The sequence below is a fragment of the Cucurbita moschata genome, unplaced genomic scaffold (genome assembly GCF_002738365.1).
Source record: "Cucurbita moschata cultivar Rifu unplaced genomic scaffold, Cmos_1.0 Cmo_Scf00006, whole genome shotgun sequence".
Classification (NCBI taxonomy): Eukaryota; Viridiplantae; Streptophyta; class Magnoliopsida; order Cucurbitales; family Cucurbitaceae; genus Cucurbita; species Cucurbita moschata.
Window position 1 is genome coordinate 3,687,870 of NW_019268522.1, and position 109,521 is coordinate 3,797,390.

At 37.4% G+C, this 109,521-nt stretch overlaps 7 protein-coding genes and 51 non-coding genes across 61 annotated transcripts in view; 13 read left to right on the top strand and 45 right to left on the bottom strand.

The window, feature by feature from the left end:
• Positions 1–243, bottom strand: part of LOC111444074 (protein SUPPRESSOR OF MAX2 1-like) — a 4,136-nt gene extending 3,893 nt beyond the window's left edge. The window contains exon 1 of the mRNA XM_023082011.1: positions 1–243. This exon is cut by the window's left edge and continues 1,441 nt beyond it. The gene's annotated coding sequence lies outside the window, so the exon portion shown is untranslated.
• A 22,939-nt stretch (positions 244–23,182) lies between these two features.
• On the bottom strand, positions 23,183–23,256 carry TRNAV-CAC. The gene has a single exon. It is a non-coding gene; the product is annotated as a tRNA-Val (tRNA).
• A 159-nt stretch (positions 23,257–23,415) lies between these two features.
• TRNAV-CAC lies at positions 23,416–23,489 on the bottom strand. The gene has a single exon. It is a non-coding gene; the product is annotated as a tRNA-Val (tRNA).
• Positions 23,490–23,574: 85 nt separating this feature from the next.
• Positions 23,575–23,648, bottom strand: TRNAV-CAC. Its single transcript has one exon. It is a non-coding gene; the product is annotated as a tRNA-Val (tRNA).
• An 85-nt stretch (positions 23,649–23,733) lies between these two features.
• On the bottom strand, positions 23,734–23,807 carry TRNAV-CAC. Its single transcript has one exon. It is a non-coding gene; the product is annotated as a tRNA-Val (tRNA).
• An 85-nt stretch (positions 23,808–23,892) lies between these two features.
• TRNAV-CAC lies at positions 23,893–23,966 on the bottom strand. The gene has a single exon. It is a non-coding gene; the product is annotated as a tRNA-Val (tRNA).
• A 59-nt stretch (positions 23,967–24,025) lies between these two features.
• TRNAV-CAC lies at positions 24,026–24,099 on the bottom strand. Its single transcript has one exon. It is a non-coding gene; the product is annotated as a tRNA-Val (tRNA).
• Positions 24,100–24,184: 85 nt separating this feature from the next.
• On the bottom strand, positions 24,185–24,258 carry TRNAV-CAC. Its single transcript has one exon. It is a non-coding gene; the product is annotated as a tRNA-Val (tRNA).
• An 85-nt stretch (positions 24,259–24,343) lies between these two features.
• On the bottom strand, positions 24,344–24,417 carry TRNAV-CAC. The gene has a single exon. It is a non-coding gene; the product is annotated as a tRNA-Val (tRNA).
• Positions 24,418–24,490: 73 nt separating this feature from the next.
• TRNAV-CAC lies at positions 24,491–24,564 on the bottom strand. The gene has a single exon. It is a non-coding gene; the product is annotated as a tRNA-Val (tRNA).
• Positions 24,565–24,649: 85 nt separating this feature from the next.
• On the bottom strand, positions 24,650–24,723 carry TRNAV-CAC. Its single transcript has one exon. It is a non-coding gene; the product is annotated as a tRNA-Val (tRNA).
• Positions 24,724–24,796: 73 nt separating this feature from the next.
• TRNAV-CAC lies at positions 24,797–24,870 on the bottom strand. Its single transcript has one exon. It is a non-coding gene; the product is annotated as a tRNA-Val (tRNA).
• An 85-nt stretch (positions 24,871–24,955) lies between these two features.
• On the bottom strand, positions 24,956–25,029 carry TRNAV-CAC. The gene has a single exon. It is a non-coding gene; the product is annotated as a tRNA-Val (tRNA).
• Positions 25,030–25,114: 85 nt separating this feature from the next.
• On the bottom strand, positions 25,115–25,188 carry TRNAV-CAC. Its single transcript has one exon. It is a non-coding gene; the product is annotated as a tRNA-Val (tRNA).
• Positions 25,189–25,273: 85 nt separating this feature from the next.
• TRNAV-CAC lies at positions 25,274–25,347 on the bottom strand. The gene has a single exon. It is a non-coding gene; the product is annotated as a tRNA-Val (tRNA).
• An 85-nt stretch (positions 25,348–25,432) lies between these two features.
• Positions 25,433–25,506, bottom strand: TRNAV-CAC. The gene has a single exon. It is a non-coding gene; the product is annotated as a tRNA-Val (tRNA).
• Positions 25,507–25,579: 73 nt separating this feature from the next.
• On the bottom strand, positions 25,580–25,653 carry TRNAV-CAC. The gene has a single exon. It is a non-coding gene; the product is annotated as a tRNA-Val (tRNA).
• Positions 25,654–25,738: 85 nt separating this feature from the next.
• TRNAV-CAC lies at positions 25,739–25,812 on the bottom strand. Its single transcript has one exon. It is a non-coding gene; the product is annotated as a tRNA-Val (tRNA).
• Positions 25,813–25,897: 85 nt separating this feature from the next.
• TRNAV-CAC lies at positions 25,898–25,971 on the bottom strand. The gene has a single exon. It is a non-coding gene; the product is annotated as a tRNA-Val (tRNA).
• Positions 25,972–26,056: 85 nt separating this feature from the next.
• On the bottom strand, positions 26,057–26,130 carry TRNAV-CAC. Its single transcript has one exon. It is a non-coding gene; the product is annotated as a tRNA-Val (tRNA).
• An 85-nt stretch (positions 26,131–26,215) lies between these two features.
• TRNAV-CAC lies at positions 26,216–26,289 on the bottom strand. Its single transcript has one exon. It is a non-coding gene; the product is annotated as a tRNA-Val (tRNA).
• Positions 26,290–26,374: 85 nt separating this feature from the next.
• Positions 26,375–26,448, bottom strand: TRNAV-CAC. The gene has a single exon. It is a non-coding gene; the product is annotated as a tRNA-Val (tRNA).
• Positions 26,449–26,533: 85 nt separating this feature from the next.
• On the bottom strand, positions 26,534–26,607 carry TRNAV-CAC. The gene has a single exon. It is a non-coding gene; the product is annotated as a tRNA-Val (tRNA).
• Positions 26,608–26,666: 59 nt separating this feature from the next.
• Positions 26,667–26,740, bottom strand: TRNAV-CAC. Its single transcript has one exon. It is a non-coding gene; the product is annotated as a tRNA-Val (tRNA).
• A 73-nt stretch (positions 26,741–26,813) lies between these two features.
• TRNAV-CAC lies at positions 26,814–26,887 on the bottom strand. Its single transcript has one exon. It is a non-coding gene; the product is annotated as a tRNA-Val (tRNA).
• Positions 26,888–26,960: 73 nt separating this feature from the next.
• On the bottom strand, positions 26,961–27,034 carry TRNAV-CAC. Its single transcript has one exon. It is a non-coding gene; the product is annotated as a tRNA-Val (tRNA).
• Positions 27,035–27,107: 73 nt separating this feature from the next.
• TRNAV-CAC lies at positions 27,108–27,181 on the bottom strand. Its single transcript has one exon. It is a non-coding gene; the product is annotated as a tRNA-Val (tRNA).
• A 73-nt stretch (positions 27,182–27,254) lies between these two features.
• TRNAV-CAC lies at positions 27,255–27,328 on the bottom strand. Its single transcript has one exon. It is a non-coding gene; the product is annotated as a tRNA-Val (tRNA).
• Positions 27,329–27,413: 85 nt separating this feature from the next.
• On the bottom strand, positions 27,414–27,487 carry TRNAV-CAC. Its single transcript has one exon. It is a non-coding gene; the product is annotated as a tRNA-Val (tRNA).
• A 192-nt stretch (positions 27,488–27,679) lies between these two features.
• On the bottom strand, positions 27,680–27,755 carry TRNAV-CAC. The gene has a single exon. It is a non-coding gene; the product is annotated as a tRNA-Val (tRNA).
• Positions 27,756–27,840: 85 nt separating this feature from the next.
• On the bottom strand, positions 27,841–27,914 carry TRNAV-CAC. The gene has a single exon. It is a non-coding gene; the product is annotated as a tRNA-Val (tRNA).
• Positions 27,915–28,131: 217 nt separating this feature from the next.
• Positions 28,132–28,205, bottom strand: TRNAV-CAC. Its single transcript has one exon. It is a non-coding gene; the product is annotated as a tRNA-Val (tRNA).
• A 217-nt stretch (positions 28,206–28,422) lies between these two features.
• TRNAV-CAC lies at positions 28,423–28,496 on the bottom strand. Its single transcript has one exon. It is a non-coding gene; the product is annotated as a tRNA-Val (tRNA).
• Positions 28,497–28,845: 349 nt separating this feature from the next.
• TRNAV-CAC lies at positions 28,846–28,919 on the bottom strand. The gene has a single exon. It is a non-coding gene; the product is annotated as a tRNA-Val (tRNA).
• Positions 28,920–29,004: 85 nt separating this feature from the next.
• Positions 29,005–29,078, bottom strand: TRNAV-CAC. The gene has a single exon. It is a non-coding gene; the product is annotated as a tRNA-Val (tRNA).
• A 2,217-nt stretch (positions 29,079–31,295) lies between these two features.
• Positions 31,296–31,369, bottom strand: TRNAV-CAC. The gene has a single exon. It is a non-coding gene; the product is annotated as a tRNA-Val (tRNA).
• Positions 31,370–31,455: 86 nt separating this feature from the next.
• Positions 31,456–31,529, bottom strand: TRNAV-CAC. Its single transcript has one exon. It is a non-coding gene; the product is annotated as a tRNA-Val (tRNA).
• Positions 31,530–38,198: 6,669 nt separating this feature from the next.
• Positions 38,199–38,272, bottom strand: TRNAV-CAC. The gene has a single exon. It is a non-coding gene; the product is annotated as a tRNA-Val (tRNA).
• A 260-nt stretch (positions 38,273–38,532) lies between these two features.
• TRNAV-UAC lies at positions 38,533–38,606 on the bottom strand. Its single transcript has one exon. It is a non-coding gene; the product is annotated as a tRNA-Val (tRNA).
• Positions 38,607–38,925: 319 nt separating this feature from the next.
• Positions 38,926–38,998, bottom strand: TRNAV-CAC. The gene has a single exon. It is a non-coding gene; the product is annotated as a tRNA-Val (tRNA).
• A 91-nt stretch (positions 38,999–39,089) lies between these two features.
• On the bottom strand, positions 39,090–39,163 carry TRNAV-CAC. Its single transcript has one exon. It is a non-coding gene; the product is annotated as a tRNA-Val (tRNA).
• Positions 39,164–39,255: 92 nt separating this feature from the next.
• On the bottom strand, positions 39,256–39,329 carry TRNAV-CAC. The gene has a single exon. It is a non-coding gene; the product is annotated as a tRNA-Val (tRNA).
• Positions 39,330–40,763: 1,434 nt separating this feature from the next.
• On the top strand, positions 40,764–45,972 carry LOC111444110 (mechanosensitive ion channel protein 1, mitochondrial-like). The gene is made up of 7 exons (XM_023082077.1): positions 40,764–40,978; positions 41,719–42,607; positions 42,712–42,989; positions 43,340–43,440; positions 43,837–43,944; positions 44,780–45,001; positions 45,687–45,972. Exons 2-7 carry the CDS (start codon positions 41,805–41,807, stop codon positions 45,774–45,776), a joined length of 1,602 nt encoding a protein of 533 aa, XP_022937845.1. The 5' UTR covers positions 40,764–40,978; positions 41,719–41,804; the 3' UTR covers positions 45,777–45,972.
• A 2,947-nt stretch (positions 45,973–48,919) lies between these two features.
• On the top strand, positions 48,920–55,227 carry LOC111444111 (diacylglycerol kinase 7-like). 2 transcript variants are annotated; one of them, XM_023082078.1, is made up of 12 exons: positions 48,920–49,609; positions 49,837–49,959; positions 50,026–50,163; positions 50,251–50,336; positions 51,099–51,186; positions 51,511–51,586; positions 52,276–52,358; positions 52,846–52,916; positions 53,040–53,117; positions 53,695–53,782; positions 54,663–54,779; positions 54,856–55,227. In XM_023082078.1, exons 1-12 carry the CDS (start codon positions 49,241–49,243, stop codon positions 55,012–55,014), a joined length of 1,476 nt encoding a protein of 491 aa, XP_022937846.1. In that variant the 5' UTR covers positions 48,920–49,240; the 3' UTR covers positions 55,015–55,227. The 2 variants fall into 2 exon arrangements, 1 of the variants encoding a protein (XP_022937846.1); XR_002710642.1 differs by lacking the exons at positions 53,695–53,782; positions 54,663–54,779; positions 54,856–55,227 and adding an exon at positions 53,375–53,664 and having other exon boundaries at positions 53,040–53,267.
• A 1,058-nt stretch (positions 55,228–56,285) lies between these two features.
• On the top strand, positions 56,286–57,839 carry LOC111444458 (protein GLUTAMINE DUMPER 2-like). Its single transcript, XM_023082554.1, has 2 exons — positions 56,286–56,747; positions 57,773–57,839. The coding sequence occupies exons 1-2, from the start codon at positions 56,296–56,298 to the stop codon at positions 57,837–57,839; spliced, it is 519 nt and encodes a 172-aa protein (XP_022938322.1). The 5' UTR covers positions 56,286–56,295.
• A 4,639-nt stretch (positions 57,840–62,478) lies between these two features.
• Positions 62,479–62,552, top strand: TRNAV-CAC. The gene has a single exon. It is a non-coding gene; the product is annotated as a tRNA-Val (tRNA).
• A 39-nt stretch (positions 62,553–62,591) lies between these two features.
• On the top strand, positions 62,592–62,665 carry TRNAV-CAC. Its single transcript has one exon. It is a non-coding gene; the product is annotated as a tRNA-Val (tRNA).
• A 3,568-nt stretch (positions 62,666–66,233) lies between these two features.
• On the top strand, positions 66,234–66,307 carry TRNAV-CAC. Its single transcript has one exon. It is a non-coding gene; the product is annotated as a tRNA-Val (tRNA).
• A 244-nt stretch (positions 66,308–66,551) lies between these two features.
• On the top strand, positions 66,552–66,625 carry TRNAV-CAC. Its single transcript has one exon. It is a non-coding gene; the product is annotated as a tRNA-Val (tRNA).
• An 85-nt stretch (positions 66,626–66,710) lies between these two features.
• On the top strand, positions 66,711–66,784 carry TRNAV-CAC. Its single transcript has one exon. It is a non-coding gene; the product is annotated as a tRNA-Val (tRNA).
• An 85-nt stretch (positions 66,785–66,869) lies between these two features.
• On the top strand, positions 66,870–66,943 carry TRNAV-CAC. Its single transcript has one exon. It is a non-coding gene; the product is annotated as a tRNA-Val (tRNA).
• A 306-nt stretch (positions 66,944–67,249) lies between these two features.
• Positions 67,250–67,323, top strand: TRNAV-CAC. The gene has a single exon. It is a non-coding gene; the product is annotated as a tRNA-Val (tRNA).
• A 396-nt stretch (positions 67,324–67,719) lies between these two features.
• On the top strand, positions 67,720–67,793 carry TRNAV-CAC. The gene has a single exon. It is a non-coding gene; the product is annotated as a tRNA-Val (tRNA).
• Positions 67,794–68,036: 243 nt separating this feature from the next.
• On the top strand, positions 68,037–68,110 carry TRNAV-UAC. The gene has a single exon. It is a non-coding gene; the product is annotated as a tRNA-Val (tRNA).
• An 85-nt stretch (positions 68,111–68,195) lies between these two features.
• On the top strand, positions 68,196–68,269 carry TRNAV-CAC. The gene has a single exon. It is a non-coding gene; the product is annotated as a tRNA-Val (tRNA).
• A 927-nt stretch (positions 68,270–69,196) lies between these two features.
• LOC111444112 (nuclear envelope-associated protein 2-like) lies at positions 69,197–73,774 on the bottom strand. Of its 2 annotated transcripts, XM_023082079.1 has the most exons (6): positions 73,566–73,774; positions 72,986–73,276; positions 72,757–72,864; positions 70,905–71,366; positions 70,712–70,813; positions 69,197–69,589 (listed from the first exon to the last, which is right to left on the bottom strand). In XM_023082079.1, the coding sequence occupies exons 2-6, from the start codon at positions 73,142–73,144 to the stop codon at positions 69,416–69,418; spliced, it is 1,005 nt and encodes a 334-aa protein (XP_022937847.1). In that variant the 5' UTR covers positions 73,145–73,276; positions 73,566–73,774; the 3' UTR covers positions 69,197–69,415. The 2 variants fall into 2 exon arrangements, with proteins under 2 accessions (XP_022937847.1, XP_022937848.1); XM_023082080.1 differs by lacking the exon at positions 73,566–73,774 and having other exon boundaries at positions 72,990–73,072.
• Positions 73,775–76,513: 2,739 nt separating this feature from the next.
• LOC111444191 (probable L-cysteine desulfhydrase, chloroplastic) lies at positions 76,514–80,549 on the bottom strand. 2 transcript variants are annotated; one of them, XM_023082187.1, is made up of 2 exons: positions 78,950–80,549; positions 76,514–76,887 (listed from the first exon to the last, which is right to left on the bottom strand). In XM_023082187.1, the coding sequence occupies exon 1, from the start codon at positions 80,326–80,328 to the stop codon at positions 78,961–78,963; it is 1,368 nt and encodes a 455-aa protein (XP_022937955.1). In that variant the 5' UTR covers positions 80,329–80,549; the 3' UTR covers positions 76,514–76,887; positions 78,950–78,960. The 2 variants fall into 2 exon arrangements, with proteins under 2 accessions (XP_022937955.1, XP_022937954.1); XM_023082186.1 differs by having other exon boundaries at positions 76,514–76,891; positions 78,950–80,544.
• A 6,229-nt stretch (positions 80,550–86,778) lies between these two features.
• On the bottom strand, positions 86,779–90,740 carry LOC111443868. Its single transcript, XM_023081698.1, has 3 exons — positions 90,555–90,740; positions 88,783–88,941; positions 86,779–87,218 (listed from the first exon to the last, which is right to left on the bottom strand). The coding sequence occupies exons 2-3, from the start codon at positions 88,928–88,930 to the stop codon at positions 87,067–87,069; spliced, it is 300 nt and encodes a 99-aa protein (XP_022937466.1). The 5' UTR covers positions 88,931–88,941; positions 90,555–90,740; the 3' UTR covers positions 86,779–87,066.
• Between the last annotated feature and the right edge of the window lie 18,781 nt (positions 90,741–109,521).

A 109,521-nucleotide genomic window follows, 5' to 3' on the forward strand; every position in this document is an offset into this window, starting at 1 on the left:
ATGAATCCATCAAATTGTGTAGCCATTTGCAATCAATCACAGCAAGTGTAAGAAAAAGAAGAACAGAGAAAGAGGGGAAAGAAGAGATCGCGTAAAATTCAGAACAGAGAGAGCATTAATCAAAAGAAAGAGAGAATTTCTGGGAAATCAGGGAGTTGGAAGTACTGAATGATCAGTTGCAAGGATTTCTGGAAAATGCTTTTTGGGCATTAATTTTCTTTTTAATTTTTTTTAAAAAATATGTTCTTGAATGTAAGGGAAGAAGCTTTTTTAAACCAGTTTTGTCTCAATATATTAGAGATAATTGAGAAGGGGGTCAGACGCTGCCTTTTCAGACAGGGAATTTAGTTTTTTTTTTGTTTAAAAAAAATAAATTTTAGAATGTACACGGTCCCACGTCGATCGAAGAAGAAAACGAGTGTCAATGAGAACGCTGAGCCTCGAAGGAGGGTGAATTGCGAGATCCCACATGGGTTTGGGACGAGAACAAAACATTCTTCATAAATGTATGAAAACCTCTCAGACTCGTTTTAACGAATGGCGAGCTCAACACGGATCTGAACAGTGCTAGCACGAGTTGACGACGAAAACATCCGCTGTAGTGTATCCCACGCCTCATTGGACGTAGTAGTAGCAGCAACCACATCGTGAAGGATCTCCTCAAACATGGAGGAGAGAAGGCTGCTAAAGACTTATTGATCCTGATCATACCACTTACCATAGGCCGGATTAGAGACCAAGTCAGCACTAGAAACGGTTGAGGAAGGGACCAGCTTGACAGGTGCGACAATGGTGCCATCGAGGTAGCCCATAAATTTCGTACTCCATAGGCAGGGAAGGAGCTGGACGCGTCATATGATGAAGTTGTTTTTGGTGAGACAGATTCTGACAGCGTGGTGAAGAGGGATTGGGCCAAAGGTCGACGCTATGGTAGTTGAGATCGTGTTGGAGGTGGTATCAGAGCCAAGGTTTACGATATCTATCACATCCTCTTCCTCCTCCTCAAGCTAAAAATAAAATAATATCGGTGGACTTATATGTATTTTAATTTTTTTTGTAATATATTTATTTCACATTATTATTGAAATTAAATTATAAATTTTAATTAGATATATACTACTAATTTGATTATAATTAGAAATCCTAATCTCACGCGCTATTTGTTTGGGAGCGAGGTGACGTGGTTAGACGCGCTGAATTATAATTTAGAATTAAAATTAATAATTATTATTACTTTTTTAAATGGGTACCAATATTCAGCTTTTCACACGCAATCGCTGCAAGGCAATGCACGGGTTTCGCCTTTTCATACCTACACTCTCTTTTTAACTCTCTCTTTATTTTTCTCTCTCCTAATCATATCAATTATTTGTCTATAATTTAATGATGATGGGTAGAAAAATTTATACAAACAAATATGTAATTAAATATTAATTATAAAATGTTCGTCGAATAGTTTAGATTTTGAAAGGGTTGATCATTGATGAGGATAATTATATTGTAATGGTTTCGTTGGGTAACTTTATGCCGTGTTCGTAGGTTAAGATATTTTTTTTAGACTTGACTCAGTTGTTCCCATGGTAAATTTTTCAATTTAGACTATCTTTTATTAACTAATGAATTCAACTCGACTCAACCATTAATTTTCTGGGTTGGGTTAGTTCCGGTGCAAGGAAAATATTGGGAGAAACTTTACTAGTGATGGCCCTTTGAATCGTGTTTATTATTCATTGTGAGATTGAATTTTGTTTCTAAACCAACTAAGAGAGCATCTACCTGTTCGTCATAGATAAACGGTGCATTGATGGTTTGGGGCTAGTTGTTGATAGAAACAATGATGAACGGAGCTAGGCAATATGGCCGGCTAGTTGAAGAGCAGAAGACAAAATCTAAGGGAGACGAGTGACGAAAAGAGATTGAGAGAGACAAGCTCTCGTGTACTTGGTCAATGATCAGTAACCATATGTGTGTTAGCGACAAGTGCAACTAACAAGAGTAGAGAAAAACGTCACAAGTGAAAGAGATAGAGTACTGAGAGGGAGGCATATACGATCACGAGAACGATATGACGTGATGAGATGGATTCGACAAAAAATCGAGAGCGAGAGAGTGTCATTTTTCAGACTTTTTTTACTTTTGATTTTTTTTCGATCATTACGTTCTTTTTGTTTAACCACATCATAAATTTAATCCGCTCATCTATAATTAAATTATTATTTTTTCTTTAGGATTGTCAAATTAATCAATATTTTAAAATTAAGATTTTTATTTATTTAAATTTGTTTAATTTGATAGAAATAGTCTTCTTCAATTCCTTATCAACTTTTCCTTTTCAATTCCCTCAAACTACGTACCATTCACGTCTCTTCCCTCTCCCTTAAATGCTTCTCCAATAATATAATATATTTCATTTCTATTTTTTTAATTAGATAAAAAATTTGAAATTATCCCTGACACGTACTCAAGATTCGATACTTAATGATTCCAATATTCCTTTGCATCCGCTGCGACATGATCACGTTACTAGTAAAAACTATCCCTACAGACTAGAAATCATCACCCAACATAAAATTACTCCAAACAAAATACAGTCGATTTTGACGTTTCTGTGATTGAGTTACCGAGAAAGAACATACCCCTTGTTAGCATAGGTAGTAATTATTCTTAGAATTACCCTTTTTTACTCGAGTGTCACATCATCAATTTGAGCATAGTTCAACTGGATAAGAATTTATATCATTAATTAAAGAGGTTAGAAATTCTTATCCCACGTGGTTTATTAATAGTGAAGTTCTATTTATTTATATACTAAAGTCAACATCTTATTTATATTTAGTTATATAATATTATATTTAATATCCTATGGTCGATTATGTAATCTTTGAGGGCTCATTATCCTAAGCCATACTTTTATATTTTAAAAAAATTATTACTATAATAGAAACTCAATCATGCTTACATTCCTTCATTTAAATATTATTTTATAAAAAGGGCATTTCACTAGAGGACAATGGTATGATGTTTATTAATGATAATTACACTTCCTTCGGGATTCCAAACTCCTAATTAATTTATTTTTCTTTTTCAATAATTAATTAATATTAATAAATAAGACGTTTAATTGCCTATGTATTTAAGTATATTTTTATACTCATTCGTGCTATTCTTTTTTAGGTAGCGTTCGAGCTTGCACAACTAATTTCAATAGAACACTAGAGCTGAGAGGCAATGAATCTATAAGGATTAGAACTCTAAATTGTGTCGGTTAGATGCGTAACATACCATCTTGAAAATCTTGACTGTAAATTTATAGATATAAAAAGGGGTGTTCTTATGACTCGAGAACCCGGCCAACTTGAACTACTCAACCCAAACCATAAACGTTAGGTTGGGTAGGGTTAGATTTTTTTGGTTTAGGTTAGCGTGAATTTTTAGAAAATAAAAAATTCGAATTGGTTCGTAGGTTGACATTTTTTTAGTTGGGTCAGTGCGGTCAACTTAAAAAATAGGGTTACAACACAACCGTACCCTATAGTAGATAAGTAAATTTATTTAAATAATTTTTTTTAAAGAACAAACTTGATGTAACAATCTAGACCCACCACTAGCAAATATTGTCCAAATGTAACGGCTCATACCCACCGTTAGCAGATGTTGTCCAAATGTAACGGCCCAGACCCACCGCTAGCAGATGTTGTCCAAATGTAACAGGGGTGTATGAAAGTATTGATACAACGAAAGGGGGTGAATTGTGATGTCCCACATTGGTTGAGGAGGAGAACAAAAACACCGTTTATAAGGGTGTGAAAACCTTCCTCTAGCAGACGCATTTTAAAGCCTTGAGGGGAAGCTCGAAAGTGAAAGTCTAAAGAGGACGATATCTGCTAGCGGTGGATCTGGGTCATTACACTTGACAACTCAACCCTCTCTAAAAATCGAGAGTTTCGAGTTGCTAGTGTCACCAACCCGAAATTTCAATGGATCATAAAGTCACCACGTCTCATTCTATATTTAATCCTTTTTAAAAAAGGAAAAAAAAAAAGAAAAAGAGAATATCTATAAAATATTAATTAAAGCTATGAGTATTATTTGGGGCATCTATAGTCAAATTTTCAAAATTCAAAATTCAATATATATATATATATATATATTCCAAGTAAAATATTACATGGAATTTGAAAATATTGATTGTTTTTTCCCAAGTAATGAATAAAATTCAATATTATTATAATTAGAAAATACTAAAATTCAAACCTTTTGTTTGGATGTCCGAAATTTGTAAAAATATTTAATTTATTTTTTCTTATTATATTTTTAAAAAATATATTCATTTATGTAATAATTCCGGCGAACAATAATATTTTAATTGATTTTAAATGAATTATTAGAAAATAGTAATATGAATCACTAATATATGGTTGAAATTAATTAACTTTTAAAATTCTAGGATTTTAATTGTCGTATTAGATTTTAATTCATTCAACGTAGGAAATCCAAAAAATAAATAATCTAACATGTTTGACATATGCTTGTTCATTTTATTGACCGATTTTAGGTTAAAATATCATTTAGGTGGGTCTCGATATTCCATTTTAATTCTTTTGTGACACTAGACTAAAGAAAAAGTACATAAAGACTACATTCGATTGATAGCAGTCTGAGGATAGGATAATTAAAATTACTTAAAAGAATTGAAAATTACTACATGTACCAACAAGGTGCACCCTATGTTCGGTGACCTCCTAAGAATTTTCGTAAAATGCATGTGAGAAAGGATAACTTTAATAGATAATTGATTAGCATGATTAGTGTCACAGTCATGCTTATCTAAGGCGTGTTGTCTATGACCACATATCGGATGTCCCGGTCATGCTTGTCTAAAATGTGTCGTTCATGGCTATATGCTCGTTCCAAACTCCTTTTACCTGCTTTCATTTTAGATAGATTTTTACTACTTCATGTTGTGTCAATACAGGCGTGTATGACTATTCACCAAAATCATGTCTATAGAAGAATATAACTAGTCGTCACTTCTTCCTACTCAAGTTATATGTTGTCAAAGTCATTGTTGCCTAATCACTTTTATCTTATAACATTGTTTTCTTTCAAATTGTATTCAACGTTTTTTTCCACCCATGTTTTCCAAAATATTTCTCCCAAACGTGATTCAAGACTCGAGCATACATCGATGTTATCTGTGAATTCTGAATTCTTCACGACCGACTTGTTCGTTGGATTAAAACAAATATTAAACTTGAAGAAGAGCACAATTGTGGCAATTAACATACCTGTTAGCAGGTTGGAAAGACAAAAGACCGTCGTAGAAGTGCATTAACCTATACCAGAGAGGAAACACCTGAACAAGTTGATTATATATATAAAGTGATAGTTTTATGGTTCCTTGGCGAGGAAAAAGTTGTACCCTACCAAGAAAAACCCCAAGTCTTCTTAAACAATTCTTAGCCAAAACCCATACAATGATGGGTAGTAGAGTGAACCATAATTCACAAAATGAATATCATACAAAAATGCAAACCCCAAAATCCCCCGAGTATCGGGACTAAACTAATAAGTTCTTTAAACTAAAAAATGTAACGGTCCAAACCCACCGCTGGCAGATATTGTCCTTTTTGAAGTTTCTCTTTTGAGCTTTCCTTCAAGTTTTTAAAACGCGTCGAGGAAGTTTCCACACTATTATAAAAGGTGTTTAGTTCTCCTCCCAAACCGACGTGGGATCTCACAAAAATTCAAAGTCTCATTCGATAACCATTTGAATTTTTTCTTTACAAATATGAAATCTACGGTAAACAAACACGAAATCTATTTGCAATTGAAAGCTAAAATCAAAATTGTTATCAACCATAACGTAAATAAATTAAAAAAAAAAACGTACACGAACATAAACATTACTTTAAGAAAAAAAATATTTTCTCATTAGGAAAATTTATTTATTTTGGCTAAAAGTAAAATTTTGAAATGGATGAAGAGAAAGTGCTTTTAAGTAATGCAAGAAAAGTCCCACCAAAGTCATATACATATATATATATATTTATATATATTTATATAATCATGTCATGTAAGGTCAAACTTTAAGCAAAAAAAAAATCTCATTTCTATAAAGTTTTGGTAGCTTCTTGTGATTAAAGCAACAAGACTTTTTCTTGCCATCTCTTTCTTCTCTCACTTTTTTTTTTCTAAGCTTTAGAATAAAGGTAGGGTTGCTTTCGAACCGAGTAGAAGAAGCACCAATCAAGTAAAATACGACTATTGGTTCCTGCTTTATGATAAAAGTTTACTCGTACTATTATCCTCTCGCTAAAAAGCTTTCTTTTTCCCTTTCCTCTCTCGTTGCCTATCTCGATAACTATAAATGCAATGTTGTATGCATATATACGTGCATACGAAGTTTTTGTTCAGTTCCTTAGAAGGTAACTTATCGTTCATTCAATAACGTCTAGCAAGTGGATGGATAAGGATGAAAGATCATTCTTGCATATGATGGAACTAGACATATTCATGACATGTGTGTGCCTATTCAGCTTAAAATATCTTGTTTTCCTGTTGAATAGAATTAGGGGCGTTCATATGACTTGATAACCCGACCAGCTCGGGTTTTTTTTTTTTAATGGGTTGGGTTGAAATTTTGAAAAATTGAAAATTTGAGTTGGTTCGGGCCGGTTGACATTTTTTTTGGTTTGGTCAACCTTACCAAACATAGAGTTACAACCCAACCTAACCCTATCCTATATTTAAGATTATTAGGAATATTAAGAATATTTGACGTTTGTTACCAATGTTAGTAATGTATGGACACTTAATGTTTGATATTTTAAGTTTATGTTTTTTAATTATTAATGTAATTTGTATTGTGGATAAGTTGGAAAAAAAAAAAACGAACAATCCAACCTAACCCAATAGAAAATAGAGAGTTGGATTGAGTTATGAACTTTACTTGGATTGCTCGAGCGACCAACCCAACCTGCCTATATACACCTGTAATTAGAGCAAAACAAGGTTTTGAGGAAATGGTGTCGTAGGGTTTAGGAGATCGCTCTCTTTATCAAACATTTAATACGAATTAGTTATATTCTTAAAACATATATAATCTCATAATGCCAAACTCAAATTCTTAAAACATCCATTTTAGAAGTTTATTTAAAGTATAATCAAGTATTATTAGGATGTTGTTTTCAAACTTTAACTATTCAAATTAAATTACATTATTAGCAATCACAAGATATATATTATTAATGAATCAAATTAGTTAATGAATACTCGTGTAATTATCTTGAATATCAAAGGTCGAAAGAGAATAAGGTTATCATGAACTAATGTGTAGCCCAAAAAGTCACGAGGTGTAACCTAGTTGAACCTTAAAAGCGGTGACCTATTCGATCGTTTCCTCAAAGAGTTAGCAAAAAGCCCCAAAAGGCCGACCTCTTGAACAGTTGGCCTAGGCCGATTTGACTTACCCTACAAGGGGTCAACTAGCATGGCTCGCTGGAAGGCCGACTTGTAGCGTCTTCAACTTCGATCTCATTTAAAACATTGTTAACATACTTCAATAGGCACCACGTGGGTAAGGCTGGGATTCATTGATTGAGTTCAAATTTCTATCTGTCAGAGGAAAGTCTCCCAAAACTTCCACCTATAATATTAGAGTATATTTGTTGAGTTAAAAATTCACGAACTCAAATGTAACCAAATCTAAACGTCAGATTGTCACTGTCCTTTACTTTTAATTATTATGATGTAAAGTAAAAATATGGCGTAGATGCATGGGCTAGAAGACTAAGGCGTATATTAAATGCGATGGGGGCCTTTAGTCTTGAATGGTAGCATTTGCATTTAAGTTTGAATGACAATTTCAACTATACCCATAAATGTTTCCTTTGGATATCATCCCCTTGAATAGATCATTTTAGTTGGTGAGACATTCAATGTTTGATATCGTCATGTTCTAAAGAGCCATAATGTTCATCCCATACAAATACTCATTTATATTTGCTAATATTATACTACAACTAATAATCTACAAGTCTTTAATAATTTAAAACAACATTTAAATGATTTTGTTATTTTAAGGTTTCAATATTATAAATTCTCTATGTTGTCATCGATAGTCTTTAGCATGCTGATTTTAGAGAATGAGAGAAGAGAGAAACATAAGTCATTGACCGACTCAACTTTAAAAGCCGAGTGAGGTTGGCTCCTTGTTCATTTGCACATGTGTAGTAGCCATCGCCAATGCTAACTCCACGACTAAGTTATCGTTCGAGGGTTCGTTGCCATCAATCATCTAGCATTGACCACTGCGTCATCGTCTTACTTAGACCCGATCATTGCACCTCTACCACCTGTCATCGACGCTATAAGAACGACTTCGACAACTGTGTTCTCTCTCTCCCCCTCTTTATCTCTCCCTTCCTCCCGCAAACTTTTGTAATTGTTGTTGTCGGGTCGTTGTTAGTATCATCATATCATGTCATATCTGTGTCAATAAGCTTGACTTAAAAAAAGAAGGTATTAACTCGAAAAATGTTAGTAGTTGTTAGTTCATGAAAATTGTTAGTAGTTGTTAGTTCATGAAAATTGTTAGTAGTTATTAACCCTCTATTTAAATAGTCTTGAGATGAGCACCTTATTCACAGCAACAAAAGGAATTGAAAAGCACCGTGCTTAAGGATTTTTAGTTCAAAGGAACTCTCCCTTTAAGTTCTTGTTTCTGCCTTAATTATTTGTTTCATTGTACTTTGATCAACGATCATATCTAACATCTGGTATTAGAGTTAGAATGTAGAAACAAATGTCTTTACCATAGAAAGTCGCCGAAGGAGATATGATGATGATAAATAGCAGAAAAGGGGAATGTAACACTCTAGTACATGTTACTCTGAAGAATAACTACGCAACATGGTCGATATGATGCATGTTACCTTACAGTCACAATGTTAAAATGTCATCACTATCACTAGCCCAATAGGGTTAAGCCCAACAATTGTATGAGTAATTATATTTATGATTTAGGATTTTAGAAATAAATTTAGGAAAATGATTTAGGAATTTTAGGAATAAATTTAGGAAAATGATTTAGTTATTTTAGGAAAAAATGTTAGGAATTTTAGGAATAGATTGACTACCATAAATATCCCTCCATCCTACCTATCATCATCCCAAGAAATTTCAAGCAATACAAAGTAGTAGTTTCTACTGAGTGTTTTGTAAATCTTTTCTCGATTGATCTTAATAAAGTGTGCGCGTGTTTCCCATAGAGAGTTGTGTTCAACACACAAATGCGTGGGACGCCATCGAGCATGGTGACAATGTTGAGGAGCGTAGGGACATGATGACTTATGCCGCCATCTACCAAGCAGTCCTCGAGGATATCCTTCTCTTGTTGGTAGAGAAGGACTCGACAAAGTAGCGTGAGAGACGCTGCAAACAATTCATGTGAGCGTGGAATGGGTCAAGGAAGCAATAGTGCAAACCTTGAAGAGTGAGCTTGAGGTTATTTGTATGAAGGATGGTGAGTCAATAGACAACTTTGTCATGAAGTTGACGACGATCGTTAGGCGATAAGGTGGAAGAGATCACAGTCGTCAAGAAGTTCCTTCAAGAGACATTGATTTTGGTGACTGGTCATATACTTCGGTATTGTCTCATCAATAATAGTAAATGATTATCTAAGGTGAAAGCAAGAAAAATAAGTTTGGAATTGGCTTGCGACCATGGAAACATGTCCTAGACAAGCATGATCGAGATATTTGACATGCAACCATAGGAAACACGCCTTTGACGAGTGACACTGACATCCTACACAAACATGACCGTGAGACTAAGCTCCAAGTTTTGTTGAGTATTGTCATGCTTCAAATTTCGAGGTTTCAAAACTCGAATCGAGACTAAAAAGACGAAAGACGAAAGTAAAATAAAATAAAGATAAAATTAAATAAAATTAAACTCAAAATAAAGATAAAAACTACACCAAATTTAAATACAAAATAAAATCTAGTTATAAAATGGTGTTAGGGGGAAAAAGGTTCAGGATACAATTAAAAAACAAAATAGAAAACGCTTAAATACAAAAATGAACTGATGCTCTCAAATGACTCTCTCTATGACAGTGCAGCTCTCAAACTCTCCTCCACCTCAACAAGCACTTGCCAATATCTTCAAAAGAAAAGGAAAAATGGTGAGTATATAAATATATTCAGTAAACAACCTACCGGTAGATTCTTATATTTTTATAGTATCTATACCCAGCAATATTTAAGCAACTTTAGCACCCAAATTTTTAAATGTTTCGAATTTTATATGTATGAATGTAACTGTTATGTATTAATTGTCTTGAAATTGATCTTTCTAAAAAGCTATAAGACTTTCTGTATGCATGTTAACCAGAGAAAATTATCTATCTGTGCATAAAAATTGTAGTAACTACCTATGTGTGTGTGAGAATTGTATCATTCTTTCCTGATATGGTCTTGTAGCAATCGCCTACCTAAGAGTATGAAGATTTTTGTGATATCTCACATTAGTTCGGAAGGAGAACGAAACATTCTTTACAAGGGTGTGGAAACATTTCCTTATCAGGCGCGTTTTAAAGTCGTGAGAGGAAATTCAAAATGGAAAGCTCAAAGAGAACAATATCTGCTAGCGGTGTGCTTGGGCCGTTTTAGTTGATATCAAAGCCAGACACTAGGCAATGTGCCCGTACGAACGCTGGCCCCGAAGGAGATAGATTTGGTGGGGGTCCCACATCGATTAGAGAAAGGAACGAGTGCCAGCGAAAACTCTAAGTTGGGTGGATTGTGATATCCCACGTTGGTTTACTTGTGACAACTACTTATTTGTAAGCATATCTTACTATAAAAAGAGTTTCGTATAGAAGGGCTATTTTCTTCGACAATTATTTGATTATACTCCAAACTCAAACGTGTTATTATTAAAGTTTTATAATTGAATGAAATGTATCCAATGGTCCCTATATTCCAAGCTAAGAAGACAATATCAAAATTTATAAAGTAGCCTTGTCGCTTGCACGAGCTTAAATATCTTAACAAATACATAATTGAAATCATGACATGATTTAGAACATGTCCTTTTTGAAAATAAAAAAAACGATAATATTATGATTAATTAGCTGGTATGTGATTTCATTAAGAAAGTTGATTTGACGTTAAACGAGCATGCTAATTATGATTGGTAGTTGTAATGTCACCTTATTTAAGAGTAATTCGTCTCATTCGAATATCAAAATCTTTCCTAAGATTGGTTTTGAAATCAATCAATTAGATAATAACCACGTGATTAAAGACTCGAATAGATCGATCTCAAATCATTAGGTTGAATTGAGATATTTTCAGACTCGACGCAATTGTTCTGGTTATAAATTTTTTCAACCTGAACAACCCTCATTAAATAATGAACTCTACCCGATTTAATTGTTGGAGTTCTGAACTACTTTTGTTAAGCAACTAATTTTTTTTTTGGGTTGGATTGGGTTGGGTTAATTGAGTTTTTCAAATTATATATTATATTTTTGTTTTTGATAAAAATAAAATTTTAGTTTCTAAAACATTTATTTATTCCTTCTCAAATATTTATTTAAAATTTGCCATTAAGAAATCACCTTCCAAAAAACTAAAAAATAATTTAAAGAGTAGTTTCACAATAAATAATATATTCAGGTTGGATCTACAAATAATCTGGACACGATAGACGCCCCAAGTCAACACCCATTTGTGGCTACAAAGCTCTCGAGCACTCCTTCGCCTCGACCAGAGCATCAGTTACTTGAAAAACAAATGTAGGAAGGGATGAGTAAAACTATACCTAGTATGAAACCTACTTTTAGGCTCTGCATCCTCAACTTATCTGGAGACGACATACTTTACTATTGACTTCAGGTACACAACTTTTTCCACTCAAAGACTTAGGTAGCTAGCTTAGTTTATGCAACGGTCTATCAATGTCCTAGGTTGAGGCATTACCTCATAGAACTCACTTTTTGATGGAGATAGCATGGTGGTACTAGTCTGCTCATCATCCGTGGGAGGTTAGCTAGCGAACTCGTCCTACATGACCATATAGTTACCCATAGCTGGGGTGTGACCCCTGTGCGTGCTAGCTCTAATCACCACCCATGTGATCCACTCCTCCGGTAGGACATATCTGTTTTGTAGGGCAATCAAACAATACTATCAGGTCACACAACCCTAACCGACCCCATGTTTGACTTGACAGTTGTAACAACCATAAAAAATAAAATAAAATAATAATAATAATGATTTAAAGATGAAAACTATAGGGACCTAGAGTAATGTGTGAAGGCCAATGCGTGCATATTACCTAAAGTAATGTGTGAATGAGGTATAGAGTTGTGTCATAAAAATGATTTAAAGATGAAAACTATAGAGACCTCATGCATTTTGTGTGTTCATATACATCGGGATACTTCCCCATTTATGATGATGAGTACGAACGAGTACACTATGATGATAATGATCATGCCTCGCATGACACTTAGAGTCTGCTGACCTCCGGATGTTGCTACAGATAGCTCTCGACTATAATGGGTCTAGGGGGTACGTATCGTCTGGGGATCCACACTCGCACATGTGGGTTGTGAGTAAAGAAGTACTGCACATCCAATTTTGTACGGACTGCAAATCACCCCTATGATGGTTTTTAAATGATAGGTTCCTATATCATGAGTTACATGTGTTTGCATTCCCTGACTCCAATAGCGGGGTCAATTATTGAGTATTTCTTAAAATACTGAAGTTGTGCACTACTTCTATTTCAGGTAAAGGCAAGACATCCTGTACGGCTGATGATGACATCGCAATTCGAGACTATGACACATGCAAGGTAGTTGTACTTACTTTCTTAGACTTAGGTTAGAATAGGGTAATTTTATTTTTAACATTTATTTATTTTATTTAGTATTTCGTTGTGTCATTTAAAAGATGTTTTCAAACACGTAAGTCCATAACAGTGTTTTAAGATGAAGTTTATGTTTATGAGGAAGTTTTTAAATGTTTAATTCTGCATATGAGTATAGATGATGATGACGGTAGCAACTCTAGATAGGTAGAAATTTAGGGTTGTTACAACAGTACTCATACCTGAGTGGAAAGAGAACTAGATGCTCCATAAACACCATACCGACTACTATCAAACCTAGGAGGCTACCTTTGTCTTTCTAGGTTGCCATTGTGGGTTTTTAGATCCGTAGGCCAGCTTGGTGGCTCTGACTTAGATTCAAATCTCCAGGTTTCTCTATTTAGACTCCTTGTGTCTAGTTCGGTATGGAACACTAGTGATTGGATCCGCTGGTTCTCGCTCACATTTCTAACATGCTTGGACAATTGAATGCGTTCCATCCTAGATCATAGTCTAGCCAAACAGACTCTAACATCCTAGTCTTATCCCATTGCTATTACTTACACACTACAGGAAGATCATGCATACACTCACACATGTTCAATGGAGTGATTACATCCATCAAGCACCCAGAACAGAAATCACAAATTTTCATCCTCCTTTCCAACGTGATTATGTAAAAGTAGTAGTAAACAATTCATACATCATTTAAGGTACAATTCTAATATACCTTTATCAAGTGTGACTAAACAGAGGCTTAACGATCATAAAAGCTCAAAACATATTAAAACTATCCACCTAAGGTTGGTTAGCGATTCATACAACTATTACTTGTCTAAAATTTATGTGGTTACCTAGATGATTATTGTATCCTTCTGAATTCAATTGCCTGCGAGAATAGTCACAAAAAATTCTAGAAATTCCCTTGAAGATCTTAATTTAGAAAAAACAGGATTAACATCTAAATCGACATGGACAACTGACAAATGGAGTTCAAACGACACGTAAAAGGGGACTCACGTGTGGCTCCCACAGCACACACGTGTTAGAGGGATTTCACATGTGTATATCATGCACGAAAGATGGGTACAGTCAAAGGTTCAATTTCCTCAAATCATATTATCTAAATTCACTTGATCTACGTAATTCTAATGTAGCTTAATGTCCTCACATTACACTTTAATCCATTAATAAAAATAATAACAACGAGATCAGACTACTTTTCGAACTAAAACAAACCCTAAAAAGTTTAAGAAACAAGGTAAAACGAAGTAGCATCGAACAAGAAACAAAAAGACATTATGAACCAAGGATTAACATGGGGAGGCATGATCGATGTTTCATGGTCACAAGTACATGCAATAATACAAACTTTTCAACAGCCTTTGCTTCATCTTCATGTTTTTTTTTTTTTTTAATCTTCAATTATTCTTTTTCTCTTTTCTGCCAAGCCCACGTGTAATCTGCAGAAAAGTTTTTGTTTTTTACCATACAGTAAAAGTTATTATTATATTTACTCAACGCTTTCACGTAGAGAAAAGTAACCGATCTGTCATTTTTACCCATTTTTTCTCGTTTTTTACAAAACTAGTAGATTATTTCTTTTAATATTATTTTTTTTTCTAATTTTTTTTAGCAATGATTGATGGTTAATATTTATCTGGTTAAATTAATAAAAAAAAGTTAAAATTTTTTATTCTAATTAAAAAATATTTTTAAATTTTTAACAGCTTCAATAATATCAAAAATTATATAATTAATTTAGGATTTTCATTACAGAAATAAGTACTCTTAAATTTTATTTTAATTTTAGTATTAATATTACATTTAAAAGATAGGAGTATTTTATAAATGTGTCATTAAATATTTTTTAATTTTTTTAAAAAAAGTTAGGGATAATTTTGAGATTTTAAAAAATTTAAGAGTATTAATAAAAATTTTGATAATTCAAGAGTATTTTTTTACAATAAAATATTAACGATTTTCTTTTAGTTTAAACATTATAGAAGTCAGACATTCAGTAATTCATCGTTTAGATGATGATTGATATCTTTTCGAAAATGAGATCAATAAAGTGATGGGTATTCGCTACAATGCAATTATTGTATATAAATTGACCTTTTGTCGAAGATGAAAATAAGTCGTAGTAATAAATAATAAAAAGATCCGATAAGAAAAGAATCATGAAAATTAGCACGTTGACGTATTTTCAGCGGGGCGACTAATGAGATTAGAAAAAGATGACTCATTTTAATTAACTAATTAACAAGTTCCATTTTTTATTTTGTCGAGCCAATAAAAAAACCTCTTTAGACTTAGCTTGATTCTAAGCAATATTGAGGTTCTCTAAAATGATATAAACGGGATACTCAGTAACTAGGAGTGTCTCTTCATCTCCATAACTGGAATGTTTCGAGCTTTTAGGTTTTCGAAAACGCAATAGAATCTCATGACTCGAGTGTAGGGCAAATTCATTACCATGTCCCAGAAATATCTTACTCCATTATGACACTCTCGTAAAATCTTTAGTTTATTTCTTACTTAACTGGTGGCGTACCAATTAGGGTTTCATTTCGGTTTTAAGCTCATACGTACAGTTTTATTCGCTCCTTTTCTTCAAAACTTGAGTCGAAATTTATGAATTTAAACATCCCCCACAACAATGTCGAAAAATATCAACAGTGACTCACTTTTTTCACGTGTGTACTTCAAACGACCCAACTAGGGTTTACAAATTAGGCTTTCCATTTTAAGCCTGCTATAGGCTTTTTGTATTTGAAATTTGAGTCAAAATTATCAAGTTTGAACATTCCCTACAACAATGTCGAAAAATATCAACCGTGACTCTCGCCACTCACGCAAAATCTTTAGTTTATGTCTGACCTAACTTGTGATATACGAAAGGGGGAGCCAAAATGTGAGATCTCACAATCCCACATTGGTTGGGGAGGAGAACGAAACACCCTTTATGAGTATGTGGAAACCTTTTCCTAGTAGACGTGTTTTTTAAAGCCTTGAGAGAAGGTCCAAAGAAGACAAAATCTGCTAGTGGTGTGCTTGGGCTGTTACACAAAATATCGTGCGTGTGTACTTAGGTGGTCGTGACTTTTGGTGGTTTTCGTTTTGACGTACTCGACATGCCAGCAAAGAGATTTTAGCCACTAACCGCTCGATGGAAGTATAACCTAAATCCGCTTGAACATATTAAATTCTCTTTATGAGCATGGGGAGGTAAAAAGTAGCAACAACTCCACTCAATTTTACCAACCCTAAAGAAGAAGAATCTACTTTTGGGTACGCGACGAGAAAGAAAAGAGAGAGATATTGTGATTATTTTAAAAGTTGAAAGACATTCATCCTTTTTCCTATTGGCACCCAAAAAGCTGAAAAATATGACACATTTTGTTAACACACACACAAACAACACACAAAAAACCACACATTCTTATTCATTAGATTCCCTATCGAATTCTTTTTTCTTACAAAGTGGGTCGGTTTTGATGCTATGTTAGATTAGAACCCGTTACTCTTTGATTCAGAAGTTTAAGCAGATGAATTAAGATATCGGTACTCTTTTATTCATATTCTTTATAGGTTTTATGGTTTTTTATAATGATATCGTAATTGTTAGGATTGCATAACACATACACTCGATCTAGATGAAGAACACGAAAAACACGAAGAACAAGAGAGAGAAAATGTTAAGAGAAATATCGGCTAGAAGTTTATATTGATGATTTCTGGCTCATGAGGGAGTCCCATATTAGCTAATTTAGGGAGTGACCATGGGAAGGAATACATCTCTATTGGTCTGAGACCCTTTAGGGAAGCCCAAAACAAAGTCATGAGAGACAATGCTCAAAGTGGACAGTATCGTATCATTGTGGTGAGTCATGATTCTTAACATGGTATCAAAGTCATGCCTTTAACTTAGCCATATTAATAGAATTCTCAAATGTCGAGCAATGAAGTTGTGAACCTTGAAGGTGTAGTCAAAAGTGACTTAAGTGTCGAACAAAGATGTATTAGTAAGGAATACATCTCTATCATGCTGACCTTTTGTTTCTAACTTTCTCCCTTGATTTGAACCGAAAGAAGTTGAACTAAACATGTAGACATCCTCTCTGAGTTGAGGAACATGGGTTGGTTGAGTCGATGCTCAAGCTTTTAGCTCAAGGTATAGGTCTAAAGCCTAGTCGACTTTGAGGCCCTCCACCTTTCACCTCCTCTCCGAGTTGAGGAACATAGGTTGGTTGAGTCGATGCTCGAGCTTTTAGCTCAACGTTTAGGTCTAAAGCCTAGTCATAACATAGTTTCTTTTTTTCTTTTTTTTTGTCTAAACCTCTTATGAGTCCCTCCACCTTTCACACCTAAACAAACCCATAGTCAAATTTATACACGAAACCATTTCTCGTCACTTCTCGATCCCCTACCATGTTCAAAGAAAACATTTATGTGACACAAAGAACACGTCTTATTAATTAGATTCCTCGTTTTACATTCATTACCATAATAAGATTTTCACATTCAAATTCAAACCCATTGACCTTTATTCATTAAGATAGTCAATTAAAACAACACATAGTTGAGTGTCAAAGACAAATGTTTGACACGACATTTTGGAAACCATCATCGTACTCCCTCGAAGAACGTCTCTTGTGGTTTAGAAGTTTGAAAGTTTCAAACTTTAGGGTTTTGCTTTTCTTGCTTTCCACACTCTTATGGGTCCATAAGGAATCATTTGTCATACAATGCAAGTTCTTGAATGCAAAGGTTTTACTCTCTCTCTCCATCTTATGAATCACGTTTTTGTTTGATTTTGTTTCCGTAATTCTTTTGCCAATTCTCATTCACACCCTTCTATGATTGATTGGAGATGAAGATATTTAGGAAGAACGAAATTAGATGGTCGATCAGCACGTGTTATCGACTTAAGGAGGGGTACATTGATGAATCATGACTATGTTCGAATAAGAGTGATCTTGCTGATATGAGATAATGGCTAAGAAAATTGATACAAGAATTGAGTGTAGTATCTATACAAGCGTCTACTTTTCTTTTCGGTAGCTCAATTATTAAGCCTTAAAAGTTATGCGTGTTCAGCTTAAAATAATCCTATGTTAGGTGGGATGGGTTGGGTCGGGTCAGGTTGGTAGATTCTCTAGACTCAATCCAATTGTTGGGGTTGTAAACTTTTTTAACCCACACAACCGTTATTAAATAATAAATTTAGCTCAACCTAACTATAAATATTTTGAGTTGAGTTGGGTTGGTTTGGGTCTTCGAACCATTTATTTAAAATTTTGTTTTTAGTAGAAGTAAAATAGTTCAGTGGGTAATGGAGGTGTGTAAAGGTTTCCTCGAGCTAGACGAAGATTGATCCTCGAGTGCAAAGACAGAATGAAGCTTGACTGCAAGGCCCACCCGTCGAGCAGGAACGAAAGCCGGCCTTAGTGATCCGACAGTGCCGAGTTGAAGGGTTGTCGCTCAACGGATAAAAGTTACTCTAGGGATAACAGGCTGATCTTCCCCAAGAGCTCACATCGACGGAAAGGTTTGGCACCTCGATGTCAGTTCTTTGCCACCTAGGGTTGTAGTATGTTCCAAGGGTTGGGTTGTTCGCCCATTAAAGTGGTACGTGAGTTGAGTTTAGAACGTCGTGAGACAGTTCAGTCCATATCCGATGTGGGCATTAGAGCATTGAGAGGACCTTTCCCTAGTACGAGAGGACCGGGAAGGACGCAAGGGCTTCAAAATATATGTTCAAAAATTACCTCCCAAATAGTTAAAAATTATATTTATTTAAAATTTTGTTTTTAGTAGAAGTAAAAGGTTAGTTCATAAAATATTTATTTTTTTTCGAACATTTAATTAAATTTTGCAACTTGGACTTCAAAATATATGTTGAAAAATTACCTTCCAAATACTTAAAAATTATTTTTAAGAGTGGCTAGAGAATAAATAATAAAAAAAATAAATTTGAAATTAAACAAAAAAATGTATATTTAGTATCGTGACAAAAAAAAATGTATATTTTAAAATTAACCATAAAACCCAATCTAGTTTTAGGGAAACCATGAACAAACTCAATTTATAATCTTTTCATTTATTTGAATCTAACCAATTGAACCTAAATAAGTTCATAACTCAAAGCAAACCGTATGGGTTGGGTTGATCAAGTTTTTCGGGACATTGAATATTTTGAACACTCTTAAAAAAAATATGTGACTGAAGACCAAGTATTCTAAAATAACTAACTTAGTTTGTAGGAATATTCTTCACTCTTAAAAGTAATCAAGTCATGTTGTAAGAAAATGTCGGTGTCGAATTCGAACTTCAAATCTTGATCTGAATCTCGAGCATGAAGAGTTATAGTCAAACGACATATTCTGAGTGGAGAAAACAAATTGGAGTTAGTATCATTACACCATGTGAAATTAGAAACTCACTTTAAATTCTGTCGATTTTTCATTATATTTTTAAGATTTTTTTTTTAATGGTGTGAATGAAGGAAGGATAGATGAATGAACTGAGACCACATCTGAATGAGAGTAATCGTGAATATAGGATGATTAAGGAATACGTAAAAGAATTGAAAGTTCTACCTATACTACGTGTAACACCAAGGTTCACATTCTTTTTTTATGGCTCAATCATAGGAACTCTATGGTTAAGTACGCTTTAGTTGTAGCAATTATATATTAGGTGATCTCTTGGGATTTTCTTAGGATGCATGTGAGTGAGGACAAAGCATACTAGAAAGACTTGTGATGTCCCACGTTGGTTGGGGAGGAGAACAAAACACCCTTTATAAGGGTGTGGAAACCTTCCTCTACTAGATGTGTTTTAAAGCCTTGAGGGGAAGCCCGAAAGGGAAAGCCCAAATAAGACAATATCTGCTAGCGGTGAATCGGAGCCGTTACAAATGGTATTAGAGTCAGACACTAGACAATGTACCAGCTTTCTCGCTCTTCCCCGAAGGGGGTAGACACGAGGCGGTGTGTCAGTAAGCATGCTGGGCCCCGGAGGGGGTGGATTGTGATGTCCCACATTGGTTGGGGAGGGGAACAAAACACCATTTATAAGGGTGTGGAAACATTCCCGAAAGGGAAAGTCTAAAGAGGAAAATATCTACTAGCGATAGATTTAGGCCGTTACAACATTTGTGTTGCCTATGAGAATAGTCTTCATTCTTAGAACTAAAGAATGAATAACATGACTATGTTGAAGAGGATGAAGGAGAATGTCGAGGACATCAAATGTCGAATCTGGATTCCATGGACATGGATCGTTACAAATGGTATCAAAGCGGTACCTCTCCAAGTAAGATATGGTTCGAGGACGAACCAAAGCGGAAGTTGGTGAGCATGTGACACCCAAATAAAGGAGAGGTACATGAATAAATCGAGACTACATCTTAATAAGAGTGATCCTGAGGATAGGGACTAAGGGGAATGGAGAAAACCCTAAACTTAATTAGAGGTTTGGTTGAATAGTCATATCCGCTCATCCCAACTATTGCAACCCGTAAGAGAAGCTCATGTACATCCACAGATTATCGACATATTTGATAGAAACCTATACTTTACGAGGGTGTCACGTGAAATTATATTTTTATCACACGATGACAAGTGGGTAATTTTTTTTTTTTTTTACCATTTTTACCATATGTACAAATTATTAATATTTTTGCTAGATTTACTACCAATTGGGCTTTGTTAGCCATATTTAAAAGATTGGTCGGTGGGCCTTAAATGGGCCGGATCTCTTTAGTAAATGGGCCAACATATCCATCACTAGCCTCTATTGGGCTTCACAGTATTATGACCAATGACCACTTCACTTCCTCTCTCTTATTTATCTTTTTTTTTTATTATTTTAAAAATTATTCAAAATTATATATATATATATATATCAATTTTGAGTTCTCTATATATTATTTATTTTAGAGTCTAAACAATAAAACTAATAAACCTATTTAAAATTAATGCATGAGATTTATTTTTTCATTTTCAACATTATTAAATATAATTCCGTTATCATTTTATTCGTATCATATCATTTATGTTTATATCGAAGTTATATTTCATGTTATTTATCGTCTTTCATATATTTGTATCATGCTATACATGCAATTCACAAAGCATAACGTAATGTTTTCATGCTTCCAACATAACAGTTCATAATGTGCAAATCATACAATAGGTATTCATAACAGTCACTTAATGCAATCCGAGCATAACATAACACATAATATCATAACGCATATCAATTCATCCAAAGATAGCATAATATTGCATTGCATAACATTTATGTATTAAATCATAATGGTCTAAACATACAATTTATTACACGTGCGAAGCCACGGGTACGTGCCAACATGTAACATACACTCATAACCTACGACAGAAGGGTCACTTACTTGATTAGCTTAAGCTGGTGTCACCAATTTATCCTTAAACAAAAGTTCGAATTTTAAACTTTGAAATCAAGTCAACCTTCACAAAAATGGCTTCCCACTAGTATGTTGCAAAAGCCTCAAACATCTACAAAATCTGCATTTGATTCTGAAATGCATCCGCTTCCATTTGCATCATCTGTTTTGTTTGGTGAGAGTAGAGTTCCTCTATAGGTAAATTCTCTCTCTTACATTCCATTTTATATAAAACAATATTTACTTGGGTTGGTACATCGTCATCGTCCGGTGTTGGGCTCTGATACCATCTCACAATCAGTCTCTCTTCGGGGCCAGCGTCCTCGTTGGCACTCGTTCTTTTCTCCAACCGATGTGGGACCCCCACTAAATCCACCCCTTTCGGGGCCCAGCGTCGTTATTGGCACATCACCTCATATCTACCCTCTTCGGGGAAGAGCCTTCTCACTGACACATCATCCAGTGTCTAGCTCTGATACCATCTCACAATCCACCCCCCTTCGGGGCCCAGCGTCCTCGCTGGCAATCGTTCCTTTCTCCAATCGATGTGGGACCCCCATCAAATCCACCTCGTTTGAGGCCCCTAGCGTCCTTATTGGCACACTGCCTCATGTCTACCCCTTCGGAGTGCAGCCTCCTCGCTGGCACATCGTCTAGTGTTTGGCTTTGATACCATTTGTAATGGCCCAAGTCCACCTCTAGCAGATATTGTCCTCTTTGGGCTCCCTTTCGGGCTTCCCCTCAAGACTTTAAAACGAGTCTACCAAGGAAAGGTTTGTACACCCTTATAAAGGGTGCTTCGTTTTCCTCCCCAATCAATGTGGGTTCTCACATTGTCGACCTCCCAAAAAGCACTGTATTGTTGTGTAGATGAACATGTCGCCAGGAAATCTCGTCGATCATAACCACCAGAAGCTGAATACGACTCTGCTAGAGCAGTCGAGCCGTTGGAGGTGTTGTAGTTGTTATGGAGGAGTGTGGGCGTAGCGGAACTATCGGGCAGGGCAACAACTTCGTCAGTCGAATTGGGATACGTCGAACAACGAGAGGGAGAGGTCACAAAGTTTCCAGAGGGGAATTGGTTGAAGAGGGATAATGGGAAAGAGTTGTGGTGGTAGAAAGAGCAAGAGGGATCGATCATCATTTTTTTTTTAATTATTATTATTTATTTATTTGTTTTTTTTTTTACTATTATTATTATCATTATCATTTATTTATTTATTTATTTATTTGTTATTATTATTATTATTATGATGGTTACATCACGTCTCTAAAAGAAACTTTCGTCCTCCAAAGTGTTCTAATCTTGGAATAACTCGGGTTCTCATTCTAAGAGTTCTTTGTTAAGTCTTGAAGCACAACTAAGAAAAATTCTTAACAAGTATGTCGACATTTCTTTGTATGCATAATTCTTTCCTAAGCAACTTGTCACTTAGCATTCATAAAAACCTTGATTTCTTATAAAGTATTTTGAGGGGTAGTTTCTTACCCCTTTCCTTTTGGTTCCCATTTTAAAGTTGTCATAGTCCCCTTAAAATCTTGCATACTTACCGTTAATATCATAAATGAGTGTCTTCTGCGATCTTGAAAACATCTTAGAATCTTCATAAGAGTCTTTTGGTCATTTAACACCTCAAATCTTGGTTTAATTCTTAAACGTATGTTCCAAAATAATGATCTGAATTCGAATCAACTGTGAAAATGTTGTTAAGTTAAAAGTGCCCAGGTTCGAACTGGGGACCTCTAGTGTGTGAGACTAGAGTGATAACCGACTACACCACCCAGACAAGCAGAATGATCTGAACTCGAATCAACAGTGAAAATGTTTTTAAGTTAAAAGTAAAAACATAATGTTAAAAATGTCTGAGCCCAGGTTCGAACTGGGGACCTCTAGTGTGTGAGACTAGCGTGATAACCGACTACACCACCCAGACAAGCTAAGACTCCAAAATAATGATCTGAACTCGAATCACCTGTGAAAATGTTGTTAAGTTAAAAGTAAAAACATAATGTTAAAAATGTCTGAGCCCAGGTTCGAACTGGGGACCTGTGAAAATGTTGTTAAGTTAAAAGTAAAAACATAATGTTAAAAATGTCTGAGCCCAGGTTCGAACTGGGGACCTCTAGTGTGTGAGACTAGTGTGATTACCGACTACACCACCCAAACAAGCTAAGATTTCAAAATAATTTTCTGAACTCGAATCAACTGTGAAAATGTTGTTAAGTTAAAAGTAAAAACATAATTTTAAAAATGTCTTAGCCCAGGTTCGAACTGGGGATCTCTAGTGTGTGTGACTAGCGTGATAACCGACTACACCACCCAAACAAGCTAAAATTCCAAAATAATGATCTGAACTCGAATCAACTGTGAAAATGTTGTTAAGTTAAAAGTAAAAACATAATGTTAAAAATGTCTGAGCCCAGGTTCGAACTGGGGACCTCTAGTGTGTGAGACTAGCGTGATAACCGACTACACCACCCAGACAAGCTAAGATTCCAAAAAAATGATCTGAACTCGAATCAACTGTGAAAATGTTGTTAAGTTAAAAGTAGAAACATAATTTTAAAAATGTCTGAACCCAGGTTCGAACTGGGGACCTCTAGTGTGTGAGACTAGCGTGATAACCGACTACACCACCCAGACAAGCTGAGATTCCAAAATAATGATCTGAACTCGAATCAACTGTGAAAATGTTGTTAAGTTAAAAGTGCCCAGGTTCGAACTGGGGACCTCTAGTGTGTGAGACTAGCGTGATAACCGACTACACCACCCAGACAAGCTAAGATTCCAAAATAATGATCTGAACTCGAATCAACTGTGAAAATGTTGTTAAGTTAAAAGTAAAAACATAATGTTAAAAATGTCTGAGCCCAGGTTCGAACTGGGGACCTCTAGTGTGTGAGACTAGCGTGATAACCGACTACACCACCCAGACAAGCTAAAATTCCAAAATAATGATCTGAACTCAATTCAACTGTGAAAATGTTGTTAAGTTAAAAGTAAAAACATAATGTTAAAAATGTCTGAGCCCAGGTTCGAACTGGGGACCTCTAGTGTGTGAGACTAGCGTGATAACCGACTACACCACCCAGACAAGCAGAATAATCTGAACTCGAATCAACAGTGAAAATGTTTTTAAGTTAAAAGTAAAAACATAATGTTAAAAATGTCTGAGCCCAGGTTCGAACTGGGGACCTCTAGTGTGTGAGACTAGCGTGATAACCGACTACACCACCCAGACAAGCTAAAATTCCAAAATAATGATCTGAACTCAATTCAACTGTGAAAATGTTGTTAAGTTAAAAGTAAAAACATAATGTTAAAAATGTCTGAGCCCAGGTTCGAACTGGGGACCTCTAGTGTGTGAGACTAGCGTGATAACCGACTACACCACCCAGACAAGCAGAATGATCTGAACTCGAATCAACAGTGAAAATGTTTTTAAGTTAAAAGTAAAAACATAATGTTAAAAATGTCTGAGCCCAGGTTCGAACTGGGGACCTCTAGTGTGTGAGACTAGCGTGATAATCGACTACACCACCCAGACAAGCTAAGACTCCAAAATAATGATCTGAACTCGAATCAACTGTGAAAATGTTGTTAAGTTAAAAGTAAAAACATAATGTTAAAAATGTCTGAGCCCAGGTTCGAACTGGGGACCTCTAGTGTGTGAGACTAGCGTGATAACCGACTACACCACCCAGACAAGCTAAGACTCCAAAATAATGATCTGAACTCGAATCACCTGTGAAAATGTTGTTAAGTTAAAAGTAAAAACATAATGTTAAAAATGTCTGAGCCCAAGTTCGAACTGGGGAACTCTAGTGTGTGAGACTAGTGTGATTACCGACTACACCACCCAAACAAGCTAAGATTTCAAAATAATGTTCTGAACTCAAATCAACTGTGAAAATGTTGTTAAGTTAAAAGTAAAAACATAATTTTAAAAATGTCTTAGCCCAGGTTCGAACTGGGGATCTCTAGTGTGTGAGACTAGCGTGATAACCGACTACACCACCCAAACAAGCTAAAATTCCAAAATAATGATCTGAACTCGAATCAACTGTGAAAATGTTGTTAAGTTAAAAGTAAAAACATAATGTTAAAAATGTCTGAGCCCAGGTTCGAACTGGGGACCTCTAGTGTGTGAGACTAGCGTGATAACCGACTACACCACCCAGACAAGCAGAATAATCTGAACTCGAATCAACAGTGAAAATGTTTTTAAGTTAAAAGTAAAAACATAATGTTAAAAATGTCTGAGCCCAGGTTCGAACTGGGGACCTCTAGTGTGTGAGACTAGCGTGATAACCGACTACACCACCCAAACAAGCTAAGATTCCAAAATAATGATCTGAACTCGAATCAACTGTGAAAATGTTGTTAAGTTAAAAGTAAAAACATAATGTTAAAAATGTCTGAGCCCAGGTTCGAACTGGGGACCTCTAGTGTGTGAGACTAGCGTGATAACCGACTACACCACCCAAACAAGCTAAGATTCCAAAATAATGATCTGAACTCGAATCAACTGTGAAAATGTTGTTAAGTTAAAAGTAAAAACATAATGTTAAAAATGTCTGAGCCCAGGTTCGAACTGGGGACCTCTAGTGTGTGAGACTAGCGTGATAACCGACTACACCACCCAAACAAGCTAAAATTCCAAAATAATGATCTGAACTCGAATCAACTGTGAAAATGTTGTTAAGTTAAAAGTAAAAACATAATGTTAAAAATGTCTGAGCCCAGGTTCGAACTGGGGACCTCTAGTGTGTGAGACTAGCGTGATAACCGACTACACCACCCAAACAAGCTAAAATTCCAAAATAATGATCTGAACTCGAATCAACTGTGAAAATGTTGTTAAGTTAAAAGTAAAAACATAATGTTAAAAATGTCTGAGCCCAGGTTCGAACTGGGGACCTCTAGTGTGTGAGACTAGCGTGATAACCGACTACACCACCCAAACAAGCTAAAATTCCAAAATAATGATCTGAACTCGAATCAACTGTGAAAATGTTGTTAAGTTAAAAGTAAAAACATAATTTTAAAAATGTCTGAGCCCAGGTTCGAACTGGGGACCTCTAGTGTGTGAGACTAGCGTGATAACCGACTACACCACCCAAACAAGCTAAAATTCCAAAATAATGATCTGAACTCGAATCAACTGTGAAAATGTTGTTAAGTTAAAAGTAAAAACATAATGTTAAAAATGTCTGAGCCCAGGTTCGAACTGAGGACCTCTAGTGTGTGAGACTAGCGTGATAACCGACTACACCACCCAAACAAGCTAAGATTCCAAAATAATGATCTGAACTCGAATCAACTGTGAAAATGTTGTTAAGTTAAAAGTGCCCAGGTTCGAACTGGGGACCTCTAGTGTGTGAGACTAGCGTGATAACCGACTACACCACCCAGACAAGCAGAATGATCTGAACTCGAATCAACAGTGAAAATGTTTTTAAGTTAAAAGTAAAAACATAATGTTAAAAATGTCTGAGCCCAGGTTCGAACTGAGGACCTCTAGTGTGTGAGACTAGCGTGATAACCGATTACACCACCCAGACAAGCAGAATAATCTAAACTTGAATCAACAGTGAAAATGTTTTCAAGTTAAAAGTAAAAACATAATGTTAAAAATCTCTGAGCCCAGGTTCGAACTGGGGACCTCTAGTGTGTGAGACTAGCGTGATAACCGACTACACCACCCAGACAAGCAGAATGATCTGAACTCGAATCAACAGTGAAAATGTTTTTAAGTTAAAAGTAAAAACATAATGTTAAAAATGTCTGAGCCCAGGTTCGAACTGGGGACCTCTAGTGTGTGAGACTAGCGTGATAACCGACTACACCACCCAGACAAGCAGAATGATCTGAACTCGAATCAACAGTGAAAATGTTTTTAAGTTAAAAGTAAAAACATAATGTTAAAAATGTCTGACCCCAGGTTCGAACTGGGGACCTCTAGTGTGTGAGACTAGCGTGATAACCGACTACACCACTCAGACAAGCTAAGACTCCAAAATAATGATCTGAACTCGAATCACCTGTGAAAATGTTGTTAAGTTAAAAGTAAAAACATAATGTTAAAAATGTCTGAGCCCAGGTTCGAATTGGGGACCTCTAGTGTGTGAGACTAGTGTGATTACCGACTACACCACCCAAACAAGCTAAGATTTCAAAATAATGTTCTGAACTCGAATCAACTGTGAAAATGTTGTAAAGTTAAAAGTAAAAACATAATTTTAAAAATCTCTTAGCCCAGGTTCGAATTGGGGATCTCTATTGTGTGAGACTAGCGTGATAACCGACTACACCACCCAAACAAGCTAAAATTCCAAAATAATGATCTGAACTCGAATCAACGAGCCCAGGTTCGAACTGGGGACCTCTAGTGTGTGAGACTAGCGTGATAACCGACTACACCACCCAGACAAGCTAAGATTCCAAAATAATGATCTAAACTCGAATCAACTGTGAAAATGTTGTTAAGTTAAAAGTAAAAACATAATGTTAAAAATGCCTGAGCCCAGGTTCGAATTGGGGACCTCTAGTGTGTGAGACTAGCGTTATAACCGACTACACCACCCAGACAAGCTAAGATTCCAAAATAATGATCTGAACTCGAATCATCTGTGAAAATGTTGTTAAGTTAAAAGTGCCGAGGTTCGAATTGGGACCTCTAGTGTGTGAGACTAGCGTGATAACCGACTACACCACCGAGACAAGCTAAGATTCCAAAAGAATGATTTGAACTCGAATCAACTGTGAAAATGTTGTTAAGTTAAAAGTAAAAACATAATGTTCAAAATGTCTGAGCCCAGGTTCGAACTGGGGACCTCTAGTGTGTGAGACTAGCGTGATAACCGACTACACCACCCAGACAAGCTAAGATTCCAAAATAATGATCTGAACTCGAATCATCTGTGAAAATGTTGTTAAGTTAAAAGTGCCGAGGTTCGAATTGGGACCTCTAGTGTGTGAGACTAGCGTGATAACCGACTACACCACCCAGACAAGCTAAGATTCCAAAATAATGATCTGAACTCGAATCAACTGTGAAAATGTTGTTAAGTTAAAAGTAAAAACATAATGTTAAAAATATCTGAGCCCAAGTTCGAATTGGGGACCTCTAGTGTGTGAGACTAGTGTGATTACCGACTACACCACCCAAACAAGCTAAGATTCCAAAATAATGATCTGAACTCGAATCATCTGTGAAAATGTTGTTAAGTTAAAAGTGCCGAGGTTCGAATTGGGACCTCTAGTGTGTGAGACTAGCGTGATAACCGACTACACCACCCAGACAAGCTCAGATTCCAAAATAATGATCTGAACTCGAATCATCTGTGAAAATGTTGTTAAGTTAAAAGTGCCGAGGTTCGAATTGGGACCTCTAGTGTGTGAGACTAGCGTGATAACCGACTACACCACCCAGACAAGCTAAGATTCCAAAATAATGATCTGAACTCGAATCAACTGTGAAAATGTTGTTAAGTTAAAAGTAAAAACATAATGTTAAAAATGTCTGAGCCCAGGTTCGAACTGGGGACCTCCAGTGTGTGAGACTAGCGTGATAACCGACTACACCACCCAGACAAGCTCAGATTCCAAAATAATGATCTGAACTCGAATCAACTGTGAAAATGTTGTTAAGTTAAAAGTAAAAACATAATGTTAAAAATATCTGAGCCCAAGTTCGAATTGGGGACCTCTAGTGTGTGAGACTAGCGTGATAACCGACTACACCACCCAGACAAGCTAAGATTCCAAAATAATGATCTGAACTCGAATCAACTTTGAAAATGTTGTTAAGTTAAAAACATAATGTCGGAGCCCAGGTTCGAACTAGGGACCTCTAGTGTGTGAGACTACCACCTAGATAGAGTGAAGTGAAAATGTTGTTAAGGAAAAAGTAAAAAACATAATTTTAAGACTGAGCCCATGTTCGAATTGGAGACCACTCGTGTATGAGACTACTGTGATAACCAATTACACCACCCAGATTGCGTGCGGTGATAATGTTGTTAGGTGAAAATGTTGTTAAGATAAAAGTAAAAATATAATTTGAAAAATGTGAGTTTAAGTTTGAACTGAGGGACCTCTAATGTGTGAGACTAGGGTATGAAATTCAAAAATAACAATTTAAACTTGAATCAACCGTGGAAATATTTCTACCGAAGTTATATTTCATGTCATTCATATCATGCTATACATGCAATTCACAAGACATAACTTAATATTTTCATGTTTCCAACATAACAGTTCATAACGTGCAAATCATACTGCAGGTATTCATAATAGTCACTTAATGCAATCTAAACATATTATAAGACATACATCATAACGCATATCAATTCATTCAAAGAGAGCATGATATCGCACTGCATAACATTTACGTATTAAATCAAAATGATCTAAACATACAACTTATTACACGAGTGAAGCTACGGACACGTGCCAACATGTAACATATACTCAGAACCTACGACGGAAGGGTCACTTAATTAATTAGCTTAAGATGGTGTCACCAATTTATCCTTAGTGAAATTTCGATTTTTGAACTTTGAAATCAAGTCAGCCTCCACAAAAATGGCTTCCCATTATCCAATTCACCAAAATCTGTATTTGATTCTGAAATGCATCCGCTTGCCTTTGCATCATCTGTTTCTCATGTTCAATGTCTCCATTCGTGCATATTTCTTGAGAGTAGAGTCCAAGAACTCGATGGGTAAATTCTCTCTCCTACATTTCATTCTATGGAAAACAATATTTACTTGCGTTGGCACAAGGTCATCGTCCGATGTTGGGCTCTGATACCATCTTTACAATTCACCTCTCTTTGGGGCCCAGCGTTCTCGCTGGCACTCGTTCTTTTCTCCAATCGAAGTGGGACCCCATAAAATCTACCCCGTTCGAGGCCTCGCGTCCTTATTGGAACACCGCCTCATATCTACCCTCTTCAGGGTACAGCCTCCTCGCTGGCACATCGTCTAGTGTCTGGCTCTAATACCATTTGTAACGCTCAAGTCTACAGCTAGTAGATATTGTCCTCTTTGGGCTTTTTCTTTCGGGATTCCCCTCAAGACTTTAAAATGCGTCTGCCACAGAAAGGTTTGCACACCCTTATAAAGGGTGTTTCGTTCTTCTCCCCAACCAATGTGGGATTCTCCCATTGTCGACCTCCCAAAAAGCACTGTACTGTTGTGCAGATGAAACCGTTGCGAAGAAATCTCGTCGCCGGCTAGCTCGTAGGTCAAAACCACCAGAGGTTGAATACGATGCTGCTAGAGCAGTCGAGTCGTTGGAGGAGGTGGTGCAGTTGTTGTGGATGAGTGTGGGCGTATCGGAACTATCGGGTAGGGAGGAGCAACGACTTCGTCAGTCGAACTCGGATACGATGAAGAATGAGAGGGAGAGGTTACCGAATTTTCATAGAGGAATTGGTTGAAGAGAGATAATTTGAAAAGAGTTGGGATGGTGAATAGTAAGAGGATTGATTACAATTTTTTTTATTGATATTATTATTTACATGTTTGTTATTTTTACTATTATTATTATCATTATCATTTATTTATTTATTTATTATTATTATTATTATTATTATTATTACCACGGTAGTTACATCATGCCTCTAAAAGTAACTTTCGTCCTCCAAAGTGCTCTAATCTTGGAATAATTCGGGTTCTCATTCTGAGAGTTCTTTGTTAAGTCATGAAGCTTTTAAAATAACAATTTGAACTCGAATCAACAGTGAAAATGTCGTTAAGTTAAAAGAAGTTCAAATTGGGGACTACCTTTAAAATAACAATTTGAACTCAAATCAACCGTGAAAATGTTGTTAAGTTAAAAGTAAAAACATAATCTTAAAAATGTTTAAGCCTAGGTTCAAACTAGGGACTACCAACTGCACCACCCAGATAAGCTGAGATTCCAAAATAATGATTTGAACTCGAATCAAAAGTAGAAACATAATTTTAAAAGCCGAGGTTTGAACTGGGGACCTCTAGTGTGTGAGACTAGCGTGATAACCAACTACACCACCCAAACAAACTGAGAAACCAAAATAACGATTTGAACTCGAATCAACAGTGAAAACGTTGTTCAGGAAAAAGTAGAAACATAATTTTAAAAATGTCTGAGCCCAAGTTTGAACTAGAGACCTCTAGTGTGTGAGACTAACGTGATAACCGACTACACCACCCAGACAAGCTGAGAAACCAAAATAACGATTTGAACTCGAATCAACAATGAAAACGTTGTTTAGAAACATAATTTTAAAAATGTCTGAGGCCAGGTTCGAACTGGGGACCTCTTTGATCATCAACATCTTTCTATGTAACTTGAGTTTTAAGAAGTCTGCTGGTTAAAAGTACCAAATGATTCTCATCTTCTAGTTCCTCCTCATTCTCCTAGATTTCCTCTTCAACTAGCTCATCATGGTCACTTTCCTCACTATATGTGACAACTTGTCCATTCTTGATGATCATGACTCTCACAACTAAGATGACCAATTCCTTGACATTTCCAACATTTGATGTCTCTATTTCTTTCTCGAATCTCCTTATATTCCTCCGCTTTCTCTTTACCCTTGGAGGTCTCAGCTTTGTTCTTTTTGTCAAGATCATACTTGCCTCCAACTTTGAAATCTATCATTTCAATATTTGCATTCTTTTTCCAAGTGTTGAAAGTAGTAGACTTTGAAATACCATACCTCTTAGAGTTCTACTCCCAAGCTAGTTGCCCTTTAATTTTGACAGCAAGGTGTAACAGTTCTTGCATATCAAAGTACACTTGCCTATCCACTTGATGAGCAAGTTGTCGGTTTAACCCACCAAGAAATCTAGCCATTTCATCTTCCTTATCTTCATCAATACATGTTCTATTCATAAGGGTTTCCATTTCTTTGTAATATTCTTCAACACTTTTGGATCCCTGTTATAAAGTATAGAGTTTTTGCTTGAGTACTCGAGAATAATGCTTAGGAATGTAGCTTTTTCTCATTAATGTCTTCAAATCCTCCCACGTTCTTCATAATTTCTCCTCCACTCTGATTTCAAAGATGTTCACCATATAATGGCGTAATCACAAAATTCAACCACTGGAAGCTTCAACTTTCTTTCTTCACTGAAATTGTTGCAATCGAAGACATGCTCAATTTTGCTCTCATATTGCAAATACTTTTCTAGATCAGATCTCCCATCGAAAGTTGGAATTTTTAGCTTTACTCCCCGACTTCTTTTTCTTTTTCTCTCTCATACTGGTACTCCCTCTCAATTCTTTTTGGTGCTAAAATTTCTCTACCCCTTCTTCCGACTCTTCCTCTCCCTCGACCGACATCTCTCCCTCCCCTAGGACTATGTCCCGCTAAAAAGGTGACATTGTCATCTTCTTCATTTTCAACTTCTTCATTCAAGAGTACTTCCCTCCCATTAAGATTACCTAAGGCTATTTCAATTCGTTCCATCCGGTCAGTCAATGTACTAATAACTTGATTCAAACGAGTAATTGTTTCGACCTGTGCTTCTCTCCACCTAGCTTCATTGATCTCCTCTTCATTTCCTCCATCTTGGTTCATGATTGTACAAACAGCAGTGGAATATGTTTAGGACCTCACACACTCAACTAACTGATTTTACACTTAGGGACACTCGTGTTTATACACACAAAGGTAGGCTGTTTAGGAAAGTGACTAAATTATGATCAAGGTAGGCTAATATATCGGTAAAGCAATTTTGATAGTAGCAAGCTATGCAAGGCAATCAAGATAAGTTAATTATGAAATAACAACAAAATAAAACAAGACGTGAACAAAAAAAAAATAAGGGACACAAAAGATATTTTTGGATATAATTGCACACTGAAAAAAAAATTTCAAAAAGAAAGGACGTGAAGATTTTAAGAACGATCTAACTCTCGTTTTTACAGAATTCAGGAAATTTAGAAGTTATTTTCAAGCATAGATTATGAGAAAAAAATATCAAACATAATGGTTCTAGATTTAGATAGATGAAGAAAAAGATGTGAATCGAAGTTTATTTGATCTTCAAATAAACATGCAAATGATCTAAAAAAAAATGATAAATATTGTTTATAATCACAATCGTAAGAACAAATATGATAAGATTTTTTTTTTCAAGATCTCAACGTGATCTTTAGGAATGAGAACAAAGTGAAAAGTTGATGAAGAATGGCGGAAATGACAACAAGAAAATAAATGGACAAATTTAAAGAAAAGATAAACAAGAGCAAAAATGAAAGATAAAATCAATTCTAGAGTCGGCCACAAAAATGTAAACCTACGCTCTGATACCAAATTGATAAGACAACCCTAATCCTCAGCCCAACGATCCAAGCTTTTGTTGAAGCAAAAACCCTTGAATCAAAGTAATTAACATCTCCTTATACAAAATTTGGATCAACCCAGAGATAAGGCTAGAATTAGATTACCTCTTACGATCGAAGATCTAGAAGCAAGATTTAGAAACCTTGTTCTAAATTGAATCACTCCACAATCGAAGTTGATCAAGGCTTGATTAAATCGCTCGGGTGCAATTCTACCACAAGAATTGCTTGAAACTTAGAAATGGCAAATATGATGCTCGGATTTCTAAGGGAAACGTCTCAATTTGAGATCTGAATTACATTCATCCACAAATCTGAATTTTACATAACATATTGTAGGTATTTATAGTCTCCCGACAAAGACGTTTGTGGACGGGATTCAATCCCGATCCCCTTTAATCTCCACAAATGATGAAGTCAATTTTGACCAATTGACCATTGCAAAATTAAAACAAAAAAAACAATAAAAATTTTCAACAAATGTTGATATGTTTGAGTGATTAAAGAAATAAACTTGAAATCTATTAGGCTTTATCTTCACTTGTGTAGGTTCAAACCTTGTTGTTGACATTTTAATGTTTTCCAACTTCAACCGTGCAACTATTCAATTGTCAATCATATCAACTTCTAATTCTACAAATGATGGTTGAACCGACCCGTTCCAATTTTGTAGATGAAGTTGGATCGTGTAATAGGTCCAGTTGGAAGAGTTGTGACGGTGAAGAGTAAGAGGATAGGTTACCATTTTTTTTAAAAAAATTATTTTTATTTACTTGTTTGTTATTTTTACTATTATTATTATCATTATCATTTATTTATTATTATTATTACCGTGGTTACATGATGCCTCTAAAAGAAACTTTCGTCCTCCAAAGTGCTCTTATCTTGGAATAACTCGGGTTCTCATTTTAAGAGTTCTTTGTTAAGTCTTAAAGCACAACTAAGAAAAATTCTTAAAAAGTATGGACATTTTTTTTGTATGCATAATTCTTTCCTAAGCAACTTGCCACTAAGCATTCATAAAAATCTTGATTTCTTATAGAGTATCTTGAGGGGTAGTTTCGTACTTTTTCTTTTGGTTCACATTTCAAAGTTGTCATACTCCCCTTAAAATCTTGCATACTTACCTTAAATATCATAAATGAGTCTCATATAATTTTCTATAGTATTTTAAGTCTTCTAGGATCTTGAAAATATCTTAAAATCTTTGTAAGAGTCTTTTGGTCATTTATCACCTCAAATCTTGGTTTAATTCTTCAACGTATTCCAATGGACTTGTAACTTCGTGTAATCCATTTACAACATGACATAAGCCTCCTCATCAAATTTCATGTCATTTAGAAATAACTTTGATCATAAGCTAGTGGTACATAATTATAGGGGCATTTTAGTCATTTTACACTTACACTTGGTTTAACCCATTATCATAATCTAATGATCACCAAATTTCATACATAACATAATCATGTCATATTGAGTCTTCTTCTAAAATTTCATCAGCAACATAAATCATTTAGTAGGTTTGTGGCTTGACGCTTCATTGAAATCAATATTCAGGTAGACACTAAGGTTGAAAACTTTAAATACTTTAACTCAATCTTAATTTCAACTTTCTCACTTTCTTAAAAACTTGCTTCCCTAAAAAAAAAACTAGCCAATAAATGTTTTGAAGTCGAATCAAAACTCATATTTAAGTAAAATTATGATTTTAAAAATGTTAGAGCTCAAGTTTGAACTAAGGACCTCTAACGTGTGAGACTAGCTTCATAACCAATTACACCTCCTGGACAAGCAGAGACTTTAAATTAACACTTTGAAGTCGAATCGACACTCATATGTCAGAAGATTCCTTAAAGTAGGAATATTCTAAGAAAAAAGTAAATATTTAATTTTAAAAAATGTCTAAGCTCAGGTTTGAATTGGATACGTCTAATGTGTGAGACTAGCATGATAACCAACTACACCACCCAAACAAGCAAAGGCTCCAAATTAACACTTTGAAGTCGAATCAACACTCGTATATCGAGAGATTTCTTAAGCTACGAATGTAGTCTGAGCTCGGGTTTGAACCAGGGACCTTTAGTGTGTGAGACTAGCGTGATAATCAACTACACCACCCAAACAAACAAAAACTCTAAATTAATGCTTTGAAGTCGAATCAACACTCATATATCGTGTAACGACCCTAAATTTTACCTATTTAATCTAAAGTCATTACTATACCTTGAAATGCGGAATATATATTAAATGGGTCCTATTCATAAATGCGACTTACACTCGCCTTTTATTACCTCGTGAAAGAGAAAATGATTACAAGGGAAAAAGAAAAGAACATTATTGAAATAAAGGACAAGGAATACAACCGAAATGAATGTCTTACACTACCCTATGCTTTATTATGCAAATACAACTCAACCTATACTAACCTATACTAGTGATGCAAACCGAACTCAACCTATACTAACCCATTGGATGTACGCGTCCGTACCCTCGTGATGGGATGGGGGTATCCCCCATATGCATGAACACGCATAATGCATGAGGTCCCCCCTTACTTCTACATTTATCATTAATGATCATAACCCCCCTGTCACGTTCCATGCTTCATGTCATTCTCATTTTTCAATTCACATTTCATACATATTCCTATCGGGGTTATGATTCCAGACAGTTTACCGTGTTTCATGTTATACAATTCATACTGTTTACATTCACATATTCCATACAATCATGCCATAATCATTCAATGACCACATATCGTCACATGCATAACATATCACATCAAACTAAGCAGCATACATAGCATACATTCACGTTCACATGATTTCGTACTTAAGCACATTAAACTAGCATACAATTTAATGACACGTGCAAATCCACGGACACGTGCCAACATACAGCAAATAACGCATAACCTACAACGGGTGAGCCACTTACTTGGTAGGCCTTAGACGAAGTACTCCCTAGAATATAACGTAAGCTCCTAGATCCTCGTGGACATTCTAGCTTCCATTGATGGTTGGTTTCTATTGGTTCATTCGTCACTTTCGTTAGTATTTCACAAACATAATTAATTTCCAACTTGAATTTGTGAAATACGACCTTAAATAATCTATTTTACCTTAAACAGGGCCGAAATGAAGTCTGAGAGGGTCGAAACGGTGACAAACGGGCTGGAAATAGGTTTTTCAAGCCGAATAAGCCGCAGGAGCCGAGAAGCCGCCGCCGAGCTGATTAAGCCGCCGGAGCCACGCTGCAGACGTGCCAAGTTGCACAATCAGAGGGCGACGTGTGTACAGGGGTCTCGGGTCGAGGCAGGGTTATTGGGTCGCTCGTGGGTTTCGGGTCGTTCACGGGTGACAGGCCGACCCAACTGAAGGAAAAATGCAGGTGGGCTGGGTTGGGCATTGGACTAGGCTTGCGGGTTTTGGGCTGAAGTGGCTGGGCCGCGGGAACCGTCGGGTACTGGGCTGACCTAAGGTGATTGGGTTCGGTTCGGGTTGCGGGATTCGGCCCTCGGGTCTGATTTCATCTTCTTCACTCGGCTGCCTACGCGTTTTTCCAACGACTTTTCTCTCTCCTCGTTAACGTCGTTCCGACGTCCTTTTTCCCTCTTTTTTCCTCCGTTCCCGAGTCTCTTCTTCCCCCTAACCCCCTTTTTGGTATAGATTTGGTTTATAAAGGCCTCACACTCTAGGACCTGGAGAAGTTCGGAAATTCGACGTTTCGTCTCCCTTGCCGACGGTGTTCAATGTAAAGGATTCGTCTAAATCTACCCCTGATGTGTGTAAAAGGTTTTGAGATTACGTTTGTGGAGTAAAATGGAGGTTTTGACGTCGATTTCGTATGGTTTGGCCTCGCCGGAGTTTCGTCGGATTTTTTCCTGTTGCTTTTTATTTTTCTCTGTTTTTGTTCTTTGTATTTGACGTCGATTTCGTATGGTTTGGCCTCGCCGGAGTTTCGTCGGGTTTTTTCGTGTTCCATTTTGTTTTTCTCTGTTTTTGTTCTTTGTAGGTCGTTTTGGGGTGGCTGAAGGTCGGGGTCGAATTCTGTGGCATCCCAGCCTTCTGCCGCCCTTTGTGGGTCGTGTGGGAGCGAAAACGACGTCGATTTCGTATGGTTTGGCCTCGCCAGAGTTTCGTCGGGTTTCTTCCTGTTCCTTTTTGTTTTTCTCTGTTTTTGTTCTTTGTAGGTCGTTTTGGGGTGGCTGAAGGTCGGGGTTGAATTCTGTGGCATCCCAGCCTTTTGCTGCCGGTTTGGCCTCGCCAGAGTTTCGTCGGGTTTCTTCCTGTTCCTTTTTGTTTTTCTCTGTTTTTGTTCTTTGTAGGTCATTTTGGGGTGGCTGAAGGTCGGGGTTGAATTCTGTGGCATCCCAGCCTTTTGCTGCCCTTTGTGGGTCGTGTGGGAGCAAAAACTCAGGCATCTTCGGTTCTGCCGACGACCTTTCTTTTTTCTTTTCAGTTTCGTTACATATCGAGAGATTTCTTAAACTAAGAATGTTCTAAGAAAAAAGTAAATATTTAATTTTAAAAATGTTTGAGCTCGAGTTTGAACCAAGGACCTTTAATGTGTGAGACTAATGTGATAACCAACTACACCACACAAACAAGCAAAAACTCCAAATTAATGCTTTTAAGTCGAATCAACACTCATATATCGGGAGATTTCTTAAACTAAGAATGTTCTAAGAAAAAAAGTAAATATTTAATTTAAAAAATGTATGAGCTCAAAGTTTGAACCAGGGACCTCTAGTGTGTGAGACTAGCGTGATAACCAACTACAGCACCCAAACAAGGTAAAAGTTTGAATGAATGCTTTGAACTCGAATCAACACTTATATTTAGAAAACTAAACCTAATCTTATAAATGTCTAAGCCCAGGTTCGAACTGGGGACCTCTAGTGTGTAAGACTAGCGTGATAACCAACTACACCACCCAGACAAGATGAGATTTCAAAATAACGATATGAACTCGAAACAACAGTGAAAATGGTGTTAAGGAAAAAGTAAAAACATAATTTTAATAATGTCTGAGCCCAGGTTCAAAATGATAACCAACTACACCACTCAGACAAGGTGAGATTCCAAAACTACTACACCACCCAGACAAGGTGAGATTCCAAAATAATGATGTGAACTTGTATCAACAGTGAAAATGGTGTTAAGGAAAAAGTAAAAACATAATTTTTAATAATGTCTGAGCCCAGGTTCAAATGGTGAAAATGGTGTTAAGGAAAAAGTAAAAACATAATTTTTAATAATGTCTGAGCCCAGGTTCAAATGGGGACCTCTAGTGTGTGAGACTAGCGTGATAACCAACTACACCACCCAGACAAGCAAAGACTTCAAATTAACGCTTTGAAGTCGAACCAACACTCATATATCGAGAGATTTCTTAAACTATGAATGTTCTAAGAAAAAAGTATGTCTGAGCTTGGGTTTGAACCGAGAACCTCTAGTGTGTGAGACTAGTGTGATAACCAACTAAACCACCCAGACAAACAAAGACTCCAAATTAACGCTTTGAAGTCGAACCAACACTCATATATCTTGAGATTTCTAAGAAAAAAGTAAATATTTAACTTCAAAAATGTCTGAGCTCGGGTTTGAACCGAGGACCTCTAGTGTGTGAGACTAGCATGATAACCAACTACACCACCCAGGGTGAAGGTCTAAATTAAAACTTTAAACTCGAATCAACACTCATATTTAGTTTGAACTGAGGACCGCTAGTGTCTGAAAATTAACATTTGTGTTCTATGAATGCAAATTATTTTTCTTCTTAACTAATATTTAATACAAAAAAAAGTATACCATTTATAATGAAGGTATTCAATTTGATATACATAATCAAAATTTGGATCTTGTATTAAAACTATGTTTTAAATTTGAAAACTACTACATTAGCGCATTTAATGAATACTAATGTGGACCACAAAAAATTCAAATGATGGTAATTGGCACGTAGACATGGTCGATTTGATTAGGGTTTCAAATTTGTTTCTTAAATAATCTTGCTTACAATATATGACGTTCAAGAAATATCTTTGGTTATGGTTGTTTGCACGACAACACAAAATTCACAAATTGAGCCACGTGTCATGGTCATTCTTGTCTAAGACGTGTTGCCTATAGCCGTATGTCGAATGTCCCGATCATGCTTGTCCAAGACGTATTGCTTATGACCGCATGCCCATTCCAAACCCCTTTTACTTGCTTTCATGTTAGATAGACCTTTACTATTCTTGCTGTGTCAATATGTGAGTGTATGACCGATCACCAAAATCATGTATATCACCAGGGTTAAAATACCCATTAATGTACTATAGGGCCGGGGTTGAATGCAACTACCCTAACTTTGATCTCATGGTTTTCAGCGTGATGTCGTCATCCGTACAAGGGTGTCTTACCTTTACTTGAAAAATAAGAGTAACACGTGACTTGAGTATTTTAAGTAAGAAACATCACGGTTGAGGTGGGAAAATGCAATCAAATGCAATACGATGGGATTTATCCTTTCATAAAAACATTATGCATGATCTTAGGCTTCACTTTTAAGTTTGTGCATGGATGTGTAGTATTTATCTACACACGACCCTCACACACACACATGGACCCACTAGGTAGATTCGTATATCTACCCCCTAGACATGGCTCGTCGAGTTAGTGCACGCTCACACTACCGAACACCTGAGAAAAAGGGCTCACATAATATCATGGTGAACATGTATATTATAAAGTATAGAGATGTTTATGCATCATAGAAATTATAATATAGTTCCACAACATGACATAATCGTATCAGAACACAACATATAACATGACATAATACAACATAGTATAATTTATAACTTGACATGGCATAATATCACATAACACATGTAACAATCATGATCAGAACATGCACGATCATATATCACATAAGTTGTCCAACAATAAAATGGTTTGGATTATTTATTAATTTTGTTGTTTTTAATAAAAAAAATGTTAATTTATAAATTATTAAAAATTGTTATAAAATCAAATAAATATAATATAATATATATATATATATATATATATATATATATATAATTTTTAAAAATTAGTTGGATTTAAAATCCTGTCTAATCGGAGAGAATTCACCCAGTTGATACCTGACTCGTTCTCCACGCCATACCTTAGTCTTCTGCACGGCGTCTCCTCCGCCGTTTCGCCAGCTCAGTGTCGCCGCCGCTTCTCTCCTCTTCAATGCCGCCGCCGCCGCCGCCGTGATCTTTTTTTTGTTCGTGCCGCTGCAGTCTTCCTCGATCTTCTACACTCTTGTTGTTATTGGTATTCTTCGAATCTCTATCTATTCGACCAATTTCTACTCTCCTGTTTGATTTTTTTTTTCTTTTTAATTCCTAGCTTGATTGATTGACTGAACAATTTCAACCTTATTTATATCCATTTGTTTAATTACATTAATTTTCTGAATCTGTTTGTTCCAAAATGATAAACAAAAAACGGTGAAAGATACTCGTAAAGAACGTTCGAAAATTCGGGGGTGGTTGGAAAAAGCAGAATCGAGAGACTAAGACGTGGGAAAAGTAAAAGGAGAGTTGCAATAGTGAAAGGAAAGTATAGATATAGAGAGGAAGTCCCGAAGGATGGAGACGGGGGAAGGATCTGAATCAAGTTGAATAGGTTATTAGAACTAATTGTTGCTTCATTCAGATTTCTCTATAACAGGTTAGTGATTTTGAACTTTCTGCAGACGTATGTTCTAGTTGCAAGATTATAGTGGAGAAGATTTCGTTTCAATTTAACAGTTACTTGTGTTTGATTGTTGTTTTACTGGCAGTGTAGCAAGGATAGGAGATGTGATTTGAGTCATTTGATTCGGTTTTTTTATGTTTTTTCTCATTTTTCTTCCATTTATTTGCTTCCAGATTATGGTTTTGGGTACATGGATGTAATTGTAGCCAGTAATTATGCTGGTTGTGTTTCTATTATGTGTCTCGCTGTGAATTCTTTGTGATGTTGAATCAATTTGTTCTTGGATTTCCATAGCTGAATATTTTTTCTTGCAGTTTTGGAACTCAATTGATAAATCTTGAGTTCAGTTTGGTTCTTACGGAATTTACTGGACGTGTGCTGAATTGTATAACTGGTTGGCATGAGGCTTTTCATTCTCAATTCGATTTATAGTGCCTCCAAATCTTATTTGAATCCGTGCTCATTTCAATATTGCAAGTCTTACACAAAGATTTCTGAGTATGTTAACCGAGTTCTTAGACTGAGTGTTGTTCTAAATAAACAATACTACAAAGATGAATCTCACAGCTTGAAGAACGTCTCACGTACTGGTTTCCTAAGAGCACCCTCTGTATGTTGTCTACACACACCAAGTTATGGTACACATCCCGCTGCTACTTTTTCCCCCGCATCACCAGTGAAATATTGGAACACTATCCCTCCTACGTCTCTTGGCTATCTGTCAAACCCTCGATTCTATTCATCAACTTCTAGCAGGAAGGCGGATATTACTGGAGATACTGGTGTTCCACTTGCTTCTTCTGGTGTTGAAGCGGATATCAGTAACCCCCCCGATGTTGGAAGAGACTGGCTTGAAAGAGTCAAGGATGGCTGGCAGAGTGTTGTCGATGCAGCATCTTTTACCGGACAGAAGGCTAGAGAAGTGTCTGATGAATTCTCTCCTCATGTAGATAAGCTCTTAGATTCACATCCATATCTGAAAAATGAAATTGCTCCTGTTGGTATGACCTTAACTGCTACTCTTTTGGCTTGGGTGGTAATGCCTAGGCTTTTGAGGAGATTCCACAAGTATTCAATGCGAAGTCCTGTTGCCATACTTTCTGGAAGCACATCTATTGAGGAAATTCCCTATGAGAAAAGCTTTTGGGGTGCCTTAGAGGATCCTTTGAGATATCTTGTTACCTTCTATGCATTTTCTCAAATGTTAGTGACTCAAACTTCAACATATTTCTCTTTAATTACACAATGGTTTGTTGACTGTGTGCTTGATCTTTGCTTGAAACATTTGTCTAAACTTTGATTTGCAGTGGCAAGATGGTTGCACCAACTGCCATAGCATCAGAGTTTGTATCACAGGCGTGCAGGGGGGCTGTCATCCTTTCTCTTGTATGGTTTATTTATCGCTGGAAAACAAATGTGTTCTCTCGAGCATTGGCCTCCCAAAATTTTTCAGGGCTTGATCGGGAAAAGTTACTTACCCTCGACAAAGTTTCATCTGTTGGCCTATTTGCAATCGGATTAATGGCTTTGGCTGAGGCATCTGGGGTGGCTGTTCAATCTATGTTGACAGTTGGTGGCATTGGAGGTGAGAGCTTGCTGCCAAATGGCTTTGCAGTTTTACTTTCGTTTGACTGATTCCTACTTTGCTGTCATGTGTCCTCCACTTGATTGGTTTATTGGTAGGGCCGAAGGTTTAACATTGTTCATCATTCTTTTTTCAAATTAAAATAAAAAAAGAGAGAAAACTCTTCTCTTGATTATTGAACCTTACCAATGTAGCTCTTTTTGTATTGTTGTGGAGTAGAGTTATGCTCAAGATAACAATCATGTTCTTCGTAATGATATGCTTCGATTTTTAGAGCGGTAATCAGGCTTGCATATTTTTAATAACTCGAAATATGTATAGCATGATTTAAATCTCCGATTTCTTTGCAGGAGTGGCCACTGCTTTTGCTGCGAGGGATATACTTGGAAATGTTTTAAGTGGCTTAACAATGCAGTTTTCACAACCCTTCTCACTTGGAGATACAATTAAGGTGTGTAAATCATACTTTTTTCTCTTTTATCTTTGGGCAAGGAACCAAGTTGTATCTAGCATTGCTGGGGCACATATGATCCACAAAAGTTGGAAGATTTGAAGTGGGACTTCATTTTTTTTTTTTTTTTTCCTTTGACTACTATCATTCTTATTCTCCTAATAAAAACGTCACTGAAGTTGATACGTCAATGATGCTTGGTCTTTTAGATGACATTCATCTTTGTATACTATCAAATCCATGTGTACTTTTCAGTCATTAACCTCTCTTTGCATTTACTGGGAGATGATGGCATTGAACAAATTGCTGGAAACTTATAGATTGTTTCTGCAAATTTGTTCTATTTGTTCTTTCTCATCAACTTCAAAAACGAATGATTTGCAATTCCATTTGCAGGCTGGTGCTATTGAAGGCCAAGTGGTGGAAATGGGCCTCATGACGACATCATTATTAAGTGCTGAAAAATTCCCAATCGTTGTTCCAAATTCTCTCTTTTCTAGCCAGGTGAATCTTCTTTTTTTTCTTTTTTGCTTTTTTGTGCTTGGATTTTTTATTTATTTACTATATCATCATTATCTTCATGGTCGTTTTATTTTTGTTCCTGAACGACGCTTCCCTTATTTAAATTGTTTACTAAAAGTCGAGGCATATTTGACTATTAGTTTCCATAGCCGAACGATGCATATGTTGCCAATAACTTGATTAAGTACATTTGTTGTCATGAAGATGTGTTGCCAATAATATGATTAAATACATTTGTTATCATGGAGATTTAAGTGATATTGGCTTTCTATTTGAAATTAGTGTAGAAGATAGAGTAAATTTGTTGTCCTCTCGATGCCTTTCCTCATGAAGAGCATGTGAATACGTCCAACTTCATTTTTCTGGTAGTCTCGCAAGTAGATTTCTAAATTAAGTTAATTATCCATTTTGATATCTTTATAAATTTTATTAAAAAATATACCATTTTTAGCTCCCGTATGGAGAAAAATCGACCAATATTCAACTTTTCGGACTTGGAGATGGTCAGTAGTCACGACACGAATGGCGATTGTTCTTATCTTTCACTCGGCAAACTTTCCTGTAATGCTAGATCATTTAATCTATGTTTGATTCTTTAATTCATGCAGGGATATGTTTGGCATATGATTTGTTGTGTTTTAATGATTTCGCATGAATCTCTTAGTTGATTATGTAATGAAGGTATTTGTTCATTTGGTCCCACATTTTTCAACCCGTTTCTTGAATTTATGCTGAGGATTGCGATGGATTTCTTGGATTAAGATGGTGATTTTGATCAATTTTACTGCGTGGTTAAATGGGATTATAATATTTACAGGTAATTATAAATAAGTCGCGGGCGCAATGGCGTGCAATCACAAAGAAAATTCCTTTCCAAGTTGCTGATCTTAGTACGGTTTCTAAGATATCAGATGATATTAAGAGTATGCTTAGGTCTCACCCTAAGGTATTCTTGGGCAAGGAGGCTCCTTATTGCTTCCTCTCTCAAATTGAAAGTTCGTATGCAGAGCTGACAATTGGTTGCAACCTTAAAAGGATGGTGAGTCAGTCTAATATTTTGAGTGTCATATGCTAGGAATCAATACTCCTCTCTACGATGGTATGATATTGTCCATTTTGAGCAAGCTCTCGTGGCTTTTCTTTGGGCTTCCCCAAAATCCCTCGTACCAATGGATATGTATTCCTTACTTATAAATCCATGATCATTCTTTTAATTAACCAACGTGGGACTCCCTCCCAACAATCCTCAACAATCCTCCTCTCGAACAAAGTACACCATAGAGCCTCCTGTAAGGCCTATGGAGCCCTTGCACAACCTCCCCTTAATTGAGGCTCAACTCCTTTCTCTGGAGTCCTCAAACAAAGTATACCTTTTGTTCGACACTTGAGTCACTTTGACTACACTCTCGTGGGTCTCAACTTCTTTGTTCGACATTTGAGGATTCTTTTGACATGGCGAAGTTAAGGGCATGGCTCTGATACCATGTTAGAAATCGTAGATCTCCACAATGGTATGATGATAATGTCCACTTTGAGCATAAGCTCTCATGGCTTTGCATACCAATGGTGATGTATTCCTTACTTATAAACCCATGATCTTTCCTTTAATTAGCTAACGTGGGTCTCCCTCCCAACAATCCTCAACATCATATCCTCCTCGAACTCCTCGACTTGTTGTCCCTTCAAACGTTAGAGTTTCATACTTCAAAATTGTATTTATGTAGGGTAAAGAAGAACTTTTCTCAACAGAGCAAGATATTCTCCTCCAGTCAGTACAGATCATGAAGGAAAATGGTGCAACCTTGGGTAACTGACGAACAAGATGCCAAACGTACTTTCAGGTAAGTCTCGTACTAATGGAGATTGATCTTAAGCTATTCCCATGCCACGATGTGACTGGACAGCCATAAATTTTCAAGGATGTTTTTTTCGAGGGATATTATTGAAATGAGTACACAATTTAAGGGTGTTTCTACAATTTTCTCGAAATTATTTTGCCTTACTATTATATATATATATATGTATATGTATGTATATATATATCTATATATCTATATCTATATATCTTTTTTCTTCATTGATTTTTATTATACAGTGATAAGTTTAATATAAATGTTTTTTCACACTTCGCATTTTAATTTAGTACCTTTCATTTCGCAAGATAAGATGAATATGCTTCAATTTTTAGACTCTACTTCGCAACCTTAATTAACTTTTTTTTTCTTAATACCATATCCCAGATCTTAGAGTTACAATGAATTTTTAGATTTTTTTTTATTGAACTAGGGATATGATATCTTAATACCATATCCCAAACCTTATTTAACTTTTTTTTTATTATTATTATTATTTTTTTTTTATTATTGAGCTATAAGCAAATTGCCAAAACTAGTGCAATAAACGATATATATTTTTTTTTATTGGACTCTATCCCTTTTTTTATTGAATTTACTTAGGGACTGCTAAATTTTGGCTTTCATAAGTATTTTAAGAAATGTTCTTCCCGGTAAAGTTGAAAAATGCAAACACACGCGATATGATAGAACCTATCCTTTTGAAAACATTGTGGCATGGTTTAGGAAACTTTTCAGTCGAAACAGGATTAGATGTGTAGTATTTCCCTATACCCAACTCAAGCACGCACACATGGGCCCGCTAAGTAAGCTCACATACCCCTTGGGCTTGCCTCATCAAGCTACCACTGGCTAATGAGATGTCGGACACCACGGAGGTAAAGGACTCGCATAATATCATAGTAAACAAAAATGTCGTAAAATATGCGTTTGTACTAATCATAACAGAAAAGTATCTCTATGCATATGATATAGAAATATATGAGATTTATATAGTTTAAAATCATGATATAATATATGATGCAAGATAACGTGGATTCAAAACTTTCTTTTTTTTTTCTTTTTTATTTTATTTTTAAATTCACGATACTAATTCATGAACTTTCAAATTTGTATTAAATAATCCATTAAAATTTAAACTTTGTCTCACATGTCTTTAAATTATTATTATTTTTAAATCTTAATAAATCCATAAAATTAAAATTATATTTAATCATTTTTTCTTCAATTTTAACATATACTTTAAAATTAAAATTTTAAAAACTTATATATTAAATATAAAATTAAAAAATCAATAAATAAAAATAAATAAAATTTCAATATTCTATTCTTGTCATGGTCGGATAACATCCTAGATTCCTATTTTAGTTTAATCCCCAAGCAAAACGGTGTCGTTTGTCAGACATAACGGTCGCGGTGTTTGCCTTCACAGCCCGCAATTTGATCCGCTGCACGTGACTTGGTGGGCCCCACATGTTTTTCTTCTCTCCGCTCCCATTGTTTTTCTCGTGGGCCCCTCCACAACTGACAGAGTCAACGATTTAACCGCCGATCTTTGTTTAATTACCAATTCTACCCCTTCCGACTCCTATTTTTGGCAAAAGATCCTAGAAAGTAGAAACTCAACGGCGAATGGGCATTTTAGTATTATTCTCATCAAATAATCATTGAATTCGTGAATTTTAATGATTTCTCCCAATCATTAAAATTCTCGAATTCAATGATTGGTAGATAAAATAATTCGAGAATTTCATTTACCAATTTTACCCCTTTCGTTTTTATTTTTTTAATTTTATTCCAAAGGCATTTGATGTAGTTTAGGATTATATATTTAGAATGATTTGACATAATCGATCTTGTTTGTATAATGATTTGAATCTCGAACAAGTGTTCTTGCCTTAATATTCGATGAACAAAATAATCTGAATCTTACTTTCCCTCGAGGTGATCTTTGAGGTTGTTGGATTGCTTCCTTTTGAGGTGATTCCTTATCTAAATGTCTTATTCTTTAATAAGGTTATTAGATCAAATTCCAAAGAGCAAATTTAGGACCAACGTGGGAAGTCACACTTGTTGTTTTGTTCTCCTCCGGACATCACAATCCACCCCCTTCGAGGGACCAGCATCCTCACTCGCTAGCACTTGTTCCTTTCTCCAATCGATGTGAGACCGCCATCAAATCCACTCCCTTCGAGGCCCATCATCCTTACTGGCACACCGCCTCGTGTCTACCTCCCTTCGGGGAACAGCGAAAAGGCTGGCACATCGTTTGATGTCTGGCTCTGATACCATTTGTAACGCCCCAGATCCACCGCTAGTAGATATTATCCTCTTCGAACTTTCCCTTTCGAGACTTTAAAACACGTCTGATAGGGAAGGTTTCCACACCTGTTGTTTTCTCCTTCCAACAACCTTAGACATCACAAAATATAAATTAGCTAGTTAAACATCATAATTTAGAAAAAAAAAAATTGAATTTTGAATTTCAATTACCAATTAAAAAATGTAAAATAAATAAATAAATAAATTTTATTAAATTTTATAAAATTTAAAACACTAATTTTAGTAAAATTTATAAAGATTAAAATGTAATATCAGATGTATTAATTAGAAGAAATGGTCTCATCCAAAATTAAAAGAAATAAAGTCCCGACATAATTTAGAAAGTTCCGACAAAAAAAAAAAAAAAAATCAAATCCAATAAACGTCGAACTGTTTTTAGCTATAAAAAAAAATATATTATTATTATATTTTAGTCCTTTTATTGTTTTTTTTTTCGGAAAAAAAATTAAAATAATAATTTTAAAAAAAATATTTTTGTTAACGTTACTTTTGAAATTTCATATATTTTTTAAAAAATAAAATTTAAAAATCATATATTTTTTAAAAAATAAAATTTAAAAATATTATCAAGACAAAATATAAAATTTATAAATATTTTTATTAATATATGTTAAAAATAAATAGAAAATAAAATTTAAAAAAAAAAAAAAAAACTCTAGGAAGGAGCAAAAGTCGCGTGAAGTCCACGTGGACGGCGACGATTGGAGGACTAAAAGTAAACAACCAAGTGAACGGGAAAGGGTATAACTGTCTGCCAGAGTGCGTGGCCGGACGTTTGAGGGAAGGAAATTTGTAAATCCCACCGGAGGTTCCGCCGTCAATGGGCATTAAATTCGAAATTCCACACATCAAATTCCCAATCATCTCTCATCAATTCTTCCTTTCATCTCTCTCTCTCTCTTGTTTTTTGTTTTTTTTTTTCTCTCTCTCTCTCTGTCTCTTGTGACTTCGCCGGAATGTGTTTGATTTGATTTCTTCACTCGATCGCCAAGTCCTTATGTATTTATCCAGAGGAACAAGAGACTAATCCAACACTTCGTGATTCTGTGAAGGAAAAAGAGAGAGGAGAGGGAGGGAAAGTGATGGATTCGCCAACGTCGGGAGGCGAAGGCGATTCAACAACTCGAATCGCGGCTCAATCTTCGGTGGTGGACTCGTTCAAGGGATGTGGATTCACGGGGATCAAAATCGACAAGGATGAGTTGCGGAAGCAGCTCCGGATGCCGCAATACCTTCGTTATGCTATGCGAGATTCTATTCGGCTTCAGGACCCTGGCGCCGGAGAGACCTGGTTGCCTGGTGCTAGATCTATCTCTGGCTCCTCCGTTGTTCCAGAGATTAACGATGGTCCGCCTGAATCGCCGATGGTTGTGTTCATTAATCCTCGAAGTGGTGGTCGCCATGGTCCCTTGCTTAAGGAGAGGCTCCAGATGCTAATTAGCGAAGAACAGGTCCATACATTTCTGAAACTTTCCCCTCCCTCTCTTGCTTTTGAATTTTGTTTAATGCTGTTCAACAATGCGTGTTCATACAAACCTAGGATTTGTAAAATGTTGTTAATCAAAATTTGATTCGGAGAGTTGGATGTGTTGTTCTTGTTCAGATCAATAATATCTAGTCAGTGATTGAAATCTCCATAGCTAATGGTTCTGAACGTTGGTCCATAATTTCTGTGAAGGTTTTTGACCTAACAGATGTGAAGCCCCATGAATTTGTCCGGTATGGATTGAGATGCCTCGAGTTATTGGCTGGGCTTGGTGATGCTTGTGCTAAAGAGATCCGTGAGAAGATGAGGGTCATGGTATGATTAAAGATCTGAAGCTATATGAATTTTGGTTATGGTGAAAACTAACTGATTTATCCACAGGTTGCTGGAGGTGATGGCACTGTTGGTTGGGTTCTTGGTTGTCTTTTAGACCTCGAGAAAAGCGGGCGGCTGCCCGTTCCACCAGTAGGAATAATTCCTCTTGGTACTGGCAATGACTTATCCAGAACCTTTGGCTGGGTGAGTTCTCTTATTTCTCATGAAAATTCATATCATATTTACATATCTGATAATGTCATGAGCTGTAGGATTGAATGCTCTTTTCAGGGTGGTTCTTTTCCTTTTGCTTGGAAGTCAGCCATCAAAAGATCCCTTGACAGGGCAACCACTGGTCAGATTCGTAGATTGGATAGGTACTGTTTTTCTCGGTTTTAAGCATAATTATGACATTGTGTGATCTCACATCGGTTGGGGGAGGAGAACGAAGCACCCTTTATAAGGGTGGCATTGTGAGATCCCACATCGGTTGGGGAGGAGAACGAAGCACCCTTTATAAGGGTGTTGAAACCTCTCCCTAACAGAGGCGTTTTAGTTTTAAAAACTTTGAGGGGAAGCCCGAAATGGAAAGTCAAAAGAGGACAATATCTGCTAACGGTGGGCCTGGGCCGTTACGAATGGTATCAGAGCCAGACACGGGGCGATGTGCCGGCGAATAGGCTGTTCCCGAAGGAGGTAGATATGAGGTGGTGTGTCAGTAAAGATGCTGAGCTCCGAAGGTGATGGATTTGGTGGTGGTCCCACATCGATGGGAGAAAGGAACGAGTGCTAACGAGGATGCTGGGCCCTAAACGGGGTGGATTGTGAGATCCCATGTCTTTGATAGGAGAACGAAACACCCTTTACAAAGGTGTTGAAACCTCTCCCTAGCAGAAAAGTTTTAAAAACCTTGAGGGAAGCCCGAAATAGAAAGCCCAAAAGACAATATCTGTTAGCGTGGGCTGGGCCGTTACAGGCATGGTGTGCTGGTGATTGCAGGTTTAGGTTTGTAAATGTGAATGTTTTGGTAGTATAGTTCTCTGTAAATGCAGTGGCTGAGAGTGCTTGGTGCCTCTGCATAGTGAACGCATCAGTGAAACAATTTATGGCCCCTCATAAGTCTGAATCTTGTGATGCAGTTGGCATGTTACTCTAGCAACCCCATCTACTAAAATCGTGAAATTACCACATTGCATGAAACCTACGGAAGTCCATGCTCTTGATGAGGTTTGTGCACTTCTTCAACTTTTTTTTAATACTTTCACAGTCTAGCTGAATGAAAACACTCTGGATGGGCTCTGGTGCCTTACCATTGACACTGCCCTTTAATCGTTCATCCATTTTTCTTTTAATCATTCAACACTACCCTTTAATTTATCTTATCTTTCTTTCTGTTATCCCTTGTACATTTAGTGGTTAGTGGACAAGCAAAAATATAAGTGCTAATCTTTAAAATGCTGCATCTTCTTTTCCAAATAATCTTGTGACAACAAAGATTTGTATCTCAGAGGTAGAAGTGTTTTTTTTTTTAATTTATTTTTGTGGCCGCAGAGCTTGGAAATCGAGGAGTCATTACCAGAGAAAGCCTACTTCCACGAAGGAGTATTTTATAATTACTTCAGCATAGGTATATTAGGCGTTTACATTTAAATAGCCAATGACACTCTCATGAATGATAAATCCTGAAGAAACATTATTTACCTGAAAATTTGAAGTTAATTCTGCCATTTACGCAAGTGTCAATATAAAAGAGTATGTATGTTGAACTTGATTCTACGGTCAACATCAAAGCGGTTAGTACGCAGATATTGGCTCTTTGTCAATATTGAAGAGGTTTTTAGGCAGAAACTAATTTTCAAGTAGTTGCAGTAATATTCTTTCTCTCTGTCTTTTATTAAGTAATGGTGCAATTATTTCCTTTCTCAGCTAAAACTATATATTATACTGTCATTGAACTGCCTGAAATGGGCTCGTGTAACAATGGCTAACTTTCTAGCTTCAAGCAATATTAGCTCAATTTTGTTTTTTGAAGGGATAATGTATGCTTTGACATATTTGGTTGGTATTGAAATGCAGTATTGTACTAATGTGGTTTGCAAATCTAAATAAATGCACCTTGTGGATATATCTCTCTATCTCTCTCAGTCAAGGGAGTTAGCTTTAGATCGCAGGTGCAATTTTATTTGTTAGTTTAACAGGGGTGCATTTTGTTTATTTTCATATCGCATGGTTACAAAAAATGCAATCATTTAATGATCTTCATTTAATTGTTTGATCACTTGTTTGTAAGTAGGTTTTTTTATTTTGTTCATGCAGGAATGGATGCTCAAGTTGCTTATGGCTTCCACCAACTTCGGGATGAAAAACCTTACCTCGCACAAGGTCCAATTTCTAACAAGGTTGGGCTTTGAACTTTAAAGTTATTTAGAAATTTGGAGTAGTTTGCTGCAAGTTTCCTTTATTCACTTTATTTTATGAATTAAACCGACAAACAATTAATTTTGAATACTAATATAAAAACAAAGCCTTCTATAGAATGAATGAGATCAACACATCCAAACTAGAACGAACGCAACATCTGTGGATACGAGGGTAGTAAAATCTTTGTGCATCCGAAGAATAAGGTGGAGTCTCCTGGAAAATCTGGAGGGATGTTGGTCCTTCATTCCTATGGGGTGAAAGGAAAATCAGGGTGGATGAGGTGAGGGAGGTTATTCTTTATCAATCAAAACTGAAAAAGCCTTTTGAGAATGCAAAATTGTGGTAACTCTGAAAATTTTTGGGGAATGATAATGCTCCAGGACTTAAGTTGATCTCTTAAATATGTTCAATGGTTTTTATTGAAACGTAAGGATGAATTCAACTGATAGAGATCTCCTATTACAGCTGATTTATTCTGGCTATAGTTGTAGTCAGGGCTGGTTCTTCACGCCTTGCATTAGTGATCCGAGTTTAAGGTTAGATATTCTACACCGTTTGGGACTGTTGCTTTGTGATTTGGATATGAGTTTTTCAAATATAGAAAACAAGTAGGTTTGTATTTGCTAAACAGAGTTTCTAAGAAAATTTTCTGGTTGTAGGGGCCTTAAACACATCCTAAGGATGCATGTCAAAAAGGTCAATTGTTCCGATTGGGAGGAGGTTTTAATCCCCTCGAGGTATCTATCATGCGCTCTTTGCTTGGCTTAACTTGCATTTGTAATGGTATTTTTGAGTTCATGCATCCAATATCGTATTGTTGTTGAAATAAACAGAATTTTGTGTATTGAACTGTTTCTTTGAAATGAATATGATAGTGATTAACAGGGTCGATGTCATGCAGCAGCCTAATTGTTGTTGCGGCCAATAAAAAAGCCTAACCTCTAAAACTAGCTGAATCTTTAGATTATGAGCCTTATCATTCTTGCAGTGGTTTGAAGTGTTTTAGTATAGGAAATGTGTAGCCAGGACCCATTTTGTTGGGATTAAAGTCTGTTTAAGTTGAGTTCGAATTTGAGGGAAGATGGTTTTCGCTCCCCAAATTTATCTTATTATTATTATTAGAGAAAGGGGAGACTAACAAGGTTTGGAACCCTACTCCCCAATCCATATATCAATCTTGTAAGCAAGTTGGTGCAGCGCTTTCACTTTAAATCAATCTCACTCATTTGGTCTGTTCGGTCAAATCAGCTCTCTTGCCTGAATGGTTTTTGCTTCCCAAATTTTTAGGCATTTAACTTGAATCATTTTGTGCAGTGTAAGATCTCTGGTTGCGTTGAATCTCAACAACTATGGTAGTGGGAGACATCCATGGGGAAACCTTACGCCAGAGTACATGGAAAGGGTACATTGTTTACTTGCCTTTTCTCTTTACATGATGAAACGTTTCTTATCTGCACATATCACCCAGATTTCTAATTTTTTTTTTTAACTGGATTCTAACCCAATTACATTTGACAGGATATAATTTCTGTTTATTGCACTAGTTTTGGCAATTTTCTTATAGCTTGGCCATTTTTGTTGCGATTCCCTAGGAACAGGAGTTATCTAGTCTCTCTTGCTGCTATAAATGAATACCCAAATCTTTCTCTGTCTCTATTCGTAACGGCCCAAGTCTATCGCTAGCAGATATTATCCTTTTTGGGCTTTCCCTTTTAGGATTCCCCTCAAGATTTTTAAAACACTTCTGATGGGGAGAGGTTTCTACACCCGTATAAAGGGTGTGTCATTCTCCTCCTCAACCTATGTGAGATCTCACAATCCACCCTCATTCAGGGCCCAGCATCCTCGTTGGCACTCGTTCCTTTTTCTAATCGATGTGAGACCACTACCAAATCCACCCCCCTTCGGGGCCCAACGTCCTCGCTGGCACTCGGTCCTTTCTCCAATCGATGTGGGACCCCACCAAATCCACCCATCTTCGGGGCCCAGCCCTCATGTCCACCCTCCTTCGAGACTCAGTCTCCTTGCTGGTAAATCGCTTGGTGTCTGACTCTAATACCATTTCTAATGGCCCAAACCCACCGCTAGCAGATATTGTCATCTTTGGACTTCACCTTTAGGGGTTCCCCTCAAGATTTTTAAAACAACTATACTAGGGAGAGGTTTTCACACCCTTATAAAGGGTGTGTCTTTCTCCTCCCCAACCGACGTGGGATCTCACACTAGTTTTTTAAGGCTACGACTAGAGTTTACAAATTTTCTTAGAAATATTTTACTTTCAGAGAGGATTTGTTGAGGCACATGTTGATGATGGGCTTCTAGAAGTGTTTGGTCTAAAGCAAGGGTGGCATGCATCACTTGTTATGGGAGAGGTCATCTCAGCTAAACACATAGTTCAGGTAATGGAATTGTGTTTGATTCATTCATCAAATTGCTACAAATTGAAACACTTTGGTAAAAAATGTGGGGTTGCAGGCTGCCGCAATTCGGTTTGAGCTTCGAGGTGGAGAATGGAAACACGCATTTCTACAGATGGATGGAGAGCCATGGAAGCAACCCATGAGCAGAGAATGTTTGACTTACGTTGAAATCAAAAGGGTACCTTCCCAATCACTTATGATCAATGGAGAATAATTTCACCTCCATTCTTCATCCCCTACTGCTCATTCATTCCTCTTTTAGGATTAACCATTAATGTAAAGCCATCTGTCCGTCCGTCCACCGTTCATCTTCTTCAATGACTGTAAATTTTAATATCATTCTTTTTTTCTCTCTAAAAATTCTTATAGAGCGAATGTTATACTTAAAAATACTTTTTCTTAAAAGAAAGTTTAAATTCATTATAAATGACATATACGTATCGTTCTTAGTTTTTAGGTTTGTGTTTAATAGATGTTTGAAGTATCTAATGAATTCCTCCGCCACAAAACAACTTATAGTTGTTATAAGTATCTTTCCAAAAATATGGTGGAAAGATCCAATGCACGTAGTTGAACTAAATAATCCCCACCATTTTGTATACTTTATTCATTTCTTGTACTCATTTCCTTCTCCCTTGTTCTCTGGGTTTGTTTGTGAATTCGAACCCATTTCAGTGAATATATCATTCTAAAGGTTAATAATTTGGTCTCATCGTTGCAATTGTTGGACTAAAATAGACCAGACAAGGTCGTTCGGTCTCATGGTAGTTTGGTCTCATCTTTGCAATTGTTGAACTAAAAAAAAATCATGGTAGTTTGGTCTCATCTTTGCAATTGTTGAACTAAAAAAAAAAATCAGGTTTGTAAATTAATTCTTTGTGGTGGAACAAAATATCTTTCATTTCCCCCTCGATTTTGGGGTTTTAAAGGAATATTGTTATGTTGCCTCAACGGGTATCATTCCTCCTAAAACAACGTTCTCTTTCAGACCTCTCAACCAATCGATACGACCTCAGAGAGCGGCTTTTGCTAAAACTCAAGCGTAGGTCAATAAATAAGACATCAATTACCATTCTAAAGGTCATCGATTACCATTCTAAAGGTCATTGATTACCATTCTAAAGGTCAATAGTTGGATCTTATCATTGCAATTGTTGAACCAAAAAAGATCAAGTTTGTACATCAATTCAAACGCAGCTCTTTGAATAAAACATTAATTACCATTCTAAAGGTCGGTCTAAGGAGAGTGTTGGGATTATTTATCTTATATGTCTTTTTTTGTAGAATAGTATAGGATATCTATGGCCCCCAATTAACGGTTTATAAACTTTTTAGGTTTGTACATCAATTCGAATGGAGTTGAGTGAATTAAGGTATAAATTACCATTTTAAAAGTCGAGAGAGTTCGGTCTCTATCATTGCAATACTTTTTCTTCCAACAAAAAGCTTTGGAAACAAACAACAAACTCACATACCCAAGATAAGAAGAAGAGCCATGGCTGCAGCCAGCAGAGAATCTTTTATCACCATGGAGACACCCTCACCCACCACACTGTGGCATACACCGGTGCCGTACTTATTCGGCGCCCTCGCTGCGGTTTCAAGTCTTATAGCCATTGCCCTCTTGATCATTGCCTGCTCATATTGCTGGAACGTTTCTGCATCTGTATTGAACAGCCACGCCAGTGCTGCTCGAGCCGCCGACATGGAGTCTGCTCATGGCAAGGGCGGAGATGGCCGGAATCCGCCGCCACCCACGGTGTTTCAGGACAAGATGTTGGTAATAATGGCGGGAGAAGTTAACCCAAGTTTCATCGCCACCCCCACGTCGCTGGGTTTAGATTGTAGTAAAGTTACGTGCTGCCGTGAAATGAAGGCCACGGCGGCGGAGCATGGTGGCGCTGGTCAGTTGCAGATGGGTCCCACAAGCTCGTTGTTTTCTTTGGGGTAAATATGTAATTTAATCCATGTTTTTCCCTTCTTTTAACTTGATTGTTGATCTTTGAATTCTATTTCTATGTTGATTTTTATTTTCATTAAATTGTTGAAAGAACTTATGTGCAAATATAAAGTATTTTTCACGATTTTTTTTTCCGGTCGTTTAGTTTAATAAGTGTGAAACGGGAGGGTTCCAATTTTTGTCCCCGATTAAAAGTACACACCTTGAGCTGCGCTCGAGTTGATAGAGATTCTGAACTTCTATTCTCTAGAGAGTGAGTTATGCTCGGGTTGAGTTTCGTCTTGTATTTCTCAAAAAAGTGATTCAGTTGATGAGATTTAGTATGATTCTTATGAGATCGATGAGACTGATGTTGTTATTGGAAGCAGCACCTCATATTTCTTCTCGAGAATCTCGTGATTGTTCCAAAGCAACTAAAAAGAGATTCTTTAATCAGAAAAAATTCGCGGGATACTCATCCAAATTTTTTTTTGCAAGTTAAGGATGTTTAGTACTGTATTTGATATTTTATTACAAGACAAATATCTTTACTATAAGTATCTTTTCATTTATTGTTATTTCATATCCTTGTAATTTATTTGATTATAAATAGAGAACTTTCACGCACCATTTACATGTGGTGGATTAAGCAAACATTCTCATGGTATTATAGCCCTTTCGGTTTAGCAACCTTAATCCTTTCTTTTCAATGGCTTCTGAAATCCTCTATTGTTCTTCTCCACCACCACTGCTGACTTTGACGCCGCAGGGGCAGTCGTCATGGCAGCGACATGCGGAGCCGATTGATTACTCTTCAGCCCTACCCTTTTGACCTTCAAATCACCCTTCGCCATACTCTTACCTACAACCTTACCTTCTCCAACAAAATCAGTTTCCCTTTAGCCAACATAGTCTCTCTCATTTTCTTCCCGATCAACCCTTCATCCTTCACAGAAACCCTAATCTTAGGATCCTCATCAGCGTTCTCTTCGAAAATATACGGAATCTTGATAAGCACATTGATCTTTTGCAGAGATTCACCTTTGGAATTTGAGCGCCGCACTGCCTCTTCTTCAACCAAGTCGCCGCCACACTTCTAGCTAAAATTGGCTCCTTCGCCCGCTGTGGCAACTCTTTCGGCTTCAACATTGTCTTTGTCCCTTGCTCTAGGTTTCCCCTTCTACTTGAGTTAGACATATTCTCACCGGAGTCAAGGCAACATCGTCGTTGAGTGAGGATCCCTCTTCATGGGTTAAGACATTCTCTCACCGAAGCCAAGGCAGCATCGCCGCTGAGCGACGATCTCTCTGCAGTTTTCAATGGCCAAGAAAGTGTTTCTCTACACCTCTTTCGAACCAGGTTGACATTTTCACAAAAAGTCTTTCTCGACCTCTCTTTGAATTTTTCAGATCCAAGCTTCACGATCGTTCAAATCCGACGCTCAGCTTGTGGGGGGTGTTAAGGATATTTAGTACTAAATTATAGTTTAACATATATATCATATTTAATATTTTATTATAAGACAAATATCTTTACGATAAGTATCTTTTCATTCATTGTTATTTCCATATATTACTATTTTCATATCCCTGTAATTTATTTGATTATAAATAGAGAACATTTACACACTATTTACGTGCGGTGGATTAAGCAAACATTCTCAGCAACCCAATCACGGTTAACACGTTTTTTATTTATTTATTTATTTATTTATTTTTTTAAAATTGAAATATTATGGACTAAAATTTATATTTAACATTTTTGTTTTTCAGTGTCTTAGACAAGTTTGAAACGCTTAGTTATAAAATTTAAGATCGAGTCGTTTAGCTCGAAAGATATTTATACCTTCCCTTTAAATTGCTGGTTTGAATCTCCATCCCGACATGGAACGTGGAAGTTTAAAGAAAACGCCCACTTTGGATTTGACAAAGGAATTGTGGCATTACCTTTCTCCGTGCATCTCAAAATATGTTTGGAAAAAGATATGGCACAATTGGGAAATTTGGTAGGGAGAAATTTAAGGTTCATATAGTCCTTACTAAAATAGAGAAGCAATCAAGTGGGATAAGGCAATCACACTCACACAAAAGTCTCACACTAGAGGTTTCGTTCAAACGTGGACTCTATCTATGAGTGTTGATTCGAGTTTAAAATATTATTTTAGAATCTCATATTGTTTGAGTGGTGTAGTTGATTATCATGCTAGTCTCACACATTAGAGGTCCTCAGATCAAACCTGGATTTAGAAGTTTTGTGAAATATGAGTGTTGATTCTTTGGAATCTCACCTTGGCGTTCATTATTATGAGATTTCCATGGCCTTCGCAGCATCCACCGTCAGCCCACATGGGAGCCTTGCCCTTACCTGAATATATAGGTAGCTGAGTATTATATGAAATACCCATTAAGTCGCCCCACTGTTGGGGTTAAGCATATAATCATATATCCGGATACAAGCAAGCTCGCACATGGCCCACGTGTGTGACTGTGGGCCCACCAGGCAAGCTTGCAAGCGAACTCCCTGGGCCTGGCTTGGTCGGGTATGTATGACATACAATACCGGACGCCACAGACAAAGGAGGGTCTGCATGATATCGTGGCGAACACAATATCGAATATACGCATCCATACCATCTGAAGCATAATGGGGGAGGTTCTTAAGGTTTACCTCCATGGCATTATACATACAACGTTCCATCCCCTTGCCCCATTACATAGCATAACTGGGTCAACATCGAGCAAGCATATCATAGCATACTAGTCATCTCATTCATGACATGCGGGGTGCTCGCACATGGCCCACGTGTGTGACTGTGGGCCCACCAGGCAAGCTTGCAAGCGAACTCCCTGGGCCTGGCTTGGTCGGGTATGTATGACATACAATACCGGACGCCACAGACAAAGGAGGGTCTGCATGATATCGTGGCGAACACAATATCGAATATACGCATCCATACCATCTGAAGCATAATGGGGGAGGTTCTTAAGGTTTACCTCCATGGCATTATACATACAACGTTCCATCCCCTTGCCCCATTACATAGCATAACTGGGTCAACATCGAGCAAGCATATCATAGCATACTAGTCATCTCATTCATGACATGCGGGGTGCTCGCACATGGCCCACGTGTGTGACTGTGGGCCCACCAGGCAAGCTTGCAAGCGAACTCCCTGGGCCTGGCTTGGTCGGGTATGTATGACATACAATACCGGACGCCACAGACAAAGGAGGGTCTGCATGATATCGTGGCGAACACAATATCAAATATACGCATCCATACCATCTGAAGCATAATGGGGGAGGTTCTTAAGGTTTACCTCCATGGCATTATACATACAACGTTCCATCCCCTCGCCCCATTACATAGCATAACTGGGTCAACATCGAGCAAGCATATCATAGCATACTAGTCATCTCATTCATGACATGCGGGGTGCTCGCACATGGCCCACGTGTGTGACTGTGGGCCCACCAGGCAAGCTTGCAAGCGAACTCCCTGGGCCTGGCTTGGTCGGGTATGTATGACATACAATACCGGACGCCACAGACAAAGGAGGGTCTGCATGATATCGTGGCGAACACAATATCGAATATACGCATCCATACCATCTGAAGCATAATGGGGGAGGTTCTTAAGGTTTACCTCCATGGCATTATACATACAACGTTCCATCCCCTTGCCCCATTACATAGCATAACTGGGTCAACATCGAGCAAGCATATCATAGCATACTAGTCATCTCATTCATGACATGCGGGGTGCTCGCACATGGCCCACGTGTGTGACTGTGGGCCCACCAGGCAAGCTTGCAAGCGAACTCCCTGGGCCTGGCTTGGTCGGGTATGTATGACATACAATACCGGACGCCACAGACAAAGGAGGGTCTGCATGATATCGTGGCGAACACAATATCAAATATACGCATCCATACCATCTGAAGCATAATGGGGGAGGTTCTTAAGGTTTACCTCCATGGCATTATACATACAACGTTCCATCCCCTCGCCCCATTACATAGCATAACTGGGTCAACATCGAGCAGGCATTATACATACAACGTTCCATCCCCTCGCCCCATTACATAGCATAACTGGGTCAACATCGAGCAAGCATATCATAGCATACTAGTCATCTCATTCATGACATGCGGGGTTCTCATTACAATCATGACATGTCAATCAAGCTCATACAGGGTAACAAACCGTGTCACAAACATCATATACATAAACATGGCATACATAACATTTCACTGCAAGAATCACATACATAAACATGGCATACATAACATTTCACTGCAAGAAACCTAGCATACAGTGCATGCAAGACCAACAATAAAGTTACTTACCTCCTCCTTGGCCTTGGCCGAAGTCACTCACCACGCTAACCCTGGCGCCTAACTACCTCCTATAAGACAGGATGATATACTTAGAGTCATTTCATAACTAACTCTTATGTCTAGCTATCAAGGTATGTCCCTGTCACAAACTGTCCTACCAAAATGGAGTTATACTGACCTTAGATGGTTGAAACAAGGGTGAGAATGGCTCCATAAGGGTCGAAAACCTAGGAATCGATATATTATACGTACGTCGAGCCGCACCGCCAAGCCGACCTAGCCGAGCCGGGAGTCCAACGAAGCCGCCGACAACGCCGAAACCGATGGGCTGCGAAGGACACTAACGGCGCAAGGTTCCTGGATGCGTCTCTGGGTTGGGCCGAAGGGGAACGAGGCCCAATGGTGGGGTCCGAGCGCGGCCCGCGAGGTGCGGCTTGTATGCTGACCGAGACGGACTCGCGGAATGTTAAAGGGTCAACCCGCGACCACCGCTTCGTCTTCTTCGCCCGAAAGCCTCGACTACCGTCGCCGGTGGAATGGTCGTCATCCGTCTGTCTGTCCCTCCTTGCCCGACGCACCCTGGTGCCGGTTTGCTCCTATCTAAGGACGCACAGAAGTCTGAAGTTTTGAGACGTTTCGATTCCTCACCTAAACCTTTCATCTCCCCCTCAAAGGTACGACAGTGGCTCAGGAAGAAAAGACGGCTAAGGTAACTAGGGTTACCATGGGGACTTAAGAAATTTAATACATCTTTGCTGGCAAGGCATGCCTCACCGGAAATCTGGAGTCGGGCGAGATTTTAGGCGCCCTTCTATATATAGATATATATTGCTTTTTTAAACCCTTACCCTTACACAGCCATTGTTATTTTTAAATTTCACTTTATCTGGGTGGTGTAGTTGGTTATCAAGCTAGTGTCACACACCAGAAGTCAAGCCCAACCCTGGGCTTACACATTTTTTAAATTATGTTTTTACTTTTTTATTTGATACCTGGGCTTAGACATTTTTTAAATTATGTTGTTACTTTTTTACTTTTTCTTTGATAACATTTTCACGTTTCAAAGTCACTTGGGCTTAGACATTTTTTAAATTATGTTTTTACTTTTTCACTTTTACCTTAACAACATTTTCACCTTTCGAAGTCACCTTTGTTGAAGGGTTACCGGTAGATATGTATGAAGACATGTATGAATAGATACATGTATTCAAAGTATGTTTTGTACTTAAATTATGTTTTTACATTTTCCGTAACAACATTTTCGATTTGAGTTCAAATCATTATTTTGAAACTCAGGTCTCCCGACCTTGGGCTTAGACATTTTTAAAATTATGTTTTTCTTCTTAACAACATTTTCATTGTTGATTCGAGTTCAAATCGTTATTTATATTTCTCAGCTTGTCTGAGTGGTGTAGTTGGTTATCACGCTAGTCTCACACACTAGAGGTCCCCAGTTTGAACCTGGGCTTAGACATTTATAAAATTAGGTTTAGTTTGTTGATTCAAGTTCAAAGTTTGAGTGGTGTAGTTGGTTATCACACTAGTCTCACACACTAGAGGTCCCCAGTTTGAACCTGGGCTCAGACATTTTTAAAATTATGTTTCTACTTTTTCCTTAACAACGTTTTCACTTTTGGTTCGAGCTCAAATTGTTATTTTGGTTTCTTAGCTTGTCTGGGTGGTGTAGTTGGTTATCATGTTAGTCTCACACACTAGAGGTCTCCAGTTCAAACCTAGGCTCTACTTTTTGCTAACATTGAATGTGGAAAACCTACTTTATACATAAAACGTTTAACTTTAAAACATCCTATTCTATCCTTAAGTCTAATAAAATAAAATAAATAAATGCCACTATCCTATATGCATGTGTCATGCTTCTAAGTGGACTTTTTATGCATGTGTCATGCTTCTAAGTTTCGATAAAACGACACAACCACGACACAACAAAAGACTCGAAATAAAAAGACCCTAAGTTTCGATAAAACGACACAATCATGACAAATGTAGTAGCACATGGCTTGAGTATTTAAATGCAACAATCACATGCAATGAAATGATGGGACCTATCTTTCGTTTCGTTTTGTATAAAACGACACAACCACGACAAATGTAGTAGCACATGGCTTGAGTATTTAAATGCAACAATCACATGCAATGAAATGATGAGACCTATCTTTCGTTTCATTTTGTTTTCCCTACGGTGTAATCCTAACAAGTAATCGTGGATGTGTACCGTACAGGAATACATCTTGAAATACTACATAGCTACGTAGTAGCGAGAAAATAAATACAGGAATGTCTTGCCTTAACCTGAAAAATGTAGCGAGAAAATAAATGCCAATGCATGTGCCATGATCTCGAGTTGCGATGCCGTCGTGAGAAAATAAATGTCTTGCCTTAACCTGAAAAATGTAGTAGCACATGGCTTGAGTATTTAAAGAAATACTCAGTAAGTGACCCCACTACTGGGGTTAAATGCAACAATCACATGCAATGAAATGATGGGACCTATCTTTCGTTTCGTTTTGTTTTCCCTACGGTGTAATCCTAACTAGTAATCGTGGATGTGTACCGTACAGGAATGTCTTGCCTTAACCTGAAAAATGTAGTAGCACATGGATTGAGTATTTAAAGAAATACTCAGTAAGTGACCCCACTATTGAGGTTAAATGCAACAATCACATGCAATGAAATAATGGGACCTATCTTTCGTTTCGTTTTGTTTTCCCTACGGTGTAATCCTAACAAGTAATCGTGGATGTGTACCATATACTCTACACGCAGCCCATACGTGCGAGTATGGGCTCACCAGCTAGTTCGCACACCGCTGGGCCACTGTCCCTAGCTGGTGGGCATGCTCTAGGGGCCCACCGGGACCCGTTAAAACTAAAACCGTCACGGCAGCGCTATGCAGGGCATAACGATCGTTGTCCTGCCATTTGGATGTACGCGTCCGTACCCTCATGATGGGATAGGGGTATCCCCCCAAATTCATGATCACACAATATGCACGAGGTCCCACTAGTCCTACAGTCATCATTTAATGAACATAACCCCGTGTCACGTTTTCATGCTTACATGTCATTCTCATTCTCATTCTCATTTCGTTACATATCATACATATTCCTAGCGGGGTTATGTATAACGCAATTTACCGTATTTCACATCATACAATTCATTCAGTTACATTCCAATACTCATACAACAAGCCATAATCGTATAAGGGCCACACATCGTCATATGCATTCATATCACATCAACTAAGCAGCATAAATAACATACATTCACGTTCACATGATTTCGTACTTAAGCACAATAATCTAGCATACAATGTATCATATCATAACCAAGTCAATAATATAAACACTTCATAGTCATATCGTTCTCTAACTTACCATAGCCTTAACGTTCTTATACCTATCACAGACATATCATTACGTGACGTACCTTAGTCATATCGTCACAAGAACGTACCCTAATGCTATCGTTCCATCAATCTATCACAAACCTATCCCTTTCTACCCATAACCTAACCGTATTCTTTCATCAATCTCTCTTATCCATAGCACTCCAGTATGTAACCTAACTCTAACGTTTCATGAACGTATCTTACTCCTATCGTTACATTTCGTTATGTGCATCCTTCTCGTATCCTATCTCAAACATCTCCTAGAGCACATCGTACCATAATTATTATCATACAATCCACGTATTATAACATAACATAACATATAGGAAGCATATCGATCCATAGACAATTCACACATATCAATATATATGACACGTGCCGAACCACAGGGCACGTATCAACATCAAATATAATCATGCCGATAGTAAGGTCACTTACCTGCCTCGCTTAAGTCATTGTCACAAATATATCTTTAATAAAAGTTCGATTCTGTCCTTTGAAATCCGAGTCAACCTATATGAGCTCATGACATCAGTTTCAAGTTTGAACTCTATACAATTATTTCTCTAATTTAGATCGGCCATCGTAAAATTGTGATATTTCGTATTAGACAAAATTTAAAGGAGCTCACTGCACCCTGATATTTCCTGTTTTACTGTTAAATCCTATTCAACAAATCTTTCCTCTTCTTCTGTAATTATTTTTAAGAAGGTATTATTTAATTTTGTTAATCTATTCCTACTTCCAAATCTTCCCTTTTTTATTTTTATTATTATTTTTCTTTTCAGTTCTGTATTTCTATCTCTATCTCATTTTTTTTCTTATTTCCTTTGTCTTCTTTCTAATTTAGTTAACAACTATATTCTTAGCTTTTAATTTAATGTATTCTTATATTCTTTTCCTATAATTCATATAAAATTACAACCTAAATCATGGTAACAATTCATTAGATCTAAATCATTCCAACAATTTAGTAGATTTAAAATATAATTTGTTTTTGATTTTCTAAACTCATACAGAATTCTTTTCATTTAATCTCTAATTCAAAACTAAATAATTGTAACCAAATTAATATTATTTAATAAAATAAAATGAAGATTTAACATACTGACCTTTTCAAATGACATATCTCCTCCCGCAGAGCTAGTCTGCTTAAACCTTTTGTTTTCTTTTTCTATTTGTTTTTGTAGGAAGAAAATTCTGGATAAATCTGCAGTTATTTTTACAGAAAAGAGATTGGTGATTTGTTGCCATATTTATTTTTAGGGAAAGAGTGGTGAGAGATTGAAGGAAGGAGGAGGTATCCTTGACAAATGTTTTTCTTCTTTTAATTTTTATTTAATCTTTATTATTTTATAATTTTAAATATTTTTTTTATAATTATTTTTTATTTGTTTATTTCTTTATTTATATTTGGGCTATTATAGGTCCCAAGTTCGAACCTGGACTCATACATTTTTAAAATTATGTTTCTACATTGTCCTCAACAACGTTTTCACTGTTGATTCGAGTTCAAATCGTTATTTTGATTTCACTTTTTCCTGAACAACGTATACACTGTTGATTTAAACTTTAGTTTCTCAACTTGTCTGGGTGGTGTAGTTGGTTATCACGCTAGTCTCAAACACTAAAGGTCTCCCGCTCGAATCTCGGCTCAGATATTTTTCAAATTATGTTTCTACTTTTTCATGAACAACATTTTCATTGTTGATTCGAGTTCAAATCGTTATTTTTGTTTCTTAGTTTGTCTGGGTGGTGTAGTTGGTTATCACGCTAGTCTCACATACTAGAGGTCCCCAGTTCGAACATGGGCTCAAATATTTTTAAAATTATGTTTCTACTTTTTCCTGAACAACGTTTTCACTTTTGGTTCGAGCTCAAATCGTTATTTTGATTTCTTAACTTATCTGAATGGTGTAGTTGGTTATCACGTTAATCTTACACACTAGAGGTCCCCAGTTCGAAGCTAGGCTCAAATATTTTTAAAATTATGTTTCTACTTTTTCCTGAACAACGTTTTCACTGTTGATTCGAGTTCAAATCGTTATTTTGGTTTCTCAGCTTGTCTGGGTGGTGTAGTTGGTTATCACGCAGGTCTCACACACTGGAGGTCCCCAGTTCGAACCTGGGCTCACACATTTTTAAAATTATGTTTCTACTTTTTCGTGAACAACGCTTTCACTTTTGGTTCGAGCTTAAATCATTATTTTGGTTTCTCAGCTCGTCTGGGTGGTGTAGTTGGTTATCACGCTAGTCTCACACACTAAAGGTTCCCAGTTCGAACCTAGGTTTAGACATTTTTAAAATTATGTTTCTACTTTTTCCTTAACAACGTTTTCACGGTTTATTCGACCTCAAATCATTATTTTAGTTCCTTACGTTGTCTGGGTGGTGTAGTTGGTTATCACGTTAGTCTCACACACTAGAGGTCCCCAGTTTGAACCTGGGTTCAGACATTTTTAAAAATTATGTTTCTACATTTTCTTGAACAACGTTTTCACTTTTGGTTCGAGCTCAAACCGTTATTTTGGTTTCTTAGCTTGTCTAGGTGGTGTAGTTTGTTATCACAGGTCCCTTCACTTTTGGTTCGAGCTCAAACCGTTATTTTGGTTTCTTAGCTTGTCTAGGTGGTGTAGTTTGTTATCATAGGTCCCCAGTTCGAACCTGGCCTCAGATATTTTTAAAATTATGTTTCTACTTTTTTCTGAACAACGTTTTCACTGTTGATTCGAGTTCAAATCGTTATTTTGGTTTGTCAGCTTGTGTGGGTGGTGTAGTTGGTTATCACGCTAGTCTCACACACTAGAGGTCCCCAGTTCGAACTTGGGCTCAGACATTTTTAAAATTATGTTTCTACTTTTTCCTGAACAACGTTTTCAATGTTGATTCGAGTTCAAATCGTTATTTTGGTTTCTTAGCTTGTCTAGGTAGTGTAGTTGGTTATCACGCTAGGTTATTTTGGTTTGTCAGCTTGTCTGGGGTCCCAGTTTGAACCTGAACTGAGACATTTTTAAAATTATGTTTCTACTTTTTCCTGAACAGTGTTTTCACGGTTGATTCGAGTTCAAATCATTATTTTGGTTGGTCAGTGGTTATCATGCTAGTCTCACACACTAGAGGTCCCCAGTTCGAACCTGGGCTCTGACATTTTTAAAATTATGTTTCTACTTTTTCCTGAACAACATTTTCACTATTGATTCGAGTTCAAAACATTATTTTGGTTTCTTAGCTCGTCTGGGTGGTGTAGTTGGTTATCACGTTAGTCTCACACACTAGAGGTCCCCAGTTCAAACTTGGCCTCAAACATTTTTAAACTTATGTTTCTACTTTTACCTGAACAACGTTTTCACTTTTTTTTTCACTTTTTTTTCACTTTTGGTTCGAGCTCAAATCGTTATTTTGGTTTCTTAGCTTGTCTGGGTGGTGTAGTTGGTTATCACAGGTCCCGAACCTGGCCTCAGATATTTTTAAAATTATGTTTCTACTTTTTCCTGAACAACGTTTTCACCATTGATTCGAGTTCAAATCGTTATTTTAGTTTGTCAGCTTGTCTGGGTGATGTAGTTGGTTATCACGCTAGTCTTACACACTAGAGGTCCCCAATTCGAACCTGGGCTCAGACATTTTTAAAATTATGTTTCTACTTTTTCCTGAACAACGTTTTCACTGTTGATTCGAGTTCAAATCGTTATTTTAATTTCGTAGCTCGTCTGGGTGGTGTAGTTGGTTATCACGCTAGTCTCACACACTAGAGGTCCCCAATTTGAATCTGGGCTTAGACATTTTTAAAATTATGTTTCTACTTTTTCCTGAACAAGGTTTTCACTTTTGGTTCGAGCTCAAATCGTTATTTTGGTACTTTTTCCTGAACAAGGTTTTCACTTTTGGTTCGAGCTCAAATCGTTATTTTGGTTTCTTAGCTTGTCTGGGTGGTGTAGTTGGTTATCACGCTAGTCACACACTAGAGGTCCACAGCCCGAACTTGGGCTCAGACATTTTTAAAATTATGTTTCTGCTTTTTCCTGATAAGCGTTTTCACTGTTGATTCGAGTAGCTTGTCTGGGTGGTGTAGTTGGTTATATCGCTAGTCTCACACACTAAAAGTCCCTAGTTTGAACCTAGGCTCAAACATTTTTAAAATTATGTTTTTACTTTTTCCAAAGCAACTTTCTCGAGTGTCCCTAGTTTGAACCTAGGCTCAAACATTTTTTTCGAATTCAAATCGCTATTTTGGAATCTCAACCTGTCTGGGTGGTGTAGTTGGTTATCATGCTAATCTCATACACTAGATGTCCCTAGTTCAAATACATGAGAGGTCTGAGTGTGATTCGAGTTCAAAGCATTATTTTGTAATCGAGCACAGTTAATGAAAAGCTTATTGGAAATTGAAATATGAAGTTTTGCAACGGATCAATTGTGATAACCCAGAGATTAAGAGTTTAGAGTTTGATCATTGCGTTGAAAATCACGAGGACCGTTGATACAAATTTTGAGTCATGTGGTGATCTAGACGATGTTGATGGCAGAATTGACGAAAGTAACATTCAACGGTTTTCATCATCTGCCATCTTCTTAAGGAAATGGAGGTACTACAATTATGAACGGAAAATTGTCAAGTTCGCAAGCGACTCGAGCCCTAAGAGTAAGGATGCTAATGCTTGATATGTTTTATTCACAACAATAAAAAAAAATTGAAAACACTAGAAATCGAGATAGTAACGAACAAATACCGTTAGTCGAAGTCTCGAATTTGACCGAGTTTCTATATGACCTAGATGAGTGGCTACAATTAGTTGCTAGCCTAAGATAGGCTGTTCTACATATAAATACAGAATCACTTCCTCTGTAAATCTGTAAATGGAGAACAAGGACAAAGTTCTCCTCTACCATGCTACTTCCTACACTACTATACATTCTAATGATGTACCTCATCGCTTCGAAAATACTACGAGTATCAACATCGACATCGAAGCCATAACCTTGAACCCCGAGGTTTCCCAAAACTTTAGTTTTTCAGATTCGGTAGTAGAACTAGCTCCACCTTGCTTTCCTGCCAACTGATCTCGAAGTTCCTTTATGGCTTTCTCCCGTCGTTCTCCAATCTGTTACGAACCAAATACATGTTAGTTTCATCTATAAGACCAACTCGTACATTATTTTTGTATGAGGGTTAGTAAGGAAGCCAGTTTTTCAATATTGGTTTTATGGTCTAGGCTACTGTAACAGCTCAAGCGGCGTTAGTAGATATTGTCGTTAACCTCATGGTTTTAAAAACGCGTCTGCTAGGGAGAGGTTTCCACACCCTTATAAGGAAAGTTTCGTTCCCCTCTCCAACCAATGTGCGATCTCACCGTCCACACTCCTTGGGTTTACTTCCTTCATTCAATAAGGGAAGCGAATACAAGGAATTAATGGTTCCGGTTCATTCGCTGATCTTTCATTTGAAAGAGTCTTTTTATAACAGCCCAAGCCCATCGTTAGTAGATATTTGTCCATTTTGATACGTTACGTATCGTCATGAGCCTCACGATTTTAAAACGTGTCTAATCGAGAGAGGTTTCCACACCCTTATAAGGAAAGTTTTGTTCCTCTCTTCAACCAATGTGGGCCCAACATTCTCGTTGGCACATCACTTGATGTTTAGCTCTGATACCATTTGTAACAGCCCAAGCCCACCACAACCAATGTGGGATCTCACAATCCACCGCCCTTAGGGGCCCAACGTCCTCGCTGGCACATGTAACAGCCCAAGCCCACCGCTAGCAAATATTGCCTGCTTTGACCCATTACGTATCGCCGTCAACCTCATGATTTTAAAACACGTCTGGTAGGGAGAGGTTTCTACCTTTATAAGGAAAGTTTCGTTCCCCTCTCCAACCAATGTGGGATCTCACAATCCACCCCCCTTGGAGGCCCAGCATCCTCGTTGGCACACCACCCAATGTCTGGCTCTGATACCATTTGTAATAGCCCAAGTCCACCACTAGCATATATTGTCCACTTTGGCCCATTACATATCACCGTCAGCCTCACGGTTTTAAAACGTGTCTACTAGATATTTCCACACCCTTATAAGGAAAGTTTCATTCCCCTCTCCAATCAACGTGGGATCTCACAACCATGAAAGGTGGTCCAAAAACAATATCCCACCAAGCCAACGAATTAAGTCTTATCTACACTAAAGCTAATAAACCGTCCAATTCTAAACAAATCAAAGTGTTTACCCTTTGAAGTTTTCGTGTTTGAGTGCGAGCTTCTTGTAAACAGAACTCCAGCTTCAACACCCTCTTCTTCAGTTCTTGGTCAGCTCGTCGTTGTTTCTCTAACTGTCGATAAGAACATCAAAATACATAAACGAACACGAAAACAATACGAGAAAGTACACTATACGCAATCGAGCCAAAGAAGTTTACATACTTGTGATTCCAACTCCTTGGTTTTCAGCTTCCAGTGAGCAGTCATTGTCTTGATTTCATTTCTTAATCTTGCTATCTCTTCGTCTTTTGCAATCAACAACCTATTGATCTTCACAACATTCTTGGGAGAAACCTCATCTAATATCTTCCTCAATTCACAATCCTTGCTCACACCAGATTTGGCTAGAGCTTCCATAATCTCATGCTCAACTCTCAACACTTCATCTTTCAGCTGCTTCTGAGATGATTCCCTTGCCACAAGATCTTTCTGTAGATCGTCGAGTTGTTCTCCCAACCTTTTTACACGATCTTCGTGCTCTTTTAAAGACATGTTCTTTTCGTCTAGTTCCTTCAAAAGCGCTAAACACTGGTTCTGTGCTGATTGAGCTGAGGCAGCACTTGCATCAGCTGTTGCTTGAGTGGCAGCGAGCTGTAGTCTCAGTCCATCCAGCTCGTGGAGGTACTGCATTGAACAACATGTCGGTAACATTCATCGATAATGTACGTTGATAACACCTTAACGAATTTAAATAAGCTAACGAATCTGAGAAGCTACCATCATATTGCTGGGTTATAATGCAAGTAAGAACTCCTATGAAGGTAATAGAGAATTGGTATATTGATTACAAAAAGTAGGGAGGAATTATAAACCAGATAGCTCAAGAAAAGGAAGGCAGTGTTTGGTTGTTTGCTACAATTCTTATTCAGGTAAAGACACGAGCAAAGTCTACATGTAACGGTGTGGGCTTGTAGGCTTGCAGATATTGTCTTCTTTGGGTTTTCCCATCCGAGCTTCCCCTTAAGGTTTTAAAACGTGTTTACTAGGGAGAGATTTCCACACCCTTATAAAGAATGTTTCGTTCCCCTCTCCAATCAATGTGCGATCTCACAATCCACCCCCCTTTGAGGCTCAGCGTTCTCGCTGGCACACTGCCCGGTCTCTGGCTCTAATACCATTTGTAACAGCCCAAGCCCACCACTAGCAGATATTGTCCTCTTTGGGTTTTCTCCTCAAGGTTTTTTAAACGTGTGGTCTCCACACCCTTATAAACAATATTCCGTTCCCCTCTCTAACTGATGTGAAATCTCACAATCCACCCCCCTTTCAGGCCCCAACGTCCTCGCTGGCACTCGTTCCCTTCTTCAATCAATGTGGGATCTCACAGTCCACCCCTCTTCAGGGCTCAACGTCCTCGCTGGCACATTGCCCAGTGTCCGGCCCTGATACCATTTGTAACAGCCCAAACCCACCACTAGCAAATATTGTCCTCTTTAGACTTTCCCTTTCGGGCTTCCCCTCAAGGTTTTTAAAACGCATCTACTAGAGAAAGGTCCCCACACCCTTATAAAGAATATTTCGTTCCCCTCTCCAACCAACATGGAATCTCACAATCCACCCCCCTTCGAGGCCCAACGTCCTCGCTGGCACTCATTCCCCTCTCCAATCGATGTGGGATCTCACAATCCACCCCTCTTCAGGGCGAGGACGTCGCCGGCACACTGCCCGGTGTCTAGCCCTAATACCATTTGTAATAATCCAAGCCCACCGCTAGCAAATATTGTCCTAAAAAAGTAACCAAATCGTACTTCCCCAACTATCTTCCCACTAAAGAAGAAAGGAGGAAAACAAAGAGGGCAAAAGAAAAAGGCATTAAGGGAGGTGAGGCTTAGATGCTGGACCTTTTGGGCACTTTATTGCTCCAAACTGACCCATAAAGAGAAAAGTACAGCAATCACAACCAGAATATGATAGCCAAAAGCATCAATAAACAATACAACTTCAAAGGATCTACGCAGGCCCCAGTTCATTACTTAATGAAAAGTTCTATAAGAAACAGATTTGGGATTCAAACCTTGGTGGCTGTACTTGCAGAAGTCTTGAGTTGTTCATCCTTCTCATCCAATTCCACATGCAATCTCCCAATTTCTCGTTCCATAATCATAGTCTTAGCCTCTGCTTCCTGAAAAAACACCTCAAAACATCACTCAAACTCAAAATCCCATCAAACCCACAAGAAAACAACGCCTAAAACGAGGTTTATTGAGTCAAAAGCTTCAAAGAAAACACCCAAAATCACATACCTGCCTTGTTTGAGCCTCTTTAACAAACGATTCTTCTTGAGAAGAAAGGCGATTTCGAGCCTCCTTTAACTCCGCCGCCAACGACACAACATTTCTCCTAAAACTCTGTTTCTTCTCATTCAAATCCTTCAGCAATGGATCAACCTCAAGAACAGACATGGGTAGAACAACAATATTTGGATCCAAGAAATTAGCCTCAAGCTATTTCTATACAAGTTCATCCAAGAAATTTTGTAAGACCCGCAATAAATGGTCTCACGAGGATGCTATGTGAAACCTAAAGTGATGCATCTGCATGTGGGAGAGGGCAGTTGCGTGCATTTAATAATATAGGTCGACGAATAGAGAATAAAGAAATAAATGATTGAAACTCGTAAATTACAACACGTTTGACGAAATTTCATTCAAATTTTCATCAGATCTTTAAAACCCATATGGATTTACATCGTAGAAGACAAACCCAGAATTTTCTCGGGAAAATTCGGCTCAAGAAATCAGTCAAACGACAAGGGAAAATGAATATCCATGACCCCACAATGAGTTTCCTCCCCTAAAAAACAAAACCCATATCAGAACTTACAGATAAAAACAGAGAGCCGCGGGCTGTTCGTCTTCTTCGTCTTCATTTGTGTAGCAGAATTAAGGATTAGGGTAATGATCCGTTCGCCATTTTTTACTTTCTTGACGAACAGTGGAGAAGTGAATTACGGGAACCCATTTGATTTGATGGAGGGATTTGAAATTTGGTTTTTGTCAGTATTGGAGTTTGAATCGAGTAGCGGACAGAAGAGGGCGACAGCAAAGGAACGGGGTGGATTTAGGTTCGGTTCTGAAGATTCCCGAGCCTTGGGTTTGGGGGGAAAAGGACGAATTTCGAAGCTGAGATTTGTGTGGTTTGTGAGTTTGATTCGAGTGGGGAAGCGCGGCAAAATTCCAAACCGAAGTTTTGGCTCTCATTGCTACACGCCATGCTATACCTTAGATTGGTTTGGTTTGCGCTAGGTCGTTTGAGTTGATCGGGTTTGAAAAAATTTCTAGTACTACGATAACGTATATTCACTTTGTTCGTACCATAAGTTTTAATGAATTGTTCGATAACAATGATGAATCTCTTGTACAATGAATAAAATGAGCATTCGTACTTTTGTAGCGTCGACGAAGTGGATACATGTTCTCCTCCCCAACTAATGTGGGATATCATAATCCACCCCCTTTGAGATCAGCGTCTTTACTGGCACACCGCCTCGTGTCTATCCCCTTTGGGGAACAGCAAGAAAGCTGGCACATCGTCGAGTGTCTGGCATAGGCCAGTGTCCTTACTTGCACACCGCCTCGTATCTACCTCCCTTCGGGGAACACCGAGAAGACTGACACACCGCCTCGTGTCTACCCCCCTTCAGGGAACAGTAAGAAAGCTGGCACATCGTCCGGTGTTTGGCACACTGCCTCATGTCTACCCCCTTTTGGGGATCAACAAGAAAGCTGGCACATCATCTGGTGTCTGGCACAGGCCAGTGTCCTTACTAGCACACCGTCTCGTGTCTACCCCTTTCGGGGAATAGCGAGAAGGCTGGCACACTGCCTCGTGTCTACCCCCCTTTGGGGAACAGCGAGAAGACTGGCACATCGTCAGATGCCTGGCTCTGATACCATTTGTAACGGCTCAGATCCACCGCTAGCAGATATTGTCCTCTTTGGACTTTTCCTTTTGGACTTTCCCTTAAAGTTTTAAAACGCGTCTACTAGGAAAGGTTTCCACACCCCTGTAAATGGTGGTTCGTTTTCCACCCGACCCATGTCACATATTCCTTCCATGATTTATTTTTCTCGATTTCTTTCATTTTTTTTTCTTGATATTTATGTTTATTATTGTTTTTTTTTTAATAACCTTTTAATTTATTTTATTTTTTCAATTATTTGTGTTGTTTTTGTGGTTTTGGATTTTTTTCGCTATTTTTTTTTTATTGATAAAAAATAATATTTGTATTTATCAATCATTTTAAATGGTTTATAAAAGAGTCGGGGTTTATAAAAGAGTCGGGAACGAGTGAAATAAATAAATTATATTTATTTTTTAAAATATGGTATTTATAATTAATATTTCGAGTTCTATAACATGTATCATGTAACACCCAACACAGTTATTTGATTATCAGACATTTTTTTATCATGCATCATAAATAAAACTCTTAACCAACCCATCCAAAAAAAAATGTATTTTTTTTTTTAATTTTAAAACCTTAGACTTTTGATAAATTTGCACTCTTATCGCTCGTTTTTCTAATATTTCTATATATCGTTGTTTACTAAATATTATATTTAAAGTCAATGCAATTAATAGAAGGATCGAAAAGAACATGGTTATGATTTGAACTCGAAGAAATCATGTAAAAAAAATCTTTTTTTAGTGGAACGGTGGAGTATGGAAATTTGTAACTTCAACTACAAGAAAAGAGTATATGTTCACTTTTGCGTCGTGCGGGAGATTATCATCAGAAAGTTCACCTTATTTTCGTTAACATGAACTAAGCTAAGTATAAAAATCTCTCGTAGTTTCACTATTCTTTCACTCGGTAAAGCATATTCTTTCTCCTTCCGATTTTCTAAGGACTCCCTATTGCTGGCATAGCAGGGACTAAAGAAGGCATAGTTGCACGGAAATTGTGCATTAATGGAAAGTCAAATGAATGTCTTATGCAATCAAAAATGAAAGGGGTGGGGTTCTGACTACTTTTTGGGTTGTAATTGCTCCATAACAATTTTCGCGTTGAATGCACAAATGTCCGTATTTTTTTAGTTCTATCTAGGCAGAAGGGAGCTTGACTGCAAGACCCACTCGTCGAGCCGATGCGCCCCTGACCTATCTTGATTAAGACCAAGCAAACAAACCTATAAAAAAAAATGGAGCGTTTTTATGTTATATAGACTTGTATCTAACTATTGAGAGTCAAAAAAATCATCCCATTGGAGCATGTGAGCTCGAGGTGGGGGCTTAATCTCGAAGAAAATGAAAGATAGAGAAGCTCAATCACCTTCTTTGTTTGTCTTTCTCGTGGCGGGAACAGAATAGGAAAGACCCAGCTGACTCGCCCCTAGTTGAGCTCAACATTCAACCTAAACCTTTTTTTATTACTCGGATACCCAATAGACGTTTTCTTCTCTTATTCACAATTTCTAGTTAGAAAACTCGTACGTAGGCTTAGAAAAATCTCACAACTATCCAATCTTATAACATTTTGTTGTAAAATAGATCATGGGCTCAACTTCTCGATTCTTCGATCTGATTTAGGTAGGGAAAGAGAAAGCATTATCACGATACCAAATTTAGTTGCAGCCCTTCAGACATGCCTCATATGCTTATCGCTCACCTCCGAGCGAATCATGGACATTCACATCTCGGTCAAACGAGAAATTTCGAGAATCTTGATATTTTAGTTAGACTAAATTAAAAAAAAAGTCAACAAAAAAGTCAACTATCTAAACAAAAGAAATGAATTAGTTTGAACTAAAGAATGAGATCTCACAATATATGAAACTGCAATTCATTAAAATCTGCCGTCAATTAAGATGGAGCATACAAAATCACTTGCTGCATGGAAACTCGAGAACTCGAGAACTCGAAAACTACTAAACTTACAGTCCAGTCTACATCATATGACCTTTACTCATATGTATGCTCAAAACACGGTACATCGTTTGAAAGTTCAAGAGTCGAAAGGGCGAGATTCGAACATGTACAACAACCATTGTCCTCTACGACTTTCATTTCAGTCATTAAAAAGATAATGACATTATTCTCTGCTTGGTGCATCCACCTTTGAAGTGTTTGGGGGTGTGCCCATGGCGTTTCGAAACCATGGCTGTGCAGCAGACGACGAACACCGCGGGCCGCTTTTATAAACCTTGCTGTATGGGCAGAGAGATCGAAAACGACTTGTCAATGGAAAATGCAGTACAGAAATAGCGAACTGAAAGATATCATCGACTCCGACCCGAACACTAAAATGCACGACTTTCATCTGATCGTTCTAATCATCTTCTACCCCTAAAATCAGACAGAAGACTTGAATCTTGAAAAACAAATCTAGTTTCTAAGAACAGAAAATCAGACCAAACCATGTTAGGTCTGTTTTTTAATAATAGTTAAAGTTGTCCTTCCAAAAATCATGGGTCTGTTGGTGTACACATAGTCTTGATATTATATAATATTATAGCTTATCTAATCATTACCCTTATAAGTAGTTTTTAGAATGTATTGTACGAAATAAGCATCCAAACCAAACCGATTCCGAGCTTTTTGAATCACACAACTACTTCCAAAGAACGTAATTGTGAGATCCCATATTGGTTGGAGAGGAGAATGAAGCATTCTTTATAAGGGCGTGAAAACCTCTTCCTAGCAGACGCGTTTTAAGCTCTAAGGGAAAGGCTAAAAAAGACAATATCTACTAGCGGTGGGCTTGGGTTGTTACATATGGTATCAGAGCCAGACACTAGGTAATGTGCCAGTGAGGAGGCTGAGTCCCGAAGGAGGTGGGCACTAGGCAGTGTACCAGCAAGGACGCTGGGCCATGAATGGGAGTGGATTGGGGGTACCACATCGATTGGAGAAGGGAACGAGTGCCAGTGAGAATGCGGGGCCCCGAAGGGAGGTGGATTGTAAAATCTCACATCGGTTAGAGAGGGGAACAAAACATTCTTTAGAAGGGTGTGGAGACCTCTCCCTAGCAAACGCGTTTTAAAACCTTGAGAGAAAGTCAGGAAAGAAAAGCCCAAAAAGGACAATATCGGCTAGTAGTGGGCTTGGGCTGTTATAGTAATAGTTTCTACACTCAACGATCAAACAAGCTGATATGAATAACGCCAAGCCACAAATGAGCATCACATATCGATGAGAAAATACAGGAGGATACAAGAGGGGCTATAGAGTAAGGTAAGAAGGGACGGGTTGGGACTCGAGAGTACGAAACCTCTCGACGCCAAGGTACGACTTATGCTAAGTCTGTTCATTTTGACAGCATCACAAGCCTTATGTCTTCACCCCCTAAAAGAAGGGAGGCATATTTAAGGAATTGGAGGATGCTGTTGCTACATGTTATCAGACAACTAACTAATTCCTTAGAGAACATTTATTCAAACAGAAACTGTACTTGTAACTACCAACACGACAGAGATGTTCCTTAAAGTTCACATCTAATTTAGTTAAATTCTAGGACTATGACAATTTTCTTTCCCAATTATTGTAAGTCAACCTGTTGGGTCCACATTCATGCCACAGGTGGGGACAATACAAGATCTCAAACTGACATGAACAGACTAAAAAAGTAATATAAATTAGAAAAAGATGCATCTATACTCGTCTCTAGGCTTTGACCAGACTTAGGTAGGCCTCCTAAACTCGCCTTATGTTTCTGTACGACACTTGTCTCTAGAGATGTTCACGAGACTGGATGGGGATGGAAAAGCTATTCCCGTTCCTGTCCCCATCATTACCACTTTAAGGGGTGGCCCAGAAAGAAAAGCTCAAAGAGGACAATATCTACTAGCGTTGGGCTTGGGCTATTACAAATGATATCAGAGCCAAACACCGGGCAGTGTGCCAGCGAGGACACTGGCCCCCAAGAGGGATGGATTGTGAGATCCCACATTGGTTGGAGAGGAAAACGAAGCATTGTTTATAGGGGTGTGAAAAATTCTCTCTACCAGACACGTTCTAAAACCTTGAGGGGAAGCCTGGAAGAAAAAGTCTAAAGAGGACAATATCTACCAGCGGTGAGCTTGGACTGTTACAGGCTACATAACTAAGAGTAAGTTGCCCAATAAAATGAGTGTTCTAATCGTATATTCATGCACGATTCGGCAAGACTTTGTGCAAAAACAAGAACAGCTGCCTTATAGCATCACTTCTAATAATAGCTCCATAAATTTCATTAACCATATACATAGAAGCAAAAGAAGCCATACCTCTTCCGTCCTCATTTCGAGAGCTCAGCACAGGTGAAGCCAGCTCGAACAAGTTCATTGATTCCATCTCTCAACTTAACATAATCCTCAAACTTGTTGTACACTTGATGAGAAATCCGTGCATACCCCGTTATAGTACCAGTTTCCCCCTTCCTCGGAGCGCGATAATATATCGGAACTTCAACTCTAAATTCTTCACGCAAATGCGTTCTCAACATCATAGTATCAGATTCACTCGAGATACCCAAACATGAAGGCAACCCCACCATGATCATACTCGCACACATACTCGGCGGGCAACCAAGACGCGTCTTCCACGACTCTACCAACATCTCTCCCATCTTCACAACAGCCTCGTGATTCCGCTTTTTGATTCCCTCAATCCCATCTTCAAACCTATTAACGAACTTCAAAACCGAAGGCACGACCAACTGAGAACTATAATCTCTAGTTCCAATCCAAGCACTTTCTATGGCTAACCCATTACCATATTCATGAGAAACAACAGGATGATGCAAATCAGAGAGACTTGGGGACCTCCTAGAGTACAAGAAAGCAATTGAAGGTGGACAAAAGAACCATTTATGCAAGTTACTAGTGTAATAATCAGCACCAATCTCTTGCATATTGATATCAGTACACCCAATAGCATGAGCAGCATCAACAAACACTTGATCAACACCCTCTTCCCTACAGATTTTTACCAATTCCTTAACAGGAATAACCACACAAGGCATTGATGTAATATGATCAATCACAGCCAAACGAACTTTCCTACCATTAGCCTTTCCTCTCTCTAAAGCCTTACGAAATTCACATATGATTTCATCATTAGATTCAACAGGAAAAGGCAATTGAACCTCAATAACATACGCACCAGCTCGAGAAACATATGCCTCTACCGATTTCTTCACAGCACCATACGCATAATGAAGCATCACCGCCGCATCACCCTTCTGGAATCTCCCCTCGGCAAAATCCCTAGCGATTTTCTGAAGAACAATAGCAGCCGCAGTGGTGGCGTTATCGACAATAGAGACTTCATCGATATGTTCGGCATTGATGAGATCCTTGATTATAGTTCTGGATTCAAGAATCCCCTTCTTTAGTTCGTTGAAGTAGAAGTAATCCGGCTGCCGGAGAAACTTGAGCTGCCATTGTTGTTGAGCGGAAATGACAGAAGAAGGGCAACAGCCGAAGCTGCCGTTGTTGATCCGAGCAACGGAGAGGTCATGGTGGGCGAACTCGGATTGAATTTCTGAGTCGGAAATGGAAGTGGGTGCGATTTTGGGCTTTTTGGGCAAGTGGGTATCGGTGTCGCCGTTGAGATGAGGCGTAGAATCGGGGCGGAGGTAGCTTTTTTGACAGTGGGAAGCCATTAGAGGGAGATGGGTGAGCAGGATTTAGGGTTAAGAGTGATGGGTGAAGAAGAAATTGAATGAAAATGAGAAAGGTGAAGAAGGAGAGCGAGAGAAATTGCGATAAGCGTGGGGGTTTTGTTGGAGAGAGGAAAACGTCAAGGGGATTAAAGAGAAAAATAATGGGAGTATGAACAAGTGGGTTTGTACAGAACTAGAACAGGGAGAAATGGAGAGAAAAGATGAACAGAGTACACTATAAAAGTGGCGCTGTTTAAGCCTTTGCTCGTTTGGACATGAATTTGTTCTTGACAACATGTGGAAATCGAGACCAACCCATAATTGATACATTTCTAACACAACAATGATGAACAAAGAATGTTACTAATAATGCGAGCAATATCGTTTGAATTGAAATCAGTTCTAACTGTGATCTTAAGCTTCTAACGGGTGTAATATTTGTTTCTCATTTTTGTATAAAAGCTTTTCAACTATTCTTTTAAGAGCTTTAAAGATCGAAGAATAAAATGATAATGAAATTTGACTCATAACTTAGAGGTAGTCGGTATTATTTAGCATATGGGTATGATTAAAATTTCCCCATATATTAGAGGTAGTCTGTATTATTTAGTATATGGATATGATTGAAATTTGCCCCAAAACTTAGAAGTAGTCGGTATTGTTTAGCATATGGGTATGATTAAAATTTGCCCCATAAATTAGAGGTAGTCCGTATTATTTAGTATATGGGTATGATTGAAATCTGTCCCATAACTTAGTAGTCTGTATTATTTAGCATATGAGTATGATTGAAATTTGCCCAATAACTTAGAGGTAATCCGTATTATTTAGCATATGGGTATGATTGAAATCTGTCCCAAAACTTAGAAGTAGCATGTATTATTTAGCATATGGGTATGATTGAAATTTGCCCTATAACTTCGAGGTAGTATGTATTATTTATTATATGGTTATGATTGAAATCTGCCCCATAACTTAGAGGTAGTCTGTATTATTTAACATATGGGTATAATTGAAATTTGCCTCCATAATTTGGAGGTAGTTCGTAATTTAGTATATGGGTATGATTGAAATCTGCCCCATAACTTAGAGGTAGTTTGTATTATTTAGCACATGGGTATGATTGAAATTTGCCCTATAACTTAGCGATAGTCAGTATTATTTAGTAAATGAGTATAATTGAAATCTGCCCCATAACTTAGAGGTAGTCCGTATTATTTAGCATATGAGTATGATTGAAATCTGAACCATAACTTAGAGGTAGTACGTATTATTTAACATATGGGTATGATTGAAATTTGCCCAAAAATTTAGAGGGAGTCCGTATTATTTAGCATATGGGTGCGATTGAAATCTAACTCATAACTCTAACTTAGAGGTAGTTCATATTATTTAGCATATGGGTACGACTGAAATCTGCCTCATAACTTAGAGGTAGTCCGTATTATTTAGCACATGGGTATGATTGAAATCTGCCTCATAACTTAGAAGTAGTCCGTTAGCATATGGGTATGATTGTAATCTGCCTCATAATTTAGAGGTAGTCTATATTATTTAATATATGGGTATGACTGTAATCTGCCCCATAACTTAGAGGTAGTCCGTATTATTTAATGTATGGGTATGATTGAAATCTGCCTCCCTAACTTGGAGGTAGTTCGTATTATTTAGTATATGGGTATGATTGAAATCTGCCCCATAACTTAGAGGTAGTTCGTATTATTTAGTATATGGGTATGATTAAAATCTGCCCCATAACTTAAAGGTAGTTCGTATTATTTAGTATATGGGTATGATTGAAATTTGCCCCATAACTTAGAGGTAGTTCGTATTATTTAGTATATGAGTATGATTAAAATCTGCCCCATAGCTTAGAGGTAGTTCGTATTATTTAGTATATAGGTATGATTGAAATCTACCTCATAACTTAGAGGTAGTTCGTATTATTTAGCATATGGGTATGATTGAAATTTGCCCCATAATTTAGAGGTAGTTCGTATTATTTAACATATCGGTATGATTGAAATCTGACTCATAACAGGTAGTACATATTATTTAGCATATGGGTATGATTGAAATTTGCCCCATAACTTAGAGGAAGTTCGTATTATTTAGCATATGGGTGCGATTGAAATCTGACTCATAACTCTAACTTAGAGGTAGTTCATATTATTTAGCATATGAGTACGACTAAAATCTGCCTCATAACTTAGAGGTAGTCCGTATTATTTAGAACATGGGTATGATTGAAATCTGTCTCATAACTTAGAGGTAGTCCGTATTATTTAGCGGTTTTTTATTAAATTTGGATGGTGAAGTTGATTTGATTTTGTAGGTTAAAAATTTGGGTTGGGTATCTTTTTTAAAAGGATTTTGGTGTTGATATGGGTGCTTGATAGGACATGGGAATGAGTGGCACAAGGGAATGGATGAAAAATTGTGTCCATTGTGTTTTTGACAAATAAGAGAGATGAAGACATAAAGGGTTTTTTTCTTTCTTTTTTTTGGTGCTAGTTACAAGAATCTTAATGAATTGCATGATCAATTGTTTGACTTTGAGTAATTTGGTGGTTAATATTCCCACTTTGATGGTAATTTTCCAAGAAGTTGATGGTTAAAAGTTAAAAGATTTGGATAGATTAAATTATAAATTTAGTTCGAGTTAAATTTTAGTTTATATAGTTTTAAATGTTACGATTAGTATATATATAGTATGATAAAACTCTACGAAAGAGTTTGTCACGACCTAAATTTCGAGATTTTGAAATCTGGATCGAGACTAAAAAAATGAAAGTGGAAATAAATAAAAATAAAAATGAAAATAAAAGATGAAAATTCGATGAAATTTAAGAATAACGTATCGATAACACCAAAACTAAATAGAAAATAAAATTTAATTGTAATATAGGGCTTTTCAAATTTATTATAAATGGGGAAATGGGTTTGGGATATAATTACAAAACGGAATATGAAAGACTATAACACAAAGACGGATTGACGCTTTGGAACGACCTCCTATGCGATCTCACAACATGCTCCTCTACCTCGATTGACAACTTGCAAATACCTGAAAAAGAAAGGGAAAAACTTGCAAATATGCTTATCCTAATAGGTATCCACAGATTTTACTCTAGGTTTGGACCTAGTCTCTGCTAGTATCAAAGCATTTCGGGTGGCTGGAAGTTTCGGGCAATACCTTAGCTGCTTACAGACCCACTCTGGTTACGGAGGGGGTGATTCACCCATTTATGCCATCAGAGGTCTTTTGGGTTGCAAATCTCATCATGGGGTGTACTACTTTTCTATTATTAGACTTAGGTAGCTTGTTCTCCCTAAGCAATGTGTAACGGGTGTCTTGGGTCGAGCCTCTACCTCGTAAAACTCTCTCCTTGTGGGGACAGTATGGTATGTGCTAGCCTGCTCTTGTTATCCATAGGACATTAGCTAGCGAGCCCTGGCCACTGGACCATCTAGTCACCATCTAGTCACTCAAGGTTGGGGGAGCAATCCCCATGTGCTTGCTAGCTACTAAGATTACCCGCATAATCCTACGTCCCCTTTTAGGACAGATCTGCTGTGCAGGCTAATCCAATTGAATTGTTTGTCACACAATCCTAATCGGGCTAGGCTTGGCTCAATGGTATTGGTACAGGAATGGAAAGGGACGTGAAAACTCTATTGACGTCGTACCAACGGTTAATGGGCTAGAGGCTACCTTTGACTTGCTGAGTTGCTACAATTTTTCTTCTCTTTGACCTAGATAGCGTGTTTTGCTTACGCAGTGAATGACCGGTGACCTGGGTTGAGACATGACCTCGTATACTCTGTAGGGACAGTATACTGTTTGCCAGTATGAACATCATCCATAGAAGGTTAGCTGGCGGACCCTCCTACGAGACCATAAAGTCACCAAAGCTTGGAAAAGCAACCCCTTTGTGTGCCGACCAACTACTAGATTAACTTATGTTGTCCCATGCCCCTCTCTCAAGAACGGGTTTACGACATGGAGACCCTGTTTAGGAGACCGTTGGCATTTCTAATGTTTAGGGCACCTAGTCATCTCAACACAACTCCCCTCTATAACCTATGCCTACCTTAACGATTGGGGTACTGAAGACTCTGACGACACAGTCACACCACTATCAACTTTGAAGAGTTACCTTGGTTATCCTTGGATGATGTGAAGGTCTACTAGGTTCTTAGGGGATCTAGACGGTTGAAATCTCTTCTCTCGTTTTCACGATGTTTAGGGTTAACTCCTCGAACTAATCCACTCTCTTGATGCACACAGGACTAGACCTCACGATCTTGGGGTGCAGAGTCTTCTAGAAACATATTGATCTGGGTCAACTCAAAATTGCTCTAGCTCTAGCACCATAGCCTTAACTTGGTTCTCTTGTGCATGCTTTGCTAGGGAGATTATCCTATCGATCACCTGAAGCATCGTATACATAACCTAATCATATGTGCAATTTTAGTAGGGAGATATCATTTCGGTCACCTAAAGCCTTGAAACATAAACTAAAACACTCATGCAAACAAACAAGCAAATAAGCTCAACGAGAAGATAACATCCATCAATCACCAAGAGCACAAATCGCCACAACTCATCCTCCTTTTTAACACAGCAAAAATCGTACATAGTAGCATTCATCATAAATCCCATCAGGGGCATTCTAGTAATTCTTACATCATGCATAACATACTCATCCATATTGCTCAACTCGTATTCTAGTCATGCTATTCTATTTCTAGCTTTGCATAATACACAACACAACATGCTACTCGAAAATCTCAACCTAGGGGCATAATGTTAATTTTACCATAACATACATATAGTACATACTCATCCAAAAATGCCCTTCCGAAGTCATTAAAATACACTCGCTAACCACCTAAGGTAAGGAATGCTCGCATGCTAACACGTCTTAGTGATCCCTATAAGTATTACTTGCCTAAAGTCTGTAGGGTTACTTACTTGGATGACACGTGCCTTCTCGCCTAGCTTTTTAGTGTGCTAGAAGCTTTCAAAATTCCTAAAATTTATATGGTAAGTCCTAATTCAAGAAAAATTAGGGTTAGCACTAAAATCAGGACAAAAAAACTGATAAATGTGATGGCTGGGGCAACAATATCATATCATACAAGATACTCTTCCCGTCACATGTTAGAAAAGGGCGGTCTGGACAGAGGTCGAACGAGGCAAAAAGAGGGTACTCACACGCTCGCACATGCGCAAGGGGTTCCTCATGCGCTGAGGGAGGATAGACGTGCTCTCGGTGTGCCACGTGCCATGTTCTGATTAGTTAATGCATTTGCCACGGTGCAATTCAAATCTCAAGTGCATACGAATTACTAGGTGACCACACGTGGGACACACAGTCAACGCGTCTAAGGCGGGTCAAATCATCTCGCGGATTTAGATCGACTGATGGCTCTCAGGTCAATTAGCTCCATAGATCCATGCTCGCCTACCGCGTGTCGACACGCGTCACCCGCTTGCCCAACTATGCAACATCACTCAATGTTTGACATGCGTCTCTACCTTCTTCAACTGCTTATTGTCGATCACCGTCTGACTCGTGGTAGCTACACATTGGTTCAGTTCTTCATTTTTCTAGATTTATCGCGTCTTTCGTAGATTCAACCCATTTTTCTTTTCCCTCCTCTCTCTTCTCTTTTTCTTTTCCCTCTTTATTAACTCTCTAAGTAGGGTTCATAGTCACCTAATTAGGTAAGGTGAGTCAAAATGACCAATTTATCCTTTCGGGTTGACTGGACAGATTTTCTCCATTTTTCATTTTTCTTTTCTATCTCATATTAAAATTTAGAGGGCTTCTAAGACGCTTAGTAAAATTTTAGAGTTTAATAGGAAAAAATTAGGAACTCAAGTCCTTACTACATGCATGATAACATAGTGTACATGTCCGTACGTAACATACTAAAGAAGTAATCCAATGTCGTGTGATACAACATAAGTTATATTTCGTATTAAAAATCATGATTTAGTGGAATGATGCACATAGTACTTTTATACTCATCATGACCATGAAAACCCTATAAGACGAGCATATATATATATATACATAGCGTTTCATACCTGCTTATCATATATGATAATTATAATATCTCACATGACAACAACGATAACTGTATCGTATATTTTTAGTCCAACAAATATAAAATAAAAATGAATATACTTGAATTGAGATCATAATCATCAAATGAAAACAATTTAGGTCAATTCCGGTTTGGTAAGAGAAAGTGTATGGACTATGATTCTTATTGGACAAAATAAAAGGGATGTGTACCTACATCATGTATGAGTTGAAAAAAACAGTTCTTTTTTGGGGGAAAATAACAAAAATGTCTACTCAAGAAATGGAATTGGAGTCACTTTAATTCTACTTTCGAAACCACCCCCAACAAGCAACTAATGGGGTCGGAATATATAAAGCTCGATACGACATCTAAAATTAAGTTACCAATTTAGTCCCTATGAAAATACATTTTGCAAAGCCATTGTCACATTGTAACATACTCCGTCCAATAATTTCTCCTTAGCTATGACAAGAGTCGAGAAACTTAACAATAACAACGTAACTGAATACATGGTTGTATGGAGCCATGAACGAACCGAGTGCGTGGCAAGATAGTTAACTATCACGTACTCAACCATAAACACAAAATTGTAACTTCAAAAGCAATACACTAAGATCATTGCGCTTTGAATGTCAATTACCTTGCAGCTTGCCCTTTGTCATATGCAGCAATGTTCTGAGGTTCACATTCTGGACTAAACAATCGAACAAGCAAAGCCGAGGTCGCACTCATTGATGCTGCTCCACAAGCTGCCCAACGCAGACTCCTAGGAACTGTAATTCTTGGACCTATCACACAACAGAATCCAGAAGCCCACAAGCTTAATAAGTGCAATATTAAAACCCTCTGAGATCACAGGCAATCTACTTCAATACTGTAAAGGCACCACCACAACTGATGCTTTGCATTGGATTTGAATCTAACCTTGAATATTGTTCTTGATTTAATCAAAGATAAATGAAAAAGTGCTTCAATTTGCTTCTACTACATCCAGAAAGTCATAGAAGAAAGGCAACAAATGTAACGAATCCGGCAGAGAAATGTCGTGTGCATACTATGTTTGAAAGTAACTTAAAAGTATTCTTTTATAAAAAAAAAACTGTTCAAAACACTTGAATGATTCGTAAGAAAACACTGATAAAGTGCATTTTCCCCATTGGCTCAAGTGCTTGATGAGAAAGAACCTAAAAGAAAAGTATTCTTAAGAATGTTGGACCAAACACGAATATGATCCGTCATTAAGCACTTCTTTTCGAAGGTGCTCGTGATTAAAGACTTTTTGTGAAATCCCACATCGGTTGGAGAGGGGAACGAAGCCTTCCTTACAAGGGTGTGAAAACCTCTCCCTAGTAGATGCGTTTTAAAAACCTTGAGGGGAAGCCCGAAAGGGAAAGGCGGAAGGGAAAACCCAAAGAGGACAATATCTACTAGCGGTGGGCTTAGACCGTTACAAATGGTATTAGAGTCAATTACCGGGCGGGGACGTTGGCCCCCCAAGAGAGGTGGATTGTGAGATCCCATATCAGTTGGAGAGGGTAACGAAGCCTTCCTTACAAGGGTGTGGAAACCTCTCCCTAGTAGGCGCGTTTTAAAAACCTTGAGGGGAAGCCCAAAAGGGAAAACCCAAAGAGGACAATATCTGCTAGCGGTGGGCTTAGGCCGTTACAAATGGTATCAGAGTCAGTCACCGGGCAGGGACGTTGACCCCCCAAGGGATGGATTGTGAGATCCCACATCAGTTGGAGAGGGGAACGAAGCCTTCCTTACAAAGGTGTGAAAACCTCTCCCTAGTAGACGCGTTTTAAAAACCTTGAGGGGAAGCCCGAAAGGGAAAACCCAAAGAGGACAATATCTGCTAGCGGTGGGCTTAGGCCGTTACAAATGGTATCAAAGCCAGTCACCGGGCGGTGTGCCAGCAGGGACGTTGGCCCTCAAGGGGGGTGGATTGTGAGATCCCACATCGGTTGGAGAGGGAACAAAGCCTTCCTTACAAGGGTGTGGAAACCTCTCCCTAAAAGACACGTTTTAAAAATCTTGAGGGGAAGCCCGAAAGGAAAAGCCCAAAGAGGACAATATATGCTAGCGGTGGGCTTGGGCCGTTACACTTTTGTTATAAGCATTTATTTTAGAAGTTTATAAGTACTCCCAAACATACTCGTATTTAGGCAACTTAACCTGATACCTATTCGAACTTCAGATTCAGAATACTATAGCTTCCATTTATATGGTAACTAAATAGATTAGAATCAATAAGGAAACTCATTAATCTTCACTAAGAGATGAACTGGAAAAGGGAAAAACATGCAACTTGATTATGCATTTAAAACCAGATGAGAAGAATACTTAACAGACCATAGTGTAATCTGCAAAGAATCCAGAATGCAAGTCCTCCTCCAACAGTACATAATCCAGCAGTCTGTTTCATCAACTGTGAACACGGTTTAGCGTCCGATCTCATTAGCTCACCATCAGAAAAACCAAAGAACCGTCTAAGCGCCATCTGCTAAATTCCTGGACCAAATCAAAATTGATAACTTCATAAATTGATTTTAAAATCTTTGCAGAAACCATAACTCAGTCAGTAGAATAAAAAATGAGTATGGACCTCACTAGAGGTAATATCCAATTTTCAATCAGGCATGGACCGGTTAGGGGGTAATAACCCCCCCGGCTTCATGCACACACCTGCTGTATTCAGCACAAATTTGACCAAGTCAGGCGTCCGACGCTGTTGAAGAAAGAGTTTCATAGGTAGCTGAAGAAGGGAAGGAAGTCAAATCTGTATTCATCATAAGGTGGAGTTAAGCGTTGGATTATCATACAGTATGAGCTCTGTGCTATTCCTTTGTTTTGAAACTTTTCTTTGACTTCTCTACTCCCCCAAAAAAACGGGAAAAGACTTTTTGAAAATCGCTGGCGGTTAGTCCGGACATGGGACTTTTTGGGCGTCAAAGTTTTTTCGGATGAGAAGCTGAGCTTTCAATCAGAAAAATTAAGTAATGTACAAGAGCATATTCAAAAATCAACCCAATAAAAGGAGTTTTTGGTCAGTTTGATTTGAGAACACAAACACATCTAGAGCTTTAGGCTACTTATCCAACAGGCTAGAATGCAGAGGCTTAGGCTTAGCCAGGAGATTAGAAAGAGTTCAAAGTTGATTGTGATTCTGGTTTGAATCTTTAAACAAATGATATGAAAAATTGAAGCCTGATGGAACCTGAGCAGGGGGAAAATGAACCAACAAGCCAACCAATACAAGATTTCTTCTTTCTCTTATCCTATATATGAAATGTTAATCGATCCATTTTAGATGCAATTTATTGTGCCGTAATGCCACAACCTTCAATGCTCTAATACCACTTGTTGTGTTGTAATGCCACAACAAAAAATGTTATGATACCCAATAGTTGTGGCAGAAGCGGAAGCAAGATCAATTGCACTCACACACTCACAAACAGAAATTAAACAAAGAGACACAAAAATTTATGTGGTTCGGAGAGAAGAAATTCTACTACATCCACAGGTGGGTAGCCAATCACTATAACCGAAGTATTTACAAGTCTCTCAACAAAAGTTCCTCCCATTTGCTTCTAAGCAAATACAAAATGACAATGATTTCACTTGACTCCATGCCTCAAAGCAATGGCTATAAACATAACAATACTAATTCTTATACATAAACCAAATAAATGAGAATACGAAACAAAATGGTTATAAACTAAATGAAAGTTAATAACCAAAATAAATGAGAATATGAACGTTATGAACTAAATGAGCAACACAATCATGTTCGAGGTTGAATTCGTTACTGAGAACAGAAGAACACAAGTTAAGTTTTGTTTAAGAACCTAATCACAGAGGACTGGAAGACGAAGAACCCAAAGACAAAGGCCTAGGAATGAGCACAGAGGCGGCTACGGTTAGGATCAAATGCCAGAATCGCCAATCACCAAAATGAATAAAGGAGGCAAGGGATTAAATCAAAGGGTTTCGATTCGGTTTTCTGGGTTCAATATTTCGGGTTTGTAACAAATTGCAAGCACTCACATAGAGAGTTTACCAGTAATGAATCATAAGACAGAGAAATTGAAATAAAAAGAAAGATAAACGAAGCGATATAATACCTGAAGAACAACGGCGAATGCAATTTGGGCGTAGCCGGTGCTTCTGCCGCCGCCGGTCCCAGACTCTGAGCTTCGGAATTACAGAGAGGACTGAAATCGAACGCGTAATGTGACTAGCGAAGAAGAAGATACTGGCGCAGAATTTGGGGCTGCGCTGATGAACTAAATATTTTTTTTACAATTTTTTTTTCTCCCTTATTATTATTTTTAGGGCTTATAAAAATGACTCGAATACAAAGATAAATTGATGCTGTGGAATGACCCTCTTGTAACCGAGTAACTCTTGAACGCTCCTCTACCTCGACCGACAGCCTGTGAACACCTGAGAGAAGAAAGGGAAAAGGGGTGAGTATATAAATATACCGAGTAAGCAACCTACTTGAAGGTTCTCATTGTATCCTTAACTTAGTAGGTATCCACGAGCATTACTTAGGGCTCTAGGAAGTTCAGACCTAATCTCTACTGCTATCTGAGCCTTTAGGGTGTCTTGAAATTATGGGCGGTACTTTAGCAACTCATGGACCCACTATGGGTATGAAAGGGGTGGTTCACCCATTTATGGGCGATTAATATCTCGGGAGTGAATTACTTTTCTATTCTTAAACTTAGGTAGTGTGTAACCGATGTCTTGGGTTAAAGCGCGACCTCATAAAACTCTCTCTCTTTAGTGGAGACAACATGGTGTGTGCTAGTTTGCTCTCGTCGTCTAAGGGAGGTTAGTTTTGCAAAACCTACCCACAGGACCATATAGTCACCCAAGGTTAGAGGAGCGACCCCCTGTGCTTGTCAGCTACTAAGATTACCTGTGTAATCCTACATCCCCTCTCAAAATAGATCTGTTGTGCAGGATAATCCAACTAAACTATAAGTCACACAACCCTAACTGACCTTGGCCTAGCTCGACGACAATGGTATCAGAGTGGAAAGGGAAGTGGAAACTTTGTTGAGACCATACCAATTGCTAACGACATGGAGGCTACATTTAACTTGCTGAATTGCTACAATCTTTCTGCTCTTTCACCTTGGCAGCCTACTTTGATTACATAGTGAATGATCGGTAACTTAGGTTGAGGTGTGACCTCGTACACTTTGTAGGGACATATGGTGTATGCTAGTCTGAACATCATCCATAGAAGGTTAGCCAGTGGACCCTCCGATGGGACCATAAAGTCACCAAAGTTTGTTGGGAGTGACCTCCCATGTGTCAACAAGCTAATAGGTTAACGTATGTAGTCTCACGCCCTCTCCTCTCAGGAACGGGTTTACAGCACATATGCTATGTCAAGAGATTGTTGGCCATTTCCACATGGTTGAGGCACCTAATCTTCTTGACACACCTTTCCTATCCAACCTATGCCTACCTCGACAATATGGGTACTAAAGTGGAATTTCGATGGAATGTGTACCGAAGTAGATAGGTAGCAAAGATTCTAATGATGCTATCATATTGCTATCAGCCTGAAGAGCTACCTTGGATGTCGTGGAGATCTACTACTTTCTTAGGGGCTTATAAGTGGTTTAAATCTCATCTCTCGTTTTCAAGATATTCAAAGTTAGCTCCTCGGGGCTAATCCAAATCTCTTGGTGCACTTAAGCCTAGGCCTTTGATTGCCACTCACATCTTGTGGTGTAGGGTCTACCGAGAACGCTTTTAACCTAGGTCAATGTGTACATCTCACTAGTTGTAGCACCCTAATCTTAACTCAGTTCTCTCATGCATGCTTTGCCGGAGAGATATACCTATCGATTACCGAAGCACTTAATCCATAATTTAAACTTCACCTTAGACCTTGCACCAACAGACCTCTGGGAGCTGAGGAGGTCTATTGGATTCCTAGGGCAGCTAGGTGACTTAACATAGACTTTTAACTCCATATTACTTTGTTTCGACTCATTGGGTCTTTCTTAGTCTAGGAGCACTAGGGTCTGTTGAACACAACTCTCTGTGTAAAACACACCAATCGAAAAGAGATTTACAAAAGTAAAAACTAATGCTTGAACTAAGTATTGTGGAGGGTATTTATTGTAGATGGTAGTCAATCTATTCCAAAAATTTCTCAACGTTTTTCCTAAAATACCTAAATTATTTTTCTAAATTTATTCCTAAAATCCTAAATCATTTTCTTAACATAAATATAGTCACTCATACATTGGTTCGGTTTAACCCTATTGGACTAGTGATGATATTTTAACAGAGTCTAGACCCACTGACTTTTGCTCACGATCCTAAGGTGCTCAGTCTACTGAAGGTGTCCTGACCTAGGTCATAGTTTGGTCAATCTAACTCTAATGCCCTAGCTCTATGCATATAAACAAGATCTATAAGAAAACTACACAGTCAAACACTGAAGTTAAAACATACTATAACATGCAAACATACACGAGAGCTATATCAACAGGGAGGTAATATTCATAAATCATTCGGAGCACATATCACAATAACCCTCCTCTTTTCTAACACAACAAAAAGTATATAAAACAACGTATATCACAAATCTCATCACAGAGGTATTTTGATAATTTTTTAAATAATGAACATACTCATCCATACTGCTAAACTCATACTCTAGTCATGTCTCGGAAATCTCAATCAGGGGCATAATGGTAATTTTACCATAACACACATGCAATACATATTCATCCAAAAACGCTCTGTCAAAGTCCTTAACATGCATTTTCTAACCATCTAAAGTAAAGAATGGTCATGCTATTACGTCCTAGTGATCCCTAAAGTCTTAGTCGTTACTTGGATGACGGGTGTCTTCTCGAGCTAGTTTTTTCACATTTTAAGAGCTCCAAAATTTCTTAGAAAGGTTCTAATTCAAGTCAAAATAGTGTTAGTATCAAAATCGAAACGAGAAACAGGGAGGCGTGGGATAGAGAAAAAAGAAGAACCACGCATGCTAACATGCGCCGTCACGCGCGACTGTCTTGGTTCCACGCGCGTGGCCCACGTGTGGATACAGCACGAGATCCGAAGGAATAGGCGCGCCCGTTGCATGACATGTGGCGCCTCCTAGATGGTACTTCTGTGCCTCCGATCCCAGGTTCGATCCTTAAAAGTGTTTCTTCTGCGCTTCATTTTTCTCCGTACACCGTGTGTCCACCGTTTCTACCTGAAGCGCGTCCGGACTTATGTTCGACACGTGTTACATCTCATTGCCAGACACGTTCATCCCTTCTGCCACCGACACGTGTCAGTTTCTTCATCCTTCCACTCGATTTTGTGTTGATTTTTGTATTTACATTTTTTTCGTAATGTTATATAATAAACATGTCTAAATCTCGTCTAAAACCGTACAACTTACCATCTTGCAAATTTTTTATATTTATCGAAACACCACCTTTCAGTCCAAAACAATTCCGACTTCTATCACAAAACGTTTGTGGAATCCTTTGAATATCAACGAACCGAAAATTTAGAACTTAATTTCAAGAAAAAACTCTCGTAATGGAACGAAAATAAGAACTAAGATCTCGAAATACTTAGCTTCAATTTTTCCTTGATTCTTGATGGATCTGAACAAATCAAGTCGGTAATGGTTCTCCCAAAGTCACTGAGCATTTCTTTGAACGAAATCCCGCAAAATTTTGACTATAGACCAATATTTGGAGCGATTTTCCATCGGTTTGACTTTGACTTTTTTTTTTTCTTTTATATTTTTCTTGAGTTCCTTAGATTTTTCTAAGCAAATTTGTTCGTACACCTCATTTTCAAATTCGACCTCTAAGGTCCTCAATAGAATTCTGGAGGTTCTATTTTTAAAAGAAAAAAAATTATATATTAATACCTCGGGACTCACACACACTACACTCTATAGGTACAAATTCGACCTCTAAGGTTCTCAATAAACTTCTTGAGATTCTATTTTTAAAAGAAAAATAATCATATATTAATACCTCGGGACTCACACACTACTAAACTCTATAGTTTTCTTGAAATATTGCCATAATTATGTTTTTTTTAACCAAAACGTAACTTGTAAGTGTGAGTGTAACGGCCTAGACCCACTAGTAGATATTGTCCTCTTTCGGCTTTCTCTTTCGAATTTGAGCTCAAGGCTTTAAAACACGTCTGCCAGGGGAGGTTTCCACACCCTTATAAACGTATTTTATTCTTCTCCCCAACCGATGTGGGACATTACAATGAGAACTAAAATAGACAATAACGAACCCACATCAAAATAAGATATAAACTCGAGTATAAAAGAATATTACATTTTCAAACGAGAAAGAATCGAATTAAATATCTTTGAAAAGTAGGACAAAATAGGTTACTATTTGGGAGACCAATTGGAAAGACAAAAAAAAAAAAAAAATAGTGAAGACCAACCTATAGATTCCCCCATAAGTTCATATGAATCACTAACAGAGTTTGACACCTAAACACTTGAAAACCTACAATTTTACCAAAGCTGAATTGTCTGAAAAGATTCCTAATCACACATTTAAATTGGAGGATGCAAATTAAAAGAGGAAAAAAAAAAAAAAAAGTGAAAGAGTTGTAGGGCATAAATTCAAATATGACCGTGTTTCTGGAGCGCACGTTTTAATTTAGGTCTTGTAGTTGTCGCTTTTTAAGTTTTAGTTTTGATTGGTGTGGTTTGGTTAAGTTTTAGTTTTAACCCACCTCGAAAAATGTTCATTTTCTTCGATTTTTGCTATCAATCGATAGCGTTCTAATTTAGTCAATTAGATGAAAAAAATATGATATGAAGTAGAAGATGATGTGTTCAAGTCTCGATATGTGAAAAGTTATTTAATAAAGCTGCTATAATGTTGTTGTTTATAAGAACTCCCAGATATAAATTTAAAAATCTAGGTGATACTAATAATCGTTAGATACAAATTGAAGTACTTTGAAAGTTTCTTCAAACGTGCCCACCACAGTGTGTTGGTCTCTAGTAATTAATATTGTTAACCACGGGACATTGTGCGATATTCGACCCCAATAAGAGTCGTCAATTCTTCCTACCCTGAGTTATATGTTATTTAAGTCGTGATGTTTTTTTTTTGCTTATAGTCAGATGGTTATCGGTTTAAGGACGCAAGGTGCCCCTGTTTTTTCAGGGTAAGAAGGGGTAGAGAAAATACCTCGAGCCAATGTTCGAGTACCAGGCGCTACGACGCTGAAGTAACCCATGTCATACTCCTAGGAAAAGCTTAAACAACCTTCAACAAAAGGGTACCTGTACCCGAAACCGACACAGGTGGGTAGGTAGAGAATACCTAGGGGTGCGAGACAACTCTCTCTAAGGAACTTAACAAAATAGCCCCGTAACTTTGGGAGAAGGTGTGCCTCCTCACCAAGGGGATCGTAGTGACCAGGCCCGGGTGACTGTTTACCAAAAACACAGGTCTCCGCAAAGTCGTAAGACCATGTATGGGGGTTGACGCCTGCATAGTGTCGGAAGGTCAAGGAAGTTGGTGACCTAATGACAGGGGAGCCAACGACTGAAGCTCCGGTGAACGGCGGTCGTAACTATAACGGTCCTAAGATAGCAAAATTTCTTGTCGGGTAAGTTTCGACCCGCACGAAAAGCATAACGATCTGGGCACTGTCTCGGAGAGAGACTTAGTGAAATAGACATGTCTTTGCTTTCTTCAAACTCTCTTTGCCCTCATTTTTTAAAACTTTCTTCTGAAAGCAGGGTCAGGGGTTTGGGTATACGTCGTCATCAGGTCGAAGGCAACACGATTTCAAGTTAGCTGACTCACTCGGTGGTGAGAATAAGTATCGCATGATCGCTTACAAACATCGAAAACGCAATTATGACAGAGGGGAGTGAACGTAAAATTCCTTCCTCACAAAGAACAATAGTGTCAATTCCTATAGGTCTTCACAATTTCAATTGTACTTTTTGTTAGGTTTTCAAAGCACCCTTTTAGATTCTAAGCTTCCTTTACAAGAAACCACACCAAAATTCCTTCTTTTTTTCTCTCTCCAAACTCTATAAAATGCCTCATCACAACCAAACAACAATCAACAAATTCTCTTGTAGTTGTTCTAGCCATGGCCTCAACCAACAACAAGAGACAAAAGCCGAAGTCGCCCTCGTGCTTCTTTTCGATCTTCAGCTTATTTAGATCTCGAGATAGCAGAAAGAGGCGAGATGAAACGATAGACGATATGAGAAAGGTGTGGCCGAGCGATGAAGACAGAGACCGATATTGGGTGGCTGAGCCTGGCATTGATAGGAAAGCTAAGGCTTACATCGACAAGATTCATACCCAAATCCGCTCTTCTGGAACTGAATGAAGAACTCACTCCTTACCTATATCTTGTTAAACTAATTAGTGAATATTTTTAAAGTCTTGTTAACTATAGTATGGTGTTAATGTCTTTTATGACATGTTTTTATTTATACTTTTGATCATGTTCATGTAATATTTTTAATGAAGTTTTTTAAGTGTGAATAATTATGATCTTGGGAAGTTAACTATGATCGTTATGTTCATTCTTCTCTCCAACCGATGTGAGATCTCACAATCCACCTTTGTTTGGGGCACAGTATTCTCGCTGACGCTCTTTTCTCTCTCCAATCGACGTGGGATCTCACAATTCACCCCTTTCGGGACTCAACGTCCTCACTGGCACTCTGCTCGGTGTCTCACTCTGAATTTGTAACAACCCAAGCCCACCATTAGCAGATATTGTCTTGTTTGAGATTTCCTTTTTAGACTTTCCCTCAAGGTTTTTAAAACACGTATGCTAGGGAGAGATTTCTACACCCTTATAATGAATGTTTTGTTCTACCCTCCAACGGATATGAGATCTCAAAAGTATATGAATAAATTGATACCACACCTGAATGAAAGTGATACTAAGAACAGAATAGTTGAGAAAAACTTAAAAGAATTGAAGTTGCTTATACTAATAGGGTAAACTTTTCTTTTCGATGGCTCAATTATAAAAACCTAAAAGTTATTTTGCTTGGTGTAATTTTATGGTGGACGACCTTCTCAATTTTTCTTAAGAAACATGTGAGTGAGTACATGCTTTTTCTTAAGCAACATGTGAGTGAGTACAAAACATGTTGAAACGATCCGTGTTAGTTTTTTTGAGATAATATTCCCTCTTAGAAGCACCCAACCGAGATTTTTTTTTTTCTCTCTTTTTTAACTCTTGAAGTTTCTCTCTTAGTGAGTCTCTTAGTGAGTTTTGGTTGTGTTGTTCCTTATCAATCGCTAGAAGTGTTCTCATCATGGCCTCACGCCACGGTAACCATCGGCCAATGTGTAGTAGTTTTGAGTAGGTTTGTATCTTCAATGATTTGTTACACTCCTGATTACAGTCAAACTGGGGCATCAGTTTAAATTGAATTTAAGCGAGTTGTCAATTATACTCATTTGGTATCCAATCCCTGTTCTCGTTCCCTATTTGTCAATAACTTGAACAATACCTATTTTGTATTATTTTCGAATATGGTGTTGTATAATAATTTTTTTTCACGTCCAACTTTACCATATTTTTGTACTGTTACGTTTATTTCCTTTCATCATGTCTTTTAGTCACGGTCTAAGATTCGAACCCAAAAAAATCAGGTCATGACTTCTTTTCCGGTTCAAATTACAAAAACCTCTATTTTAAATAACACCTAGGATTAATACCTAACAGAAGTCTAGTCGTTACGTTAAAACTCAATATTAAAAATTTAAAACGAATCATATCTTATTACTATCATTAGGTTCCTAAATATTCAATACACGAATAACGAACAAGTCGAAATTGAACGAACTTCTAATTCGATTCCTAATTCTTTTCCCCTTAAAAAAAACAAATTAAAAACTAACTAAATGCACATATACAATGTACAAGTACTTAGTTTATACATTATCAATCCCTTGATCATTAAAAGTGACGGACAAATTTGTGGTTGAATCCTACCCGACAAAGACCGAACACGTTATAAACATAAAGTCATTACAAGACATTAATTTGACAAGACTAATGAGACATGTCCTAATTCTAATAGGGAATATTTTCAACACATTTATAATAATATATGAATTTTGATTCTTATATTAAAAAAATTATTCTCTGATTTTTATATTATTTGGGCTCTTAAGTTTAATTTTATGATTTGAGTGTGACTAATTGTACCTTTGTTCTATTTCAAATCATTTAAATTAATGGTGTATAGGCTAAGATTCTTAATTAATTATATACTCCTTTATTCCTTCAATGTTCTTAGTTTTATTCTAATTATATATTATTGATGTGTTTATTTGACCATCACTTTTTCAAATTATAATATTCTTTTCTTTTGTTTTTGTTTTTAAATTTTGACTAAAATATATTTTTTATATTGATAAAAATGTTGTCGTTTTACTTCCACGAGTATATAGTAAAATATGATAACATGTAACGCCCATTAAATTGGATTTCATTAGACGGGTTAGGAAGCGAGTTTTGAGGTTAGACAAGTTAGGAAGCGAGTTTTGAAGTTTGGGTGTAAAGGCAAGTTAAGTTCACGCATCATCAAGCCCTTCAAAATTTTAAATCGGATTGGATCGGAAAAGCATGCACAAATTCTAGCTTGAGAAATAAAGATTATATGTTTTTGCTCAAGCAATTTGGACTTCCAAGCGTTTTACTTGGAGCAGTTGCCACACTATTAGGAATCATGGACCTCCAGAATGGAGATTGTATTCTTTACTTATAAACTCATGCTTTTCCTCGTAATTAGCCAATGTGAGACTACTTGAAATAATGCTCAAGAATCATTCTCTTGAACAAAATACATCAGAGAGCCTCCCCTTTAAGGCCTATTTCTCCGTAGCCTTCAAACAAAATACATCGTTTGTTACACCTTCGAGGCTCACAAAATACAGTTAAGGATGTTGGGAATCACGACTCTTCACAATGGTATGATATTGTCCACTTTGAGCATAAGCTTCATGGTTTTGTTTTGGGTTTCTCTAGAAGGCCTCATACCAATGAAGATGTATCTCACCCATGATCATTCTCTAAATTAGCCAATGTGGGACTCCCTCCCTGACTCAAGAAGATTCATTGGCATGACAAAGTTAATGACACGACTCTGATACCATGTTAGAAATCATGGACCTCCGCAATGGTATGATATTGTCCACTTTCAGCATAAAACTCTCTTAGCTTTGTTTTTAGTTTTCCGAAAAAGCCTCGTAACAATAGAGATAGTATTCCATACTTATAAACTCATTATCTTCCTCCTAATTAGCTGATTTTGGCTCAATTCATCCATTAATTTTCTATCATAATCAACTATATGTGATAATCTACCTTTTATGGGACTTTTGGCCATTGATCAACCACTAGAAACACCAAAATTTGTAACTTTTGGGTGAAAAAGAACAAGCTCATGGATCACCGGATTAGATCAAGATTCGAGATGCGTCAAGCCTTTGGAACCAGCAGCCACTGATCTACAGCCGATAGCCCCAGCCACGTGAACCCCACCAAGCCCAAACAAAGTATCCCATCCACGCAGACGCATCCTCAGCCCAAACGAAGGCGTTCTTGGCCCAACCCACAAGCTCATGCAGTTCACCAGCCCTGCAAGTTTCGATGCTAATGTCAATGCATAAGCTTGGAGCGATTTAAGCTAGAACGCCCTATGATAAACTTGCAGCAATAAAGTTGTCCCGATTCGACATAGAAAATGGTTAAGAAGATTCGTTCGAGGTGGACAATACCTTGTTATTGTGGAGGTATATGTGTGGAGGTATATGTGATTCCTAACAAAGTATCAGAGTCATGTCTTTAACTTAATTTATGTTAATAGAATCCTGAAATGTCGAAAAAAGGGTGAGTAGGTTAAACATTTGTATCGTGTAAGACACACCACAACTTGGTTGTGGAATTGTGAAATTAGTGAAGATGGAGTGTTACCCTAATTTCATTCGTAAGCTTTCGATATTTGTGAGATTTCACATTGATTGGAGAGAGGATGCTGAGCCCCGAAAGGAGGTGGATTATGAGATCCACATCGGTTGAAGAGGGGAACAAAACATTCTTTATAAAGACGTGGAAACCTCTTCTTAGCAGACGTGTGTTTAAAACTTTGAGAAGAAGTTTAAAAAGAAAGTTTAAAGAGAACAATATATGCTAACGGTGGGCTTGAATTGTTACCATATATCTCTCATTTTCTCCTAGCAAATCCCAGTGTTTAGTTATTTGTAGTTTTTGGCTGTCATTCGTGCATCCATTCTATAGCACCAAAAGGGTTAGATGGTGTGAAAATCTCAACTAGAACGAGTTGTATTTTGTGCTAGAGTATTTTAGACATAAAAAAATCTCACTCTTAATATATTTCCACTTAACCCAAGTTCACTATTGTACACATATAATGAGCATTTAAAGCAAAAATAACTCAATTGAAAAGATAATTGAATTTCCGCATTAAATTTTTATGATATGTGTACAGTAGCGAATTTAAGTTAAGTAGAAAATTTAGGGTCGTTACAAATGGTATCAGAGCCAGAAACCGGGCAGTATGCTAGCGAGGACGTTGGACCTTCAAGAAAGTGAATTGTAAAATTTCACATCGGTTAGATAGAAGTACAAAACATACCTTATAAGGGTGTAGAAAGCTCTCCCTACTAGACACGTTTTAAAAACTTTGAAGAGAGCCCGAAGGGAAAAGCTCAAAGAACACAATATTTGCTAGCGGTGAGTTTGGGCAGTTACACGTGAACAATCATCCGTCACTTTGATTGCTAATAAATTTGGTCTAAAAATATAGGAGTTCATAGAGCTTAACACTCTTCTCGAAGGAATTACGAATGGACTAAGGATAGGGAAGGTAGAACAATAATAGCACCCACTAGACATAGGTAAGTTGGCCTTTTATATCCTATGCCCGAGTAACAACTAATGAGTTTGTTGACCCCCAAAAAAAAAAAAAAAAACACTTTGAATATGGCCACAAATAATAAAAACCAAGATTAGTGGTAGGCCATATTGATCTTCTCTTATTATATATTTATATCATGATCCCTAGTGGTTAGACGAGACGATATCTTCTCTTCGAAAAACCTCCACAATCGATGGTTGCAGTTTGGACTCTGATGTCTTAAGCAACAATTCATGTGATTCAACACCTACATGACCTACGACATGTGACGTCTTCATTCACGAGCCTCACGACATTGATTTTTTGACCGTTTGTGTGAAAAATAGACGTCGATGACCATTGTCAAAGCACCCACACATCAGTGATGCTCTTACGAGTAGTATTGACGCTCTTGAATTTTCCATGTTGTATCATTGTAGAATGGTCTAAGGGACTATGTCAAATGCCTTGTATAGGTTGGACAAGGTTGGAGATCCTTATTTCCAACAAATTTCTGGTCGGGATCGTGAAACGCTCGCTCGAAAAGTAAGTAAGTTGGTCTTTGTTTGGTTATAAGAATAATGGTTCTTATTAAGTCAGGGGCAGTTGATTCAGGGGCTACTCACAATTGATAATGACACAACGAGAAGAGAGGTAGAGAATTAACATGCATGTGGTAACATCCTAGCTGATTGAAGTCAAAAGTGTTGGGTTGTTACATTTCTTATTCACCAAATGATGTTATTTATGTTCATTTACATTAAAAAAAAACGTCATCGGTGATGTCTGAGTAAAGGAGTACATAAATAAACTGATACCATATTCGAATGAGAGTGATCTTGAAGGGATGATAGTTGATAAAGCTTAAAAGAATTTAAGTTATTACAAATACTAACAATGTGCAACGTCCTTTGGTGGCTCAACGATAGAAACTTACATGTTTGGCTTGGAACAATTCTTAGGTGACCTCTTAGAAAATTTTCTAAGAATCATGTGAGTGAAGAAAAAGTAGGGTGAAAGGATACGTGTTACTCTTAGAAGAACTTTAAAACAAATAGGTAATCTGACCACATCGCAGGGGATGCATAGACTGTAACAGCCGAAGTCCATCGCTAGCAAATATTGTCTTCTTTTGAGCTTTCCCTTTCGGGCTTCCCCTCAAAATGTGTCTGTTAGGGAGAGGTCTCCACACCCTTATAATAAGAAATGTTTTGTTCCCCTCTCCAACTAATGTGGGATCTCACAATCCACTTTCTTGGGGGCCCAACGTCCTCGCTAGCACATCGCCCGATGTTTGGCTCTGATACCATTTATAACAGCTCAAGACCACAACTAGTAAATATTGTCCTCTTTGGGCTTTCCATTTCGGGCTTCCCCCAAGGTTTTTAAAACATGTCTACTATGGAGAGGGTCTAGCCCTATTTGGACAAGTGCCACGCACCGTCCAGTATCTGACTCTGATACTATTTGTAATAGCTCAAGTCCACTACTAATAGATATTGTCATCTGTGGGTTTTCCCTTTCAAGCTTCCTTTGAAGGTTTTTAAAACGCGTCTATTAGGAAGAGGTTTCCACACTCTTATAATAAGAAATGTTTCATTCACATCTCCAACCGACATGGGATCTCACAAAGGCCATCAAATGCCGAATTCGGATTCCGATTCCTAATATGAATTCTAGGCATGAGTGATTACACCATCTTCCTCTCCATGTTTAAAATGATCTTGTTTGCCGTTAAAACTAAACGTTACAACATGGCCTTTGAACAAGCAAAAAATTTTCTAACCTCATACATGTTCTATTATTTCAAAAGAAGACTGATAATATCTCATTTGCTCGAACCAATTTCGTCACGAAAAAAAGCCGATTTCTCATCCTGCCGCCCACCCGTTTAGCTATATCTTTAGTTGTGGGTTGTGATCCTTTTAAGTATAAAGTTCCTTTCATTCTTTTCGCATATTAATGTTTTTGTGGCTTTGATCATCCAAAAATTTCAACAAGTTTGATGATGCTCAACTAAGATCAAGAAAAAGAAAAACTTATAAGTGTTAAATGAACACGACTCTGATACCATATTTAAAGAACACGACTCTCCACAATGGTATGATATTGTCCACTTTGAGTATAAGCTCTAGTGGCTTTACTTTGGGCTTCCTAGAAAACCTGAAACCAACGGTGAGAGTATTTTTTTTATTATAAACCCATCAACATTTCCTAAATTAATCGATGTGGGACTTTTCATCCAACAATATACTTACATGATAATGATAATGGATTATGTCAATGGAAAGAAGAATGAAAGCTAATCCATTCTTTGTCAAAGGAATCTATAAGCACAAAATGGACAGACTTAGAAATTTTAGAACATAGAGGGGCCATCATTTATGGTGAAGTCGAGTCAAATAAGTGGACAATCAACATCCAAAAGACTTATATTGGGTGAACACTAGACATTGCTCATGTCACCTTGAGAGAGACCACAAGAGTGATGATAATACGGGTATCAACTTGTGATGTTTATGAGACGAGTATAAGGTTTCGAGATGTCGATGTTGATATAAATTTCAACGTTCTAATTTTAGGTAAAATGTCGATAATGTAACGACTCTAATTAAAATTATAAGTTTCGGGTTGGGATGGAGAAAGGGAGTCATGGAAAGAGAGGAAGTATAACGACCCTACTTCGTTGTTTAAAAAAAAACGAGACAGCCACTACATGCATATGAGGTTTATTGTATACAAAAATCATTTTAAAAAATTCCATTTTACACGTTACCATGGAGCTAAACGTTAAGTTTATTAGTAGTTTCATATAAATAGAATAATTGGAAATGAGAAAAAACAACCTCAACTATCAAAATTTAAAAACGAACAGCCCTGTCCTAACCTATGGCTACATTTAAATGCAGAAATTTAACCGTCCTAATTGGATTTTCATGAACAATTCAAAAGCTGTAATCCATACATGAGAGTAGCCTTTACCTAGAAAATAATAGATGTGGTTTGAGTAGTGACTATTCCTTGGAATGCATAGACCCTATCAGTACTTTTTCTTTACCTAAAAAAAAGAATTTGGAGAAAATCATAGTCAGACATAGGGGTGTTCACTCAACCCGACAACTCGATAATCCGGACCAACCCAACCCGAATTATAAGGGTTGAGTTAGATTGACAATTCGGGTTGGGTTCATTTTTCTAAATCCGAATTGATCCGGTTCGGTTTTGAGTTCATGGGAGGAAACCTTTGAGTTGACATGAGCCAAACAAAAATATATAAAACCTAGAAATAGAGGGCTGAGTTGGGTTACCAATCCAACCAACTTGAACTTTTGGGTTGGGTCAAAAAAATCCTTCAACCCAACTCAACCCATACCATGTACACCCCTAGCCAGACATTTGATCGGATTCAAGGAAGGAAACATGTCCAAAATGGCTTATGTTAATGGCTTTCTCTAAACGATGTTCTCTTTTCCATGCAAGGTCGAGTCTGAGGAGGAGGATGTAGTCGGAGATATTTTTTTTAGAATCAATGGAGATCCAAGGATTTGGAGAGATAGATGAACGTTTAAGATAAGATCTATTAAGAGAGTTAAAAAAAAAATCGAGATATTTAAGAAGTTTCAAGAGTTTTTTTTTTATTACTCAAATTGTAGAGATTACCAATATTTCTCGATATTTTCTTGACATATTTGAAAAAGATCAAAGTATCCTCAACAATTTAAACAAGATAATATGAATTTCAAATTTTTTAGAACTATTACTAATTGATAAATCCCTAACTTTAGATGGAATATATTAGTGGGCTCGAGTCTCTCGGCATCACAAGTTCTTTCTTGATGGCATGGAATAGGGTTAGCCGTGCTCTTCTTCACACGAGCAAGTCTAGGTTTAGAACCCTACTACTACAGAAGGTGTTTCTTTTTAGGTTCGAGTGTTTTTTCAAAAGTTTTAACGCATTTTCTTATGTTTCAAGATTTTTCAATCCTACCCCTTCAATGATGAATGTTGAAATTGGTTGATCGTAATACAGTATAAACTGGTTCAAGTTTAGACGAGAAAAATAAAAATTTATGGTAAATTCTTAATTCAAAATCTTCCTATCAATAGTTTAATTTCTCCTTTAAAATTTATAATAACTCTTCTTGTATCATGTTCATCTGATAGCCTTAGCGCTCTTGATATTATAATTGTATCTAAAAAGAAGTTGAATTTAAAAAAGTTTATCGAATAAGTATCTTAAAAGTGTGACACCTGAGTAAAGGAGAGATAAGTGAATAAACCGAGACCATATTCAAATAAGAGCAATTCTGAAGATAAAATGACTAAAAACAAACTTATAGAAGTTCAGGATTGGAAGGAATATAATATTATTTAATCATTTGTTGAGAAAATTTCTCAACTTGTAGGGGAAGCTTGGTTCAATGGTTATGGGCACAACTATAATAGAATATAAATTACACCCCACATTATATATAATATTATTCATAACCTTATATATTCCATATAATCTCGGGGTGACGGTGACTTTCCTAGCTCAAGACACGTCTAATTGGTGATCTAAAAATATAAATTTAAAAGTATTATAGAGTTAATGAACACGTAACCTTTTTTTTTCACCGCATTAAATGAAGCTGGTAATAGATTTAGAATTTGAAAAATATCTAATGTAAAGACAAAGAGTTAATGTAACGACCTATGCATAAGATTCAGAGCAGAATTCAAAATCCAGATTCAGCACCCAATGGCTCTGACATGCCTCTATATTCCTGCAACATGTCACATTACTTGCTTCTCGTTTCTAAGAGTGAAGACTATCTCCACAGACCAAAACGAGTTCTTCCAACATGTCTTGTCTTTATTCACATACAGCCTAGGACAATTCTCAGGAAGCAGAGTTTCTATGATTGGTATAAATAGTCACTTTTAATTCTGGTAAACTTTTCTCAGCTATCCTATTTTTAGGGTTTTTCTAGTTGGGATGTGAGCTCGATTCATTCATGTACTCCTGTTTTACTCTAGTGTCACAGTTAATATGCACAAGAGAGTTCTCCAAGTGGTCCAAATCTTCGACTAACGACTTATTGCAACCCACCAATAATAGCTATACATATTATGACCTAACATCTCGATCTAGTGGTGGGGGAGGGAGTTCTTTCTTTATGTTATCTTTACATGTTTCCCCATACCCTTGACATCTTACACCATTATTTATAATATTTATATGGGATCCAAACATATTACATTAATTTGAATCATACTATATTTTATTATGGTTAGTTAGAAAATTAAATTCATGTAGGTGCATTCAACACTATTTATTAAAGTGCTTCAAAAGTCGCTCGATAATAATTCATCTCGTCATTATATTCGTTTTTATTCTGATACAAATCATCATTTGTTAAGACTTTGCTAATGTTAATATTAGATTCTTCTATCGCTGTAATTAAAAGCAATCACTTCAAAATCATATCTCAAAAAATGTAAGCATCTTCGTTTTCTATGACTTATTATCTTCTTTATTGGATACACACTTAGGACGTTTATGGATTGAGTTTTGAGGTCTTTAAAACGTAGCTTAAAAATAACCATTGTTATGCTGTAAACTCAACATAATTCAATCTGAAAAAAATTAAATTTGGTCAAATAAATTTAATTATAGAGGTGTTCAATTCAATGACCCAAAAAATCCATGAACTAGGTGGTTGTAGGTGTTTGTAATTTATGTTTCTGAAGGGTTTTATGGAGGTGTATATTTTTCGTAATGTGTATTGTTTGGGTTTGTGTGTTTCCGAGGGGTGCTGGAATGAGCTTATTACCCTACTGGGTATCATTTTGTGTAGAGTACTTTGAACCTAGACTAGTTATGAAATTATTTGTGTTAAATTTAGTTCAAATAATGAAAAATTAAATTTGGTCAAGTAAACTTAATTATAGAGGTGTTCAAAAAACCCAATGATCCAAAAAATCGATGAACCTAAACTAGTTATGAAATTATTGAGTCAAAAGGGTGGAGCTGAAGAGTAATCAATCGACTCCACCTATGGCAGCCATGGAGACTGCGCCTGCGACGTCAAAGCTAGCCGTGGTAGTGGGGAAGAACAATAGAGGATTCAAAAGCCATTGAAAAGAAAGGATTTGGGTTGTTAAATCGAAAGGGCTATGATACCATGAGAATAGTTATTTAATCCACCCAGCCTGCTAAATGGTGCGAAAGTTATCTATTTATAATCAAATAAATTACCAGATAAAACTATAATTTAGTACTAAATATCTTTAACAGTTATGTCTATTTAAATGTTTGTCTAACATTATCTTGAGACGTGAAGTTATTGTCATTTTGTATTTACCTAGAGACAATTAGGAGTAACTTTGTAAGTGAGTGTAATAGCCCAAGCCAAGCCCACCGCTAACAATATTATTCGCTTTGGTCCGTTACGTATCGCCGTCAATCTCATAGTTTTAAAATGCATCTGTTAGGGAGAGGTTCCACACCCTTATAAGACATGTTTTGTTTCACTCTCCAACCGATGTGGGATCTCACATCCACCCCCTTTAGGGACCCAGCGTCTCTGCTGACATACTGCTCGGTGTCTGACTCTGCTTTGGACTATATCTGCTAATGGTGGACTTGAGTTATTATAATGAGACTTTGTAGCATGAGGTGAGAGATACACTTGTAAACACTTTAATTATAGTAATTATCTACCACCCGTGAATGTAGGAGAATTTCTTCTCTTTAAACCACGTAAATCGTTGTATCTCTTTGTTCATTTATGTTCGTGGGTATGTGAATGCAATCAATATTGCTTCCTCTACTACAACAATAACAATAATTTCTATTTAAGAAAAGATATGACGAAAATAAAAAAGAACAAGTTCGAAAAAATAATAAAAACAATAACATTTTAACCTAAAACTATTTTTGAGTTAGAAAAGAAATTGAAGTGGACGTACATCTTAGGTAAACAATAAGTATATCTATTATCGTGTGGTGGGTCAATTTAACTCGGTGCACTAGGTGCACCTGATACAAGAAGAAACCAGAAACCTTCAACCTAATCCTAAACTGCATACATTAGATAGATTTATTTAGATTCTCAAGCAGTCGGTTTTGCGAAACTGAATTATACTCCACCACGTAAAAAAAATGAAACTCTAAACGAATCGCATCAGATCCCACGTTCGTTCGTTCTAGAGTAACGTAAAAAAAAAAAAAATGTAAAAAATGTAAATAGTTGTAGGTAAAAGGACAAAGGTTATTAAATTCATTGGAAGGAAGATGTGTGGTAGTGGCAAAAGAAAAAATAAGGCCAAAAAAGGAGAGAGGCCCCCAATGTCTAGAAATGAATGAATGCGATGTGTCGTCCATAGGTGTTGAGTCTACACAAAGACACATACCCCAAACCAACAAAGCCTTCCCACGTGAACTTCATCACCCCATACACCATTTTCCACTTGTTTCTTAATGTGTGAATCCCCACTCGCCACACCCTCAAACCTCGAGTCTATGTAGCTTTCATCTATAAAGACAAATCATTCGTTACTGTCTCAAACAAAAACATATATTTCTTCTATCTTCATTCCATTTCGGTCTCACGATTTGATAAAATTTTATAAATAGTTGTCATCAGAAGCTGCTAATAGATTGTCTTAGTAGCACGTTGAGTAATTACAGGTATTCATGCTATAAAACCGAGTGGAGTGTATAAGCCCTCTTAGAGATAGGGGGCGAGTGTTACACGAGCTTGTAAGTCAAGTACAGAAAGAGTTCTGTTTACGAACTTTAGAGATAGGAGTGACCCTCATATTGCTTGCTTCTGGTGAAGTTTGATGCACTAGATAGTCGATATTATTTGATAGTAGGAATACGACTTTTTAAGCCGACCACAATGCAAGTCATGAGTGACAATGAAACCAAGCCGTACAAAGGGGAGCAGCTCAACTTCTCTACGGAATCTTCGGATGACTCTTGTTTGAACTTTTGTTGGGAGAAGATGCCTCTAATCTAGCCCTTAGGTCGTTATGTAATGGGAAGTTTCTTATAAAAATGAATATTTATTAAATCAACACTATAACGATTCAAGCCTATCGCTAGAGATATTTTCCTCTCTGAGCTTTCCTTTCTGGGTTTCCACTCGAGATTTCTATTC

Excerpts from the sequence above, each read along its gene's own strand:
- LOC111443868 (XM_023081698.1), bottom strand. The coding sequence starts at position 88,930 with ATGGCGCTTAGACGGTTCTTTGGTTTTTCTGATGGTGAGCTAATGAGA. Across the intron at positions 87,219-88,782 it reads TCTTTGCAGATTACACTATG|GTCCAAGAATTACAGTTCCT; the intron begins GTCTGTTAAGTA and ends GTTGTGTGATAG.
- LOC111444191 (XM_023082187.1), bottom strand. The coding sequence starts at position 80,328 with ATGGCTTCCCACTGTCAAAAAAGCTACCTCCGCCCCGATTCTACGCCT.
- LOC111444112 (XM_023082079.1), bottom strand. The coding sequence starts at position 73,144 with ATGTCTGTTCTTGAGGTTGATCCATTGCTGAAGGATTTGAATGAGAAG. Across the intron at positions 72,865-72,985 it reads AAGAGGCTCAAACAAGGCAG|GAAGCAGAGGCTAAGACTAT; the intron begins GTATGTGATTTT and ends GTGTTTTTTCAG. Across the intron at positions 71,367-72,756 it reads CTGCAAGTACAGCCACCAAG|TACCTCCACGAGCTGGATGG; the intron begins GTTTGAATCCCA and ends TGTTCAATGCAG.
- LOC111444458 (XM_023082554.1), top strand. The coding sequence starts at position 56,296 with ATGGCTGCAGCCAGCAGAGAATCTTTTATCACCATGGAGACACCCTCA. Across the intron at positions 56,748-57,772 it reads AGCTCGTTGTTTTCTTTGGG|AGATTCACCTTTGGAATTTG; the intron begins GTAAATATGTAA and ends GATCTTTTGCAG.
- LOC111444111 (XM_023082078.1), top strand. The coding sequence starts at position 49,241 with ATGGATTCGCCAACGTCGGGAGGCGAAGGCGATTCAACAACTCGAATC. Across the intron at positions 50,164-50,250 it reads TATCCAGAACCTTTGGCTGG|GGTGGTTCTTTTCCTTTTGC; the intron begins GTGAGTTCTCTT and ends TGCTCTTTTCAG. Across the intron at positions 54,780-54,855 it reads CAGCTAAACACATAGTTCAG|GCTGCCGCAATTCGGTTTGA; the intron begins GTAATGGAATTG and ends GTGGGGTTGCAG.
- LOC111444110 (XM_023082077.1), top strand. The coding sequence starts at position 41,805 with ATGAGGCTTTTCATTCTCAATTCGATTTATAGTGCCTCCAAATCTTAT. Across the intron at positions 43,441-43,836 it reads CACTTGGAGATACAATTAAG|GCTGGTGCTATTGAAGGCCA; the intron begins GTGTGTAAATCA and ends TTCCATTTGCAG. Across the intron at positions 43,945-44,779 it reads ATTCTCTCTTTTCTAGCCAG|GTAATTATAAATAAGTCGCG; the intron begins GTGAATCTTCTT and ends TAATATTTACAG.